Below are 142350 nucleotides of genomic sequence, written 5' to 3' on the forward strand. Positions count from 1 at the left end.
GGTTCGGATTGCATCAGTGACTCCTCGGTCGAAAGTTGTCTGCTAAGTATGATTAGATAGGGCTGTTCTAAAGTGTGAATCAGATGCTTGCCGGCTGAGTGAAGGTGTTGGACAATTTTGACGCATGCGCAGAAACTCTCGTTCTTTCCTTTTTCGAAGAAATAAAGCCAATTGGAGTTCAGCGCCCGTCCTGTCGTTGACTTGTGTGTGCTCGTCTTTTTCAGCGCTGTGGAACTTTTCCTTTATTCCGTATGCAGCAACTATCACAGCGATTTGTTTTACATGGCTAACGTAAGCTGCGTTCAGACCAATTCAGTGTAAGCAAGCGTTATCACGTCTGCAAAACCAACGCGGCACGAAAAAGCCGTAGTTAGGAACACGACTTATAAGAGACACATCTTGTCGCTGCAGTTTACGCTGCCAACGTAACGCAACAGCCACAAGTCCTTGCTCCATTGGAGCCCGTTATTGTTGTAGTAGTTGCTTCTGAAGCAATGGCACATATCCACCCCGCCGGCATCGAGAGGCGTGGATGATTTTCTTCCTCTTCGTGTGCGCGCCACGTCAGCAGCCGAAGTAGAAGAAGCTCCACGACCGGAGGCTGACGGATGCCATGGGCTGCGGTGAGGTTTCGCAGCTACGCAATATTTCAGGAATTTGCTGCCTCGGCTCTTACATCAGCTCCCGAATATCAGCATCTTCTGCATCCTTGGAGTAGCAAAGACTGGCTCTCACGCAGACTAGAGGTCTCTTTCACGCGCTTGCGTTGCCGGGTTCCCCTTCTAAATTTCTACCTTCACAGATCTGGCCTGGCAGCTTCCCCACTGTGCCCTTTTTGTGCCGAACCTGAGACAATAGATCACTTCCTGCTGTTCTGCCGCCGCTTTTCTCATTTGAGGAAGCGTCTTTTGCAAATTCCATTTCATCAACTGGGCTTCCCTGTGTCTTCCGCGGTTGTTCTTTCCATTGGCGCTTCTTTGCTTGGACGAAGCGACAGGAGTGTGCGCTCTGCTGTGCAAAATTTTCTTCAAGAAACGCAGCGACTCCCATTCTTTATAATTTCTTTTTCCCGATCTCAGTCAGTAAGACATTGCAACATTACAGGCATTGTGTACTATTATGCACATTAAGCAATTGTCCCGTCTTCGATCTCCAAGTTAACTGGACCCCTTTCCTTCCCTCTTCCAATCTATCAGACTACATACTATTTCCACTGCTTTTCCCGTCAAAAATTTCCTGCATCCAGTAATTAACCGCCTGTGTCTTGGCCACTCCCCCGTAGTGGGTATGTGCCAGCAACGTCTGAGGCCTTCCTTCCTTCCTTCCATGGGCTTCTCCAGAGAGACCGTTGACTGCATCCTCATTTTCTGCACGGTACGTGCTCTTGTGCAGCAAGCAAGGGCTTCTTTCGACAAGAAACCAGCCAGCGAGTGTATATTTGACAAAGCAACTGATGCAGCGCTTTGTCGACCTCGTCTAACATGGCTACCTGACTTAACTGCCACGACTATATATACTCGGAAGCTCCTGCGATGTTTAATAATAATAATTGGTTTTGGGGGAAATGAAATGGCGCAGTATCTGTCTCATATATCGTTGGACACCTGAACCGCGCCGTAAGGGAAGGGACAAGGGAGGGAGTGAAAGAAGGGAAGAAGGAGGTGCGTAGTGGAGGGTTCCGGAATAATTTCGAGCACCTGGGGATCTTTAACGTGCACTGACATCGCGCAGCACACGGGCGCCTTAGCGTTTTTCCTCCATAACGCGATGTTTATCGCAGAAAAAGAAACTGGAAGAGAGTATCTCCAAGAAAGAGACGCCTGAAAGGCACGTGTCGAGCGTATGCAGCTTGAGATTATACATGTCTCGGACATCCCGCACATGAGTAAGTCATCAAGATGTACAGAGGGCATCCACGGTAGAGCACACGTAATGAAACCCTTGATAAATATAGTACAGTATTTACGCCAAACGCTCGCAGACTGCTTGCTATGAAAGACAATGTGCGCAACATGTGATACCCTAATTCCGACTTTCGGCCGTGCTGCGACGTTAACTCCAACGACGTCGCGCGAGCGGCTTTCCATATCACATCAGTACTGAATGTTTAAGAATTGGCTTCATCAGTCACATAGCGCGTTCTAAAGTGCTAGTGAAAGTTATGAACAAATGTTCAGTCAGGCCGGAATGAAACGCGAACAGAGCCTGCGAACAAAATAAAGTATTTTATCTCTGTACTATCAGTTCCAATGTACAACTAGACATGGTTTACGCAAAAAGTGTACAGGCGCTAAAGGACGAAGACAAGCACACTCAAAACAGGACAGGCGCCAACTTCCAACTAAGTTTATTCATGGAAAAAACCGCTTAATAACCACACCAGCAGGCAAAGATAGAAGCAAAACAAAAAACACGCAGTGACAGAGCATAGGAACACGTGCCAAAAGGATCAAGCAATGATTAGAACTCTGATAATGACCCACTGAGAAACCTAATCTCTTCTTCTGAGAGCGAGACAGATGGCTTGCTTATGCAGATATGACCCCTCTGCTTGATGTAATAAGCTTCTATGATTTCACGCTCTAAAGTCTTTTAGCGCCTGTACACTTTTTGCGTAAACCATGTCAAGCTACAACCAACTAGCTCAAATGAAAGTCTTGCTACAGCTAGACCGACTTATATTAATGGGTAAATGGTCTACCAAAGTACATATATGCGTCAAACGGTTGTAAAGGAGTAGATCTCTGCAGAGTAGAAAAGTACAGTGTGTGAGGAGGAGGAGGAGGAGGAGGAGGAGGAGGAGGAGGAGGAGGAGGAGGAGGAGGAAAGGCAGGGGGGTTAACCGAAAGAATAAACCGATATTCGCGTTTCATTCCAGCCTGACAGTACATCCTTTGTGACAGTTAAAGAGCCCAGCAGGGTGGCTTCTAAGTCGTATAGCGTGGCTCTTGTAGCATCCGTATATAAGTCCTAAACTTCGGAGGGCTGAAGGCGTGTGTTTCTCTTTCCTTGAAGAGGTTTGGAACGATAGCGTTGCATGTCAAGCCACAGAGCATGGCCCATAAGGAGGACCATGTTGTAGGAGGCTCTAGACTTTTGACAAAGGCTGCTGTAATTCCTTCGCGCTAAACGCATTTATTTAACTTTTGCTTTCTTCAACGTCTTTGCAGGCCTCCAACTTCTTCTCCATCACCACGTACGTGATTGGCAACTACAGACAACTGGGAAGTGAGTTTTTCCTTGTGGCGCAGAAAACGACGTGCTTTCTTTTCCTCATAGTATTTTCCTATGTTTTACAGGCTTTGTTATCTTTTCTTAATGTCGCTGAACCCAAGTACAGAAGGCTAAATGAAGAGAAAGACGTGTACACATTTCTATCCCGAAATAGATAACTCCCTATGGTCTGCCCAAGCATATATTAGCTCCGGTCATTCTTGTTCGTGTCCCCTTTTTTTATCACGCATTTGTACGTGAGCTGACTCTCATTGACCACATTAGAAGCCTGACGGTGTGCAGTTCTTTGCGCAGCGTCAGTTTTGTGCGTTCCGAACATTACAATTTTTTAGTATTTCCGGTTTTACAGCTCACAGAATCGCATCTTGCGGTATCGTAATAAGTTACGCGAACGGAAAGAGAAGGTCGTGATCTCTTATGCACAGCTTATAAAATTGTTGAAGAACCGGGTCAGTTGGAGATACGTGTGAGAGGCCTTTGTCCTGCAGTGGACGTAATCAGGCTGTTGCTCGTGATGTTTGTCTTTCAATATAAATTTTAAAGGACGTTCAGCGGCGGTGTCCAAGAAGCACTGCTTAGATTCATGACGACACCTCCCCACATTCGCGCGTTGGTTGAAACTGCCGAATTTGTTAATTATCCCTCGCCCCGTTGTAGCCCTATACTGACTCGTCTTGCACTTCTTGCCACTCGCCAATCAACGCAGGCGATGGCCTCACCTATGACATACTGCTCGGCATGGAGACGGGCGTTAACGTGGTTTCCGACCTGGCGCTGCTCAATGTGCTCCATGTTTCGGTAGAGCATTCAACCTTTTCAACCCGAACATTAGACTTTAACCATCGCCTGTTAGGAGGAAGATATCTTGTGCACGTTGTGAAGTCTTACACTAACCTATAGCTGATGGAAAACCCTACTCACAGGTTAAGTAACAAAAAAACAACGCGTGTCGCTGATTGATGTCGGCGTGAGCTTCCATTAATCATTGCACCTTGATAACGCACGTGTCCCCTCGATAACAATAACGTGTCTATGACGATATCAATATATCAACGATAACTTAACTTCCGGATAATGCGCGCGAGTGCCTTGTTAACGACAGTCTCCCCATTCTCGCTGACGCAAGAAGTTTGGGCTGACCCATGTTTGCTCTGGAGGAGATGTTTTATTCTTTAAGAATTTAAAATTTTATTTCGCCTTTAAAATCCCTCTCTTCTTCCCAGCACACTTGTCTTAAAGGATGCTCAAGCACGTTCCTTTTAGCACAGGTGCATTTTCTATTTGATCATGAAACCGACAAGAAATCCTGTCAGACAAATTCGCGAATTGTCATCACCTATAAAAATAATAATTGGTTTTGGGGGATAGGAAATGGCGCAGTATCTGTCTCATATATCGCTGGACACCCGAACCGCGCCGTAAGGGAAGGAATAAAGGAGGGAGTGAAAGAAGAAAGGAAGAAAGAGGTGCCGTAGTGGAGGGCTCCGGAATAATTTCGACCACCTGGGGATCTTTAACGTGCACTGACATCGCACAGCACACGGGCGCCTTAGCGTTTTTCCTCCATAAAAACGCAGCCGCCGCGGTCGGGTTCGAACCCGGGAACTCCGGATCAGTAGTCACCAATAAAAAAAAATCACGTTTTTGATTCGTTGTGAAGCAACAAACCTGCGTTAGCACTATTGCTTGTGCGTTTCTCCTTTGGGTGAAAGGGTGTGTGGGTGGAAGCTCTGGGCGTTATTAGGCACCTTCAGCATACCATGTACCACGTTACCGTTACCACTACCGGAGTACCGGGAGCACGCCCACCGCCGCTAAGCACGCGCTGATTGGTCCCTATGCTGCAGGCGCATGCGCAGCAGCCCGATACCCGGCGCCATCTGGCGCCGTCAAGGTAATTTGCGCATGCGCATTGGCTGCGCGTGGGCTCCCGGTACTTCGGTAACGGTAACGATAGACACCTTTAGCATACCGTGTACCATGTTACCATTGCCGTGACCGGAGTACTGGAATCCCACCCACCGGCAGTAAGCATGCGCTGAATGGTCCCGATGCGGAAAGCTTGCGCGCGGCTGCCGGGTACCTGGCGCCATCTGGCGGCCTCTAGGCGATCTGCGCATGCTTAGTGACGGCGCGCGTGCTCCTAGTACTCCGGTCACGGTAACGATAACACGGTACACGGTATGCTAAAGGTGTCTAATAACAAGGTACACAGTATGCTAACGATGTCTATTGGCATTTTTACTGACAGAGGGTGCTTCCCCAGGAAGGTGCTTGAGAGAATGTAGGCTTCACACGTTCACACACATACGACGGATTTTAGAGAGAAAGGGGACTATACTGGTAACACAGTAAAAAAAAAAAGTCACTAAGGTGGTGCTCTGGACTGTCTGGCGTGACACAGCGAAGTGGTGCAATGCGGGAGAGTTGGGACGCAGGTCTCTCACTAAGTCCCGTTTATCCCGCACTGTAATCACTGCGCTAAAAGCAAGTCCTAACTCTAGAGCGACGAGCAAACGTGCTAGCTGCTTGCCACTAGATCAAGGGTCTTTGCAATAAATGGAAAAGTCGGGGTGTGACACAGATGGCGACAAGATAACCGATCGACCCTCCCCGTGGCTTTTGTGAAAATCTTTGCCACACCCACCAAACTTCTTTTCGGATGCGCATCTGCCACCTGTCCCAGGTCGGCAAATCTGCTAATGAATTACAACAATCCACTAATTATGTTTTCTCTTGCTTACTTAGCGCGAATGTTTGATGTCAGCCGTCATCTCGCTTCCATGAAGTGCTGGGAAAAGTATTTTTTGTATTTGATGAAAAACTACCGCTCGAGCTAGATACGCAATTTCAGTGGAGTTCGTAGTTTCGGCACGGCCAGATAGAAATGCCTTACGTGCGCTGAGTAATAATAATAATAATTGGTTTTTTGGGGAAAGGAAATGGCGCAGTATCTGTCTCATATATCGTTGGACACCTGAACCGCGCCGTAAAGGAAGGGATAAGAGAGGGAGTGAAAGAAGAAAGGAAGAATTAGGTACCGTAGTGGAGGGCTCCGGAATAATTTCGACCACCTGGGGATCTGTAACGTGCACTGACATCGCACAGCACACGGGCGCCTTAGCGTTTTTCCTCCATAAAAACGCAGCCGCCGCGGTCGGGCTCGAACCCGGGAACTCCGGATCAGTATTCGAGCGCCTTAACCACTGAGCCACCGCGGCGGGTCTACGATTAATAATAATTGGTTTTGGGGGGAAAGGAAATGGCGCAGTATCTGTCTCATATATCTTTGGACACCTGAACCGCGCCGTAAGGGAAGGGTAAAGGAGGGAGTGAAAGAAGAAAGGAAGAGAGAGGTGCCGTAGTGGAGGGCTCCGGAATAGTTTCGACCACCTGGGGATCTTTAACGTGCACTGACATCGCACAGCACACGGGCGCCTTAGCGTTTTTCCTCCATAAAAACGCAACCGCCGCGGTCGGGTTCGAACCCGGGAACTCCGGATCAGTAGTCGAGCGCCCTAACCACTGAGCCACCGCGGCGGGTGCGAATTATCTGCAAGTTCCGAAAATTGTGCGAGAACATTAGGCAGTACTGGAGCGTTTCGCGAGATTGAGGAGGATTCCTATTGAGTGTTCTCGCACAGCAGAACCGGCAACCAGCTGCTGCAGTAAACTTTTTATTGATTTTTGGGAAAGGAAATGGCGCAGTATCTGTCTCACGTGTCGGCGGACATCTGATCCGCGCCGTAACGGAAGAGAAAGGAGCGAGTGAGAGATAAAACAGAGGTGCCGTTGTGGAGGGCTCCGGAATAGCTTCGACCGCCTGTGCATCTTTAACGTTTTATGGAGGAAAAACGCTAAGGCGTTGGTGTGCTGTGCGTTGTCAGTGCACGTTAAAGATCCCCAGGTGGTCGAAATTATTCCGGAGCCCTCCACTACGGCACTTCTTTCTTCCTTTCTTCTTTCACTCCCTCCTTTATCCTTTCCCTTACGGCGCAGTTCAGGCATCCAACGACATATGAGACAGATACTGCGCCATTTCCTTTATTCAAAAACCAATTATTATTATTATTATTATTATTATTATTATTATTATTATTATTATTATTATTATTATTATTATTATTATTATTATTATTATCTTTCACGTGCACTCACATCGCACAGCACACGGGCGCCTTTGCGTTTCATCTCCATCAAACCCGGGTACTCGGATCAGTAGCCGAGAGCCCTAACCACTGAGCCACCGCGGCGGGTCCGCGTTAGTGATAATAATAATAATTGGTTTTTGGGAAAGGAAATGGCGCAGTATCTGTCTCGTATCGTTGGACACCGGAGCCGCGCCGTAAGGGAAGGGATAAAGGAGGGAATGAAAGAAGAAAGGAAGAAAGTGCCGCAGTGGAGGGCCCGGAATAATTACGACCACCTGGGGATCTTTAACGTGCACTGACATCGCACAGCACACGGGCGCCTTTGCGTCTTTCCTCCATTAAAACGCAGCCGCCGCGGTCGAGAGACCCCACAGCTGCACCGCGTTCTTCGTCGCCGCCTCGCCGCACGCCGCTCTATCAACCGCACCGCGCGTCGCATGCGCAGGATTGTGTATAAGAGGCGGAGATGTATATAGTGGGCGTCTGTGTCGCAACGTCTGACATGGATGCAGAGAAGGAGAGTGCAACCGCTGATAAACGGCGGTATAGACAAGAGAAGGTTAACTCTTCTGATCCTGAGGTTGTCGCCTGGCAGTTGGCTTGAACTAAATAAGAACGCTGGCGTCTGTGTGTACGTGAAACAAGGTATCACCGCTGTCAGATATCTCCCTCCGATTGCGGTGAATAATGGTGAAGGCTGCTGTGTTCGGCTTCTGAAAAGCGGCATTATCATCCAAGTAATCTACGTGGCACCGGGAACATCTGTCAAGCAGACGATTTATGTGGTTGCGATGTGTATACCAGCCCACGGCACGGTTTCACAGTTTTGTGTGACTTTGGGTGATTTCAACAGGAAACATGACTCTCCTTGTGTATGAAAGAAAAGTTTGACTATGGTCAAATTTAGCTTTGGACCCTCACGTCCAGACTACACAATGGGGAACTACAATAGAGCTTATAAACTAAAGAGGCTCTACCAAATCGATATACTGTATCGACAAAATTGAGATCGCTGCATGCTACTTCACAGATCATCGGGCAGTCTTCGTCTCTGTCGAGCAAAATGAATGAAATATGTGGGTACCCAACGTGTCTCATTTCTAAACATTCAGTGATCACAACAACCTCAGCCAGGGAAACGTACCTCTCGCTACGTATATCCTGGCATAGCCGAGCTAAGCCACTACCAATTTTTAAAGCCAAAGCTTTGCTGGGCACACGTTGACCAGTTCCGCGCGATTCCTGGAGAGCCGTGCTGCGCATGCGCGACGAGCAGTGACGACACACGGCGCATTTCTCTCTCTCGCTCCCTAGTCACAACTGCGCATGCGCCACTAGTAGCACCGAGCCACAGGTATTCCGCCGCGGCACAGTGCCGCGCCTTTCCTCAAAATGCAACTTTCAATTTTCAGTTTTCTCTTCTTTCCCTCCCTCCTTTATCCCGTCCTTCACGGTGCGGTTCGGGTGTCCACCGAGGTATGTGAGATGGTTACTGTGCTTTGCGCGCTCGCCGCGCCACATGGCATGTCGTCACACCACGCGGTTCGCCACCGCCACCGTTTGGTATGACGTCACACCGCGTTCCTCGTCGTTGCGCTCGCCTCCGCTCGCTTCGCCAGCTGCGTCGCATGCCTGATAACGTGTCGGAGGATTGAGAAGGAGGGCTCGCGTGCGCCGCAGCCACAGTTGTGTCGTCTTTAATGCGACAACATAGCTAGACAACCAGACTAACCTGGACTTGCAATCAAGATTAACCAAGGCTAAACATGCTATGCCGTACCTTTCGCTACGTATATTCTGGCATAGCCGAGTTATACCCCTGTCACACGGGCACTATCGATCCTCATTGAGTCAATGCTCATCGAACTCAGTGCAGATCGATGGTTGTCACACGGCCACTTTCAAGCACAATCGAGCTCGATCCTGCTTGACTCGATGCCGATTGCTCAAAAGCGCTTGAGGTTCCAAGCACAATCGAGAACGCTCTCGTTCTCATCAACCTATAAAAATAAACACAAGTTAACAAAACAAAACCATAATTGTTGTTGTTGTAATTGATTAAAATGTAAGAGAGAACATTTACAGGTAATATGCCTGCTTATATGCAAACATTTGAAAATGATATCTACACCACACTCCAAGCTCCGCCGTCAGTGTAAACAAAGGTGGCGTCATCCTGCTCGTCGGCGCAGAAACTGTGGAGTGAGCGCGAGACAGTCGCTCTCATCGACTGCTGGCAGGACCGCCTAAATGATTTTCGCCGCCAGAAGAGAAATGCCGCAGTCCATGCAGAAATCTCGGAGGCGTTGCCGACCCTCGGATTCCAACGCACAGCAGCAGAGGTGCGCCACAATTTTAGAAACCTGACGCAGATACGCAATGTACCGATTTGGCTGCCGCTGCCCCTGACTGCACAGTGTTTCGAGCGGGCTCGAAAATCTCGATGCAGATCGAGTTCAATCGCCGCGGTGGCTCAGTGGTTAGGGCGCTCGACTACTGATCCGGAGTTCCCGGGTTCGAACCCGACCGCGGCGGCTGCGTTTTTATGGAGGAAAAACGCTAAAGCGCCCGTGTGCTGTGCGATGCCAGTGCACGCTAAAGATCCCCAGGTGGTCAAAATTATTCCGGAGTCCTCCACTACGGCATCTCCTTCTTCCTTTCTTCTTTCACTCCCTCCTTTATCCCTTTCCTTACGGCGCGGTTCAGGTGTCCAACGATATATGAGACAGATACTGCGCCATTTCCTTTCCCTAAAAACCAATTATTATTATTAGATCGAGTTCAATGAGGATCGAAAGTGCCCGTGTGACAGGGGTAGTAGGCCACTAAGTCGCAGCGTTCATAGGGTGGCCAACCTATCGCGATGAACCATTAATATAACCGCCACCTGCCAGGGTAGTCGCGTTGCCTATCCAGTGTGCGGAACGCACTCAACGTTACACGCCAAGCCGCGTCTACTCACCCGATACACTGCAGCTTCCGCTCTCCAGATTCAGGCATCTCTAGGAAGGCATCGTCAGGCATGTAGAAAGAATTGTCGTTCGCGTGCGACCGCCGATGCCGTCGATAACATTCGCTAAGCACCGCGAACAACGGCGGGGCAACGGGAGGAACCGGCATGTTTCTTCTCGCGCCGAAGCGAACGCCACTTTCCGAGTTCCACACACAGCGACCGAACGCGTTCAATTTCACTGGACTGACATGTCTCGTGACGTAACAAAATCCGTGGTCCCGCCTCCATGAAGTGATGTCACCGCCAGCGGTGACGACACGCGGCCAATGGAGCGAGGTGGCGAGAGAGAAAGCGAACGCGTTAAAAAGGGAACTGTTTCGTGGATTCGTCCTCATTTCATTCCTCCTCCCCGTCGGTAGCACCCACTGTAAGCTGTTGCCCAGAGTGTGAAGAAAGTGATTTTCCTGTAGGGACACAGAACACGCGGCACGTACCTACAACGCGGGTTCGCAGTACGTGAAGCTTCTGCGAGGAACCGATGGAACGCCACAAGCCTCGTCCGAGATCCATGTCCCTGGACAGCGGATTAAAGCGCAAGCGTCCGCCACACGTCGACGGGTACGAGCAGTTTCAAGGCGACAGTATGGCCTCAACCTCGGATGAGTTTCAGCGCTACTACTACGGCTCCACCAGCGACGAAAGCGGCCGGAGCGACGACTGCGTCGACGGGAGTGACCTCTTCGAGGCAGACCATGGACATAGCGCCTATGAGAACTCCGGTCCGTCACCGACACCTGAGATGGATCGCGGGCGTCCATTCCAAGGTAACTGGCGTCCGTCCCTCGGTCCTGCCTGGTCGCCGAACCTAAAACCAATGCAACCATCGGAAACTGGCAGGGGTCCACAGTGGAGGTCTGCTTTCATGGGTGGTGGAACCTGCGTGGTGCAACCAGAGAACCGAATTATTCTCGAGCAGGGAGGTAACTACAGGACAAACTTCCCTGGTCAGTCGCCGTACAGTCAGACGGGACGGACGCCGCACTCTGGCGGTGCGCCGTACAACCGACGCGTGCCTCTGCAAGGCTCGAACGATTCCTCGACGAATTCGGAGTTTTGGCGTCCCTGTTGTTCGAACGGACGCGGCGAACGCTCCACCACTTGGCCGCACGTGAATGATTCTGAGCATGGTCCGTACGATGCCTCGGAGAGTTGTCAGGAGCGGTTGCACCGGCGACGCGAACGCTGCATCACTCCACGGCACGTCGAAAGGGCGGTATCATCGGAAAAGGAGAGAGACGACAGCGGGAGACGCAGAAAACACCGGACGCACAGCTCGTCGTGGCTCGATGCTGCTTACTATGAGCCTCGCCATTCGCAGCACCGGCCTCACCGAAGAGAAATGGAAGCCAGCCCCCAGCGGTGTTGCGAGTGCGGGACAATTCGACGCAGTCGATCTGGGACCAGGCGACGCGCTGAACCGTCTACCAGACAGCGCAGTGACTCCGGGTCTAGATGGCGCATTGAATCTAGTGCCAGACCGCACAATGAATCCGGATACAGGCTACACACATCTACGGATTTTGCAAAGCGGGACAGGCGAGTCGTGGATGCGTCAGCTCCTAGCGGCACCGGCAGGCAAGTCAGATCGACTGGAACTCAGGTTGATATTGGTTCCAGGAGCTGGGCGCACTGGCAGGAGCCTGAAAATTCAGAGACTACTGAACTTTGTGCATGCGCTCAGTTAAGAATGCGAGGCCAATGCCACCGTGCGCTTGCTCAGGTCAGGGCCGAGCGCTCAGCACGAGTGGTGAAGAGGGACTTATTCTGTGACCATAGTTCAAAACAAGCCTCACAGAGGGAACAAATCAAGCATGTCCGGTTCCAGGAGAAGAGGGAAGAACAAGTCGTCCTTTCCCATAAGCCTTCACGGCATTCAGCCTCGGTCGCCACCAGAGCAGGTCAACGCGTGATTTCAGATCGTGAGATAGCACAGGCGGAAGTTAACGGCGAACCTGGTTTGACCTGTGGCGGAGCGCAAATCTTGGAGGTCGCAAGCCTCTCCAGTGAGAATCGACTTCAAGTGCACTCACTAGGTTCCGGTGCTCTTGGTACACTGGTTGCTAGCTCTGATACCGACCGTTTGTTCCATGGGGGTACCACATCTCGTCTTTCTAAGGAAGAAAGCTCTCCTCCAATAAGGCAGCCAGATACAGCCGCCTTCGTGGAGGTTGTGAACGCTGGCAATAACCTTGCCCCGGAGGATTTCGAAGAATGCCGCGGTGGTGCTCTTGTCCAGCCCTCCTCCTGCGACCACGACGCTTGTGTAGAGATGCACCATGCTTCTGGAGACAGTCAACACAAAGAAATGGTCGCTAGCTTCTCTGTCGATGATCAGAGGCCAAACGGAACGGAAGACAAGGCCGTCGCTACCATTGCTGATACAGACGCTGAACGGAGCAGTAATTCGGGACGAGCGGCCCCTTTTCCAGACCCACTGGCCACAATCATTGGACCAGCAGAAGACGTTAACGCCATGGTTAGTAATTGGCTACAGACTTCATTCCCTGCTGAAGTCACTGTGAGTAGCATGCTGGCAGGTGACGAACGGCAAACCACACATGCATCCGACCGCTTCGCCGAGACAACTGAAGAGCCATGCATTTCTGCTGATGCTGCTCCCACTACGGAAGTAAGCTTCTGGGAACGCGAAACCGAGTCTATCGCGTCCACAGATGCTCCCGCCGTGGAACTGAATATCTCGCAGCCAGAGGCCAAGCCTGTGGCATCCACAGATGCTCCTGCCGCGGAATCAAATTTTTGGGAACGAGAGACCGAGTCTCTGCCTTCCACAGCTTCTGGAGACGATGATGACGTGGTCGTTGCGTCCGAGCACTTCCCTTCGCGACACACAATGCCTCAGCAATGCGACGCCGCTTGTGTGCCTGCTTTTACCGGAAGAAATCGGTGTGTAGTCATGGAGCAGTGACAGGGCGTGGGGCTATAGTGCCAATCACCGGACCGTCCGCACTCCCAAAGATAAGCTCACTGGATTCCCCACAGATGATTGCGTCCAAAGGCGGGTCCTTCATACCCGGTGGCCACTTGAAAGCGGCATGTAAATGGCAAGCGCTGACAAGCAGCCTGCACCGCTGTTGAACGAATTATTGTCGTGTTGAAAGCCATCACCCACATTCTTCAACCGGTGTGCTTTACAGTCTAGTGCTACTTTATTGTGTGCATTTTTGCTTATTCTTCTGTATTTCCCTTCTGTTTGTTAATGCTTGCATAATTGTACTGCAGCAATTTGCGTGAAATGTCCTGAGAGTGTTATTATGACGCAATAAATATTCTGCCGTGAATCTGCTGTCGTGTATGTCCTTTCAGTAGCTAAAGCCGGCTATGTTTTCTTGAAGGAGCAAGGACGCCAGACGCTTTGACGATACTGTCGCGCGTGTTATGCGACGGTTGATAGGCGCCTGGCTATAGCCTAAATGAAACGTTTCTCTTCGTCATCTATTCCACATTAGCGTCTGCAGACAGCTCTTACGCTGAGATCCGAGTATAACGGCCCTGGTTTAATTTTTTTTAGTACAGATAAACCGTCCACTTGACGTCCATGCGTAATAGCATCAACATTTGGTGTCGGCTCGCTCAGTTCAGTTAAAGTATTCAGTAATCGAGAGTATCTAACACAATGGCACCTCGAAAGCTCCACTGGGGCCTTTCTGGGGGCATCGTTCTGCATTTCAGCGAGCGCCTTGCGTCCGGTTAGTTCCGTGCACTACTACTGCAACTGTGGCCGCGGCTGCTGCATTGCCAGGGCGAAAAAAATTATTCGATCTAAGCTAACTGGCTTAGCACATTTGGGGAAAGGTAATGGCGCAGTATCTGTCTCGTATATCATTGGACACCTGAGTCGCGTCGTAAGGGAAGGAATAAAAGAGGGAGTGAAAGAAGAAAGCAAGAGAGAGGTGCCGTAGTGGAGGGCTCCGGAATAATTTCACAATACAAGCTAGAAATACAATCATCCACAATAAGAAATGTAATTAGTGAACGCGTTACAATCAGGCGAGAGTACACAGTATTAAAGAAATAATATTAATGAAAACAAGTAGACGTGATGAACAATTAATGAGAAAAAAAACAATACCGTGCAAATGCACAAGTGTAATAATAATAATAATAATAAATTGGTTTTTGGCGAAAGGAAATGGGGCAGTATCTGTTTCATAGGTGGTCGAAATTATTCCGGAGCCCTCCACTACGGCACCTCTCTCTTGCTTTCTTCTTTCACTCCCTCTTTTATTCCTTCCCTTACGACGCGACTCAGGTGTCCAATGATATATGAGACAGATACTGCGCCATTACCTTTCCCCAAAAACAAATTATTATTATCACTCACTGAATAAAAAAAAAACACGGGCTCAGGCTCGGAATCAAACCAGGGCCTTCGGCGTTTCACCCGCCGCGGTGTCTCAGTGGTTAGGGCGCTCGGCTACTGATCCGGAGTTCCCGGGTTCGAACCCGACCGCGGCGGCTGCGTTTTTATGGAGGCAGAACGCTAAGGCACCCGTGTGCTGTGCGATGTCAGTGCACGTTAAAGATCCCCAGGTGGTATAAATTATTCCGGAGCCCTACACTACGGCACCTCTTTCTCCCTTTCTTCTTTCACGCCTCCTTTATTCCTCCCCTTACGGCGCGGTTCAGGTGTCCAACGATATATGAGACAGATACTGCGCCATTTCCTTTCCCCAAAAGCCAATTATTATTATCACTCACTGAATAAAAAAAAACATGTGCCGAGGCTCGGAATCAAACCAGAGCGTTCGGCGTTTGAGGCAGAGACGCTACCACTCCGCCACGACGGCTCAAGCTTTAACCATGAATAAAGGCGCATCTAGTCGATGCACTCTTCCGATGCAAAAGTCTCCGCGCTTTCGCTACGTATATCCTGGCCTAAGAGAACTAGGCCTAATAGAACTAGGCCATCAGCAATTTTTTGTGAAAAGAGGAAGGAGCATTTAGGCCTTCAATGCCTTTGTACAACATCAGGCAACTGAACAGCGAGGTGTAACTACAAGAAACGTTTGTACTAGAACTCGCGTCCCGGCAACTTTTGTCCCCCGTAGTAGTTTTTCCTCAAGCACTATAGACAGGTTTGATTCCAAGCTCAATGCTAGCTAGGTGCTCAGAAGATCAATACCACTGAAGATTTTTCAGACTGCGAGACTGTTCACTTCGAGAGACGAAAAAGGCATGCTTAGCTTTGGATGACCGTGCTGTGCGATCATTTGTTTGGTGCTGCAGTGCCAATGTAATGGTCTGAGAGAACTTCGCCGAAAGTACAAATCAATTCATCCTCGCTTCATGCACGGCTGCAACAACCTAAACATGCATCTTTTCCTAACAAGACTTTTTCATCACACCAATACGTTGTCTTGCTCTGCACGTTCTGCCTATGTTAAAGGCTGTTTTCAGCTCTCAGTACACATTGTCACAATCCCAACGTTATCCGGCTGCTGCTGTTGGTAATGGTATTAACGATGCATATTTCCGAGAAACTACAATGCCTCTCTTGGCTGTTTGTTCACCTCGCAGGGGCTTATCCTGTACAACATCTACGGCTTCTACATGGAATTCAAGGACAACCCGCCCACCCAAGGCATCCTCCTTGTGCTAAACCCACTGGCTGCCCTGAAACAACCCATCGTTTTCGTCGGCTTGAGATCACCGACGACACAAACGCGCTAGCAACGCCTGGTTTTAATGAATTGTTTGAATATGTGTTAACGAGAGTAAAAATGGATATTGAATGCATTTATCGTCAAATGTTGTGTTGCGCATTACTTTAGAGTGATGATCATTGATAGTCTTGATGTTACAAGCTGTGGTGCCCACATGCAGTGTAATGAAATAGCGAACAGAACAAGGACCGCTAACGTAATATAACCCTACAGGGGGAACATGAGGGCACAATGGCTCTCATGTGCTTACATCGTGGTTCACCGTGCAGTAAGGTTGGTTTTTGGGGAAAGGAAATGGCGCAGTATCTGTCTCATATATCGTTGGACACCTGAACCGCGCCGTAAGGGAAGGGATATAAAGGAGGGAGTGAAAGAAAAAAGGAAGGGGTGCCGTAGTGGAGGGCTCCGGAATAATTTCGACCACTTGGGGATCTTTAACGTGCACTGACATCGCACAGCACACGGGCGCCTTAGCGTTTTGCCTCCGTAAAAACGCAGCCGCCACGGTAGGGTTCGAGCCCTGGAACTGCGGATCAGTAGCCGAGCGCCCTAACCACTGAGCCAGCGCGGCGGTGGTGCACCTGCCACTCGCGGGTACAGCATCTTCGAATCCTCATCATCATCAACATCATCATCAGCAGTAGCAGCAGCAACATGATTCTGCCGACTACAGCGAAAAGGCCTCTCCCTTATCTCTTCAATTAACCCTGCCCTTGTTCATGTAGGTGGTTGTCGCCAAGTTCTATATACCAGGATGGCCAAACACTCTCTTGGTTGATTCTGATGACCGAGATCAGGCCGCACCTCAGGCCTGAATATGCAATTCCATCGACACACGGAGTTTTTTCGTCAAATCCTGGTGGAGAATTGCGTGGCACCGGGATTCGAACCCCGGTCCTCCCGTATACCTGGTGGATGCTCCGCATCTACGCGATCGCAATCCCTCTACGCCATCGCTTCGCTGCCCCCGAATTCTGATCCTCGAACCCGACCGCGGCGGCTGCGTTTTTATGGAGGCTAAACGCTAAGGCACCCGTGTGCTGTGCGATGTCAGTGCACGTTAAAGATCCCCAGGTGGTCGAAATTATTACCGGAGCCCTCCACTACGGCACCTCTCTCTTCCTTTCTTCTTTCACTCCCTCCTTTATTCCTTCCCTTACGACGCGGTTCAGGTGTCCAACGATATATGAGACAGATACTGCGCCATTTCCTGTCCCCAAAAACCAATTTATTATTATTATTATTATTATTATTATTATTATTATTATTATTATTATTATTATTATTATTATTATTATTATTATTATTATTATTATTATTATTATTATTATTATTATTATTATTATTATTATTAGCTCTTAAACAGCGACCCCTATCTCCCGCTTCCTTTTGTATGAGAAGCTGTTTCGGAAGGACACGCAGTTTACAAAATGGCGCATATTTTTATTTTTTGATTTGCTACGGAGGCCGAGGCGTACACAGCGGCCAGTATTGAGCTACTAAAATTATATTCATGCAATAATTTTGAAGAGTCACACGGGCCCTAGTAACAGTTGCATAAATTCCACGCTCCATATCGCATGGACTTGTGATCACTTCATAATGCTGATGTACCTTATTGAATGACGTATGCACAGGAGTGACTCTACAACTTGATAAGTGCTGTACACTTCTAAACGCGATAAGATAAAAGCAGAAACTTCACCTGATCAGGCCCCAGGCGTTAGGACCCGCGTTATTTTTTTCATGTAGGTCTCGGTCCAGAAAACTTAAAACATTTTGATATTCTCCTTTTACCTGCCGTGGAGAAACTTACGACGACATCAGTGTTGCCGAAATTTCAGCACACCGCTGCCTTCGCACGCTTGCTAGCACAAAAAAAAAACCTTCGCATTTTTTAACTGCAAGTTTCACACACGCGACTCCTTTAAGGTCTTCGAGTTTTAAAGCCTCTTCAGTCGCACTTTAAGGGCATGACGCGAGGGCTTAAGTGGGTTAGTGCCAATATATGCAGAACCGTTCATTGTCTACGTCCCTAGATCCCTGGCAGTCCTAATACCACTCCTGGCGCAGTGGTGCAGCGGTTAAGCGGTGTGCGACTGCCCTGCGATGGCAGGTGCTGCCACCGGTGAGGCTTGTGCTAACCAGGTCGCTATTTCCGATCGACCAATCGTTAACTGCCACCTGCTGCTGTGGTCAGTTCGCTCACAACGCATTAGACGGGTTGTGATGACGTCACACGGTCACGTGACCTAGGTGGCCCAGCTAGGTTGTTTCTCCGGGGATTTTTCGCTCACGAATCCGACGACGACGTCAGATTTCCTGCAGGACGGAATCCTTAGCGTTGTCGCATTAAAGTGCCGAGAAACAATCGACAACAGAAGGAGCTACGTCCGGCAGCGCCAAAGGAGACAGCGGCGTTAGTGACAAGTCAATTCTCCCGGAGTTTGTTTCCTTATAGCGCCCACCTTTGCAGCGACTTCGGCGAAAACTTGTCAGTGCACCTCACATTACCCGAAAAAATGCATTCGCCCTCATTTCACTAAAGAATATAAGTACCGGAAATCGTCAGGTAATAACAACAACAATTACTCGCTGATAATCTAGCCATGTAGTGCCTAAAGCGCTCAAACATCATCATTGAAGGAAAGGGAAAGAATTCGAAACCGATACCCTCAAGGCTGGCGACCTCAGAATGCACGCGGCCTTTATTTGTGGTATTCCTAAAATTAACCGGGAGCAACATAGCCTGGACTGACGAGTCATGGCACAAGCGCGAACGGAGCAGACACGCAGAAGGCCGCTTAGTATAGAGTTAAAATTCATAAGTCGAAACGGTCTCGTTTTCAATGATGACTTCACTGCTTTCAATACCTGAACTTTTGCTGGCCAAAACCAGGACCGAAAATTTTGCTGTAAAAACTGGGCATAGTTTTACGAAAGAAGGCTATAACTTGTAAAAGAAGAAGTCACGAGGCAGCTGCCTTCGTGTCCTAGACGTGAGCGCAGAAGAAGAAGATTGAGCAATGAGACAGCTGCCAGACAGCGGTAGGTGGGGCATCTCTTACTTGTTCGCAACTGTTTATTCGCACTCTCTTCATTGCTTCCTAATCCTTTCAGTCCTTTCATCGCTCTGACCGCGGAAATACTAAACAAAAGACGTAGCAAGCTATCAAGCTAAATCTCCCTTACACCTAGTTCGCCACTCTTGAGCAATCGTGAAGCAAGTCTCTTTTGTTACGACAACAATCCTTTTTTCGAGGCAAAAGCGGAACACGCAAGCGCTCATTCAGAGCGCAGTACTTTTTAAACAAAATATACATGCTATTCACCAAGTAAATGCGCTTCCCTTAATATTGGTCGGAACGAGCCGTGCTCCATCAGGGCTAGTGAGCGAATAGCGAAGTAACTAGGTGACTTGTTCTCCGTCGTCTATAAAGGCTAGTTGTTGGAAATGCTGCACCGATGACAGCGTTAAGCTATAGATGCACACATGTTACAGTCGAGAAAGCAATGGTAATTCAAGCTATAACCATCGTTCTCACAAGTAGGTGCATCACTGGCGCTCTTAGTCTTTGGACTTTGTGTAATGCATTACGTCTTTTATAAAAATCTTAAGCTAGAAAATGTTTGCGTTAAATAATGATCATGAGGGGACTTTCACCTTTCACCATGTGACATTAAATAGCATCAAACTCGCCGCAGGTATGGGTTCGACTATAGTCTAAACCTGGACTTCTGGAGTTGTCAACACAGTTTCAGTAATGAAGTTCATTTTAGGTCCGAATTCGATGTCGCTTTTGTAGTCTTCCTACAGTATTGCTTTGTTCGGTCAGGAGTACCACTGAGACATTAAGCTAGGAATCACGTCACGTTTAGTTAACTTCTCACACTGTAGCGGTGAGGTCACTATACTCAGATCGACATACCCAGGATTTCACAGAAAAGGAAGACGAAGGCTTGCAGGAGATTATTGAAGCGAAAGCTTCGCTACGCTAGATAAAGCCGACTTCGCTGTGCGTTGCCGGTTGGCCTTCAAGTGAGCCAGTGGTCAAGTGTGGCTATAGGCCTTACCGTATGTGGTCCACCATGGGGTCGCACACTTGACCTTTGAACTTTTGATTCGCCGGTAGAGAACGGCAGAATAGGCCGCAGCGTTCATTGGGGCCATCAACCACTAGTTTAACTGCCACCTGGCAGGGTGGACGCGCTGCCTATCCAGAGTGCGGAACGCACGCAACGTTACAGACGCCAAGCCGCGTCTACTTTCCCGATACACCACAGCTTTCGCTCTCAAACCAGGTTCAGCAGTAGTTGAACCGCAGGAGATTTTTTTTCTGGGACTTTGCCGTATAAGTTTGAATCCCTCATGAAGAGGCCTGTCCAAGGCAATTTTCGACCAAGCGCACATTGATTCCATAACTACGCAGGGCACATTTGTTACGTCCTCCAGTCCGCCCTCTCTGTCAACATTATTATCGAGCAGAAGGTGAATGCGAAAGTTTTTAGTGAACATTTGACGACAGTGACATGATTTATACGCTGCGACTGACTCCTCGAACTGTCACTGGCAGTCAGTAAAACGCTGCTTAGGGGCCATGAATTAAGCGGAACCTAGTCCCAACCACAAACGATGGGCTCTTCGGTCGGACGCCTGCCTTAGAGCGTTTGACGGGAGATCGCTCTTGAGGCTAGCTCTTCTATCCATGGCATTCATGTGTCGGTGTAATAGTCGTCCAATGGTGCGTCAATCTAACTCAGGTTCAAGCAGTAGCCGGAGCAGCGGCGACGCATCCAAGGCGAGGAGGCCTCCCACGAGCCCGAAACGCTCCGGAGAGTTCCGGAACGCTGGATGCCTGCTGCCGCTCTACCTGTCTCCCATCTTGATCGAAGGCTCCAAGGTATAGGGTGCATGCGTGATCAGGTTGCCGGTAGCAACGCTATGGCTACTTCACGTGACGGGTGCTGGGTTCAGCCGCTCTCGAAACCAGAACCCGTTCTGAGCGCGGACCGAATGGCACGAACTGCAACAAGAACGTGACGGTCGCATTGCCATGACGTTTGTGCTGGAAGTTGCGACTAACCGTATAGTCCATTCAGCGTTACGTATAATTGACTAACTCTGGCTCAATAGCTTGGAGAATGAGCACAATAATAAAGGAGGCGCACAGAACGTGCTAGGTGATAAAGTGTATTTATTGAAATGTGAAATAAGGGCGCACACCCATGCATTGTATAATAACTCTTGAACGGTAATTAAGTAGGATATTACAGCCTGATTTTGTGTGTTTTAAATACGTCTAAAATTTCATCGTTGTCATCAGCCGTCTTATGCCTACCCAAGCCCAAGCTCTGCTCTCAGTGGCTTCCGACTGTCTCTGTTCTGTGGCATCCGCAGCCACTCGTATACCAATAGGTTCCCAAGGCTCGTTACCTAATCTTAAGTCTCTGTTAACCTAAATTACGTCACGCTTCCCAATTATTCGGTCAATAAAATCGCATTTAAAAAATTAGAGTAGCGTTGATGTTACTCTTAGATGCAGCAAACAGCTCAATACATTTTATTTATTCTAGAAACATGCGCTTTCAGGGGTTCCTGTTGTAGCTCACAAGCAATCTTGCCTGAGTGGAGGCTTCTGAAACGTTTCGCCCTCCGTGCTGGAACTTTTTTTGCATATAGAGAACGTTGCACCGTTTTATTGCTGTGAGCATCGGCCAGAGGTGCACAAGGAAGTAAAGGATAGTCTTCTCTTCAAGTTACTGTAGAAATATAATTCACTGCATTCCTAAACTGCTACCTCCCAAAGAATTTAGTAATTATTCAAACTGCTGCTCAGTTCAGAAACGAAATCATGCACCGTGACCGCATTTCCATAGTGAAGGAATGCAAAACCGCTCGCCTGCTGTGCGATGTCAGTGCGCATTAAGGAACTCCACATGGTGGAAATTAATCTGAAGCTTCCTATTACGTCGTTGCTCTTAGCCCCCGTCCTGCTTAGGGGCGTTAAGTCTCGTATGCACAAACATTCGCACACACATATATATCTTTGTTTCAGTACAGTCGCTTCTGCCATGTCTGGTGCACGGATGTAGACTTCATCCAGAGCGTCCACACGACGGACGGAATTCGTAAATGTCTTTCGTCGTGTGGTTTCGCTCTCAGTCGGAGGCGTTCGTAATTTCTTGTGCTCTTTTTCAACATGGCTGCCTACTACAATTAACCTTTCGTTTATAGTCTGGCTTCAAACGCAAGAAGGACAATGCTTTCCCTTTCCACAGACGAGCCGGTGTGTGTACTGCGTGCTTCTGCAGCTGCTCATGTGGGCGTGCAACGCGGCACCCAAGGCGGTCACCGGAATGCTACCCCTGGTGGACGGCCCTCTGCTGGGCGTCATGGCCGGCCGTAGCGTTGCACCCGAGTACCTGTCGGTCGGTACAACTCGGACACCGGAAGTGGCTTTCCGATTGTCCTTTTTGATGAACGGATAAAGTAGCTGCTGTCTTTAGGTTGGGATTGGAGTTTATTATTGTTAATATTGAGACGTACGTACATATACACGTTATATTCATGCGAGGGTTCCATATTCAACGACTGCTGTCGCCCCCTCGGATATTACGCACAAAGCATGAACACAAAAACAGGTCTTAATAAAAGGTAGTCGTAAGTAGACTGGATGCATATCATCGCTGCAGCTTTAATTGTTTACCATCTTAGCAAAAATCAAGCTTGTACCGCATGCCTATCACTCTACGGCATAAGCCTGCCACCTGATGAGATCCCTTCGCTTACTGCCTGGTAGGATCAAAGCGAACAAAAAGGAGAGTTGGCACTACCAGTTTGAGAATAAAGTGTCTTTTGATCCATCAACGAATACACTTAAAACAGTAAAGGAAATCGGAGATCAGGACCACGGACACCGTGGACACGGTCACTCGTGAGTCCACCTCTATAGTCCACCGTGTCCACGGGCTCTGCAAACGGTGACTCATGAATGCAACCTGAACAGCGCAGTTTTGCGCAAAGAAGCCCTCGTAACGCACCATTCGCAGCGTCCTGAACGCGGTCGCTCGTCGATGGAACCTGAACATAGCCTATGCGCTCAAAGATCTCACAGTGCTCTCTTGGTGGTGTCCTAGATGCTGTCCTCGGACGCTCCCTACGCAGGAGAGCGTGCTGAGCCTGGCGCTGACGCTGCTGCTGTTGTCCGCCGTGGAGCGAGACACCGACCTGGTGCCCCGACTAAGCCTGACCCTGTGCGCCCGATTCGGACTCCGGAGGCGCGCCCTGTTCGCCCTTGTCTGCTCGGCCGCCTTCCTGGGCGCCATGGTGGCGTCCAGCGTGGCCCTGGCTCTGCCGCTCATGTGGATCACCGACCGCGTCCTCGAATTCCTGCACGCCGAGCAGCTGGACCGCGTGCTCCGTGCTCGAGTGAGAGACCGGGTGCGTCTTGCTAGTTCTCGGTTTAGCTGTCGTTGTCCCTTGTTCCGAAAATGAGTAAACAACCTCAGTGTTCTCTCCCTCTCTTCGTCAAGGTCTTTGTGTTCTACACTCAAACGTGAGCTTCGTGTAACAAAGTATATAAGTGAAGTGGCTGTTCACTTGCTAAAAATAGGGTAAGTTGGACCCGCGGGCTCATGATTTTGATCCCCATTCTTGCAGACGCCGAGTTCCGACACGAGGCCTACTCGGAAGTCTGTGGATACTTTGACTGCGGTCAGCTTCCAGGACAGCGACAAACTATTCGAAAGACTCTCCAAGGTACTCTTGCCTGCTTCTGGCATTGGAGACATGGTGCAGGGAGCTTTTTAATCGCAGCAACTTTGAGGCGTCAAATACAGACCCGTGTTAGACTGTTGTCACACGTATTGATCCAGTCACACCGGACTGGGATAGCTCGGTCTGATGGGCGAACCTAGGAGAGAAGCTATAAATATGAGCTCAATATACAGCTTTAACATCAGTATGTCATTTTGATGTTAAACATTCAAGTATATGCGCTGACACTCGTGGCATTCTATCGAACAGTTATAGGTTAACTTACACCACATGTGGTTCTTCAATGAGCACCGAAACCTCAGTTGACGAGCGCTTTTGTATTGCTCATCTATATAAATCCCGCCGTCCAGGTGGGTTTCGAACGAATGACTTCATGCTTGTATGCGAGCGCATTGGGTACTGAACTAAATTACCGTGGCTGGCATTCGCAGATTCTCACTGCGGGGCTTGAACGCACGTTTTTTTCTCTGCGCATGCGCTGTCCAGGCGATGAAGCGGATTCCCCACCCCAGGCGGCGGGAGCAACGACGCAAGGCTAGCTCTCCGGTCTCCGCCGCCGCGAGCGCCGCCAGTGAGGGCAGCTCGCGCAGGGTTACCACCTGGTCGAGCGACAGCCGCCCGAGTACGCGGCCCTTGATGCTCAAGGGCGCCGATGGATATGTACGCTTTTCTTCAAGCACCTGCCAACCCACTCTGTACCCACGCTTCGCGCTCGCGAAAGTATTTTTCTGGGTTTCAACCCTGCTGAACTTAGTTTACAGAGCGGAAGTTCGATTAAGCATGGTCAGACACGGTTTTCTGTGGTTTAACGTTTCCTCCTTCTGTCCTTCGTCAACGCGCTGACTGCATCAGTCAGCCGTCGACGGTCACCAGCCGAAGCAATGGTTCCAGCGCTCGACTCCTTCGTGGCTATCTGCGAACTTAAGGCAACGCTTCGCGCTTTTTATTATCAGTTGAATGGCCAGTCACGTGGTGAAGCGCAACTGCAAGGCGAGCGTTGATTCACGTTGTTCAACGCAGTTGCGACGGCGAGCGGACGCCACCGCTCCGCGCGCCGGAGCTGCACCGAGGCGCGGCGAGTCACATGGTATGACGTCACAGCCGCACCCCCCGCTCTGCTGCTTGAAGACCATTCTACGGAGCGACATGGCGTTGAGGATTTGCATGGGGGGAGTACAGCTTCTGTCGCCCTCTACCGGGCCTGCGGAGAAATGGAATTTTGAGCTGCGGTAGAGGGTGATGTTAGGCTCTGAGCAGTAGGATGCATCCAGGCACCCTACTGTTACCCTGCTAATTACTAATACTAATTAGTGACCCGGGGTTTTCGAGACCCCCACGTGGGGTAGCAGAAAATAGAGCCTTATCCCACCCCCGACGAATCCACGACAGGGCGATGTCGTGTCGCCTGTATTAATTAGTCCCTTTAATAACCTGTATCAAAGTCCCTTGATTAGCCGGTATTTCCCTTTTCACAGAAGTGGCTGCACTGACGCGTTCTCTTCTTCGGGCGCGGCGCTCAGGTGGTGAGGCGAGTGAAGGTGCCCGGAGAGTCGTTTCCCCGTGGCCGCTCACATGATGGCATGGAAGACTTGGCTGCCATGCTGCTGGGATGTCGCGCGAGATGCCGTCCTGCACAGAGCGACGCGAACTGCACCACGCCTTCGTTCCACAGCGCCGCCACGCATTCGCTGCACAGCTTGGGCGACAAGACGAGCAGCAGGGCGGCGCAGTGAGTGCTATACCAGCGGCACCCCAGCCTAGGTTTCAACGCAGACGACGTGACAGTTAGTTATGGCATATTTAATGACGGGGGTGTGGGTTATAACGAGAGAATTTCGCCTCGCTCCCCTGCCCGCTTCATCGTCGTCTCTCGAAACAATAATTTGTGATAAGAAAATATCTATGCTGGATCCTTTTAACCAGGACTCTCCGTGCTCTCCTGCAGCCGCACCAGGCAAATAACACCACACCTCCCGGCATTCGCTGGCTACTTCACGCCAGCATATCGTCGTTAGACTTGCCCTACAATGGAAACTAACAAACATTCAACCTTGTACCAACTGCCGCCATTTTCATTTTCGTGCAGTGCCCTCTGTATTGGGGTACAAGAAATTTTTGTGCTACCCTAATTCATGGTTTCAGCAACAATTCCAGGATTCACGCGACCCACGACTACTTGTCATCAATGGTTAGCTGAATTGATGAATATTTATAGACACGAAATTTTGGTTGCGTGTTTTCTTCTTTGTAATGATTTGAATGACATCGGTATGCATACATTACAGAGTTAGACCACCACGTTAAAAGTCATGTTAGTCTTTCAAAAACAGCGGTATAAAAGCGGCTTCGTTGCTTTAATTTACTACAGCGCTTAAGCGTCCAATTTTGACTTTTCGCTAATGAGCGCACGAGCCTCTTTTCGCAACGTAAGAGGGCGAATCAGCATAACGCTTCGTTTTTCCTTTGTTGGAAAAGTGTGAAATTGGAGAGAGGCTTAGCTGGGAACCGCCTTTATTCAGCGACTGGTCCACATGCACCGAAGGGGTCAGCCGGACCGACCAGCCCGTCCAGGAGCAAGGCGACCTCTCTGCCGCCAGCACATCTCCGCGCCAGCCCGCAGCTCCGGCACCGAAGCAGACGCGAAGGCGTCCGTCACTGCCCTCGGTCGGCGGCAAGGGCACGCGGCAGCAGCCATCGCGCAGGAGGCATTCCATGGTCGACTTCGGCCAGACCAGCGTCCTCACCATTGGGGACGCCAAGTGAGCGAGCAGCCCGAACAGTTATTGCGATAATGCATTATAGTTCACGATCCTTCCGCCAGGTGTCAAAGATAGTACGACTTCCAGGGCACGAATCTCTCGCGAAATTTCTGATGTATACAGGCAGCTGAGCTCTTGGTACAGGCTTTGTCGAAAGTATAGAGGCCAAGAGCTCTGCTTCTAAGCCAAGTTGTGGGGTTCTTGTCGCACCCGTGGAAGCCCCAACTTTCGAATGGATGACGATGAGAATTGCTCTCATTTCCAAAAAATTTGGAACTGTGGCGATGCACAACGAGCCACAGAGGATGTCCCAGAAACAAATTCTTGGGCTGTAAAGCTATAAATAAAGGCTGCACAGATCTATTTGTACGGCATCGTTATAGAAATGTCTGTATCCGGTCTTGGCCGCCTTTGGCCAATGAACCTGCGCCGGTATAAAACAGCCAGTGTTACGATTCGATTCTATTCCATTCTTCTTTTCTTTCGCGCCGACTGGCCGATCCCATTGATAACACGGGCGTAGCGAGCGACGTATGACTAAATGACGAATATAAAACTGGAATAGAATCTTTATATTATTTCAGCCCTTGTAACATTTACACAAGAGCCTCAGGGCAGCACTGTGGAATCGAGCTGAACGAAAACGCGGCAGTGGACAACAGATTTAATGTCAAGTGGGGAGATCTGCTCGATAAATTTGTTGGGTAGGATATCACGTGTCATAGCACGGAAACCATGAGACGCATACAGAAAAGAGACCGCAGACGGATGATGTGACCCTCTGCTTTACCTCTAGGCTTTAATCGCTGGGTCGGGGTGGCAGTGGCTGGCACATGATAGGGCCCATTCGAGATCAGTGGAAGAGGTAGCATACTTCCTGCAGTGTAAGCAAGCTGTCTGATGACAGCATTGCTGACAATAGGCTGTTCTGATAAGCGAGAAAGGGGTACTTAAACTAAGATGAGTGATAGATTAAGCCTCATAAAAACACTTCTGCAACACCTAGATCGGAACACTTGATAGCTATTGCCCATAACAGCAGGAGGCGTCACTGTAGACATTAGGTGGTTAAACGCAGTCAGTTTTGCTTTGTCTCATCGAACCGTGGAATGTGTGAGTGTTTGCCTGTGTGAATGCGCGCACGAGCGTTCGTGTGTGTGTGTTCAAGGTTGCATTTTGTTGGAAAAGTCGGTCGCACATCCTGAATCAAGGGACTGCGCACACAACCATGGACGTGAAGGGCACAAGGGCAGGCGCCTGTCCTTGTGTTCTTCACGTCTATGTTTGTGTTCTGCAGTCCCTCGCTTAATGGTATGTGTGCCTGTGTTAAACTTTTCGCAGGTATTTCGCTCTCTTCATATGATGGCACTCCAGCGCCGACAATTAACGCACCGTTCTTTCAAAATCTATGCCTTTATCACCACACGCCAGCTATATCCTCCACATCGGCGCACGGTTTCTGCGATACACTGCACAGTAGATCTCATAAATTCGTACTTCTATATAGTCACCTCGAAAGCCCGAGTCCCTTTTGCAATTTCGCTTCTGGGTCCAGCGGATTCGTTCCTGAGTGCAGCGCGTGATTCCCGCAGCGGCGAAACGACGCTGATGGAGGCGGGAGGTAGCGCCACCCGAACGTACTCCAGGTTGGCCACGGGGAACGCATTCGGGCCGCCAAGGCGCAAGTCCCCCTGGGAGCAGGGCTTTCTGCGCGAGCGTGATGTCAAGGCGCGAAAGGAAAGCGTCGATTCGCTCTCTGCCATCTGTTCGACGCTGGCGCAGGCCTCTAGCATCGGCAAGTCACGTTTTATTTTTCTGTGCGCCTGCATTCAATGGCAACTGATCGTGCATGCGACCTCGTAAGCACGACTTGAGCTCGGGAAACAAGCTCAGAAACGAGGTAAAACAAAATAAAAGCATACATGTTCTCACACTGGGTGGACCTAACCTAACCTAATGTGCCTTCCTGGATGGTTCGCGGCTCAAGAAGGTGCACAGCTCAGGGCCTCCCATTTTTTGTCATGGCTCAGAACTACGGGTCGTGGCTCAAGATCATGGCACTGTGATGGCTGGCTCCATAGTCCAGGACACATGGCTATATACTCAGTTCCTGAGTCATGGCTCAGGCCCACGTTTCGTTGCTTCGGGGCATATGGCCGGGTCATGGCTCAAAATAGAAGGCCCAAGATCTCCAGTTCCTGAGCCAGGACTCAGAACCGCGGATCGATCGTGGCTTAGGGTCATGACACGGTCATGACTGGGTCTTATGGCTCAAGATAGACGACCCAGGAGCTCAAATTTCTGATCTATGGCTTGGGATCCTACAGGTGATCGCTCAACGTGAAGGCAGGGTTATGGCTTGGTCATGGAGCTACCACTAAGTTAAGGCAGGCATGGGGGCACGTTCTATTTCAGTTACTTGCCTTGTCTTTGCATACGTCTCCACATTCACGTTAATGATATAAAATCCTAAGGCAAATAGATGGTTATACAGTCCCTTGTGTAAACATTGCTTTGAGAAGAAAACGCACGCGAAACAGTTAGTGTTAGGATGCGGACTGTAAAACAGCTGTGTGGCGCCTAAGGGGACCTTTTTTTACGTCTTCCTTTCTCTATCTCGTCCGCGTCCCCCCTTTGTGATGGCTTTGACAAGTGAACGGCGGCCGGGACGAGCGCCTCTGTCCATATACGCGCAGTAGCACAGCTACAAGCGGTACTGAGCCTCTATGTCTCCTGCTAATGTGCCGTGCCGAGACGGGGTCGTCGGATTGCTGTCAGCGGTGTCCCGTGTAGCAGAAAGATGACGCCACCGTCGGCGTAGTTGGCCGTGAGCGAAAAATGCCAAAGTCACAACCTCGTGACATCATCACAACCTACCCACCGAATTTTGAGCAAACTGCCCACTTGTAGCAGGTGGCACTTAATGATCCGTTGCGAGAGGCTGCTCGGAGAGAGCAGCTGGGTCCCACCGGTTGCAGCACCTGCCATCGCAGGGCAGTGGAGCATCACTTAACCGCGACACCACTGCACCAAGTGTGGTATGAGGACTTACAGGGGCCTACATATGTAAATTAGAGGGCGACCAATTCCGCATACCATTACATTGCGCAATTTGCAATTCTATTAACATCTTCGTGCCATACCCTTACGGTGCAACTTAGGTGTCCCCTCCAGTTTTTGTGAGGCATTGGCATACTGCATATATCACCTACAAGACCGCCTACGTGACAGAGGCTACCGGCGATTCGATGCTACTGAGGAAGCGCTTTCATCATCCCCGTTAGGAGGAGGCGTTGAAATTGTACAGAAAACAACAGCGCCTTTGACCTGAGCTAACTCGAGCAGGGAACGTAAGGCTCGTGGTGCTTCGCTATGACTTGACTCACTCTTAGTTCTGTAACGCACGCTGCAGCGAGTTTAGACCAACATTTTTTTTACTGACTCGTCGGACGTAGCCATCCCAGCATATATCACATACAATAAACTCTTTCAATATTTCCACTTTCCTCAGGCCAGTATCAAGCTAAGCAAGACATCGCGCGACGAAAGAAAGCCGTAGACAGGTAAGAGCACAGATGGTCTACGCTCCAAGGTCACATGCATCTACGTGCATATGACGTCTTTACCTGACAGACACTTTCTGATCACACCACTGCTTTCTCATAAGGTTTTGCTGGCAAAATGGTGTTCCCTCCGACGGCGCTTCTTTCAAGGACCTGGCACCCATGCAAAATAATACGTACGGTTTAGAATTCTCAAGAAGAGAAATATTTAGCTGGTTTTTATGACCGTATCCGCTACTTCCCTCTTGTTGTCCCGCTCCCATTTTGCCCACATGTGTGGTTCGGTTTACGCGACTCTCTGAACATCATAGTTTCAGATTTCCTTTTTGGCTCACCTGATCGCAACTAAATTTAGACTACTAATAGCGAACCTACACCCGCACTGAAACACTCACGGCAGCTGATAAAGGCACTTTGAAAATGCAGCAAAGATCTCTTGTGAGTTACATTGGAGTATTATCAAATTTTAAAATAAACTTCATAAATTGTGTGATTTTCAAAGAACAATGATTACTTTCCGCGCATCAAGTCGCGTTAATGATGCATTGTTTGCCACAGATAGGATCAAAGATTAGTTTTTACCAACTTTTTTTTTTGAATTCCGTATCCGAAGTCTTTTGTCTCATCTCGTGGGCATGTACTGTGCATACAAGTTCATGTCTGAATAAAATGATTGATTGATTGATTGAAGTCTCAAAGTTCTATTCTGCAAGATAACGGCCGCGAAATGTTCTGCCAATTTCGCTCTTATGCCTGAAATTCTTTTCTGTTTCTTCGGGTTAAGTTTACGTGTACGACGGCATTGAAACGCAAGTTCGCACAGATTTTCGCACGTGATACTTGTTCGCGATTGTCCGCAACGCCCGCCAGTATAGATTTTCACTTTAAAAAGCCGCCGATACATTGGGACGAGGCGAGGCGCCCTAATAGTGTTTCTGTACCTTTTTTTTTTGCCCCAACAGAAATATTTGTTGCTTTCAGCGTGTCATAAGGCGATTTTGTAAGATTGTCTGCATCGCCAAGTTCCTTTCCTTGCATCTTCAGAAAAAGCGCATTTCCACTGAGGCCATTAATTTCTTCGAATACGCAGAAAACATGCGGCCATTCGAAGCGCATTTCTGCTGGCCGTCGCCATAGTGACAGCGCTGGGAAGCATAGCCAGTCTCGGCCGCCTCCCCACGAGGAAGCCCTTGGCCAAGGCGCTAGCCAGGTGAGGGCCAGGAGTTATCACGTTCTATAATCACTACACTGCTGCTGAGGAACTACACAGTAATTTGCAGGCCCAACGTTGGGCTGAACATACTTTAAGTCACATTGACGACAAATAAGTTGGCCTGTGTCGATATAGTGCCGCATTCTAACAACAAACACGCTACTTTCACTGAAAATTTACCTCTTTTTGTGATCTAGAAGAGACTAAAAAAATTTACTACATGTGTCGCCATCACCGGCCAACTTCGGAAGTAAATTTATGTGCGTCGACACAGTGTTTATGGGTGCGGATCTCAGAGGCTAGGTTACACCGCGATCCACTTTAAAAAGGTTCACTGAGTCCTTTTAAAGTGCATACGTCACGAGTTTTAAATCAAGTTGCGGGAAAGCAATATTAAATGCCATTTTCTCAGCTACGAATATGTCTTCTGCTGCCGGTCGAAGCGCCAACATAGCAAGAAAAAGATAAAAGCCGATTATTACTGAGAACATAAATCTGATTTACTCCTAAATTTTTTCAGCGTTCGTTTTCTAACATTAAATTATGCGATCCCGGGAGTGGGCTTTTTGCAGTAAGCTCTGCACAATGACAGGCTGCGTTGTTTTGTGCTGACTTACGCAGGAACGAAGTACCTTGGCCTAATTGGTTCACTACAGTGCTTCAGCAAGGTGTATGCTAACTGCAGCTCAAACTGAAATAAGTCTACATAAAAGGGGAAACTGCACATAAGTTTGCACAGGAGCTCGCGAAAGCGCACTTTCAGCTCAAAAAAAAAAAACATCGCACCGATATTATCTTCACTATGTTCTCGTACCTTGCGGCTAGTAAGGAAATGAACACTAGAAATAACAGCACAACTGACTTTTCTTTGTCAGTGTCTTCCTAGTACGTTCACTCAGTGCGCTATAACGCAACATTTCCAGGATCCACATCATCTTTTGTGTAACGCGTAGTGCGACATAAACAGAATATTTTTTTCTCTCCTCTCACATTCCACTGCTGCTTTATGACAGCTCCGGGCAGCCGTGTCTTTAGCGTGCCCTATTTTGTTTTCACACTGCAGCGCTGGCGAAAGAATGGGCCTGCTGCACTGGGGCCTTATCGCCACTCCTGGCTCTCTCGTGGCGTTCCTGCTGTGCTGCTTCTACTTCTACACCAACAATCTGTTGCCGTAGTGAGCACTCAGTGTTACTTCGAGTCCAAACACACACGGCGTAAGGGGAGTACGTAGTGCAAAGGAATCAGGGACGCATGGGATACGATCCGCATGAGGGAAAGGACACTGCCACAGGAAGCAGCGCGCGGGCAAGAATGGTGGGTGGCTGCCGTCAGAGACAGGGGTGCGTTTTGAGACGGAACAGTATAGGCGCTGCTACTGCTTTTCTTTCTTTTCCTAGACAGAATATAGTCGTATTTATCAGCGTTCGAAGTCTATAATAGGGTGCCTCGATGCCAGTGTCTCCACGGGTGGAGACAACTTAAGCGACGCCGCCATATTGAATCACAACTGGCCTCTGCCATGTACCGCGAAATGCTCGACTGGTAGCCCAGTGTAGCTCTCACTGCAAAAGGCCGTTCAAGTTAAAGCACTTTGAAGCACGCCGAGAGCATGAACGGCGCCGTTACAAACGCTAGCGCCGCTGATCCTGTGTGATTCAATATGGCGGCGCCGCTGAAGTTGTCTCCACCCCAGCGCTGGCATCGAGGTACCCTAGTGGTATAAGCGTTAGGCCGCGCGGAAAGGCAGCGCGGTTTCGTCCAGGCAGCGCATTATGCAAACTTGCACACTATAAGGCGGTAAAAAAAATGGCAGTCAATAATGCCCTTTAGTTGCTGTTTATTGTTTTAGGCTTTTATCTTCATGGGGATGAAGGTCTTGTGAAATACGCATGCAGTTCGGAGGTAATCATTCAAAAGCGGCTTTAGGTACTATAGCGTCCCGAGCTTAATAAAATATAACCAAATGCGCACAGTGCGTCTAAAACCCCACGTTTTAACTTAAGAAGCGACAGAAGAGGTCCAGGAAAAGAAAATGCGCACGCAATAAACGACGCCGAGGTACGCGCTCAGAGACTCTGTGCTTGCCTTTGCTGGAGCGACTTTTCGTGTGCGGTGTGTTTCAATGCTGCTAACACCTCAAAAACTAGCCCAACAAAGGGCTCTATATCTAAACAGATGTGGTGTATGAAAGCCGTAGCAATGCCAAGCCGTATTTCGTTAAGCTAAACAGCGCCCTCAGGCATGACTCACTGACAAGAATTTTCCGCTTGGACAGCGAGCCAAAGAACTCGGAGGAAAACAGCACGGTGCAGATGGCCGCCAGGGCGAGGCTAATTCTCCTAGAGACGTCCACGTAAGTTTTAGTTGTTTTTGCTCTTGTATATTTCTTAACCATAACGGAGTTTATGTAGCATCCAAATCTTAAAGAGAAACAATCAACAACGCTCCTCAGTCGCAATCGCTAACTAGAAATGCTGGGGGCGCTGCGGTCACAAATACGGCGGATTTTGACGAGTGGCGTGGTGCCGTGTGGGGCGTTTTGCAGCGCCTTTCTGCTGTAGACGTACCGTACATACCTCCCTTTCCCGAGATCTCGCAGTCGTTTCTCGCATGAAGTGACGTCACCATATGGCAAGTTCACGTTACTCACTGTCATCCGTCGCATGACCGGTGAGGTTCGGGTCACTCATTACGTGACCGCGACGTAGTTTGTTGTAACGCTTTTTCTTCCACAGCCCTGTTACGTATAAAGGTGGCACTGAAATCTGTCACGTTACGTGCACACTCCTTCAGCTCTGTTCCGCTTGGGAAAGGCAGACCATGGTGAAAGGATTCGCTGCATGGTTTACGCCGATTCGAGCTTCGCTCATGTGTGCTTATAGACGTCACTCATTGCACCTTCTTTGTCGGATATCTTACTCTCTGAACGAGCAGTCAATAAAGATGCCCATGTGTTATAATCACGGTGTTGGCGGCCGTTCCGTGAAATCAGATTCGCGAAAACTTCGCAAAGTAAGACTGCTGCTGCCTGCATGACAGGCCGGTGCGCCATTTATTGCAACACGGTTACACTTGCTCGAACGCGCGCTCCCACGCCAAATGCTTGCAGTATTATGGTATAGCTTTCCGCGGTCCTTTCTTCCTCGCATAGCGTAATTCGCAGAGATGCGGTCAGAAAACGACACAGCAGGTAACGCCTGCGCATTTTGTTACAGGTCAATGCAGCCCAGGCAGCAGCGATGGTGAGCGAGAATTCATTATCTGCCTACATCACTTCACTGAGTAGCTAACTGGAAACTCACTGTGTCGTCTATGAAAGTGGAGGATACACCTTCTTAAATTTTACGCATTTGTTCTAAGAGAGTGAAATTTTTCAGTAAAAAGCATGTGACGTCAGAGTTGAAGGTGGATCAGTTTCACGTGGCTAGGCGAACGTTTATTGCAGGAATATGCATCATGAAGACATCAGAGATCGGTGGTAAAGCATTTACAGTCTCCTGGCCGTCCTAGGCCCTATTTTAGCTTTTTGAAACTGAAGATATCTTTATGCAGATTTTGTTGTCTCCGCTTGTAAAACGAACGCGAATTTGATATTTGTCCAGAGTTTTCTCCGAGTCCAAAATCACCGGAACCCTATCGCCCGAGTTCTGCCTAAATTCCACCGCTCAAATTGTCTCTTAAACTGCATCACCCGCCACCTTGGTCACCTGGAACCTAGCGCCCATAGCGTCAAACTGGCACTACTGGCCGGCGTTATTTATACTGGACTAAATCGAATCTCTTTTTGACCCCTTCTTTTTGCGTGCTGGTGTTCAAGCAATGTGCTCGTAGTATATGGAACCTTGCTTAGTGAACAATACAGTCTAGCTTCCGTCTTCACCATCATGCATTTCATGTTCCCATTAAAGATTCTGGATCGCACTCGACCTCATCAGCGCGTCATCTTGTTAACATTTTTTTCTCCTGCAGGAGCCAAACCAATTTTCTGAAAATCAGCGCATCCGCATACCTTGCATTCTTTCTCCTGGCTATCGTCTTCGACTTCCTTGCTCTGTGAGTGACCCACATGTCTGCAGACCTGCAGGTCTAGACTCTCCCGCCCTCCATAGGAAAGAGTCAAGGGAAAGTCTTGTATCTGATGTGCTGTTTACTTTATCTGTTCATGACACCTAGTTGAATAAGTGAGTTCTACTGAGGACAGTAAATTGTGTGCATTGCAACTCCTTCAATCATGTGTGAAAAAGATAATTGCTCATTAAGTGGCAATCTGCTCCACTCTTTTAAATAATATCTACTTTGAGTGGTTACCTTGTGTTAATGGCCATATCAAGTCCGCTATACGGTTGAGATGGACCCATTGTTATCTTTATTCATGAAGCAATGCTGAGAACTCTGGGCCCCGAGGGAAACCCTTTGACGCGAGAGCATTAAGGGTCCGGTCCAGCGGAGAACCCGGCGCACCCATCGTCGTCGGAGTGTGCGGAAAAGCGTGATTGGTCGAGAGGGTTGTGACGTCACACATGAGACTGTAGTATTAAAACTTATTAAACACTACAAAACTTGTCATTAGAACGTCGCAACATAACTCAAACGTCAAACGTCATTAGGACATGATAGTATAAAAAGTAAATGCATTACACTGAAAACGAAATTGGAGTAATTAGTCGGACCCGACCGCGGCGGCTGCGTTTTTATGGAGGAAAAACGCTAAGGCGCCCGTGTGCTGTGCGATGTCAGTGCACGTTAAAGATCCCCAGGTGGTCGAAATTATTCCGGAGCCCTCCACTACGGCACCTCATTCTTCCTTTCTTCTTTCACTCCCTCCTTTATCATTTCCCTTACGGCGCGGTTCAGGTGTCCAACGATATATGAGACAGGTACTGCGCCATTTCTTTTCCCCAAAAACCAATTATTATTATTATTATTATTATTATTATTATTAATCGGGAATCGACCCCCCCCCCCCCCCCCCCCCACGCTTGGCTTGCAGATCAGACTGGCCACACCTAGGCCACGAAGGCACGTTTGTGCGGTTTGGTTAAAGCGGGGCTTTATATGTATGCCGTGTGGTCTTCCACATAATATGGAAACAGTGTCCGTGTTTGCTTGCTCGAGAGGCACCCCTAACGGGAGCCACTAATGCCATCGCGTCCTACCCTTAGAGGCGGATCTTGATTGTCCCCTAAATTTTGTCTTTGCCTGTATAAGCTGTGTAAGCATCATCACATTCGAAATCAACAATTATTTTCCTTTCCTCTTCTCCGAGAACCATGTCGCAGGCATCACAATTTCAGGTCGAACATCTCCGACTTCCGTTTCAAAGGCCCTTCTATCTCGCAGAGAGCTCAGCTTCCTTGCTGTGCTCAACGTGGTGGCGACGTCGCTGCCTCATCTTAATCTGCGCCCGCCGGAGAAGCCGCTGTCCGAGGGAAGGTCGGCCAGTGTGCCCTGGGACATAGTGTTCATCGCTGGCGGAGCGCAGGCCATCTCCCGATTCACATCGGTACGCTCGGCGCTGGCTAGACCTTTCGAAATCATTCGTGGATGTTGTATGGACTTGCCATAAACCCTCAACGAAAAAATTTTGTGCCCTGCAAAAATATACGGCACCAATACGGAGGACGGCCTTTTGACCTAACAGTCATCTTACAACACCCGATGAAAATCACAGGTCATTGAGGTCTTGCTGCTTGTAGCTCTGGCGAACGTATATGTTGATGGCTGACAAGGTTTGGCATAAATAAAAATGGCCTCGGAAAAAAATTAAATGCAAAAGGCTCATGCGAAGCTAAGATCACAATGGGAGTCTAGAGCGACACAACACAGCATCAGAACCGCATTTACTCGAAGACCACATGATTCGCAGGAAAACTTGGCAGCGGATTAAGGCAGCCAAGCTTTCCACCTCCAGTCATAATGACTGAACTGAATATTTTTGCAACCATGCTGATATCTGAAACTGCATGATACCACAACCAAACTGCTGATATCGATAACTAGCGAACAAGCAGCGTTGACGCCATTTCATATCGATGCTGCTACAAAGAACTTGTCCGCACACCTCGGCTGAAAAGTTATGCCTTCATCTAACGCGTTTTTTCGCGTGAATTCTTCATTGCCCCGCCCTATAGGCCGCCTTACCACCACCTACACGGTGACACCTACTGCGGCATAGATCTGCTCAGTGCGCCTTTTTACGTCTTAGATAAATCAGCGGGCAAGAAGATTCGAGTCAGCAGCCCGCGGACGTACTACAGTCCTCTTTTCGTCTGTCTAGGTGAATGGTCATTGTACTGTGCAAACCACATGCGGAAGCCTCAGTCCTCAACTCTCTTTCTCGACTTCTAGAGGCCCGATGCACAGAACTTTCGCAAAATCCGCTTCTCAACATGACCGCTATAGCGGTTCTCGATATTTTCGTGGCATTTTGTACAAAACATACAGGAGCGCTTCAACACTGTTCAACGCATCACGTGTTACTCGTAACCGCGTGGTTTGTGGGCGCGTGCAGGAGTACGACCTCGTGGGCGGCGTGGTGCGGGCGCTCAGCCCGCACTTATGGCAGCAGCGCTCTGCGGTTCTGAACCAGGCGCTTCTGTCCGCAGCTGCCTGCCTGCTGGCAGAGGTCGGCACGGTGGACATGCTTGCGGAGGACCTGCTGCCTCTGGCCAACATCGTGGTGAGGACACCTCCTCTCGTGCTACTCACACACATCTTTCTGTTGCCTCGCCGTGGACACATCCCCTACAGCTTTTGACATCTGCAAACACTTGTTTTGTGCGCCTGCTGTGCTAGCCGAGGCTCGCGTTTCCACTTGGCGATGGAAACAGGTGGGCGTAACAGCTATTGGTTTTTAGCTGTCGCCAGGCGAAGGCCTCTTCTTGCGTGAGTCGTTCGTGGAGTGATGGACAGCTGCGCCTGCCAAGGCGTTGATGCTGGAGCACACTGGCATAGTATTAACCCGATATCATTAAAGGCTGCGTTCACCAGAAAATCATGTGTCCGCGTTGTTGCGAGCGGAAAATCACGGGTGTGGCTCTGGCAGGTGGTCCCTAGAAAGCAACCTAGGAGGCAGGTGGCCCACCTAGTCCACGTGGCCTTGCACCGTCATCACAAGCTGCTCACCAGATAGTGAAAAAAACTGCCCACAGTGATAAGTGGCAGTTAAAATAATTTTTGGTCGCTCGGGAAGAGTAACCTAGGCCGCACAAGCCCCACCGTTGGCAGCACCTGCCATCGCAGGGCAGTGGCGCATCGCTTAACCGCTGCACCTCTTCGCCAGGAAAGGGTATGAGGACTGCCAGGGATCTAATAAAGTAAAGCAGAGAATGTCATTCTGCATATATGGGAATTAACACGTCACGCTATACAGTCATACCCTTAAGGTGGAGCTTAAGTGCCCCCGTCCCTTTTTTTTTGAGGGGGGGGGAGAATTGGGTCCGATGTGGGACTGCGGTCACGGCACATACGTAACCCCACAGCACACAAGCTAATTTAGCGCATTCAAGATTAAAGTCCGACCCAACATTTGCTTTTAATATGCGAAGGAACAAAACTCACACTTTATCGACGCTGCTCAGATCATGTGGAGCATGCCGATTTGAAACCCGCGCTTCCAGGCGCAACGTTGACCAAAGGCCCCCGTTTCGGTAGCACCATCTGCCGAGAGTGACGCGAAACGAACATGTCCTCTAGACGACCTTCGTCCAGCCCGTGCTAGCGCCTGAACCGGCCGCTTGGTGTCGGCCTCCTTGAGTCCCTGACGTATGTTAGCCATTCTTGTAATCAGCCGGAGGATCTGTTCTGTGGTCTGATTGTCAAGGTGTAAGATGTGGGTAGCGCTGCCATCTTGCTGTACATCGAGGCCGAGGATGCGTAGGCATGGTACCGTAGGGATGGGAGTGTTATCCCGGTTCTTTGAGCATCCGGTACCAGGAAAGAGTGGCCTCGATCCTCTTTTGCAGTGCAATAGTAGGAGCTCTGACTTGGCTGGGGACTAGCTGAGTCCCCTTCTGCGTGCGTAATAGATGTCCGCGGCTTGTTTCGAATTGCACAACATCGGTCGCCGTGGTTGTCCTGGCTTAATAATAATAATACACTCGACCTCGTTATAACGAAACGGTTTACAACGAAATGTTGGATATAAATAAGGAATGACGATTTCTCTTGGAAGCTCAGTCAACGCGCGCAATAACGAACTTACGGCAATAACGAAGTAATTGCCGGGCCCCTTCAACTTCGTCATAGCGAGGTTCAACTTAATTCTCACGACGTCGCTGCTGATCGATGCCAACACAAGGGCGAGCCTAACTCCTCTGTTTACACCTCACGAGCAGTCGTGGACATATACCAACGTTTAGTGTCATCTAGTAAAACATGGCGTAGCTTATTGGTTCGATGAGGAGCTACTCGAATTCTGCAGGAACTTGGATGGTTTAGATCATCATCATCCTAACTATGGTCGCTACAACGAAGAGCCGTCTCCCATAGACCTCCAGTTAACCCTGTTTTGCGCCAGCTGTGGCTTACGTAATCCCTGCAAACTTCATAATCTACTCCACACACCCGACCCCAAGGTTTACTTTTGGCTTCTTTTGGAACCCGTTGTTACCCTGTAATGGACCATCGGTTACTTTCCCCGAATATGTTATTATGCAGCTTCAGTGAGGCTGGTCATGATGGTGCTTTGTTATTTTTTCATTGCTCACGTGCATGAGATGCGTGAAAAGCACGAAACAATAAAAGCGAAACTGTTTCTTTGGGCCATGCTCCTGTGCGAGATAGAATTCCTTTGCAAACCATTGTATTCCATCTGGCTGACTGATCCATCTTGGCGCGCTGTATGTATGGAGTCGATCTTGGCGGCCTTTAATATGAAGAGTCCATCTGGGCGCGCTATCTATGGGGTCCATCCCGGAGCCCTATGTATGGAGACACACCCCTCTGGACTCGCAGGCGATGCACACGGACCAGCAGGCCCACTTCTACGCTGTGCCTCTCGCTCTGTGCGCCTCCACCAACCTGATGCTTCCCATGTCGCTGCCTGTCATCTTCGTGCACGGCTTGCGGGAGCTGGACCTCACACAGCTGGTGAGGCCGCAGGCTGCCGCTCTGTCGAGACATGCGACTCTAAAACATTTGTGATAAGTGGCCCCAGTCTCATCACAAATGGAAAGCATTTTGAACACTAAGGTGCATAGTTTTGTAGAGGTAAATACTTGCACGAGAACCGGAAAGGAAGCCTCTGTTCACTGGCTGACCGACGTCTTCACAAGAAAGCCAGTCCTTTTGTCGAATCGTTTGTTAGCGGACTGAAGCATCTACTCCTGTCCAGGACTTTCCTTCGAAATGCCACCCTTGTTCCGCTATTCATCTCATGTACAGAGTCGATCACACTTGTCTAGAGCGCTCGAACGGTGCAGTCCGGTGGAAATAAAGCGAAATTATAAAGTAGGTATTGACATTCATTGGTAATACTTGCGATGAAGAGCAGCCTAATATTCATGTGCAACGCACACGCATCAGCGACTTACCCTCAGCAAAGCAGCTGCGATAAGATTTAACTTCATTTGCTCCGCAGCACACCGCTCGAGCGCTCTAGACAAGTGTGATCGACTCTGTACGTTGAGAGTATACAGCACAAGTCTTGAGAGTACATGATTGTGCCTATAACGGTACCGTCCTTTCAAAAGCGCCCAGGACTATCGACTTGCTTCTGGAACCAGGAACCCGTTGTGCGGCTTCTACACATACCCGCCGCGGTGGCTCAGTGGTTAGGGCGCTCGACTACTGATCCGGAGTTCCCGGGTTCGAACCCGACCGCGGCGGCTGCGTCTTTATGGAGGAAAAACGCTAAGGCGCCCGTGTGCTGTGCGATGTCAGTGCACGTTAAAGATACCCGGGTGGTCGAAATTATTCTGGAGCCCTCCACTACGGCACCTCCTTCTTCCTTTCCTCTTTCACTCCCTCCCTTATCCCTTCCCTTACGGCGCGGTTCAGGTGTCCAACGATATATGAGACAGATACTGCGCCATTTCCTTTCCCCAAAAAAACCAATTATTATTATTCTACACATAGCCCTAAATCTCTAGAAGCTAAGGACATCTTTGTTCGTCAGCTGTTCAGAGCTTTGTGAAGCCAAGGGCACTACTCTATAGCGCCACTATACACGAGCCGGCAATAAATTTGGTGAATCAGGAACTATCGAAAAAATATTATACACATGTCCGCGCTCTCTCCAGCTTGTCGTGGGCATCGTGGTCAAGACGGTGCTGGTGGCCTGCATCCTCCTCTCTTTGAACACTACGGGCCACTTGCTGTCCCACCTGGCCGAGGCCTCCAGCGATGGGCGCGTCGTCCAGACAGCGCCCTCCGTAGGGCCTGCAGCCAACCGTTCCAGCCTTTTCAACTAATCACAGCGACCGGTGCTCACGCGCATACGCCTCCGTCCGCAGCATCGGCGCACAACGCGTGTTGCGCATACTCATCCCGCTGGTCATCAGTGGCTCCCTTGTTCACGGTGCAGGGCAGACATCACGCTGTATGGCTCTGGCTGGATGCGCAGGATGGCGCCACTATAGTCCTCACAATCGTCCACGTTGCTGTACTACCCCGTGGACAGTACATACGCATTGCGGACGTTCGAGTGTTCTTTACTTCGCAGTAAACTCATTTCTCTGTTTGCACAAGCGTAGAATGTGTGGCTGCTTGCGTCTGCCTCTGGCCGCCTTCAACCGCCTCTGGCACCAAGTATTGATGTCATAGATAGCATAAGAGGGTTCGCGCACAGCCGCAGCCCCCACCGTTCGATTCCGTTCGACTTGACACTCGCTGTAATGCAGAACGTTGTGTCCGCCGCCATGGACGATGCTGGCACTGGATAACAGACTCAAGGTTAGGCTTCACCTAGCATAAATACCCCCCAAAAGTAGAAGGCCGGACAGCCGCCGCCATAGCCCACATGGGAGAGCACCGTAAGCGAAGGTCGTGGGTTCCGAGCCTATATACTCTCGGCATGTGGCTGTTTTAGTGCTCTAGCAATTATAGTGCTAGGCTATAACCGTGCTATGCGGCAGCTCATTTAATCGTAAAATGAAGGTTGAGAAGAGCAACCTGGGTCGCACCCTAACCCAAGCAACCCAAGACCCACTGATGGCAGCACCTGCCATAGAACACAGAATTTACTGCCAAAAGTTACAGAAGTGGCTGAAGTTAATTCTGTGTAACTGCCATAGAGCAATAACACACAAGACAGGGCAGACGCTAACAACCAAAGTCAAGTCAGTCAAGTCAGTTTTATTTACATCATTATGATGTGGGCAGGCTCAGGCAAAAAGCGAACGATTTTCGCTTGAGGGAGCCCGAGCCCCCCTACATGGCGTACAGCAAGGGCAAAAAATTTTTTTTTTTTTAAAGTACAAAATCCACACACGCTACCTAACAGAATATAATACAGGAATTTCAGAACAATCGATATAAACTCTTGGTACATGTTCATTAATACGGAATACATTGGTGTTAACATAGATGCAAAAGTCATTCGTGTCACACTTTTCACACAAAGGGAATACAGTGGCTTACAAAAAATGATTTCTTAGAGTTTGTGTACTAGATGTTTCAAGAGAAAAACGTTCAAAGATGAATTTGTTTAGTAACCTTGGAACTGCATGACGCATCATCTGTCGACCATGTTCTGTACGGCAAAAGGGAATGGTCCAACGTTCGTGTTTTCGAAACGAGTATGGCGTTGAGTTTGTTTCGAGGGATGACAATGCTGTCAAGAAATTGTCACCGTGAGAAATGGATTTTTTATATCTTATGGCTAAGAAAAATTCGTATAGCTTATGAGCGGGTATGATTTTGAATCTCTTAAACAGTTCTTCGGTATGTGCGAGGTAGTCAACAAGTTATCGTAGACTTGCGCTTGGGTGGTCCACTTAGAAGAGTAACCAATGTAGTAGAAATGTTTTCGGTTAAAATTTATTTTTGGGCTCGCTGGTTCATACTTGAATCATAAGAGGACAGCGCAAAAAACTACACGGAACACAGCAGTATACACGGCTGCGCCGCCAGCTGGCAAAATAATATCCTATGCGGACCTATCCCAGCTACGCTACCTCGACGGCATCCTCCTCCTCACCCTCAAGTTGAAACACGTGACGGGGGTGTTTCCACAAGTGGGGGGAAAAGTGTGTGCGCGCAAGAGTGTACGTGACAGGCCCCTCCTCCTTCGGCGAGGCCGTTTTCTAACTAGGGATTTTAGGGAACGAGAGCCCTACAAAACTCGGGAACGAGTGCTGTACAAAACTCGGGAACGAGTGCGACCAAGACTCCTCTTTGTTCTTGTACAATATGTAAATAAATCCACTCGTAATCCAGCGCCCGTCATCAAACTTCCCACGACGGCATTCCTGTCCTGCATGGTATAGGAATGGGCGTCGGCCGAGGTACCGTCAAGTAGTGGCTCTCGAACCAGCACCCAACACTATACACCCAGAGTCACTGTTAGAAGTGTCATCAACCAGCAAATCTTTTCCGCCTTTTATGGGCGTGTCCCAAGTAACCGCAAGAGTGCAGCACAAACATTACACAAGGGCAGTGGGAGGCCATGCCATCCAGCTCCGACGACCAGACCACTCAAGCTAAGGTTGCCAAGGCAGCCCGTGCGGAGACAGCCGCCGCGGCCAAAGGGTTACCGGTTGGTTTCGTCCCCCGCAGCAACCCCCTCTTTTCCATCCCCAGCCGATGTTTTATGTAGTACCAGTAAAAGTGTTTACGCACGCACGCAAGGCGCGAAGTGATTTCTACGGATCGATGGCGGCTTAATAGGGCGGCAAGGGAACGTCAAGGGAATGCGAAGCCGAAGCCCCGTTCGGGTCACGGTTCCAGGCAATCCGAACGAAACTGCTTAGGATTAAAAAGTAATCATAAAAATGCGAGAAAATGTGTGGCCGCAGAGCGATTCGCGTGCAAAGTAATATCCCAGGAGTTTCGCTCTGCCACACGGTCGCGCTTCATTCTTGGGGGGATGGGGGGATGGGAGGGGGGGATAGCAGGTCCACGTTACAGCCCCCTTGCCAGATCTCACGTGACTGCGAGGGCAGGCACGGGAGCAGTAGCAGAAAGGTGTGGGTGCAGACTAGTTGGTAATCCATAGTAAGTCCTTTATGCGGGGGAAGCACAGGGACTTAAGAAAAACTATGGACAAGCGCTACTTCCAACTAAATTTTTTTTTACATATTTGATCGGAATATAGAAGCCCATGAAAGGGGGGAAGAAGATAAAACCAACACAAAGAGCATACAATACAAAATCAATGTTCCGCGGTTCTTGCAGAGATACATGACCTTTCCCGAAAGAGCGACTGACGGCGCTGGAGCCAGTCCCTGATGCAGCCAGTCCCTGTCGTTTCTATCCCCACAGCTCCTAATATATGTCTTGTAATTAATCTCCGTTGAATGGCTGTCAACAATTACAGAATGCGGAACATCAGGAGCACTGTGGTCACCATCCTCTAAATCACAGTCTCGGCAATTAATTGCAAGTGTTTCATGCATTTGACACACATTGTTGTCATGCCCTTGCTGTCGTTCATTCACACATTGTCCGCTCTGCACCACGTAGAAACGGCCGCTTGACAACGGTATTTTATAAACGATGCCCTCAGCACAGTGAACATACCAGTTGGTATGTCGTGTCTGACAGTCTATTTTTAATTCCCGACGGCCTCGTCAATCTACACGGCCTGCTTAGTTTATGGGGTGCTGAAAGAACGACTCTATGATCACTCTCCCAGCAATCTTCGTGAGATTGTGGGACAAAGCAGGGATATACGGCAAGGCTACAACCCTTTTCTTTTCTGGTTTTTCTTTATCACTGTTTATCCTTCTGCTTTTTGAGGATTCCCTCAGCTACAGCACAAAGCAAATGTACGGGATATCCGCTTGACTTTACCCATTCATCTGTCTCAAGAAACTGTTGGTAATCAAGGAAGGGGGGGGGGGGGGGGGGGGGGGGGGCAAGGCTTTCCCAAGGCATTCGAAAGGCAGGTTTGCACAATGCCCCTTTTTACTCATCCTTTGTTTTTATTTTATTTTGGCTGCATCGTGCCAAAATGCATGCGTTTTCGAAGAGAATGCAGGCAAAGCAATCCCTCCACTGAAAGTAACTCAACCGAAATAGCCAAATTTTGTCGAGCCACAGCGCCAAGAAAAATCGCGTGTTCTAAAAACTAAAAATGGATGCGGCTGTAACGATGGGCTGCAGATGTCTAATTGCAACCAGGCGCCTGTGATAGTTAAAAATTAATTATCAGAAATTAGTTAAGCAGCTAACTAGCTAACATTATTCACCCGTTTTCTGATCTCCACCAACGCAGGTACAATTATTCCGCAGAAGCCGCCTTCATCCCTAAAAAAGTCTATATTTAAAACTTAGTGGTGGCCTTCCCTGAAAAATCTTGTGTTTCATAGCTTTTAAAACTATACGAATAGATTGCAGTATTCAAGTACAGGCTTAAATCCTCTCTACATTCCACCATTTTAGTCATAGCCGCTGAGAGACACAATAATTTGCTACATTGTTTCCAAAACATGTCCCACAAACAAAGCTTTTCTTCTCACAGTGATGTAAATCAAAAGATGAGAAGCAATTCCTACCAAAATAAGTTTAGCTGTAACAGCAGTGTTTGATGCAGCCTATACATTCGATAAGCTGTCAAACTCCCCCGCTTCTCTATTGCTGCCCACTAAACATTCTTCGGCTCAACACGCTCAAGAAGTTATTACAAATATTCTTCTCTCTAACTTAACAATGCTGAAGTTCGGCGTACAAAACCTGCGCGCACTTCGCTCAGCAGGAGAGTAAATCTCTTCCGTCAGCGCGGTTGTGAAATCCAGAAATTTCATTCAAGCATAGAAATAAGGATACGTGGAGACCGACTGATTTTTGTTTGTTAGTTTTTTAGTGGTTTTTTTTACGGCACTTTGACAACTGCGCACGAACCATGCCCTATCGCAAATTTCGCAGTTGGCGCCATAGCCTCCAAGATTCGTCAAAAGTCAACAGACAATCTTTGAGGTCGGGATGCGGTGATGCGACTGCCGCGCCACCATTTGAAATGAAGACCCCTTGTTCCTGCATTCATTAGCACAGTATACGCACCTTGTAAGAAAAATATTTGCCTGCTGAAGCACAAAGCAGGAATATGAGAAAAATAAATGGGTGTTCTCGATGAGAGCGGTGCAAGGTAACATGCATGCAAGATTTGCTAGATCCGCCGTCAGCGCCACCATCGCAGACTTTTCAAAATGGCTCCTCCGGCGAGAGGCGAGCTCTCCGACGCTGAGAAAGAACTTTATAAAGCAATTCAGGCCGGCGATGTGTCCGAAGCCCGGACGCTGCTCAACCGTGCGCGCATCGAATGCCTGGACGAGCACGGGATGACGCCGCTCCAGCACGCCGCTTACCGCGGCAACTACGACCTGTGCAAGCTGTTCCTCGAGTGCGGCGCCGACGTCAACTCGCACTACCACGACTCCGGCTACACGGCGCTCATGTTCGCCGGCCTGGCCGGCCGCGCAGACGTCGTGAGCCTGCTGCTCGAGCACGGCGCCTCGACCACCGCCGTCAACTCGGTGGGTCGCACAGCGGCGCAGATGGCCGCGTTCGTGAGCAACCACGACGTGGTGGCCATTATCAACAACTTCCTGCCGCGCGAGGAGCTGGAATACTACGCCCGGCCGCAGGGGCTCGACAAGGAGCCGAAGCTGCCGGCATCTCTGGTGTCCCCGCTGTACCAGCTCATCGTGCGCACCAACATCCACCCGGTGCGCGTCGCCCTGTACCTGCAGGAGAAGCGCGAGCTGCTCGACCAGTCGACCAAGGTGGAGCGCGTGCTGAACCTGCTCTGCGAGAAGCAGATGAAGGCCTCGGAGCCCAACGAGATGCTGGCGCTCAAGTTCCACCACCTGGCCTTCCTCCTGAGGACCTGCTGCAAGTTCCTGCGCGACCGCGCGGCCCCCGCGACCGGCGGAAGCGACTCCGCAGAGGGCAAGGCTGCCAAGAAGACCTCGGGCCTTCTGGAGCCTCTCGTCAAGACGTGGCTGCGCGGCCGCGACGAGGACGACTTTCCCGTGCTCCTGGAGAAACTGCTGCGGCAGTCCGTGCGCGAGTTCCCCTACCACGAGTGCACCATCCTCCAGCAGCTGGTGCACACGCTGTCCGGCGTAGAGGTGAGAAGGCGGTTGCAATATTCGTCGCATAAGCTTTAGCCTACGATTAGCGCGCGGTTTCGCTGAATGGTCGCCTTGATGTATCATAAGTCGTGCTAAGAATTAGGTGCTTGCGATTTTGCTACCTCACAAATTGCAGTGGATTGCTTTCACACTGCACGATGGGCAGCTGTCATATCTTCCATTCCTAAGTATACGAGCTGGTACTTATCGCTGTTTTTCCACTTCCCAGCGATTCCTCGAAAGCATCTAATTTAAACCAGCAGCAACCTGTATCAAGTATTTCAACAATATGATTGCAGCACTGAAAACAGGCAGCTACTTAGCCATGGTGCAGAAGGCGTATCAATAGCTTCATGTGAATAGGCGACGCTAGTGCACCGCACCTCTAAACGCAGATGTGTTTTGCTCTCTGACATAATATGTGCAATTTTCCGCAGGTTGGCAATGAGCCCAGTGCCATCTCCATCCTGGCTGAGGCCGTTCGTGGCCAGAAGGGTTATGACCAGGGGGCCTCGTGTACCACCTGCGGCGAGCCCCAGGCTGACAAGCGCTGCTCAGCCTGCAAGTCTGTGCAGTACTGTGGAGCCATCTGCCAGAAGCTGCACTGGTTCACGCATAAGCGCCACTGTGCTCGGCTGGCCGCTGAACACCAGAAAGCTGTCGAGGAGAAAGCTATCCAGGAGGAGTGTGAACGCCGCACTAAGGAAGAACAAATATCAACCACAGCAGAAGAGAAGTCGTCGAAAGAGTCGGCGGATGACAGTTCTGCAGAAGCCCCACCACCCGGCAAGTGGGCCAGTACTGCACCGATAGAGACTGCTTGAGTGTCCACCGACGAAACAGGGAAGATCTTAGTTATAGTGGCGGGATTGTCTCCGCGTCTTTCATAAAAGTGAAAAGCCCAGCATTGCTGTGCAGTGCAGGGAAGGTGAAGGCAGCTCCCTTGAAATGTGCTTGCTTGTACTGTAGTAGACTTGTGAACACACCGTGTCCAGCCTGCACATTTTGTGCTACACTTGTGTATTGTGCCTCCTGTGCTTCCATTGTTCAGAGTGCTTTATAGCAAACAAATGTGATTAAGCAAATATGTGGGCAGTGTGCTTTATCTGCCGATCCTCCATATGAATTCTCGCAGCTTCTGAAGTAATGGCACGAAAAAAAGCAGATGCAAGTTCCAGCAAGTTCCACCTTCATGGAATGTATAGAGAATTCCAGACGGCTTAAATTTCACCTCAGATGTGCAGGAGATGCAAAGATCAATAGTGTGCGGCTTCTTGAATCTTGCATGCCAGTACTGCTTGTCTAAGATCCCTATATGGTTCAAAGTTGAAAGCAACATTATAAATGCAATGTTGCACAACATACAAGTAAGGACACTCTGCAGCTTTCCCACAAACATCTATGCCTGACAGTCATGATGATGATCACTACCATTAAGACCAGCAGTTCTAGTCGGGTGCTACCAACTCTGTTCACATACTCTGTGTGCCACTATGGCTGTCAAGGTCCACATTTTTAAAACTCTGAGAAGCATCGGCTGTTTATGAACTGCCATGGCAGATCAGGAGTTTTGTATGTGCACACTCGCAACCGCATCTAGGCGTATGGGTCCACGCAGTGCTGACTCACTGTACTGTGCACCATAGCATCACCATATTCCTAGCCTACTAGAGTTGTGCAATTTTTTCTCTGCTTTAATTGTGTGAAGTCCTTTCTTAAATGCACGCTGCACTCATGTTGGAGGAAGCCATTTTTTGGCACTTTAGTTGACATTATTTATGAAGATTTACCAGAGTAAGTTATTTCTAAAATAAAAATGTTTCAGTTGTTGCTCTAGTAACTTCCTTGATATTCCTTTCCTATATATATATATTTTCTTCATTCATAGCTGAGTTAAAGCTTGATGCTTGAGTTAGAAACATTGCATTGTTCTTTTGACAGCAATGGAATGGGAGGGGAATGGAAGCAACGTGGCACAGGGGAACAGCGCGAAACTGAATCAAAAGGACTGTTCTAGAACTGCAATACGCCAATCCCACTTTGACCTAAAATTGAGTGTCTCCATTCTGGTGCTCAGTATGTCTGGCAGTTTATACACACCCAGCTGGGATTCTCTCCGAGATGTAAGTATACAGGCAATAACATGCTACCCTCTGCACTCTGGTAGGGAAATCTTGAAACACAATAATTCACGTAAAAAAGATGCATGCAAGTTTCTGATTGGCTGCTGCTATTTGGCAATTAAGCACTGAAGAAAAAAAAGCTTGACAAGGAATGTGTGCTGCGTTGGTGCTCCTTTGCTTGCAGTCTGCGTCTACCATTATGCCGCACCTTTGTATGGGTATCTAAGTTGGAATGAGCAAGAGCAAATGCTGTTGTTGCTTCTACACCAACATTAGAATGTCTCATTAGCAATATCTATCCACCAGCCGCGGTGGCTCAGTGGTTAGGGCGCTCGGCTACTGATCCTGAGTTCCCGGGTTCAAACCCAACCACAGCAGCAGCATTTCGATGGAGGCGAAACACATAGGTGCCCATGTACTGTGCAATGTCAGTGCACGTTAAAGATCCCCAGGTGGTCGAAATTATTCCGGAGCCCGGAGCCCTCCATTATGTCACCTCTTTCTTCCTCTTATTTCACTCCCTCCTTTATTCCTTCCCTTATGGCGATTGTTTTTCATTGTCTATCCTGAGGGAAGCTATTTAGACAAAGGATAAAGTGTGCTTTTCATTTGTACTCGTGGAGTATACACTTCTTAAATGTGCATGATGTGCTCCCTTACATATTGGAGCTACCTGCACAGTCCCAGTAATGGACCCAGCAGCACCCTTGTATACTTCTTATAACAGGTCCGCCACATCGGCCAAGTTAATATGACACTCGGCTGCTGCGCACAGGTTTGCAGATTCAATCCTTGATGTAGCAGCCATGTTTAAAAAGAGGCAAAATGCAGAACAGCCATGTGCCAACAATTTCATGCGTGTTAAAGTTGCCCAGTTGGTTGAAATTATTTTCATCCCCTACACTACACCGTGCAGCACGACATACAGTTCTGGTTCTGCGCATAAAACTTTGTTAGTCAGTCGAAATTAGCTTGAATGACACTGTAAAATGGATCAGCACATATCGCACCTTCCCGCTCTTTCTTTGCGTTGCTGTATTCATGGTGGCCCGAATCTCCACATCAAGGTTGGGCATCTTAATCTTGCTGCAGTGGATAACACATCATCATTGATGGCTACATTGGAATGGCAGGAATGCCCAAGGCATTATAGACGCATGCGCCCAAAAGCAGCCACTTGTGCAGATTCAAAGGAGTTGATGACAAGAAAAATCATAATGTTCAGCTAACAAGATTCAGGGAGTGCTCAGTATCTTTCACATTCGAAGCAGAGTGCATAATATACGAGCAACAAAAAGCTGTGTTGTGCACTGTTTACTGCAGTTGATAAACAAAACGCATGGAGGTACACATAATGCATGAAAAGAGGGAGAAGGGATGCTATGCGGTAAATAAAGAAAGGAGCAATGCATATTTCACATCCTTGGCTAAAAGCTGCTCATGCAGCTTGACTAAGGCCAAGAAAACCATTACATAGCAGTATCAGTAAAAACACATTATAATTAAAACAGACATTTACCTCTAATTTGCAACAGTAATTACAAGTTTTGTGCAAAATTCGGAGCACTGAAATTGTACCAGGTAAATAACACAAGTCAGACATCAAACAAAGTGCACAAAAAACACATTTCAAGAAACGTGGCAAAAAAAAAAAAAAACATTGTACAATTGATTTTCATGAAAAAAAAAAGCACAAGAACAGAACAAAAAAAACATAAGGTGTAACAAAACACAGTATTACCAGGGGAGAGCAATTACAAAAAACAAGACCTCAAACCTCTTCTATTCAAACCTAAAGTGTGAGTATTTTTGTTTAGTATAAGTGGGAGGTTATGTGATAACGCTTGATACTTTAAACAGTTTGGAACCGTGGGATTTCCCACAAATCTTTATTTCTTTTGGGTACGTTAGCGTCGCGGCGCTGCAGTGATGCTAATGACATTAGTTGGTTTATTGTAGTAAGGGAGGAAAAGTAAAATGTTTTCAATAGTCGGAATTCATAAGTATCAGGTTCCTCCAAACTGCCAAAGAGGAAATTGCCATACTGCAACGATCACTACATTATTAGACCAGCATGTATTGTATGTTGTGTTACAGAAACAAAATAAGGTTCACCTCGCAATGATATTGCCTTGCCTCAGAAATGTTGGTGGCCAAGATTCTTTTTCTAATTTCCGGAGGCGACCTATTGAACTCTTCTGCTTGGCTGACAGTTGACATCATGGAATGCAGGGATATGATCAATGACGAGCCTGACAAAAGAGAAATGCATTGCGTCACCTACGAAAAATGCATGGTAAAATACCTTGCCACTCAGACTTGACTCTGGTAAAAATTTACTTTGGTTTGCTTATTTGCTCCCATCCCAGGAGAAAAATAATACTGCTTTTTTCTAGAATGAAGCGAAGAAAGTAATTCAGGTATCGTTTGGAGGCTGGAAATTTGTCAACTGGGTACTAGTATAATTAGAGCTATGAGCCAACATAACTTGTAAACATATCAAGCTGATCTATATGGTGCAGTAGTGCACCATAGGAAAAATATGAGGCACAAATGGAACAATAAAATGGGAAAAATATATATATGAGCGTTATTGGAGTCGAAGACAGTTTCCACTTGCGAAGATCTGTGTGCCCTTGCATTAGATGAAATGGAACCATTGTATTATGTAACCTGCACCAATTCAAATTTTCTTTTTCTTTCATATTTCTTACATTTCATTAGCTTTTTTTTTTGTGTTTGACTAGCACATAATAAAATATTGAAGAGAAAGGGTGCCCGTATAAATGCTTCAGTCACTAAAACACTGCCCTTAAGAAAAGCACAAAGGAACTAAATGAGCTGCTTTGATCAACCAATAAAAATAAAGCTAAATATATGAAATATATAAGTATAATTTGCAAGAGGACTGCGCATACTACAATGCACAACATTCCCATAATGTAGGAAAAGTTTACTGGAAATACAGTGTAGAATCTGTTAAGGTGGCAAAATCGTTCAAAATCCTGTTGTCCAGAGCCGAGTCTGAACATCCGCCAGACGCCCGGAGAACGTCTGTCATTGGATGGTTTTTGAAACTGACATGAGGTTCCACATACTCGTCGTGCTTGCCTGAAAGACGTTGCTGCCGTATGAGATATTCGCGGGTGTTTTAATGTCACGATATCTGCTGCGTGTCTGCTTTTGTGTTTCACTCTTTCGGCAAAGCACGCGTGTTCCGGCATGTTTTGATTGTAAAACATTTTATTCGCCGTAAAGAGCTTGGTAAGAGGTCGCGTTAAATGGTCGAGAGTACATAGCCCTCAACGACTTTGTCAGCCCACTCCACCGCCAGAACTTGCTTTCGGGGGTCAGATCGCTACAGCACGGCCTCCCATCGCTCGAGAGAAGGAGCGGTAACTAGATCACACGGAGGTGGCTCTATTTTACAATCCCACAGGATGTGATCGTAGTTGGCTCGTTGGCCACTACATGTGTTTACAGTTCGGGTTGTATAGATCCGGACAAATGTGCGCGAGGAGTGATGGGGTGCGTATCGATCTCGTCTGTAGACGAAGCCACGTAACCTCTAGTTCTTTAGTCAGGCTCTTGTTCGGAGGGGGGAAAGTTCTCCTCTCTAGTTTAAAATGATTGGTGGGATCATGTTATGTGATCATAGAGTCCTTCGTGAAATTCAGGGAGCCAGACTCATCCACTGCCCCGTCGACGAAACCTCGGGCTTTATTGTGGGCTGCCTCGTACCCCGGATTCCCCGAATGGGCTGGAACCCATATCAGTTCGGAATAATTTGGTGAGAGTTTGGTGGCGTTACGGATTGTAAGGGGGGTGTAAATTCGTCCTTTTGCGAAATTACTGATAGCCATTTTGGAGTCGCTCATGAGAATGATGCTCTCTTGGGTATGCGTTAGGGCGAGGGCTATAGCCGCCTCTTCTGTCGTTTCAGAGGATCTCGTTTTGATTGTTGCCGAGACGATGTGGTAAACATTCTCGTTCACAGCCACAATTGCAAAGGCATTCGTATGTTTGTATTCTGCCGCATTTACATAAATTGTTCCAGCGCACTGTCCGTATTTGTTATCTAAGGCTTTGGCTCGTGCTTGTCTTCTACCCTCATGATGTATGGGGAGCATGTTTTCGGGAAGTGGTTTGATTAGTAGGGCCGTCCTATAGTCGCGGGGCAAGTCTACTTGAGCAGCTCTTCGCATCTGTTTTAAAACGCGCGGCAGTGGTTGAAGGCATCACCAGCGCCAATTGCGCTCACTTTATGCACTTTTTCAACTGAAATTTATATTTGTTAAAATTATTATGCCATAAAATACCTATTTTATATTGCATTGAAAAGATAAAACGCATGATAAAAAAAATTTTTTGGTGCAGTAGTAAGAAGTTGTGTCCAGCAGCAAAGGCAGTCTTCCAGTGTCGTCTGGTTTGAGCCTGCGTTTTGACTGCTGACGGCAATAACTTTTCAGCGCAACAACTATCAAAAGGAGCCCTAAGAGGTATGTAAATTTGTTTCTCATGCGGGTCGTACTCAGCAGAACGGCAGCAGCGGCAATACAAAGACATATCTCTACAGGCACTTGGGACTTCTCACCGAAATACTAAGCTAATGTCATGGCCAGAAGTCTGAAAGCTTTTGACAAGTAACAAAGAAGCTAATAGCTGTCAGGAGCAAGCGTCCCAAGAACAACCCCCCCCTCAACCTCAAACCATCCCAGCCAACGTCTCCCAGGCTGGTGCCAGCTGCATCTCTCAGCTTAAAAGCCAGAAGTTTAGGCAGTGCACGTCAAATGCCAGCGCCGTAGTCCTACAAAGTAAAGAGTGGAACCGAGCAATGGTGGCGGACATGCGCTGTGCCGCTTTATTAGCCTCCGGCACCCTTTCCTCAAGTCTTCACAGGCCAAATTTCAAAAAATCAAAATTTCGTCACACAATATTTTGAGAAAAGCAGAGACAAATACATAAGACCATTTGGTGCTTACTGCCCAAAATGGAACATTTTTTTACTGAAACAGCATTTTGAGATATGCGAGCTCCATTTAACTAAAATCTACTACAAGTCATGTTTGCAACATCTAGAAATGGAGTGGTTCAACCCACTGTTTCTACACCTTAACGACAAAATGTAGTGCTAGACAAATAAATTTACACAGCTCTTCATTGTCGTCACAGACGGTGGCTTTGCCCCCGATGTCAAGCAGAATATCTATCTCCATGATTGATGTGCTTGTTTACTCAAATTCCTTTTATATGACGTCACCCATCATACAGCATCGCAAGTTGTCCCAGCTCTTCAACCTTTGACCTTGACCTTTGAGAGATATGGGGGTTGGCCCACCATCTTGGTTTGGCATATATGTGTCACCATGGCCTACGTGACTTTGCACCACGGTTTGACCTCTAAAGCTTTTCACGGTGATAAACGGAATTAAACTACCCTCTTGAGAACCTGGCGTAGTGAAGCTTTCGCTTCAAAAGACTTCAGGGGCCCTTCGTCAGATCAGGCTCAATGATTTAGGCTCAGAAGGTATCACTCAGACAACATTTTCTACCATGAATTTCTTGTGTTGCCCGCTATTAAAGCAGCTACAGGTGGTTAAAAATTTACTTGCTCCCATGGTGTAATCTTTCCAATCAGCACCGTGGTGGCTAAGCGTCTGCACTGCCTGCCAATCAGCGATCGAAGTGCGTCTCGTTATTTACCAGATTGTTTTCAATGTTAAGCGCTCCTTCTATGAAGAAGGCCTACCATAAATGATATTGGATAGTCCGAAGTTCTGGAAGGTGATAAATTCAAAGGAAAAGCGCGCTGTCACCCTCACTACACGGTTCCGATGAAATCATGACCGATGCTAACTGTGCGAACGCATTTAACACTCATCTGTTTTTACTGACTAATCCGAAGCACCCTGCTTTACATTACCACTTATTATTACTACAGCCATGGAAGCCATAAGCTTTAGCAGTAGTGCATTTCCAGGGTAGTTGTGAGTTTAGCATACCAAAGTGGCAGGGCAGGTGGAGTTCACTACATAATTTATATATATTTTGGGGTAGTTTCTTCACTGCAATACATTAATGTGGTTAGGAGATTGGGTACGTTAGACTCGCTACTACCAAATTTCGTGCATACTCAGTAAATAAACGAAAAATCATCAATCACCGGCATAGATGATATCAACTAAGAAACTTTGAAATAAACTAAACTACAGCGTATTGCAATATTTTTTTACGGTTATTGCAATCATCCTTTGAAGGAACCATATACCAGACGATTGGAAGGTGGGGAAGGTCGTTCCCGTCTACAAAACAGGTACTACAGGTTTACCTCTTAATTATCGTCCCATTCCTGAAAACTCATGGAACATTTTATTCACTCCAAAGTCATGCCATGTCTCTCCAATTAACCCTGTCCTTCCCTGTCCCTGTCCTGAATTTCTGCTTGCCGTCGCATTGCCAGTCATGTCTTGTTTCACAAGTGCTTTTATTCGCCGCTAAGGCAAGAACCATACATCTGCGCACCCTCAACACGCAGACCCATTCGCAACGGTCACCCGCTTCAAGTTCTGCGTCCACGTGCCCGTACCAACTTCCCCCCCCCCCTTTTTTTTTGGAGAAGCAACTCTGTGGAACGGCCTTCCCCATCATATCCCTTCCTTATCATATCCCTTCCCATCCACGTTTATGACCGATGGGACGTGATGGTTTGTGATATATGGGGTTTGACCTCCGAAAGCGACTTCGGCTATAAGGGACGCCGCAGTGAAGGGCTCCGGAAATTTCGACCACCTGAAGTTCTTTGACGTGCACTGACATCGCACAGTACACGGGTCTCTAGAATTTCGCCTCTATCGAAATGCGACCGCCGCGGCCGGGATCGAACCCGCGCCCTTTGGGTCAGCAGCCGAGCACCATATAACCACTGAGCCACCGCGGAGGTTCATGGGACTTGTGTGCGGATGTAATGTAATGCGCACTACATTTCGAGCAGCTGCCGGCGGTTTTGAAGGTTCCTCTGATATGTGTGCATTACATAAAGTAGCAGTTATTGAACGTTCATGCGGTGTACAATCCCTCGAAACAGAGCCAAAAATTTAGGAATATGTATTCCTTAATTCTCATTTCCGCGGCTTGGGGCGACGTCTAGCGCCGGTCTCTCGTGTCACTTCTCCCTTTCATCATCGTGAGGCACACGTGACGTCAGTAGTGTGGGGCTCTCGTATTGGCTAGCCGAAAACCACAACGACGTTCGTAGACGAAGTACGTGAAGGGGGCTAGTCACGTGGTTAGTCACGTGGCCACAGCTGCCAAGGCGGCGGCCGGCGCGCGGTTGCAGCTGTGGCGAGTGACGTGGTATGTCACGTGGCTGCCACACCTCCACCGCTCTCCCACTTCAAGGTCAAGTTGCGGCGCCGATGACCTTGGCTTCACTAGGCCAGTAAATTAGCTCTCGCTTTAAAATCCTCAAGGGACAAGACACAAAAGAGGACCAGACAGGACAAACGTAGGATGGTAGATGATTCAACAATGTGTCAGTCTTTCGCTTTTAATAATTCGGCATATTTATTCAGCTCGACTGCAGGCTTGTGCAGCGCAAATCAACAAGGCGAAGCAGTGTCCACCATTTATCTTTTATTTCCGCCCTGGTTCACTTGCACACCTGTCAGTCCTGAGTTGTAATATTCAGCGGATGCTTGCCGAGAGTACAATAGCCGGATTTGCACACGCCGACTACGTACGTTTTGTGTTGTTTTCTTGATTGCCCTTTCGTCATCCGAACATTGTATTCCAGCTGCAGGGAAAACGGAGCACCATATATCATCAACCGTGAAATTTAAAACGAGTTTCCACTAACGCAAGAGTTTTTTCAGCACGTGTTTACCAGCGTTCCCAAGTGTCATGGACAAACGCTGGCAGTGGCAAAGGGTTTGGCAAAGTGGTATAAAAAACTGACCACCGTACTCCCATGCGTACCCTTTCCGCAGTCTTGCTTACCGCGGTGGCATCCATTATGGTAACGCCTCTTGACAGCCTACCGCTCTCGTGCGGGCCTACCACCAACTTCATCTTTTCAGATTACTTGATTATAAATTCGCACAATCGTCACCGCTGTTAGAATAAAAGTGACACCTACAGACAGCATTGCTGCGACATTTTCAAGTTCAGGGCTTCAAAAGTACAGAAGAATGTTCTCAAACAGATTTAAATGCTTGAAGCAGCGATCATTATTTTTGTTACTTTTTGTGTAAGTATTCTAGTCTGGACCATAATGGCACCGAAGAGGGTTGGCACAACCGCAATTTATCCCCTCTACAAAGAGAGTTGAAGGATACCTCCTGGCTCCACAGATGAGAACGTTTTATAACATTATCATAATTTTTGCGCTCTGCATGAATATTCCAATAACACTCTATAAGAAGAGCTACAAAATATCCTGTTTCATTCCGCACTGAGTGCTGTTTTTCGTTCAGAAAAAAAATGATAAAAATCTTCGTTACTCGTAGTGCGGAATACATGAATAATGAGTCGTCCGCGAGTGTTGTTTATTACACAATCGATATCCTTAACAGGTGTTCTATTGATATCGCCTGTAACGACTATACTGCCAGAGGTTCAACACAAGACACGCACAAGGACGCAGCGCTGCTGCTAACGAATGTGTGGTTAAAAAATTGGTCACGTGGCTCGCAGCGGGCCACGTGTAGCGAGGAGGGTGGGCAACGGGGTTACTCCAGTGACCTTTACCACTCTCGAGGAGCACACTATAAAAACGAATACACCTGTGTGGGAGTAAAAAGGGAGTAAGCTGTCCTCCTGCGCATTTCCTTTTATAAAAGGGCTGACTCTCTTATTACTCCTTTGCGCTTAGAGCGATATAGTGCTGCGGGCCACGCGTACCACTGTTAGCGACGGGATAGTCATTTGTTATTAATATCAATTATTTCGTTACGAAAGAGTTTTGTTATAGCAAGGCTCAGTGACAGGAGAAAAATTACAGAACAGCGATGTATACGGTATTTCTAGAGGATTTCATTTATAAGCAATACCTCTAATATTGCATTTTGTAGACATACGGAGATGGCCGAAAGTTCCCAGGCCACAGGGTCTGCTTTTCTGCGGCATATCCTGCCACCTATGATATCAACAAAGGTATCAAGTTTCTCAGGGGTGAGAACGATACTTCTCCTATGCTGTATAGTGATTTTGGGCTTCGGGGGTATCGTAACTGCATGCCCTACTGTAGCACTTGACAGTAGACCCTGTGGCCCGGGAACTTTTGATGGACCCTGTGCTATCGGGGACAGAAGTGCCCGGGACGCGACGCCACTGGCTCAAATGCATCGCTGCGTCACCAGAGTCACCTAGTGATCCCAGAATTAATGGCGCGTCATTTCGCGCGCCAGAGGTGCTCGTCTGGAAGCGTCTGCTCTTGAGTTTGGTACGAGAAGCAGCCCACATGATGAGTCGACAAGATGGCCACTTATCAGTGCAGGCAAGCTGTATTTCTTTTTCGGTTCGACCAGCAGCTCGCTGCTGCGGGCTACCGGAGCGTTGCTACGCGTATCAAGCTCAAAGATTGGAGCACCGTTCCGGGGACGCATTCAGACGACCACCCCTTCAAGCAGGAATGGACGGGGCGATAAAACAGACACCGCTGCAAGCTATACTTTTTTTTTTTGCGAACGCTCACGCATCCTGTGCACTTCTGTCCCCGATAGTACAATAGCGTCAATGCAGTCGCTTCGAAGCCTTCTGAAGTTTGTTTATTTAATAATGATCACTTGTGAGGACTGACCTTCATGATTCTGAATGCTGCCTTTACGGAGGACATTTTGCGAAGGACACAAGCAATGGTGAGTATAATGAGTCAGTAGCAGTGAAGTTCGACAGTCCTCACATTCAACTGCTTTACGCTATGTATAATGTAACAGGTTTGAAAGCAAGTACTTACCAAGCACCTAACACCATCTGTGCGCTTCTCAAAGTTGCTGTAGGCGCATTCAACTTGGCAGGAGGTCGCCACGATGAGCTGTAACATTGTTTTCTTGCACTGTACATGCATCAACAAAATGCGAAGACGCCGTTTCGCTCTTGCACTAGCTGCAAACATGTCAATGCCTTCCGAACCTGACTGTGTCGTCCAGCTTCCCCGCGAAGAATTTTACAAGCGAATTCATCATCCCTTAGTCCAGTGCATGTTCTTCGTAATCGGTTTCACGACAGCAGAAGAAACAAACGCTGCGAACAAAAACGTGTCGTTGCCAGTATACCTCTGTAAAATTGTGTCTCCGCCCACAAATCAAGTGAAGAGCAACCGTAATTAAGCAACACTTTTTAGGCAGCATAAGGCTTCAAAGCTGTCCGGTGGACTAAATAGGACGAGGCTGACTTCACAAAGTCCTGCATCATGGCGAGGACAGCAACACGGTTTTAAAAAGATCGGCTACAATCAATGTTTTCTCTTATGTATACACAAGCGACCTTTCAAACTTTGATTGATTGATCGATTGATTGATTGATTGATTGATTGATTGATTGATTGATTGATTGATTGGTTGATTGATTGATTGATTGATTGATTGATTGATTGATTGATTGATTGATTGATTGATTGATTGATTGATTTAACTACAAGCTAGGGTCGCTCGTTTCCAACCAGACCGGCGACCGCAAGAAAAAATATCTGCTCGAGTGATGGCAGAAGTTCATGCCGTCTAGTCGCCGCTAAAATTTTCTGCGACAGCCTTCGACAGCATTGCCCTGTGTCGTACTTACCTTAGCAGGTATGACCGTCACGTAATTCACTGTTTTGCAGTTGAAAGACTGAGGGTTGACCAGTTCATGCGGTGGTGGACTATCGGGAACTAGAGGAATAAATAAATGACAGCACGAAATGCATATTAGATTTATTCTAAATAATCGTATCTGTCAAAAAGGCATCTGCTCTCTCAAGCGCAGAAAAACATGGCAAGGAGAGGACAAATTAAGGTGAGCAGTTAGTAAGGCGATGAAGCTCTTTTCATTAAACTATATCCAGGCCTCATATGGCCGCACCATGCTGCGATCGAGCGATCAATTTACCTTGTGATCAAGCGATGCCGTCGCGAACAGTGGACGGGCCTTTGTGCTAATGTGTTGGGTTCATTTCCTTGCGCCGCTGTTTTTTAATGGAAAACGTTTGAAGCCTAGGATGTGAAACTATGGTAGGCTAAACTGTTGGCTATCGCTTAAAATATTAATACTGCTTTTTTTATTGTAACCGAAGTTGCTACGAAGACTTTTGTTGTGCATCGTGGCTACCTGTGGTTTTCGGGCCCGTATTTCCAGACACATTACAGGAGTTGCCCCGACACCGTCCCTCATAAAACAGCTACTGAGAGCAGCGCGAATGGAGGCGGTTTATGTGACCGCACGCTCATTTTCATCAAGAAAAAAAAAGAAAACTTCTTGGCCACATCCGGACAAGCCAGCTCGAAAGTGGAAGTCATATCTTACTTCACAAACTCGCGGAAATCGTTATCTCGTCCTCACTGTTCAATCCAGGGATGGCAAAATCTAGAGGCGCAGATATCGGGCACATATCGGCCGTACTGAATGGCAAACTTGCACCGCCATACGGCAGCTGAATGGAACCGGTTAAGGGCAGCATTGGCGATGGTTTCTGCGACTGCGAATAAACGTCATTCTCATAATAGGTGGTTTTGAGCTATAGCTGATAGCTTTTCCGCAACCTTCATTGGTTGAACGCCGGAAATTAGCCCATCGTTTGTTTTGACGATTCGCAGTACCTTTTCAAGGGGTTGGCTCCGTCCCGGAATTTGTATGATACGTCCATATATATCCCTCCCTACTGAAAAATGTATATAGGTTTGAACGGGTCAGTAAGTAGGATTATGGAACATTTGGTTTGGCTTTATAGGATGGACGTCCCAAAGCGGCTCAGTCTATGAAGGACGCCGTAGTGAAGGGCTCCGGATAATTTCGACCACCAGGGGTTCTTAACGGGCACTAACAATGCACAGTACACGGGATTTTCACATTTTTCCTCCATCGAAGTGCTACCGTAGTGGGCGGGTTCGAACCCACGACTTGCATGCACTGTGTGATGTAAGTGCACTGTAATTAACCACGGGTAATGGTAGTTATACGGAGCCCTCCGCTAAGGAGTCACTCAAAGGCTGAATCACTTTGAAAGCTTCATCCTATAATGTTAAACGAAATGTGCCATAATCCTATATGTCTCCTATTCAAACCTGTGCACATTTTTCAATAGGGAAGCTTCCATTAGTGGCTGCACTGTACGGTGTCGCAAAGAACCCTCCGCAAACGGCAACCAGTGCGGCAGCAGCCTGGGGAGGGCTGCCAGCATGGTACACCTCGGCAAGAGAAGTATTTATTCGTCGTAGTAAGGCTCCTCTTCTTTGCCGCTGTCAAAGCACTGCACGAGCGGGAGCCGTTTCCTCAGAGATGAATTTGAAGTACAAAAGCTAGCAGCCATCACAACTGCTATAATTTGAAGCGACTTTCTTTGTGGCGTTGATTTGGTTTTTATGGAGCAGGAGCAGCTTGGTCAAGGCGCGCCATGGATAACTTGTCAATGGTCTACGCGAGTTGGGGCCAAGGCTCATTTTTCTTGCATTTCATTCAAGAGAAGCCGAGCAGCAGTTGGAAAGCAACTCACTGAAAAACCCGCGGGTACACGGCGGCGCCGGGATTTGAACCCCGTACCTCCCGCATAATAATAATAATCCCGCATAAGAGGTGGATACTCGAATCGATTATGATTATTTTTTTCTATTGCGCAAAGGCATCGGTAGTCACAGAGCTTCATGGCACAAAATTTTTTCGTCTACTCAAGGTGGGGTCAAAAACCCATTTCCCAAGCATTTCACCCCGAAGAATCCGAGCACCAAGACAGGGGAAAGCTTGTACCCGTTGTATCACCGGTGGGTACCCGACGGGATCGAGCCCAGAACCTCCTTCATGCGTGGTGGAGGCTCAAACGACTAGGCTATTGCTTTGGTGCGTGTTCGAAGCAAACTGGTTCAAGCCTGGAGGCAGAACACAAGAACCCCTCGTTCGCTGCCAGCCGGTTATTTTGACCATCGCGACAATGTGATCTATGCAGCGTGTTCATTTAGTGTACAGGCTGTGTCAGCGAAGGTGAATCATTACATAAAAAGGGGTCACAGACCATCAGTGCGATTCATGCGGCAGAGTATGGGTCAGCATAGTTTTCTCCTTGACGGTGGCGGGGGGGGGGGGGGGGGGGGGGGCGTAATCTAGTCCGTCAATCAATCACCTTCCATATTAACAGCACAACGACGACAGGAAAGAAAGGGAGGTTCTCCCTTTCTTTTGTGTCGTCGTTGCGCTGTTAATATCGAAATACGTAACCAATTCGCCCAAAATATTGTATTGGGGTACCATATCAATCACTATGTGACATGCCGTGTCCCTTTCTCCGCACGGCCGAACCAATCATAGTGTGCCGCACAGTACACCCTCTCACCCCTCGGCTCTGCTTGGCGACCACGGTTTCCCTCTCGCCATCCTTCGCCTCCCAACGACTCGCCCTTTCTCTCTCTCTCCCCTTGCCCTGCGCTCTTTCAGCCTCCTCTCTCTTCCTCTAGCCCCTTCCTTCTCTTCACTTTGCCTCCTCTACCCCGAGCCTTCACACTGTTGGGATGCAGGGTAGCAAGCATGGTCGGGCCGGAGAAGGGACGAGGAAGATCGGAGGTTACGAGAAAGAGACCGACAACTTTATACAACTATTTGCATTATGTACACGTAAGGAGCGACTAAAAGTGTCTCTCAGTAAAAGGGAGCTTCTTGGCAGAATGGTCTCGGGAGTCTCGTTGAGAGGGACCTTCTCGGCCGCACTCGATGCCAAGTTTTATATGGCTTTCCTTCCTTGAATTCCCTAGATGGTGGCACGACCTGCCGAGGAAGGCGTGTCCTGAAAAGTTCACTTTGGCACTCATCACGCACTCTTTCATTAGGGAACACGCCCACGTCACGTGTTGAGCTTGAGGGTGAGGAGGATGCCGTCTATGTCGCGCAGACACCGGAAGGTTCGCGAGTGGCGTTCCTACGGTCTGCAGGTGGTGGCACGCGTGGCACTTACGCTTCACTGTAAGGCCATACGTTCAAGGCTAATGCCTCGTGGGAAGCGTGCGTGGCGGCAATAATTTGTGGACCACAGCGCTGAGGGTAATCGCGTTTTTGACATTCTAAGAAATGATATGGGTGATATTGCCGTTAGTGGCAACCGGTTGCAGATCCCTAATTGCGACCAGACTCCTGAGTGTAATAGCTAGAAGTTAACTATTAGAATCGATTAATCATCTTACTCGTTAACTTGATTCACCTATTTTCTAATGTCCGTCAAAACTGGTATCTCGAGGGCGCAAAAGCCACCTCTTTAGCTCAAAAAGCCTATTTCATAAACATATGGTTCTCCCTCCCTGAAACTCTCCGTATATGGCCGCGTAACCGAGAAACTGCCCCAAGTGCATCAAACTTTTTTCGTGCTTTCAACTTGGGAAAGAAATCGATATCGGTTCCGTGCTCGGCGCATCGCGTGGTTACTGTGACGCCTACCTTTATCCACGCACTCTTGCTCGACGCATTGGCCGACTTCGGTCACCCTCGCCCATCTTCCGGCCGTCTTCAGCTGAAAGAGGGAAGAATTAGGCGCAGCTTACGGATGCATTAACACCTATAGATGGTATAGTATAGATAGAGAATGCAAAAGCACAAGATCCTCCCTGCCTGCCCGAAACTTTCACAGCTCGCTTAGATGCTTGAGAAGTTCTGTAGAGTATATTTTTTCGGAATCATGACACCCGCTTTCGGGGAACCGAACAGACCAATTTCTATTTTTTTCTTCTGAAGTGATAACAGCTATATTAGGCCAATTCTTCCTTCAGTTTTGATCTTGTACTTTCCTTCTCTTCTTTTCTGGCGGAGTGAGTGAGAGAGGTTGTACGTGCGTGCGTGTGTGTTTCGAAATTTGAGGGAAGGGGAGGGGGGGGGGGGTGCTCTCGCTCCCACATATTCGCCCCAGAAGAGGGAAACGAGGCAGCGAGTTCCACACGCCTCAAGTGCTTTCGCTGGTCCTACTCGGTTTAATTGTGTTACAACCCTACCCCCCCCCCCCCCTCCTCCCCACTTCGAGTGCATTTCCTCCGTGTGGCGCACTGCTAGCGAAGCAATTGGTAAGGGCTCTTCTAATTTCTTTTCTCAAGGCACTCGGCTGTTCGTGCAGATATCGCATACCGTGTCCGCACTCCTGGAAGCTATCTACCTGCGTGAAACATACCACGTCACTGAATGGTCCTGACAAAACGCGGAGGCGAACACACGAGAGAACTAAGGCAAGAAGAGTCTGGTTGCGCCTGGTCTCCGTGCCTTTGTTCCCTTTGTGTTCGACTTCACTTTTTGTTCGCGCTTTAGAAATGGGAGAGATGTACAAACTGGTCCAAGCAGAAGCTATTCTAAGCACAACGCGACACTTACTCGAGCACACTTGCGTCAGTCTTATCCGCGCTTCTGCATATAGTCAGTCGCTGAAGCAGAAACCGCGGGCACTTTTCATCGGCAGGTGCAGTGCAGTGCTTGTTGGGCTAGTTAATAGAAGTAGGCGCAATAAAAAAAGGAACACCGATTTTGCGCACAAGGACGAATTCTGTTGTTTCTGCAATGCAACTAAAAATGTCTTGTTTGTATTATCCATCCACAGAAAAATTCACAGTGACACTTAAGCTTAAGGGTAACGGAGTGGATTCCAAGGCAAGCGTAGCAGGGGGCGGCAGAAGGTTAGGCGGGCGGATGAGATTAGGAAGTTTGCAGGCATAGGGTCGCTGCAGTTGGCAACGGACAGGGTTAATCGGAGAGACATGGGAGAGGCCTTTGCCCTGCAGAGGGTGTAGTCAGGATGATGAGATGATGATGCTTTTACCCGAAGTTACGTCACTTCACTCCAACCAATGGTAATGCTTTCGTCTGGTGACATCAGTATTCTCAAGCTAATGGGCGAATTTTATGACCAACGACACATTTGGCCCCATTTTCTTCTAATTCAACACCATTAAAACCATTTCGAACAAAGTAAAAAATTAATGATGACTGCCCCCGTAGTAGTGCGGATGGCGAGCGCTAGCTGGTCCACGTTGTGCTTTTCGAATTGTTGCGTTTGCTTCGAATGCTGCCACACATGAGTGTGGGTGAATAATAATAATAATAATAATAATAATAATAATAATAATAATAATAATAATAATAATGATGATGATGATGATGATGATAATAATAATTCGTTTTGGGGAAAGGAAATGGCGCAGTATCTGTCTCATATATCTTTGGACACCTGAACCGCGCCGTAAGGGAATGGATAAAGGAGGGAGTGAAAGAAGAAAGGAAGAAAGAGGTGCCCGTAGTGGAGGGCTCCGGAATAATTTCGACCACCTGGGGATCTTTAACATGCACTGACATCGCACAGCACACGGGTGCCTTAGCGTTTTGTCTCCATAAAAACGCAGTTGGTTTTTAAGCACAGTAACTACTCAGGCCCCTCAGCGAGTCCCATCCGTATACCTGCAGCGTGCAGCTAGTGCACGACGTTCCTTTGAAAGGTGTCATTTCAGGATGTACTCTGATGTTATCTTGAGCATCATTACAAGGAGTTGGACGGCACCTGTTGCTACCGCCGTCCCACCCCCCTCTCTCCCTTGAAGAAAAAAAAAACGAGTTTTTTTTTTCCTCCGTGATATGGTGCCCTCAGGCCAATCTGCGCATGCGCAGTGGCGACGCGTGGCAGCAGTCCGTGTTATTTAGCGCGACCTACGAGGCACAGGCCACGTGCGCGGAATGGTCACATGGTCGCAGACGCTCGTTGTTGACAGCCTCAGCTACGCGCAGGCCGGAGACCTTCGCCCTAAGAGACAACGCTGTAAAAGAAGGCTGTTTCTCAATTCATACTCGCGGAGTCGTTGAATTATTTGAATGCTCATGATGTGTTGTTCTCTTTCATATTGGCGCTACCTGTACGCATGGTAGACGGGCTATTTGGTATATGCTGGTACCCGGGAGCCTCTTACACAGGCCAGTGCCGCATCTAAGGATAGGCATATACTGTGTACGCAACCCCATGATGCACTCTTTCAACCACTTACAGCGCAATACGTGCCTCGCTTGACGCTTTTGAATGTATTTCCACAGAGTCGGCTGCATGTTGTCTCGACTTTCTCCTGGAAAAGAAAAGACGTTGAAAGCAGTCATGACGTTGAACAATCCTGGAAGTCGATTGCACCGGGTGGCCTTGAGACTGCTCGGACAGTAGCGAGCTTCTTCGTAATAAGGATCGCTATATGCACAAACTCTCAGCTTGTATGCAAATGATGCGTTCATTACTCGCGCATATCTGCAACAAAATGAAGTAATGCTTGCTGCTCAATCGAGAGGCAAATAAACCGAGGCGTTTTCAAGCGCTAAAAACCCAATTCTGATCTGTGAACCCGCATATGACACTTTATTCTGCTATTAACAAATGATCTCTCGTTAATTCGATCGCACTTAATTCGAATTTCCAGCCTGTTCGAACTGCTACGTTGGTACTGTGAACGTAGTGTATTATTACAAAGTCTTCCCTTCATTCAAGCTCCACATAAATCAAGGAAATTCTTTCCCCTTAGAGTTCGGATTATCGCGAGTTGCCTCTTCATGCAACTATACATTAACGAAGTCGGCAGTCACTGAGACCAACGAAAGCACGAGAAAATTGTGTCATTTCTTATTTCAAAGAGGTGGAATATTTTCTGATCATTTTAGAGCAATTTAAGAGTCGCAAAAAAAAAACAGGAGGGAGATAAAACTTAAGCGGCTACAGGTCTGCTTTGGCGTGTTAGTTGTTTTTTTTCTGCCACCGTTTACGAGCACAATCAACTCATTAGGTAGCTCGTTGCATACTTACTTCATTCTTGATCATTTCGTACTGAAGAACTAAAGATGCCTGCTGGCGTATTTAACAAACTTCCTCATCACTTTTCTTCTGCATCCATTTTCAGCTCAACTTTGCAGGAAGAATTTCATATATTCGCTGCACCCATACAAATCCGTGGTCGAGATATTTTCGCTCGTTTTTACCTCAGCATCTTCATAAGTTCCACGCTTATTAACGTATTAATTGCTGCACATAATTATGTGACTTCTAGTGTGGAAGACAGTGGACTGGTGTACCTTCTGGAAACGAGTGAAAGAAATAGCACAGGTACAAGAACCACCATAGGTGAAACCGTCCTGAGATAAAATGCGTGTAGCATGCATATACACTGTACGCTTGACGCATGTCCGCAGGAGCGGTCTATATAGGAAGCTGGAATGAAAAGGCCTAGTGTATTTAGGGGAATCCCCGAAGGGGGAGTACGTTTCAGTAAAGGAGTAATTACTCATCATCATCCACATTAGCTCGCTTCCATGGTTGCGCTCGGGTGGCTGCTAATGAGCATGTACTCACCGTGTAACTGACAGGCGAAACGAAATGTGAGCACATCTCCTCAGGAACGCTGAATGTCATTACGGGAACAGTGGGAGCTGAAAACAGACAGGAGGACAGCGATAGGACATTTTACTTCAGCACGAAGGTTTTACTAAAAGACCGCGAACATCACTGGCTTAACTGCCTACGCGTAACTCGCGATAAGGAACCTTGGAGCTTCTTATTCTCTGCATTAATGCAGAAAAAGAAAAGAAAACGCCATGCCACTTATCACTTGACGCAGCTATGGGATCTCCAGACGCTAGACATGCACTTGGGCCTTGAAAGACGCCACAGTCGGGGGCTTCAGATTAAAGTAACACTGAGGACAAAATGAAGTTGATCAATATCGATTGATTGATGACCACGTCATAATGAAAAAGATGATACTTGTCCCCCCAAACAGAGCTTTTATAACTTAGAAAAAGTAAAAATAAACTTAAAGTGTAAGTGTCGCCACCACCGGTCATTTTCGCAAGCAAACTGCAGCGACGCCGAAGAGGCCAACCGTGGATCCCTGAGGCCAGGCTGCACCGCCCAGACGGCTCAGACGGTGATCGCGGAGTCTTTTTCGGTCCTGACGTCACGAGAGTGAATTGAGTGGTGAGGAAACTTTTAAATTCACTTTTCTAAGCAATAAATGCGTGCTTTGGTGCCGAACATCAACACAATCGGAGGGAGCCGTAGAACCGATTTTTACTATGGACGATAATTATATGAGGTATCTTCAGTATATCTTTATTTGCGCCTGCTTTGATATGTTCGGAATTTTATGCGGTATTTCCGGACGTAACTACTTCACAACAAAGGTGCTGCACTTACGAGTTATGATGCACACTCCGTTCTTGCAAATGCCGTCGACAATAACCTTGGGCACGTGGGGAGGAACCGCTACACTGCGTTCATGATGAAGCTGCGAAAAACGAAAAATGAGGCAGGGATTATCATTGCGCGCTTGAACTTTCTTCGATGAAGTGCATGATAATGTGAGGCGACGGTGATAATTTTGAAACAAAGCTGATTCTTAATCCGGAAACCTGCGGTCACACCATAGATTTACGTTTTTGAAGCTTTATTGCTTTGTCAGTCCAATAAACAATGCAAATGATAATTGTGGACAAAGAATGCTTGTCTAGATACCATTGGGCTTCGTGTTTTAACCAAGGCTTTCCAACTTAATTCCCCAAATCTGAACACCTACGCCGCTGCCCCTTACACTATCCCCTGTAGTTTTCCAGTTTCCTTATCTTTTGGTTGTTCTTTTTTGTTCCCAAATTTACTCGCAATATACAACAAAAGAAGAACTTTATTACCAAACAAGGTGTTCCGTTGGGTAGTCTTTCTGTCCTGTTGTTTTTGCAAAAATCCGTGCACCTAACCGCCAGTACCTGTACAACAAAGGGATATGGAAAGAGATGAAGATTGGCCTGAAAAAGGGGCGAAGAATAAGAGTGTAGACCCCACAATGTCAAACACACGCACGCAACCGCGCGCACACACAAACTAACAGTTAACAAGGCGGCATTTATTGTTGCTAACAGTTCCAGCAATCGCGAAATAGTCGTTTGCTGGTTTTCAGAACCTGGCTGAAAGCACATTTTTTCGGGGAAGAGAATCGTAATCATCATCAACAACAAAGGTACAGTCGTTAACCGACCTGTCTAGAGTGCTTGAACTCCGAGCCGTCTGCTCTCCGCGGCGCGCAGAGTGACGTCTAGTGGCAGCGCCTGGTTCGAGGTTGCGCATCTTTGAGTGCCGTCTGAGCATCAGACATGTGCTATCTCGAAACCAGGCGCTGTCGCTAGACGTCGCTCTGCGCGCAGCGGAGAGCGACGGAGTTCGAGGTCACAGTCACAAAAAGGTTCGGGAGCACGTCTTATCTGAAAGCTCTAAATAAACTGTGACTAATAGTTGTAAAACGTCTAAAATCGGAAATATCTGCGCATCTTATATATATTTTGCACGCAACTGTGGTACAGAGAAGCCGTTAATTCCGTAAGTGAATAAATAATTAGTAAATGAGCTCAAAATTTCCTTCGAAACATGCACAAGTCGGAGATCCGTGACTCCTCTGTGGACAAGTAAACTTCCTGACATCGCAAAGGGTCAAAGGAGTGTCGCAGAAAGCCGGATGAAATAATATAATTGAAATTAATAAAAGAATTAGCTATTATTATCGCATCCCTTTAGAAGAGGACAGAAATTTCAGGATTTTCTTTTCTGCCCTTTATATCTTCCTCCCTCTTTCGTTTATTTCTCTTTGTTCTTTTTTTGCTGCACGGTTTCAGCAACTCAGCATTTAATTGTGCATTCGTCGTCCGCAGCAGCAGCAGCCTGACTACGCCCACTGCAGTATACAAACGGCCTGCGACTGGGCTGGCTAATGAATGTACGAGCGTTTCATAAACATTTTACTCAGTGTCCTGCTACTAATGTGTCTGTAAGTCTCAGCTAACATGCTTATTGAGAAGTGACGAGTCCCTACCGCCTCTTGTAAACTAGCGCAACGGCTCGAAGCCATACAGGGAAGGGACAAAACACACAAAACACAGTGCCGGCGGCGAAAGAGCACAATAGTTTTATGCTAAATGCACTGTATTTTTTTTAACTACCAACGATAAAGAGAAGGGTAACAGTGGTGAACTGTGTAACTGTGATCAAATCAATCCTTTTCGTGATGTCACAGCAATGTTTCGTTTAATCATAGGGGGTCGCATTAATCGCCACATAGCAGCAGCCTGCTCCGGCAGCCTCAGTTCTACTCACTCGGCCGTTTCTCCTCACAGTTGCGTCAATGCACCCGTTCGGATGAGTCCATGGAGTGAAATCTGAAACCGCACATTCTCTCCATTATTCGCTTATTGCGCAGACTCAAATATATAAGATGCACATAATCTGAGCAGTAATCAAGACCCTGCTGTTTCTCCGAAACCTTAACCAGCAAACTCGACAAAAAAAAAAACAAGAGTTTTCCTTCAAGGTGAAAAACGTAGCGCAAAGAAACGAGGACACAGAAAGACGGACAACACACGGCGCTTACTTCCAACAATGGTTTATTTCAGAAAGAAAAAGTGGTTTTATAACGAAATCACGATACCCCCTCTGTATCATTGATGGCGAAAGAGCTCGCATATCTGGCTGATAAGCTTTGCTAGCACATGGTTTGACGGCGTGTTGGTCGTGATTTCGTTATAAAACCACTTTTTCTTTCTGAAATAAACCATTGTTGGAAGTAAGCGCCGTGTGTTGTCCGTCTTTCTGTGTCCTCGTTTCTTTGCGCTACGTTTTTCACCTTGAAGTTATGAACCAACAAGCCCAAGCATATACCCTTCTGAAGAGTTTTCCCTCGCTTAAAGCTGGGTGCGCGAGCCTCGTGCTAAGTAAGAGAAGCGTTAAGTTGAAAGCTTGAACGCTTATATAATTATAAAAACTATAACCAATTGGTATTCTGCTCCGATCCTGTTGTATTCTTTTCTACCCCATAGCAAAAATTTGTCTAGTACGTATTGACCGAATGCATTCCTGTGTTTGCTTAACAGGACCCTATAAATATGATATGGGTTTGAATCACTTTGAAAGAGAGAGCGGCATGTGCAATTTGAAACAATGGCTGCGCTAATTTCTTTGACCCTAGCTATTATGTCAACCTTCAGTTAATGGAACGTCCCAGACAAACCTCCTCACTCCTAAAAGGCATGGCATTGCTTTGTCATCCCGCTTCATCTCTCTCTCTCTCTCTCTCTCTCTCTCTCTCTCTCTCTCTCTCTCTCTCTCTCTCTCTCTCTCTCTCTCTCTCTCTCTCTCTCTCTCTCTCTCTCTCTATTGTTGTGCCTTTTGATAGCAATTAATAGTCAGAACACCATAAGTTATATGAAATTTTGTTGTTCTTCGAAGCGGAATGCGGCTCTAGCAAAAGTGAAAAAAAAAATACCACTTGACGAGGTTTGAGCCTCCTTACACAAAGCACACAGCAGTTACACATTTGCATAGATATCAGCATAAGTAGGTTAACATACAGACATTTTAAATAAATGCAGATTCTCGTGGCATAGCGAAGCGCAGCCGCTACGTGCCGCTCCGCTGTTTCACACAACGATTCGTTGTGTACAATTAATTGCACAAGTGGCGAATATTAGTAAAAATATTCGCTTCGTATTCTATTCGGTTCCATCACTAATCGTATTTTATTGGATTTTTTTTCGGACACTCCTACAGTTCTACCAGCAACGAGCGGTGATTTCGTGTACACACCTGCAGTGATGCAAGATCCATTGCGACATACTCCGGTCCTGTTGATGTAGTCGCCATTTCCGCTTCCCGTGTCGAGCTGCAGGCGCCAAAGCGTGAAAAAAAAAGGATCGACAGCATAGTCTCATGTAACGCTACGAAACTGTTTCAGTTAACGACACTCACTGCGCACAGCCTTCCGTCATTCAGCCTCGTCTCGTTCCAGGTCCCATTGTTCCCCTCGATGCAGCGAGCCGTGCACCCCAGCGCCACTTCAAGCTGCACGGCAGGAGGAGGAGGAGGAGGAGGAGGAGGAGGAGGAGGAGGAGGAGGAGGAGGAAAAGCAGGGAGGTTAACCAGACGAATAGCCGGTTTCTACGACAGAGTCATCACACAGCCTATGTCCAACATTCTCGGAGAAAAATTTCGAATACTGAAAAACAGTAAATTGCTGGTACGTATAAAATATTGACAGTAATGGTCCATTCTTCCGATACATTGCAAAAGTTTTCTTTTAAAGATTTTGCATTGGTGGCATAGAGCACTTAAGACTGCCATATAAAACAAAAGAGGAAAGCTTTTGACTATAGCAAGAAACGTTAATAGGAGAAAAAAAAAATTCAACCCTGCCGACGGGAGAACTGCGGATATACTGATCGGTATAGTGAAATCTTACAATACATGGAGAAATTGCGCTCATAAACTCTTTCTCGTTCAGAAATCCTTTTGCGCAGAATTGTTGGGTATCACAACGACTGAAAGGCTCCGCTGCACGCATCTCGGACTTTCGTAGCAAAAATGCCTTCGTGTGATGATTATGGACTGGAGGGTGAATTCACATTTGAACAGAAAGCATCTGCAGCGTCAGATCCTCCGTCAGATGCATGAGCATGCAGCATCAGATTCGAATAAATTATTAGAGACGTAACTAGTGTGACTTAGCCCACTATCCCTTTCCGTCAACGACACCTTTTCGTTGGGTGCCTATTTAACTTCGCGGGCCGATCGGCCAATGGCAGAACAGCAAATTGGAGGAAGGTTTATATGCGCGTCAGATTCTATTAATCAGACCTGATCAGTTAAAAATGCGAACCATTTTGGAGTATCCTTATAAGCGCAGTAACGCATCTAAAAGCGAACTTCCGTCACTTTTGTTCTGCATCGAATTATTTGTATTAATATTATTGGTTACGCGTATAATCTGTTACATCACGCGCATTCTGTTCTCGGACATTAATTTCTTTTTCCTTGTTATCGCCTCACTTTAAGAAAACAACATAGACGGGAATGAACGCAAATGCATCTTGTTCGTTAATCCGTGAACTGTGTGGACAACATTACCATCCCTCCTCCCTAGACCGAAAATAGTAAACAGGAAAATCGATGAAAATAGGAACCATCAAAGTGTGGCAGTGAAGTGGTCTTCCTTTGCGGTTTTCGCTAGCATATAATACACATCGGGATAGTATATAATACACATCGGCCACATAAGCCCAGCTTTATTCAGCCAAGCCAAGCTAAGCATGCAGTGGACATCGGCCCTGCGGAATATACTGGTCTGCTTCTAAGACATCCTTTGACAAGCTTAATTTTTTAGCCGTGAAATAATTTACATCATCTAAGCAAAATTGGTGAAAAAATCATATCTGTTACCTTGCTGTTTATCAACGTCGTATTCACTTTGCAATGATATGCAAAGGGATCGTACGCTGGAAAGATAATGTCAGATACTGTAATCAGTATGCACTTCGCGGCTTCCCATGCATATCACCAACTACTCTGCCACAAATTGGCAGTTCCGAGAATTTTTTCTAATTTTTTCTTCTTAGCTTACTCCTTTTTGCACCAAACAGCACAACCTCTTTTTTTTTTTCATTTTGTCTCAGAACCAGCAGGGATTTTCATCAACGCCACTGCACTTCGCAGGCTAGTAGGAGCTGTCAAACGGAGTAAGCGCCTGAAGTGTTTGAGTTTACTTTATTTGTACCAGGCATGCACAGTCACATAATTATATCAAGTGCGAGAAACATATGCAAGAAAACACTGAGCACAAAACTGCGGTAAGGAAGGCGAGAAGAAAGCAACGATTTTGTGGCTTGACAAGCCCAAGCTCCCATCAAACATAAACAGCGGCAGCAGGGAAACAGAAATGTCACCAACAGAATGTCATGTAGTGGCAGAAAAAGAAAAGAAAACAAAAAGCAAACAATACACCGCTTGCCATATGGATCGAAAAATGATAAACTGAGAAACATCAAACATTGTTGCATGAAGCGATCATACTGACCAACTGTTCTTTTTTTTTGAATACACGCAAACCTGCAATGATCCGCAATTTATTTAGTTTTTGTGGGAGACTGAAACGAATAATCTGCATGCCATAATCTACCCGCCGCGGTGGCTCAGTGGTTAGGGCGCTCGACTACTGATGCGGAGTTCCCAGGTTCGAACCCGACCGCGGCGGCTGCGTTTTTATGGAGGAAGAACGCTAAGGCGCCCGTGTGCTGCGCGATGTCAGTGCACGTTAAAGATCCCCAGGTGGTCGAAATTATTCCGGAGCCCTCCACTACGGTACCTAATTCTTCCTTTCTCCTTTCACTCCCTCTCTTATCCCTTCCCTTACGGCGCGGTTCAGGTGTCCAACGATATATGAGGCAGATACTGCGCCATTTCCTTTCCCCAAAAAACCAATTATTATGCCATAATCTGTGTGAGGTCTCGGTACGAACCGAATTTCTGGATACAGAGCGGAACAAGACGGACTGTTTTCTTTTATTTCTGTATATAATTATAATTGGTTTTGGGGGAAAGGAAATGGCGCAGTATATATCTGTCTCATATATCATTGGACACCTGAACCGCGCCATAAGGGAAAAGATAAAGGAGGGAGTGAAAGAAGAAAGGAAGAAATTCTGATGTTTTTGTTTTGCAGTGTTTTGCGTTTTTATGTATTTCTGATTTGCGAGTTGAGAGGAGCTCGTACGCATAGAGCATATTATTAACTTGAATCACTTGATACATTGCGAAAGGGGATAAGCGGGGGGCGTAATTAGGCTGATTAGTAATTGCACGTAGGACATTTTCTTGCATAACGAGTAGTTTTGGAGGGCTCTATTTGTGTTTTTTTTCACACTTAATAGCAATAACGCAAATGCAAATCGGAAAGTGCGTTTTAACTGTAAAGTAAGCGCATTAGATGTCATGGTTTCAAATGCTGACATCTCAGCATACCTAAAACACGAGAAAGCTTAGTGGGCAGGTAATCAGCAGGGTCGTCCGATAGCACAAACCCTTGGAAGAAAATCCCAGGTGATTTAACAGCAAACGAAATTCCATTACGGAGTCATTTATACGCAGGAGAGTAAAGATAGTACATGAGGTTGATTTCGGACGTAAAATGACAGCTTTAGCTTTAGTATAATTTATTAATAATGCAGGTTCGAGTGAATATGAATACAATTTACTTAATGTTTTGTTTGCTACATTCACGATGTCCTCTGCATCAGTTCCAGTGTTCCAGGCATGTGTCATTGGCTTAAATTACGTATAGTTGGTTGAATGATATATGTTTATATGCCATTAATGCAGACGTTACTTTTCTAAAGTATAATGTTCATTTAATCTTTTGGCAAGGACGTGCAGGCCAAGTATAAGGGACTGCGGTGGATTTCTCCTTAAGAACCACGAAGGTAGTTGTTAAGAGAATAATGAGCCAAAAATAATGCATGTAAGGTCCCGCAAGAGGTCGAGCGCGAATAGTGGATTATTTTTTATTAAAAAAAAAGACCACCGAGGAAACTCGAATTATGGACCTTTCTTTCTTTTGAATGACCCTTTTTCTGTCCGAATAAGAAGTGAAAAAATTTAACCCTATATTTACCCCCGAATTTTGGAGAAAAAAAAAAACGAGGATCCTTGTGGCACCGACGAAACTCCGCACCGTTCACCCAGATTGTCGTGACGAGAACGGAACCATACACTCTAAACGCAAATACACCCATATGGGAGTAAAAAGGGGAGTAAACTGTCCTCTAACGCACTCCCTTTTTGTAAAAGGGAGTGTGCTGGAGAACAGTTTTACTGCATTTTTACTCCTTTTGTTTAGTGTGTAGAATTTCTGCGCACTCGAGGCGCGCGATTTTCAATGCCTATAGAAGGCAGTTCAAGCGGTTCATTTGTTCTGTCCTTCTCACGAAACCATTCATTTCTTTCTTTTTGTTCTCTCCGCGTCTTTTCTCCTCGGAATGCTTTGCGCATGCATTAATAATACAAATTTCGACTAAGACTCGTCTGGCGAGAAAAAATATGGCTGTAAAAAGTAACACTCGCAAAAAGGGAAAAAAAAATTGGCTAAAATAAATGATGTTTCGGGGACCCGTGCATTTTCCTTTCTTTTGACGAGTGTTAGTTTTTATATTCACACGATGCCTCAGGGCGTGCTCATACTCTTCCACTGTGGACGTGCCTTTTGACAAAGGATTTTATCCCTGTGCCCATAAAGTGCGCGTGTTAAATTCATGTAAAAAAATGTAAGAACATCCTAAAACCGCCGGCGTCCAAACAAAGTTAAGCATTCACTCACGAGGTCGTTTTGTAGTAGGTATGGTGTAGGTAATTGTTTTAGTTCTGTCGCATTTTCCTTTTTTGCAGACCCCAGCGACTATTTTTTGTTCGAAATCCTTCTTCCAAGCCTGTTAGAACAGATGCAAAAGTTATTAGTTTCACACTAGTTCATTTCCCTAGATTTTTAATCTTTTGAGTCATGGATGTACACCAAATAGATGGACAGAATAACTGCTAATTAGTTTACTTTGGTATCAATGGGACTTTGCTGCTATTATGGGAGATCCTTATTTCATACGCTGATAAGGACACGCGTGTACGTATTGTAGTTTACATTACTGATCAAATTATCATAAAACCGTTACTATACAACTGCATTTCAGAATAAGAATGAATTTTGGCTGTATTATGTAAAACCTAGGAGCTTCTAATATGAATGTCCGCATATTGCATATTGCAAGTATTGCACATGAATGCGGAAATGTTTTAGTCAGACTGCGCTTTAAAAAGATGAAAAAGCAAAGAAAGTTCAATTTTTGTCATCGATTACTTTAACAATGGTGCATATTTATTTGAATCTATGCACTTCTGAACGCAAAGTACAAATGACAAAATAAGACGTAAAAAGCAGTAATGAAGATAAACTGAAAGGACACAATCGTAAACTCGAAATTTCAAGTTATGAATAAACGCTAATCTAATAGTAACTTATGACAATTTACCTAGGTCATGTATTCCAGTCGCCGATGATTCCAGAATAAAAGTCTAAAATGTGTCGTAAGCGACCGACATTAATGGGTCACTTTTTTGTTATAAAAACGTGAGCTTGCACTAGAATTGCGGAGGGTAGCAATTTCAGTTACATTTCTGTCGCAATAAAAAAATGTAATTGAAATTGCCAACTCGCATTGCGTTAGCGCGTATTAAATACAGGTATTTCAATCTGATTTCGGCAGTATACCAACGTGAAACGTTTCAAGGTCATAATGTGTAATAATTTCAGTGAAGCTTTTGGTTTTTATTGTATCGTTGTAACCGTCTAACCGTGGTAGATTTGCTCTTTCAGGAACATGAAGCTTCCAAGCACAAGACGACTCATAATTGGATCGTTGTGTCGAGCTTCACGTTAATGAAGTGGGTATAATGACACAAAACTATAGCAACCGACACGTTCCATGACCTGAGGAATGTTGCTGGCTAGCCTGACGCAATGAATAATAGCTGCTAGAATTTCGCACTTTCTTCTGTGTTCTGAATGCTACACGTATCCTTTTTTTTTTTGTACCCTGAAACCGATCTCAGTAAATGTCAGCAAAAAAAAAAAGGACTAGTGATGTAGCACACCCACGCATCCAAAAATAAATGAAGCAAGCACCCAAAAAACCGCATGCATAAAAAATGAAGTAAATAAACCCCAACCAAATTTGCACAGATCCCAAATGCGTTCTCGGTCACGGGTTCCCGCTATGGACAGAACTCTCCAGCTCTACCCGCAATCTCTGCACAAGCAGTGTAAAATTAATATATGCTGCCAATATTTGGCCTAGTGATTTTATTGTCTTTATTTTACGCTTATTTCATTTCTCTGCGCCCATTTCTAAATTTAAATGTAGGGATCCCGAAGGGTCGATGATCAGTTGCAAATATTATTTTGGCCGCCGCGGTGGCTGAGTGGTTATGGCGTTCGGCTGCTGGCCCGAAAGACGCGGGTTCGATCCCGGCCGCGGCGGTCGAATTTCGATGGAGGCGAAATTCTAGAGGCCCGTGTGCTGTGCGATGTCTGTGCACGTTAAAGAACCCCAGGTGGTCGAAATTTCCGGAGCCCTTCACTGCGGCGTCCCTCATAGCCTGAGTCGCTTTGGGACGTTAAACCCCCATAAAGCAAAAGCAAAGCAAATATTCTTTTTGTATGTTTGTTCTGTTCGTTTCTTACCAGGCAAGGTGTCCCGTCGCTCATCATGCCATTTCTCTCAGAAGTTCCGCTTGGTTGCGTTGTTGGCGCGGTCGCATTTATGGGAGAGCCTGCAGTGACATTCACAAGTTCGCTCTCTGTATCCACGACATCTGATGCATTTGCCTCGTTGTTGCTTCGCTGCACAACGACAGTCATGTCGTCGTCGTCCTCGTATTCTTCATAGTCTTCTGGATACAACGGGGCTTCTGCTTGGCACGTACATCTCTCCGCCACCGTCACCTTCGTAGCAAAAAAAAAGTGCACAAGAAAGGGACTGGATGACATGCGTGCTCTTATCCTGAGCACGACGGGGCCTGTCTCTTTCGCTGTGACAAGTATTTGAGCAAAATGAACATAGAAAAAAAAACTTGAAACGGAGAACGAATGGTCCACGCACAGTTTTGTGACGCAATCCTGAGAGTACATAGCGGTTCCTGACTGTTCCTATACGTATACATGCGCCTATTATGCGAGTATATCTGTAAATACATGGCTGAGCGCTAATGAGCTGTTTGCGCAAAGTTCTGCAGATTTTGGCCAGTTTATCCACGCGAAAACAATGATCGCTGGTTTGCTTTGTGTCAGGATTTACGTTCTGTTTATCTCTGACTTGGACGTCGACGGTACATTATGCGGCAGTCGATCCCCTGCGTTTAGAAAAGCCTCCCCAGTGTCGTGATGCATTTTTATGATCATGAAACTGTACCACTGTTTGAAATGACAGCATTAAAAATCGCAAATAAAAGTTCTTTTTCTCAGGAACAAACTGCCAGCCGCGGCAGCCGTCAGTAAATTAAAAAAAGTTGTAATTACCTAACTGAAAACTAAAAAGCTACCAGTCATTTCTTTTTCAGCACTGTCTAGTGGTTACGGCCAATGGCAAGTTCTTAGCCGCGGACAAGGCGACGCCGTATCAACTAACGAAGAAAAAGTTGTTCGCTAAAGCCTCGCAGGGCGAGGAAATGTGGCGCTTTCTGTCGTTCAATATACGCTCATAAACAGGGGGGTGTGCAGCAAGTTTATTACAATCTCAACGTCCTGTGGTGACTGCGGAGCCCATTTCAAACTATCTGCGCTGTTGCACCGTGGCGTGCACTTTGTTTTACATACATACATACATACATACATACATACATACATACATACATACATACATACATACATACATACATACATACATACATACATACATACATACATACATACATACATACATACATACATACATACATACATACATACATACATACATACATACATACATACATACATACATACATACATACATACATACATACATACATACATACATACATACATACATACATACATACATACATGCATGCATGCATACATACATACATACATACATACATACATACATACATACATACATACATACATACATACATACATACATACATACATACATACATACATACATACATACATACATACATACATACATACATACGTACGTAGAAAAAGGACAGTCATCTCCAGCTACGTGGCCGTCGTTTTTTGGCAGCAAAGAAATTAAAGTGCGTGCCGTGGTGCAGTAGGGCAGATTATTCGAAATGCGCGCCATAGCGTCACCAGAGGATGATGCATTTGCAATAAACTGCCTGCGCACGTCATGAGCTCTGTTTCTGTTTTGCGCACGGAAAAAGTACCACATTACTTTGCGCTGCAGGGCTTTAGAGACTTACTTTTTCTTAGTTTCAAAAACTGAGACGTCATTGTCGAGTCCGTGGCTAAGAACTTGCCATTTGCATTAACCTTAAGACATTGGCAAGTAAAACCGAATCTGTAGCTTTTAGTTCCTTGCTTAGATAATTAGCGCGCTTTAAAATTTACTGATGTTCACGGTGGTTGGTAGTTTGTTCCTGCAAGCATTTTGCTCTAAAGAGCAGCTTTCGAAGTGAGCACCCGATATGTGCAACGCAAGTAAGGCTTTCATGCAGTGGCACTTCGTGAACGGCCATATATCTTAGTCACTCTGGATGAACATACTAGCTACGCGATGAAGCGTTTACTGCAGGATCGCAATATGGCGAATAGTTAGGTAAACCGTCACACGTTCATAATTGTCTGCCTAGTCGGCCTGTTTCTATGTGATAAAAATGTGTGCTAAGGCATGTGGACAGCATCCGGCCACTGGCTCAACAGTCCTCAGTTCGAGTCTATAGTATGTGGCTCGGCTGTCTTTACCTCTAGCCATATGTCGTATGTCATGCTTATTTGCTCACTTTGCAACTGCATCAAATCCTTGAGATCAGATCCTGCAGTTCATTGACACCTTTTTCACTTAAAACCGGCGAGATGCTTGGGCAGTCGCTACATCACGCACACATTGTAGCTGAGTTTCCCTAACTGTGAAAACAAAGCTAAAAAAACGTTGACATTACAGTGTACAGTGACCCTTCGCCACCCAATTATACGAAATGTTAATGGCCTTTTAAGAGCAGGCACATAAACATCCTCGGCCTTGCACTAGCTCAGAACTACCTCTTTATACTTTTATACTTCAACTACAATAGAGACCTGCCCAAGCTGTTAGTAGTAGCGGGTGATACCAAGAAGTACGGAATAAAACTGGCTGCCTCCTTACGTCTCGTCCAACATCGATGCGCGGAATATTGCACGGCTCTGGAGTGGCCGCCGATGTTATCTCACTCTCAGTGCTGTTCCAGTTCTCGTCTTGGTATTCTCCAGTTCCTTTTCCTTCTCCATCTGTACTGGCAGATGCTACCGGCGAGCTCAGAAAAAGTGCTGCAAATTATGATGCGAAAGAGAGATTCACGTTGAGAACGTCCTGCTGTCGCTCATTCGGTCCGGAAAGAAGATAAGCCCTACTTAATAATGAATCTTTAGTGAAGCATTCCTTACATTTGCCACAGACGCGACAGCAACGGAGGCAGTCGAGGCTGGTGATGGCGGAAGCCGGGCGGATTTGTTTTGAGGTTCTCTTTATGAGGGCAAAATAGGTGGAGGGTGTTTTTTTCATGGTGAATACACGTTTCAGTATTTTCGCTTAGCTATCATTTGTCTCGCGTATACGACGGACGCATGTTATGTCCGTACAGAATTCAAAAGTAATTCTCCCGCTGGACAACACGCCAAGTCTCTTACCTCAGCTTTAATTACACATCTCGCAAACGTCCGCCGAACTGTCACCAACCTGATCCGCGCCAACCTAGTGTTTTTATATTTCTAGAGACACTCAAAAAGACTGCTTCTTTCTTCTGTTTTGCTGCTGTTGCTAGCTCTGGCAAGAAATGTTAGCTCATAACTAACCTGATAGATTTCAAGCGTGTCAATGGACCACTGTCAAGAAAAAAAACACGAACAATGTAAATTGGCGGCCAGTGAGGCTCTTGCTTCTTGCATCCCTTCTAGTGTTTCTAAGTGCTACTGTTTCTTTCCTCCCACTTCGTGACGCCGTTGGTCGCTATTGAGCAATGTCCCCTTGAGGCATTTCTTGTTCTGGTTACTTCGCTCTCGTCACGTCTCGTCCCGAGCTCTCGTCACGGCAGTGTTGTCTGTAGAAATTTCACGTTGTCTTTGCAGCGGTATCAATGTTCACATATTTTGAACTCTGTCATTTCCTTTTTTTTTCTTTTTTTTTCAGCGTATACTTCGTGTTGTCCCGCCAACCAGATCCCGTCCTGGTCAACCTTTTCGTTCTTTCATCCTCTCTTTCTCTCCCTTTACTGCAGCTGTGTTTCCTTAGCTTTCGAGAAATGCAACAAAATCAGCTTCAGTGTAAATCAATAGAAATGACAAGAGCAGTAAAGCGCAGCAGAACCTGTGTACTTGTTAAGAGCCGTATTCACACTGCGTTAGCCGTTGTGTCTTTTTGCGCTGCGAACTCTGGTTGTTTTTTGATAACTGGAACATTGGCGGACCGCGGCGCGGCATGAGCCTGTCACGAAGCACCGCCTCGAGTCGAGATAACTGTGCTGCCTGCAGCCCCCTACTTCTTACAGATGTTTTCGCGGCGTCTACCTCACGCCATCAACAAAGATATTCGGAATATGAACTTTTTTCGCATCCGACAAGTGGACTGTTAAGCTCATCACGCTTAACGACCTCCAAGCAGTTCGTCTGCTTTTCCATAGATTATCTCTCTCACGGCCAACCCACATGTGGTTGTTGATAGGCGCGTCTTGGAAAGTTTCCACTTGCGGTAATTGTTTCAGGTCCTGGTGTGAATAAAGGGGCCGTATATTATACTGAGCTCAGCAGCAATTTCGCAGAGGTAGAGCATTCACTTCCCGTGCAAGGGGACCGCGGTTCCAATCCTGGTGCCGCGCGATTCTCCATCAGATAAAAAAAAAATGCGCGTGTGAGTGCAATTGTATAGCCGGGCCTGGGCTGCGACCTGATTATGGTGAATAGAACCTTATGCTAGAACCTTATCCAGTGATGCTAGTCCAGCAGGGCTGGTCGAGGAGCTTACAAGTATTAAATGAGATTTTATCGGGCTTAGTGAAGTTAGTAGGACAGATGAGGCGCATACAGTGTTGTAGGGCGGGCACATACAGTGCTATCGTGGATTAGCGGACAGACGACAACTAGGTGTGGGATTCTTCATCAATAAGGATATAGCTGGCAACATAGAGGAAATCTGTATAGAGTGTTAATGAGGCGGTGGCAGTTGTCGCAATTAAGCGTAATAAGAGGTACAAGCTGAAGGTGGTACAGGCCAACGCTCCTACGTCCAGCGTTTATGACCGGATCGCTGAAAGCTTCTATGAAGACGTGGAACCGGAAATGAGCAAATGAAAATCATAGTGCACTGCACTGAAAGTCGCCTTCTTTGCCAAGGTAGGCAAGAAGCAGACTGGAGACGAGGCAGTTGGCGACTGTGGCGTAGGTTCTAGGAATAGCAGGGGGGAGTTGTTAGTAGAGTTCGCAGAGATGAATAATTTTCGGATCAACCACCTTCCGCAATCGGGAGAACAGGAAGTGGACGTGGAAGAGCCCGAATGATGAGTCTAAAAATGACATAGACTTCATACTATGTGCTCACCCTGGCATCGTGCAGGATGTGGAGGTCCTCAGAAAAGTACGATGTAACAATCATAAGATTTTAAGGTCTCGCATTAGCCTTGACTTGAAGATGGAAAGGAAGAAACAATTGAGGGCACGAGCCCATTAATCGAGTTAGCGGTAAAATGGAAAGTAGAAAAAAATCAGTATCTCGCTGCAGAACAGATAATCGAGTTTACCCGAGGACGACGACCTTAGTGTTTAAGCAATGAACGATAGTCTCTCACAACTATCATTAAGGAGTGCGCAGTAGATGTAGGCTGTAGGATCATTAGACAGGATACCGGCAAGCTCTTCCAAAAGACGAAATATGTGATTAAGAAACGCCGAAGCATGGAAGCCTCTAACCCCACAGGCAGAGCTATCAAAGCTAATCAATAAGAGCAAGGTAACCGACTTAAGAATGAACAAAATGGAGTGAACCGAGCATGCTCTAATGAACGGAGGTAGCCTAAAAGCGGTGAAGAGGATATTAGGCATAGGTAAAAGCCAGGTAAAAGAAGGGCAACGGAGTGGGTTCCAAGAGATAGTAAGCGTAGCAGGGGGCGGCAGAAGGTTAGATGGGCGGATGAGATTAAGAAGTTTGCAGGCAAAGGGTGGATGCAGCTGGCAGAGGACAGGGTTAATTGCAGAGACATGGGAGAGGCCTTTGCCCTGCAGTGGGTGTAGTAAGGCTGATGATGATGATGATGATGATGATGACGAAAAGCCAGATGCACGCGTTAAGAGACAACTAGGGCAATTTCATTAGCAATATGGATAAGATAGTTAAAGTAGCCGAAGAGTTCTACACAAATCTAGACAGTAGCCGATTCAGTCAGGAAGTTAATGAGAGAGGCAGTAGCGCGCAGCAGTGAGACACCCCGCCTGTAACGAAAGAGGAAGCAAAGAAATCCTTAGAAGCAATGCGAATGGGGAAAGCAGCTGATGATGATCAGGTAACCGCAGATCTGTTCAAGGACGACGGGGAATTTGCGCCAGACAAACTATCCACTCCGTATACGCAATGCCTTATGACCTCTAGCGTACCGGAAGCTTGGAAGAACGCTAACATTATCCTAATTCATAAGAAAGGGGACGTCAAGGACTTCAAAAATTACAGACTGATCAGCCTACTGTCCGTTATTCCCCAGTAGCACAAAGTGAGCGAAGAAATTGGGGCCCTTGTGGGTCCGATGTGGTCAATGCATACGAGCCCCTGTGGGCTCGATGTGGGTTCTGCAACGGGGCCCACATGGGCCTCAAGTGGGCTGCCCGCAAACATACCGAACTGTCTCATTTGGGACCGATTATAATAACAGCTATAATTACTTAGCAAGGCATGCCCCAGGGGCGTCTGGAATGTGCAGGCAGTTTAGGCGTACAGTGTGTTGCGACATCACGGGCTCTAAAACAAATAGGGATGTGAGCAAACCTACGCTTGAGTACTGTCTACTTCCACTACTTTCTCTATCCCATCATTCACCCACTTCAGCAGTTCCCTCACAGGGCGGTTGCGGTGTTATATACCATGTGTTTCAAATTGCTCAATACAATTTTTTTCTTTAAAAAGGCGTGAGAGCCGCCGCTGTGGCTCAGTGGTTATAGCGCTTGGCTGCTTACCCGAAAGGCGCTGGTTCGATCCCGGCAGTGGCGGTCGAAGTTTCGATCCGCAGCCATTCACTACGGCGTCTCTCATAGCCTGAGTCGCTTTGGGACGTTAAGCCCCCATAAGCCATAAACCATTTAAAAAGGCGTGAAAGATACGACAATGCGGTTTGTGCAGGTGGATTCTACAGCATGGCGGACATTACGTACCTGATACAGCTCTATAATTAAACGACGAATTAACTAGGTTTAACTTATCAACATTTCTATATTTTTTTTTATTTTAGGGGCCAAGATTATATTGTGAAATTGAAGGCCGACAAGACTGAAGCAAACATTAGCTTTCCATTCTGAGCAGTTTGACACCTTTGAACGCCTTTTTCATATTTTTCTCAATTGTTTCAAATGATTAATTAATTAATTACACACTATAAATTTTCTCATTTAGCACCATCAAGCATTGGCTTTTCATTCTGAGAATTTTGACACTTTTGAACCCCTTTTTGCAAAATTTTCATTTTTTTTCATTTTGTTATTATTCAATAAATTGCAATGATTTCATTAAGTCGTCATCGCTTATTACAACACACCAATCAGTCATCAATCTCTAGAACCACAAATTACCACGATGCGATTTTTTTTTTTTACGCAGCCCCAGATTATATCCGTTACGCGGTGCCGACTATTACCAGTATACCAGTATTGCGCAGACGGTTTTTCGACCTAACGAGCTGTATACGCTAACGCGTAAAATGGTCTTATTCGACTCGTTGCAATCTCTTTCGCGTTATCATCCTCGTGATATTCTTTCCAGCCTCTATAGAAGTTAGCAACAGCCCGCCCAGGCAGACAACTCACCGCACAACGAAGTTATCCACGAGGCTCTTGCCAGGCTGCTTCCGACAGTCGCTCGCATTGCGCATCTGTGCTTTGGCTCCCGCTTCTCGAGCACTTAAAGAGTCTCCGAGTGGACGCGGTGACAAGCCTGCTCAAATGCCGCCAGTCAACGAACGCTCCACTCCGTCAAACTGACGCCCGAGGAACACATGTGACGCCGCCAAGTTTTCGTTTTGTTTTTCCCTCACACCTCAGAGACTACTGCAAGTGGTGGCGTATGTGCTGTGAACCGCAGTTAGGGCATCAAATAATAATAATGCCAGAACGGCAATGAAACGTTGTTTCCAGTACGGCGAAGGGTTTAGAGGGTTGATACATTGCTTTCTGTAACGCGCAAAAAACAACAATACGCGAGCTATAGGTTTAGCAACTCGTCCAAGTGTTTCACCAACACCACTTTAATCATCGTCACCACCACACCACCATTGTTATCAACATCACCATCAACATGCTTACGGCTACTCCAAAGCAATGGTCCCTCCCAGTGATCTCCAACTGGCACTGCTCCGCCTCCTTGGACTACATCGCAATTACTGTCTACTACCGGACATCGCGATATACATCCCCACCTTCTCACCCTCCTTCGATGGAGACAGCTGCAGACACAATCATTTCCTTCTCAATGCGTCCATCTGTCCCACATACTGCTTGCCCATCTTACTGCACTGGAAGAGGCGGTCAGGGTTGTCCATGCACTGAGGACTCCTCCCGAGAGGAAAAAATAAGAAAAAAACTATAATTTCAATAATGTGCAGACTCCCTCTCTTCATGAGTGAGCTGCAGTCTTTCTCAGCTATGCTAACCGACCGTCGGCTATCTGCCCTCCGTACTGTCCTGGCCTCGTCCATTTCCTCATTTGCATGCTCTTACGGCACATCGAGTGGCTGTCGTATACTGCCCTAGCCATACGGTCCAAACGGGGAAATGGACATAGGAAGGATCTCCCCCCCCCCCCCCCCCCATCAAAACCATAAAAACCGCACTGCAGAAGAAGTCTTCCTCCGCGGCGTGTCTATCCGTCGGCCGGGGCCCCGAAGGTCACGGCAGCAGACAGAGCTTGATCGATGATTTAGCGTTGCACTTTACTGTCGCGGCTGCGTAGGGATGAGGAGGAGGAGGAGGACTTTAGTGAAACAGAGGAGAGGTCTGCCTGGTTGTCGGCCTGACATGCTACTCCAGGCTGCGCATAATGAAGCCTCCCAGGTTTCTATCGTGTGTCTCCATTGAGCTACTCGTTCTTCGCCGCATTCACCCATTCCCAGGGATCTGTGAATCTTTAGTAGGGAATGGCCAGTTCTACATATAGATATGAACATTAAACCGTTGGGAAATCCCGTCATACCCCTAAGGCGGAGCTTAAGTGTCCACCTTAAGCCCGCCTTGAGTCGAACAGTCGTCTCGCGTGCCGGAGGCCCTGGTTCGATTCCCACCTGCATTGTAATTTTCTTGTTTTTTATTAATTGAGGCCGCTTCAGGGTCATATCTGCGCCGTAACATGACCTTCAAGGTTTGTACGCTAGAAGTGGAACTTTCGCTGCAAAAGCGAGCTGAAGTTTTAATAACTGCGGCCATATATGCACGGGAAAAAAACAGTACCTCCTTCATTCCTTCTTAGCCGCGTTTGCCACTAAAACCAACTAACTTTACTCTTTCTATTTCCATCTTTCCAAAATTTGCGGTATAGCTGCTGGCAGCCACGGAGGAGCTGTCCATTTCTTTTGGCTTCATACATTAAGACGGTCGCTCTGTTTATTTTGCCTTGTACTACCTACTCGCCCTATCACAGGACTTCTGGCATCTCTCTTTCATTTACTTACTAAATGATTATCTCTTACGAGAAGAAATTCCTCTATAGTAATCTGACGTAATATAACTGTTACCTGGTCAAACGATGATGAAGAAGAAAGCTTGTTCTGATCCCGGTGCGGCCATGGATCCAACAGGTCCGGAAACCTCGCACGAAACTGCCCGGACAGCGAAGAGCGACGCCGACTCGGTCAGCGCTGCAACGGCGGGCACCAGCAGCCATGCAAACAACGACGTGTTCCAGTCCGCCAAGGCTCCAAGCACCCGGAGTTCGCTAGTTGCGCCGAGCATAGGCCTAGATGCACGCGCTGCCTCTGACGCCGACGTCGTCAAATTAGGCAGCGATGTGGTCACTGTCTCGCAACCAGGACCGGCGTCCGGTCTGGCTGCCAGCTGTCCTGTCTCCCTTGGACATCAGGTAGAGGAATGCTTCCCCAAGAAGGAATCTGCAGAACCAGCGCCGAGCAGGGTTCCCTCCACTACACTGTTGAGCCTCAAGTACAAGATATGTCACTCTCCCGTCAAAACTATCGCCTTCGTAGCAGCAGCAGTGACCGCAGCCTTGGCCATTGTTTTCGCTTTAAGCGTGCGATTCAGACGCGAAGAAGGCCGGCGCACAAATGACGAGCCGTTCTGCTGTCCCGAGAGGGCCAGGCACTTGGCGAGGTACGTGGACAGAAGCTTGGAGCCCTGCGCCGATTTTGCGAGATACGTGTGCTCCGGCGGCTTCCGGCGCGACGCTGACCAGCGGCCGTTCAACGAGTACGTCGCCGTCGAAAGAGATGTCATTCTAGGGACGACTCTGCACAGCGACGAATACGCACGGTTCCTGGGGGACCTGTTCCGCTCTTGCCTCCGGACGCTGGAACACCCGAGGCTCCTGGCTGACGAGCTTGCCTTGGGCCTCATAGGAACCACCGGTCTCAAGCAGGCCATGACGGCCGGTGAGGTGCTGAACTTTTTTCTCGTCGTAAGCCTAAAGTTCTCCATCAATACACTGCTTACTGTTCGCAAGATTGACGGTGAGCACGGAAAGCTGCCGTCGATCCAGTTTATGCCGTACGACATCCGGCTCAACGACAGCCAGCTGGAGTTCTTCGACTTCGGCCTGGACACCATTGTCGATCGATTCAACGGGAAGTTGAACACAACCGCTTCACCAGCGCAAGTTGTCACCATAGACACTCAACTGCGCGGTCAATATCCATCGGAATTGCACCCCAGTAAACTTCCAATCGACGAAATCGGCCGGTTGCTTCCATCGTACTCGAGAGACCGTTGGGTTAAAGACATGACACATTTTGGCTGGCCCGAAGTCGCCAGCGTCACCGAGCTGCTCGTTTACGGCCCTGTTTACGTTTCTACTATCTTTAAGACCCTTCTCAACACGAAGAACTGGCCTGCAGCGTTTGCGTACCTGCTGGCCTACACAGCCGCGGGGGCGTACTCAGACTTCGACATCTCGCCTCAAAAAGCACCGCCGTCTTCCGCGTCCAATGCATGTCTGCGCGCTACTGTTGACAATATGCCCAATGCTTGGCACTTCACGTACGCCAGAATATTCTCCAGTCACGAGAAAAATGCCCGGGTGAACGCAACGTTCCATGCCGTTCTCAGTGCAGTCATCGCTGATGTCGAAAACAGCACGTTGAGCCCTGATAAAATATCCGTGGCTCGCAACGTCCTTCTCGGAGCGGTGCTAATCCCGCCACCGACGCATCTAGTTCTCCCCGACACCACCGGAGTATTCGCTAATGCGGATCGCTTCGGACTCGCCTACTACTCCGCTCTGGACCACGAGTTCCAGCTGTCTCGGGCACTGACTCTACTCGGGCTGCCTCGCGGAATCGACGCGCAGCGCCCGGCGTCGATGTTTGGACACCGCGTCATTCCGTCCGCCGCCTTCTACCCATTCCTTGACTTCGACGGTCCAGCCGCTACAGCAAGGATAGACAACATGGCCGTCATGGGCACGTCGTTCGCGCAACTGCTTTGGACGGCTGTCAAGAAGTCGTTCCTCAACCACAGCTGGGGCGCGGAAGCCTTCAGCAAGCTAAGCACGTGCATGTCGTTCCCAGCTGACGGCATCAAAGACGATGTCACTGTCGCCAACAAATCGACTAGCATCGTCAGTCGCCCGTTCGACGTTGTCCGTCTGCTTTCCATTAATTCCGTGCTGCGAGCCATGCAAGGCCTGCCGCAGGCTGCAGACTGGCACCGTCCCCGACCCTCGTGGAGCGACTGGAACCTGTCCCACGCGCAGTTCTTCTACGTCCGCCACGTCTTCTTCGCGTGTTTCTTCTCCGGCGAGTTCCTGACAGCGCGACTGCTCATGGAGGACGCCAACGCCGCCCTGGCGTACGTCGGGGACTTCGCCGAAGCCTTCTCATGCACTCCCGATTCGCCCACGATGAACAAGCGCGCCTGCTTGGTTTAAACTCTATGCGACCTCCCGTTCACTTCATGGCTGTCAACTGTATGTACATTCAAATGCGCCACTAGATGTTTGCCTCCTGCAAATTCAATACATTTGTGATGTGCTAGCTTCATTCCTTATTTTTTAACAGCATGCATCAAATGGAATGCATCCTCAGTGTCTCCAATTGTGTTCGAATGAATGTATGATCGGCTGGCGCAAGTGCGAAAGGAATTCTAGTACTTAAACGTGCATTATTCGGCTATTCTAACTTTTACGCTTATGCAACGCTTAATTTCTTTTCGAGGAAAGTTTATGCGCCACGTCGGTGCCACTCGACCCGCCGGGAAAGCAAACTACCACAGTGACAAATGCGTGGGAAAAGAAACGCCATGACCCCCTTGTTTTTTCTGAAGGCACCCCCTTTATTCATAGCGATTTTTTTTACACTGATTTCTACAAAAATGACTACAGCTTCTCTTCTACTCTCATCCCCCCCCCCCCCCCCTCATTTCAATTCCTGCCTCCCGCCAATGGAAATTATCTGGTCTGGTGATGTCGCTTCCTTCAAGCCATTGGAAATTATATGTTCTGGGGATGACACTTCCCCCCAGCCAATGTGAATTATTCGGGTTGGGACGTCTCCTCTCTCCAGCCAATCGGCGAACGTTATGACGACAGCATTTTCCCCCGATAAGGCTTTTAATGATATCGCATTAAAAAAAAAACTAAGTTTTCTGCACATACACAGTGACATCACTTTGGGGGTGCGGACCGCGAAGGGGACAAACTTGAGGGGGTATTTTTGCAGGGCGTGAGGGTGAAAGGGATTGAACAGGGTACCGGAGGCTCGAGCCTTCGTGTTTCACGTGTTCCAGGTAGAGACAAAAATGCGCTTGCGTTTCATTTTCGCGCGCTTTCCGAGGAAAATACTGCTAAGCGTATCTGTATAGACGCGCGTCCTAGCGCGCTCAGATACTGTCTCTATGTCTTGCCAATTTTGTCGCCCTGTTAACTTTCACATTTTCCGCGTAGACATTCATTCATGTCACAAAACGTACGCACGTCTACTTCGACGTGCTCCTTTTGGGAAGAATGTCAAGTGCTCAATTTTCTGCTTCTTGCAGTAATAAACGTCTAAATATTGTCACGACGGCCAGTGCGATTTCATGTGCCTATCTCTACTCCTGCACTTAATGCCAGGGCGCTCCTGACATGATGCCGTTCGGTCCATGTATTGCCCTACTTCCTGTAGCTGACGATGGGCTCTCTGCGTCGGTCCTTCATATATCCACCACTTACCTGATACCTCGACGACGATGTGGTCTTGTCGCCTGCGTTTTCTGCACAACACGAATCTCTAATATTCTAGCCGCTCAATTCCGGAAAGTATCAGTTAATTCGGCCGCCGCCTTGTCGATCATGCTTGTCTATCTGGAAAACGCCTCTGGACATCTGGAGTGCAATCGCACGCCGATAATATCCACGCCCTCAAGGACTTCCATATTCCCGAGCCAACGAAGGATATCTGGATCTTTGTTGAGATTTACTCGCAGTGAGACCTTATTGAAGGGATAGATTCTGTAAACTGGTATGCTTCCGTACAACCGCAATGTCCACTTATGCGGCCTTCGAGTTGCTGCCTGTGGAGCCTCAGCGGCTCCGTCCTGCAAGAAGTACTTACATACCTGCTCATGCACCGCTGGTCATCTTAGCGTGTTGCGTAAGTATGATTAGATGCGGCAATGTTTTTTTTAATCGCTTTTTCTTGACCTCTTGGGTCCTTTCCCAACGTCTCGCTCAGTGAGGAAGCAAATTAAGTGCAGTTGAAACTGAATATATGTGACCAGGGGAGCTATAACACGTAAGATATTGCTTTTTTTTCCCCTGCAAGGTCCATCATTCACTATAGTGCTCCATGACGATTCATCACCGACCGAGGCCCCTACTTTGTCACAAGTCGCTGGTGATATCCTCCCATGATGTTCCACACAGCGTAAACTGACCACGACTTATCACCCCCAGACCAAATGGCCTTACCAAGCGCCACAGCCGAGCATTGACCTATATTCTGAAAAATACAAGCCTACGAGGACACACCCATGTTTACTGGCGTGTGTAACAGTACTGCTCTAGAGCTGCTTTCTAATCTAAAGAACAAATCTGCTGAAGGTCATGACGGTATCCCGACCCAAATACTACAAGCCCGGTGTCAAGAAGATGCGTATTGCTTAATTACTTTGTTTCACAAATCAATATGCAGCAGTTCATTACCTGCAGCCAGCGCAGTTCCCATCCATAAAAACGGCCCCAAAAACGCAGTACAGGCCTATCTCTCAAGTATGTATATTGCAAGGCAGTGCAACCCACTATTTACAGACGAGCTGTGAGAAAACGTATTCAAAGCAATAATTGTGTTCAGGCTTGAATGGTCCCAACCTGGCATTTCTATATTTTAGGGATTCCGGAAAGCTTTCGCTACCGTTCCCCATGCATTATTGTACAAATTATTGTACCTCTGCGTACAACCTGCTGTCGTTGATTGAATTAAAAATTACTTGTATGGGCGAACACAGCACGTTTTGGTTTAGTGCATTCATTAGCTCATGTCACATAACTTCTGGCGTGCTCCAAGAATCTGTTTTGTAATAATAATACTAATAATAACAATAATTTGTTTTTGGGGGAAATGAAATGGTGCAGTATCTGTCTCAAATATCGGCGGACACCTGAGCCGCGCCATAAGGGAAGGTATAAAGGAGGGAGTGAAAGAAGAAAGGAATAAAGATGTGCCGTAGTGGAGTGCTCCGGAATAATTTCGACCACCTGGGGATCTTTAACGTGCATTGACATCGCACAGCACACGGGCGCCTTAGCGTTTTGACTCCATAAAAACGCAGCCGCCGCGGTCGGGTTCGTGCCCGGCAACTCGGGATCAGTAGCCGAGAGCCCTAACCACTGAGCCACCGCGGCGGGTTCTGTTTTGTAGCCTTTGTTATATTTAGTCTATGTAAACTATATTATAGAAGGCTTGGAATGTAAAGCAAAGATTTTACGTTGACGACTGTGTCATTTACAGGAATGTGCAAAATGCAGTCGAACCTACTTATAACGAAAAGTTTTATAACGAAATAATGGCTATAACGAAGGAAGAGCTATTTTCCTTGGAACCTCTCATTTAAAAGCCCATATATCTGATATCCCGTTTTTACGAAACAAAATTTGCCTACAGCGGGATATAGCGAACCTCCAATGAACCCCACTTCATTTCGCGCTGACATGCCCTGCAATTCTGGACAAAAGCAGTTTTGAGCGGTAAACCTTTTATGAGCGCAATTTTTGCACATGATAGAATATTTCACAACAATCAATATATCCACAGAGCACCCGATGGCAGCCTTGAATTTTTTTTTTCTAATCACGTTTTTGCTATGGTAAAAAGCGTTCCCTATTGATTTTCAATGGGAGTCTTAACTGTTCGATACTACCGATGGAAACACTTTGAAAGAAATAATTTGCTACATATTAGAAGAAACACACAAGAGATACACCAACTGTTTATTTCGGACAAGGAACAAAGGACCACGTACGATGCTCGCAACTCCGCGCTAAAACTCAGGTAATATCGCGGTGGTTTCATTAAATTAACAACGTTTCGCTAAACGTCGCTCAGTGATATCAAGTAGCAGGGCCGTTGGAAACGCAGCCACTCACGCCTGGTCCAGTAAGTGTTGATGTCGATTCATAGACATCATTCGCAAGCAGCGCGTCGCTTTATACCGGCCACAACATCGCTGTGAAACATATTGACTAGCGTATACACAGGCAGGGACCAAAATAAGAGTAAGAGACAGGACACACGCTAGTGTCAGTCTGTTTCACAGCTACAACCAACTAGCCCAAATGAAAGCCTTAGCACAAAATCGCGTTGCCGGAGCAACGGAGTCCTCTTGGATATGCCTTATGCGCATGTGGTTCTGTGCGAAGGTTTGTTTGAAACACAAGTTTGAGTGCCTCTAGGCTCTCGGGATTCATGCTCAAGACATTGAGCAAGGATCTGCACACAGCCGTCGCACGCGCCAGCAGTAAACCAAAACTGGAACGATGGACCTTGCCGAAACCCGGATCAACGTTACTAGAACCTACCTAGAACTGCCTAAACTTATCAACGTGTTAAACGGTTAAACGTTACTATAAATCTAGAAAACAATTCGTAATTTATTCATTTTAATTGATTTGCAATTGATATATAATTAAGGTTTAAAGGCAGTTTTTGCTATATATGCATACAAAAGTTATAACGTTTTTCAGCATGCTCATCATCATCAAGCATACAAGTACTAATATATTTAACTAAATTCACATTTAAGTTCTTGGGTTTTTAAACACAAAAAAGTTTTGATTTTAACAACTTTATTATAATCTTTATGTCAGCAGTGAAATGTAGCGATTTAGTGCTCACGACAATGGCAACAATGGGCAAGCGTCCTGTTTAAAAGATCTTCATAGCAAATTTCACCGCTCTCGACCTCATGCAGTGTTGCTGTAACTTGTTTGTACTGAGAATTTGTCTTCGCTAGTGTCTTTTCGCGTTTGCTCGCGCACGGGAAATCGTGCCACTGTTTTATTACGAACTGTAGACAGCGCACCTGCACTTTGGGCCATGACGCCGTCAGCAAAGGCGCACGCCTCGGTGAGTTCCGCAGCCGTTAATGAAATCATTCTCAACTTCGCTGCTAAAAGGTTGCCTTCTTAAAAGCGGTATGGTTTTGTTTTATTGCTACTGCTCGTGATTGAAGCAAAATAAGTGTCAAGCTGTATTGGTGCGTTGACATCTTGAAATTCAGCTCGACACACCCGTCTAGACGGCGGATGTTCTGTGTTCCTCCTTTGACCTCGTCTCGTGTGTCGCGACGGACTTCAGGTGCCGCTGGCAGTCTTCCCCTTCGAGTCGAGACGGAGCGGCCAAAGTTGCAGGCAGCGGCAGAGACGAACGGTTGTCAGCCCCACGTCCCGTGTGTCTCCTCTGTGTGCAGAGTCTGTGTTCGCCGAACAGTATTTACACAATTTACAGGGTGTGTCGAGGTCCTTAGGTCAGCCTCTGATACCAGTTTCACTCCTAACGCAAAAAAAGTTACCAGTGCCATTATAAGCAGTGTAAGCACATATTGTCATTACTTTAACTGTTCTCGCGTAGCAACGAAACATTGATTCTGTAATGCGATCAGTGCAGGGCATTGCCAGGTGGCTACTCGGGGACAGCTTATATCTTTGCCAGGTTTTTTGCATTTCTGTGACCCCAATTTCGTGCCTTAAGACTGCGTGCACTCGCTATTACTTTCTTTAGGTGAAGTACAACGTCCGGCGTGGTTGTTCAAACAGAAACAACACATCTTTCACATTGAATACGTCGGATGTATGTGGTGAGTTCATCTTCTTTTACATTTTCTGGTAAGACTGTAGTACTCGCTGAAGGCAGGCAGTGCGTCCAGCCTTTTACAGCGAAAAGTTCTTTTAGGGAGCTCACCCACTTCTGATGTTGTGTCCCGTCACAGGCACAGCTGGCCTTGCCGCTTCACGCGCACTGTGCACTGAACAGCGAAGTGTGAATGGCTGGGGTGCGTCGGCAAAGAGGGTGGCAGTGTGTCTTTGTGTCTAAGTTTTTCCATCGTACCCCTCGCCCCACCTCCCCCACCTCACGCGGGGCACTTCGCTTTCCTACCCTGTCAGGCACCCCAAAAAGGCAAATTTGGAAGGAAAAGGCAACCTCGGAAGGCAGGAGAAAACGCTGAACGTAAAAGTGCAAAAAACAAGGACACAGGATAAGGCAGACAACATAAGCGCTCGTGTTGTCTGTCTTATTCTGTGTCCTTGTTTTCTGCGCTTTTACGTTCAGCATGGAAAACCAACTCGCCCAAATGCGGCTATTACAGGAGAAAACACTCTGCATTGCTTTGCGGCCACTGCTGGCTGATTTGCAGTCGACTTAACAGCGCGGTTCCTGGCTGGCTTCAAGGAAGACATTCCTAGAACCTGCAACCCAGGTGGATGTCAAGTGGGACACAAGGGTGGCTTACTAAACTGCCCCCTCAGCCCTGGCCAGACCGTTGATGGAGCGGCCACTAGCTAAACGTGTTCTGACGGACAAACACCATGCTTACAGAGTCAAATAGGAGCAGAAAATCCTCTGCAGCTGCAGCTTTTCACTGAATTGTTCATTTTAAGCAATAACTTACCCGATGTAATTTTCTTTAATCTCTCATCGCGTCTGTAAGCTAACGTGCTGTACTTCGGCGAAGTGCTTGAAGTTGACGGCGGTGAACAGTTAGTCTGTGTACCACATCAAGTCCATTTGAACGAAAGCACCGGCTCACTTTTTGAGCGCTGATGTTGCCAGTGCAGATCGACATGCAGGCTCCTGTGATCTGTGTGTTGCTAATTCTACTACGACACTATGCAAGCCCAGTGCACTGTGGTATCCGTGCTTTCAGATGTGACTGGCTGCTCACTTTCAGGCGGTCTGTGGGGAAATGGTGACCTGTCGGTTCCTTGTGCACTTCAGAAGATTGAACATAAACGCTGCTGTCACAGCTGTTTCTAGGAAAGTTGCGAGTAAAGCTGCTTAAAGAAATATCATTTTAAATGTGGCTTAATTATGCAGTGTTCTTTCGTGGTTGGTCTGAACACAGCTTGAGAGATTTGGCATGGTTGTACTGGAAGAAGAGGCTTTGGGAAGATATAAAGCACACCGTTCACTTAACTGCAAAGGTCTGCCAAACTTTGCATATAGATTTCACTGCTCCAAAATTGAGTGTTTTTACTATGCATGCTTCCAATTTGCAGCTTAGACTGTGCCATGGTAGGTGCACTTTCATATCCAGCAGCTGAAAGCCATGAACTTTGAGACCCATTAAGCTAGAGTTTGTTTCGACTGCTTGACGTTCTGTTTCTTCGCAAACAGCCAGATACAGAAAGAAGCTGCGGGCTGTCCTTCGCAAGAACAAGTTCCTGGCACAAGCACTCGAGGCAGCCAAGGCCAAGATCAACGAACTGGAGAGTGCCAGTACCCGGCAGCGTAAGATTGATAGCCTTGCCTTGCCACAGGTGAGAAGCAGTACTGTTTGGTGTTGCTGTCTGAATGGCTTGTCAGTCAGCCTGAAGAAGAAATCTCCTTAAGCCCCGCATGACCTTTTAGGCTTCTTGAGCACCCTCTCGATACAAAATTAAGTATGGCAGTGATATTATTTGGCATAAATATGCCAGTGAGAAAGCAATATATTTGTTCTTCTCTAAGCCCTTTAACTGCAAGGATAAGTTAAACATTTTTAGTTAATAATCGTATTGCATTGCTCGGAGTCCCCTATCTGTAGGACAAAAGAAAATTTCTTGAAATACTGTGTAAAAGTATTCTAAAGCAGCAAAAACCAGGAAGCCTTAACAGAATGTTTCAGAAAACAGGTTCTGTCGTAAAACCTATCATGTGCTCATTGATTGGCTAAATTGGCGGCTGTAAGGGATGGCTTGGATCATTATTAGTCTGCAGTGACCAAAAACAAGCTCGAAATTTTGTCCATCAGTAAATGCAAAATGAAAATTGACGAGCGTTCAAACTGACATTACACATGCAAGGTTACCGCTAGGGATCACCCTGATTGAGGCACAAAATGGGACATTTTAAATTCATTTGGGCTGCAACAAAACGCTGGCCAGTTGATAAATTTGACATACAGGATCAGAATATTGCAGAGAACGTATCATGAAAGTTTCTAGAAAATCAACGGAGGCAGAAGAAAACTGGAGGGGGTGCTTAATTAAGCTCCTCCATGATAATAAGATGCTACATCGCTAATGGGTAATTGCCGGTATATGCAGAATTGGTCATTCCGTACTTTACATTCATACATACCTAGGAGTTCTCTTATCTCTCCTGGCTAAGGGGCGCAGCGGTTAAATGGTGCGCCACTGCCACAGCAGGTGGCTGTGAACCCGGGTCTCACAAGCCCCACTGGTGGCTGTTTCAAACACAGCCAGCTAGTGGGGCTTGTGAGACCTGGGTTGCTCTTCTCGAGCAACCTTTTGCAACCAATCATTAATTTAACTGCCATCTGCCACGGTGAGCAGTTTGCTTAGAAACCAGTGGGCAGGTTGTGACGATGACACAAGGTCGGGTGACCTAGCAGGCCCTCCTAGGTTGCTTCTCCGGGGATTTTTCACTCGCAAAGGCTACGATGTCTGATTTTCTGCAGAACAGTAGTCTTAACGCTGTTGCGGTAAAACGGGCCCAAATAAGAAGCTAGTCTGTGCAGCCGATGTTCTGGGCTGGTTCCTCATGTCTTCTTCGCCCTCTAAACTAAAGTCATATTATGAGGCAGCATCCTCAATGCCACTGCTTCCTAGATCATCGAAAAGCTTAACCGTGGACTCAGCTGAATCACGTTTGTTTCGTTTCAGGGCATGTGCCATGCTGGTACAGGCGACCATTCTCAACTTTTAAGCTACGCTGTTTTCATATGTGGTTAAAAAATCGCCACTACTCGGAGAAAAGACGCTTAAACTAGTTTTTAAGTTTCAAGGCAATTGGCTCAGCATGTTCGTGAACAACGCGGAAGCATTTGAAATTGGCGTTCGCATCCACCGTTAGTGGGCTAACAACGGTCGGTGGGTGCTGTACGGAAGGAGTTAAGCAGTCAGGTTAAATACACAACTCGTCTTTGCATGTTTCTAGGAGACATTTCTGTTTGAAAATTGCAGCTGTTTATGTTAAGCTTTAAGAGATGACTGCTTTGTGGCAGAAAAGCAGCAAAGCAACAGAAGCAAACTCTGCATGTATGCTATGCAGGATTAAAGGTTGGCTGTATTGGTGAAATAAGAGGTTATAAATGGGGTTCATGGGACAATATCACCTGTTGCCACAAAAGTCCAGAATGAAGCAACAGCAGGCGAGAGCTTCTGTTGCAATGAATTGGCAACAGAATCACCTTCGCAAGCAGCGGATGAGAGCTGAGAAATAATGAACATCTTGTACAGCGGCACCTCTATCATTTAGTCCAGCCAAGCCTTCATGTGGCCCTTGGGCACCCGGCCTCAGAGGAAAGTTGTGTGGTCAAGGTTTTGCTTTAAGTTGACATTGATCACTGAGTCGCCACACTCGGCAACAACGCAAGACAAGCACAATGAAATGAGTGCTTAAAGTTGCTACTGACAACGGTTGGTGTGTGTGCTTGCCAACAAAATACGGCCAGGACCCATGCATTCCTGTATAGAGGTAGTCAACGTGTAGCTAGGATTAGACCACGAATTATTTGTTGCTTTTTAAGGTGGGAATGTCTCGAAAGGTAGCAGTCATTTTATTCTATTTTTGGTTTAAAATCAGTTAGGTCTTGGCCTACTGAATACTGTTTGATGCTTTGGTACCACTTGGTTATTTGCTTGCTACATTATGTGTCTTGGTCTGCAAGAAGTGACTCACTCCTGACTTTCTTTTTTTTTTTTACCTTTCTGACGCCTGCAGGTCAAGAGCTGGCTGGAAATGGGCGCACAACAGATGCATACTGCAGTCAACAACCATGCACGAGCCCTCAGACTGCTAGAAGACATAATGACTCCTGGTCTTGACATCACTCTGGTTGGTCTCACTGATCCAGATGATTCGGGCACTCAAAATCGGTGAGTCTTTTTTCCCCTTGCACTGTCGTGGAATGCTTTCTTCATGCTCGAAAGTTGGAAAGTCTATTTAAGCCCCTAGTTTCCCGCGACTCTACGATTCTGCAAAAAGTTGTAGATTTAGGCTCTTTTTTTTTTTTTTTTTACAGAATTTAGTGTTCGCAGTTACTCTTGTTTGATGCTATCATTGCTACATTGTTGTTACATACATCAGTACAAACATAATTATTATGAAAAAATGAATTTTTATGTTTTCTACGTGAATGTAATGCAAACTCGAGAGAAAATGTTTTTTAATTTCACGGTTTTAATGCTATCTCAAAATGTTTAGGCCAACCATAACTGAGGCCTCTCCCACCCCCAGAAAAACGCAGACTGCTTGCTAAGATATGGAAGCAACAGATAGGTCAAAGTTATTTAAGAAGCGATGCTTCAGATGTATGTGCCTCAGTCATGCAAAGCCCAGCCTCTGCTTCTTTTTCACTCAGCCTTGCTAGCCGCAGCGGCCGCCGTCACCACCATGGCACCACTGCTCAGTGTTTCGCACTGCCCAGTCTTAGGCCAGTTAACCCTTCCTCTCTTTCCCTACTCCACCTCACTCTTGCAGGGCCCTCTCTTTCTCAACAGCCAGCACTGCCTTCTTTGCATATCCATGGCCAGCTTCTGCTTTGCACTTTCACACTGCGCGCTTTGTTCCAAGTTTATCAAAATGCTGGCTTCTCCTGGTGGCAACTAAGCCCGGTGGCAAAGCTCGTTTTTAACGAGCTTGAAAAGTTCTTGAAAAAAAATTAACTCTACATCTTGATTCTGAATCGAGGAATTTTCCAGATTGGTCTCAATTTTCAGCATTTAAAATTTTTCACCGCACTAAATTAATGTCCTTGCTTCTAGCTTACAGGGTTTTGGTAGTGAAGGAAAGTGGTTCGTTCTATAACTAGCTCCGTAAGTATCTTCACTCTCAGTAACAGGGCAGTCACCTCTGCCCCACTGAAGTCATGTTTCCTGTTTGTCTGGCCTTGTTATTTAATCTGTTCTTGAGCTTTTATTTTCTACTTGACACAGTAGTCTGTGTCCAGCCATGCTGTGCTCAATAACAGGTATGCCATGTAGCCTTCATGATTTTTTTTTTTCTGCTGTAAAGAGGCAGTATTGTAATCCAAATACATGCATTGCTATGCATGTGTACTATTCACATGAAAGTTACCGTGGCATTGACCTTGTGTGATACCTTGATTTCAAATTTAGCCACTTCTCAGTTGATATCTACAATGTATTTCAAGGTCTAATCCCGTGTCTGTCTGCAAAAGAACTCCTTAGTCTCTGCACCGACACGGGAGAATAGCTTCCTTTTAAAACAGAAATATAGAAATGAACTCTGACAATTTTATGTGATTGTCAAGACTGTCGTAAGATTAGGCCTTGGCCAGGTGAAGTAAAACTCTGTATTTCATGGCAGATTGGGATGATAGTCTAACCATGGGCAGAAATGAGGGTATTTAAAGCATAGCACTCTTCAAACATCGGCTGCTTTAATGCAAAGGTGTATACTTTGAAAACATGCATTGCATGCAGGAGGCGCTCTCTGCATCCTCCAGGAAGCCAGTGCTATGATGAATTTGGCAACATCTCTGTGATTCCTGAAGAAGATGAGATCATGGACGAGTCACAACAGGGACTCCTTGACACGACCCTGGTGAACCTGGACGATGACCCTGGCTCCAAAGGTAACGCACCCTCCATGTGCTCTTTACTGCACACTGCTCTGAAGTGGTCTCCCGGATGTTTTATGCTAATGCTTCCTTCCTGCTTGCTTCCAGCAGTAACTTAGTTTGCATATTGGTTGATTAACAAGTGATGATGGGCTTATGCCTCTTAGGCTTAAGGGTAAACGTTTTGCTGACCTGCAATTGTCAAACGCATCCACAGAGATAATGGGATTGAACTCTGACCATGGTAGATGCATTTCAGTGCAGGTGACACGCAAAAGACACCCGTATGCCTCGTGAAGTTGGTGCAGGTTACAGAACTTCAGGTGGTGGATATTAATCTGGATTCCTCCACTGTGCCGACTTTTCCTCTATCCCTCAGTCTCTTCTCCCACAGCACTGTTCAGGAGTCCATCTAAAGTGAGACAGTTCCTGTGCCTTTCCTAATAATCAGTCATTACTAATTAGGCCTACAAATGGGGGAGCTGCAGCTCTGAAGGCTTCGTTTGTTTTGTGCAGCAGTTCATATCCTATGCCAAAACTTGGCTTTTATTTTGTGCTGCTATCAACCACGTTAGCTGCACATCTTGGAGCTTTTACTCCCTTTTGTGCTCACTGTATTGTTCAGTTTCGCTCCCTTCGTACCCGTCCTGATGGCATCAAAAAGCAGAGGTCCCTGTTCTTCAGTGCGGCAGTTTGTTTCATTTGCTAGCTGTAATGGGATGGTTCCCAAACCCTGTTTAGATCTGCCCACCGTGTGCTGCTTTACTTGCAAATTTAAATGCTGCCATTCGTTAATGTCATAACCGCCGCAATGGCTCAGTGATTATGATGTTTGGCTGCTGACGCGAAAGGCGCGGGTTCGATCCCAGCCGCGACAGTTTCATTTCGGTAGAGGAGAAATGCTAGAGGCCCATGTACTGTGCGATTTCAGTGCACATTAAAGGACCCCAGGTGGTCAAAGTTACCCTAGCCCTCCACTACAGTGTTCCTCATAACCTGAGCCACTTTGGGACATCAAACCGCATAAAACCAAACCAAAACAAAATCTGTTAATGTCCCAGAGAGTAACTAATCTTGTTTGCCTTGCAGTGCAGTGTATTGCTGCATGCATATATGATGCAACTTTTGTACTAGCATTGAGTGGGGCTCATTTCAAATGTAAAAATGCCATGGCAAGTTATCATGGCTTTTGATGTGTTGTTATACCACTTGAACTAGCAACCGAAAATTGTTGCCTCGCACAGCTTCTGATAGATAGCACTGTTTGTGCCATCAATTCGCAGCAGTAATGCTTGATCTTGTAGTCTGCGGTATTGTCCGTGTCCAGCCCAGATGTATGTAACATGTTCATGCACTCTTTCGGCTTTGTGTAGTCACTGTGCGGAGAAAAACCCGCAGCACAAGGTCCGGTCATGATGCAAGCTTCCTGGAAGAACCTCCCAGCATCTTTGAGGACCCAGAGGTGCCAACGTTTAAGGGTGGGTTGCTCTGCATTTCACTTCTGTGGGGTGTACAATTGGTATGACCACTCTGCTTTCAGGATATGAGCTGCACCGTACTCTCTTCCCATTTCACAAAGAGTGGTGCTATGCCTTTGCTCTAAAATGGGGCTGCCTGCATGATGTTAAACTCTAAATAAAGTCATTATCATCAGCCCATTGACATCCACTGCAGGACAAAGGCCCCACCCTTTGTTTTCTGATAGCACCTTAAAGGAAATACTAGGGTACTTTTAAGTGTCAGTGCCACACCTCTGCTATAAACTATGCTGCATTGAAGGGCTCCTGATTACTTCAGTCACCCATGGTTCCTTGGCATGTATAGAGGTTTTTGTATTTGGCAATCTTGCTTTTGTTGAAATATGACTGCCACAGTGAGGAATCCAACCCACTACCTTGATCTTGGTAGCTAGGTAGCACAGCTAATTGACAAGCATGCTCATGTCTCTGGCACACCTCTTTACATACACATCAGAACACCTATGAACCTATGTGAACTGCAGGAATTGTCTGAAAAGGCCTTCTTATTTTTAAATGAAAGGGAATTTGTTTTTAAATGGAAGCAAACCCTGACTGATGATATCGAACTTATGGTGGACATGCCATGTTGCGTTTAGCCATCTAATAACGACATCTGCAGGTTTTTTGCAGCAAGCACACACAATGTGACTCAGTGTCGCAGATTTGATATGAAGCACGGTATATGAACTGGAGTATTTGTTCATTCCATTGTGTAAATTTGTGTGATTTACACAGCTGAATACAACTGCTAAGCTGTGAATTACTAGTATGTATGCCTCTTGTCTTGTCTTGCCCATTGGAACGCTCAACTTCTTTTGTCTGTTGCTGTTTTGTTTTTGCCTGTGGGACCCAGTGGTTGATGAGCAAGCGTCACTTCTGCTGGCTGAGGTCACAGGGCAGGAAAAGAAAGTGGTCTGTGCCACGTCCGTAGTTCTTCCACCTGCTGACAAGGTCAAGGGGCCCAGGTATGGCAGTGTTTTGTTTTGTGCAGTGTTAAAGGTTTTAGCAGAGATGATCGTCTCAATTTAATCTTGCGTTTCACAGCAGTTTACAGGACCTTGACGAGTCATACAAGAGTGACAGCAGCAGCGTTTCAGAGAGGGCGAAATGAAACTTATGGATTTATACATTTCAACCACCAAAGTCTCGGATCATGCTACTAATGCTTGCCTCATAGCCCACAGCATTACTGGGGCTCGTAAAAGTTATTCAAGTGTATTCTGGCCTTCTTGGACGGACCTATTTTTTGTTTTGTTTTTTTTCCCCCAGATTAGGCAGGTCATTTTCTTCCGTAAAAATTTCTAAGTTTTACGCTGTGCTATGTGACATGCTATACTCTGCAGAAGCTTTCACTGTGCTACTGCCCATCTTTTGCTAAAGTCTAGAGCCTACACACTTTGCATTAACCTGGGTCTCAACAACCATCTCAACAGGCTCGCGGTCACATGCCTTGTGCTGGTCACAGAATGCCACACTACTGCTGCATGACTGGCCATTGATAATCTACGCCATGGTGTCCTTCATATAACAGCTTTTGCTATAAAAAATGTAGTTTAAGGACTATATCTTTTGAGGACTTGCCTGTAAAGCATTAGCAGTCGCTGTGATTTAGTGGCATTGCTGTCAATCTTGTACAGGATTGTAAAACACCCCGCCTTCTTCCAAGAGCTTCCCAAAATAATTTGTAGATTGCTTTCTACGCAGAATGACCTATGTTCTACAGCATCAGTTTTGTTTTTCCTTTATTTTTTAAGCCAACACAAGGCCACTGGTGATTACATGTTTGATGGTACAGTTGACCCTCGTTATAGTGAAGTGGAAGGGGGCTTGGCGATTAGTTTTTGATAGCCGTAGCTTTGTTATAGCTAGTGTTGACAGAGCTTCCAACGGGAATCGTCATTCCTTCATTATATCCAATATTGCTTTATAAATCGTTTCGTTATAACGAGGTTTGACTGTATTTGACAGCACTCATGTGTTGCTTTAGAGCAGATGGTAGTTTCATTCAACAAAGTTTAAAAGGAAGCACAAGTTTCTTTAATATATCCAGGATCAACTGTAGTATGCAACATGCAGGGTGTATTATGTGTCAGACTCCAAACATTATCGCAGAATGATTCAATATATATAAATAATTTGTTATATAAAACACAGCAATAAGTAAGATTATCTGCAGTCCAGAAGTGAGTGTACAGTGTAGGGAAGCACTAACTGCAGCGACGTGCCACCCACTGGAGTAATGGCAGCGCACCACTAGCCTGGTGTCGCTAGGCCTAGCATGTTTTACATCGAAGCTGCCACTGACAGTGTTTTGGAACAAGAGATCACCACACGGTAGGTGACAGTAGTTTTGCCCACCACCAGTCCGCGTGGCCTCCCATGTCAACTGTCACCACCCACCATTATATGGCTGGAAAAGAGGACGCATAACTGTACAATGTACAACACGCTGGATAGTCCAGCTTAGCAGACTCTCCCCCTTGCTTGTGGTTAGAAATTGCTATGACATCTTTGCCTGCTGCAGGGTCATTCATCATCATCAGCAGCCTGACTACACCCACTGCAGGGCAAAGGCCCCTCCCATGTCTCTCCAATTAACCCTGTCCTTTGCCAGCTGTGCCCAACCATAGGGTCATTAGGAAAGCATTTAAGTGTGGCCACATTATAGCCCACGCCAATGCTATGTGCGCCCCTGACTGCAGTGTGGGCAAGAGCAGGCTTTTTTTTTCTTCGTTCTTGTTTGTAGCTTGTCATTCAGGCACGATCGCCCTTGTGAGAATGGGGATAGCAAAAACAGCAGTCAAGCTGCTCGAGTTTCCTGCGCGATCTTCGCAAAATCCAAACTATACGAGAGGCAAGGCGTATGAGATGCTGTGGGTAGGGCTATTGTTTCTTTCATACTTTTTTCTTGTCCCTGTGGCTTAGGTGATTTTCCTCGTTTTTGACAGGTGAGAACTGTGTTGTATTAAAGCAGTCACAGCGACAACAGCACAGAGGCGCACAAGTGTTGCAGCTTTGCTTCCTTCTTGACGCTGCCTTTCTTTGGACAGCTTCTCTGGCAGACACGGAGAGCTGTGTTGCAGATGCACAACATTTTGTACACACAGAACTACTGCAACAAACTATCGCAGGGCAGAAAATCTAGGAAATTTTAGAGAAGTGTGTTGCCGCCTACAACAAATAGTAAAAAATGTGGGAGACGCCAATGCAGGATTTTTTAATGCAATTAATTGTAAATTAACTTGATTCAATCCACTGCTATGGCTTCGGCTTTGAATGTGTTCAGATACTGTGTTTCCCAGCTCGTACGTATCTTTTTTTTCTGCTGGATCCCGTGAAAAACACAATAGTGGGGTTCTACACTGTTATCATTATTGTTTTGAATAAGAGATTGCGTTCTCACAAAATTTCACTTCAGTGAGGAGCTATGTGTCCAGACTGACGACCAAACTTTATAAAAGGCAGTCCTGCCCCTCTTCCCCCCCCCCATCTCCGGTCAACAAATGTCAACCCCTATGAATTTCCAGAGAGAATTCTTTGGAACTATAGTGAGATTCAACATAAGTTTGCAGAGTTCCTCCATCACGAAAAGTAGGCTGCTGTTAAACCTTCTGTTGTTACTTAAACTAAAAGCTAACCACCAGACGAAATAATTAGCTCAAGCATTTTGACGCCTCTGGTTTGTCTAGTATAGTCGAACATCAAAAAGTTGATTTTGTTTATGGTTGTGATTAGAAAGCGGAGTAATACACGATGCCACAGACCATGGTCCATTGTTACCAACTGCTGTTTATTTTTTTAAGTTATATCCTACTGTTACCACCGCTTGTCATAAGAGGCCTAATCGTGTTACCAGTGCAAAATATAAACACTCTTTCATTACGATTGTTGTGCAATTGGTGTCCGCAGCACCTTCAGCACCAACGAAGCAAGTGTGATGAAGCAAATGAACAAAACTGCACAAAGAGATTGGGACGAAAGGCACACATAAGCTCAGACGAGGCACATGCTCTGGACTGGAATGTTGACAGGGCAATGATAGGGTGATGAAAACTGCCAGTAGCCTTCAGTCAGCTGGGTTAGCTTCACCACATCGCAACCGGTGTTCCACACGCTGGCTTCCCCGCATGGCAGCAGTGTCGCATGGAAAATGGGGCCGTGAGACCAAAGGCTGCCGCCAGTCATTCACCGCATTGATCACATTGTGCAGTTTTACGCCGCCTTCACATGGTTAACATTGCCAGCTGGTGTCCAAGGCTGCGCAGGCAAATATGGCTCTACATGCGAAAAAAGTGATTGTGGGGAGGGTGGTTAGTTAAAGCGCCACTTGCAGGGGTGCGGTATGCCTTTTGATATGTCAAATTTTTCATTGACGGGAATATTCGATAAACGCATTCTGTAATGCTATGCCTGCATGAGTTTTTCTAGGGGATGTCTTGACTGTTTGATATAAGCAATTATTCGGTATATCCGTGATCGACTGTACCATTTTTCTGGTAATGTTTCACTGCACAATTGGTAGTTGCTGTTTGCCTTGGTTGCGCACAACAGTTTGTCCCTTTTGTTCCCTGTTTAGTGTGCACGAGTACAGTGCAGCATTTAGCTACAGGCCCAAGATCCCACGAACACCAAGCAACATGGACAAGGAAAGCACTGGTTTCTTCAACGTAGAAGATGTGTCTGGCAGCCCATCACTGACGCGCACAAGGCAGAGAGTGTCCGATATTCCTTTGCAGCCTTGGCCAAGGAAGTCTGGTTTGTGTTGCATGCCTTCTCCCTCGATTCTTTGTTTTTTGTTTTCCCACAGCGAGTTTTTTTAGAGATTTTCATTCAGTTTACATTAAAGGATCCCTCTAACCCTTGTAGCCTTTTAATAAGGAAGTAATTTTTTTTAGCTGCCGCTGAAGGCTTTTATTGCTCTAAGGAGATACTGCACAACTTTGCAGACAACTGCACATACTGCACTGAAATTTTTTCTGTCTTTAATAGACTAATTGTATTTTGGAATTCTGAATGTCTTAAACTTTGAAAGTGTACCAGCAGAGAAACTCAGGGACTTTTGTTGCTTGCAAAAACCTGCACCCTTGCAACTGCACCCAGTTGGATTTCGATTACATAGTTGCGCTGTCAATTAACAGGCTCTGAAATACCCATTAAGCAGTTATTCAATACCTCCCTTGAATAAATGTCTACAGCAGCATCCTCCCAGTGCAACTGTAGTGCAGGCTTCATGAAATTTTCTTTCTCGTAATTTCCACAAGTCTGGTGCCATGGGGGGAATACCTGTGCCACCTCTTGTTTTAGGCACATCCCCCCTCCTTCGAGATCCAAATCTGCCCCCCTCCCCTCCAGCTCTATGCACAGTTGCTTTGAGCCCCTCCCGAAAAAAAAATTTGTGGCTATGTACCTGTTTAATTCATTCAGTGGCAGCTGAAGTTTCGACATTATGTGCCCTTTACTAGAGTTCAGTGATGATCTTGCACAATGCTATATCCTCAATTCTAACTTCCAGTTTATTCATATAGGCTTTAGTGTCTTTGAAATCTAGTGTATTAAAAAAAAACGTTATTTCAACTTTTAAAGATTTTTGAATTGTCGTGAGTCGGCTGTACCAGTTTTGGCCCTGTGGGAACTGCAAAATGTTAACTGCGGACAGGGCTCATGCAGCCCTTGTTTACTGCATGCATTCATTTGAAGGTTAGCCAGCAAAAAGTAGAAAAAGTTGAAGCGCTCAGCTGAGCACTTCAACTATGTTCACCTATCTGCATTTTGAGATCTATGCAGAGCATGTCGTCTTTGTATAAGGGGCCTGCTGCACGTGCAGGCTGTAGGCAGTGGCCACATTGCAGCAGTCAGCGTTTCAGAACACTTTAACAAGAGGGTCAGTTCCACAATATGCTGCATTGCTTTGGAGTCTTGGACGTGCCACATGATGTGAACACAACTTGGTGTCAGCTAGGCCATGCTGCTTTCTATGCTTGCATTCCATAATTAGCAATGCTGATTCGTGCTGTTATAAGCTAACAAAACAGAAGGGAAATTTTTTGCATCTCAATTCAAATGCGATCTCATGTTCGCGCACTTGGCATGCTACAGTGTTGTTAAGTGCACAACTGTTTATTTGCAGTGGGCAATGCGAGAAGCACCAGGAGATCATCGCTGCCGGTAACTGCTGGTCCCAGCTCGGATGAGACGCCACCTCAGGGTAATTTTTCTTGCAGAAATATGCTTTGCTACAAATGACACGCTCTCACCTTTTAGCAACCATACTTGCACATAGGACTACTGCCTGCTGGCTGCATGGAACTTCTTTCTGCCATGTGTAGAAGTACAAGGCTGATAGGTTATCTCAGAATTGTTATGCTATTATATTGGCCCTTCTGATAGTGTTCTTTTTTTTTAACATTCACAGATCTTTATTCTAAAACGTGAGAAATACATCTGAGCACTTCGTGCTCGTGGATTGCATAGCAAAGTGGACATTATGTACCTGATGTAGCTCAATTATTAGACAAATAGTTAACAAAATTAACTAAGAAGTTTTTTTCTTTAATTTTAGGGGGCAGGGTTACAATGCGAAATTGAACTCCAGCTCCTGTTTTTAAATTTCCTTAATCGGCAATGTGTTTAAAAATATTGAACGTCAAAGATACATATTTGAAGGCTGGTTGAATTGGCTTTTTTGCATTGTATATTTATAAAATGACGTTGCTCGCCTTTTTTTGTGCATCAAATATGAATGCCATTTGTGTATTTGATGATGTTGAAAAGGTTGACTTGATTTTGATGGCAATATCATGCACAGCAATGCCATTTCATAAATATGCAATGTGGAAAAGCCAACTCAACTAGTCTTCAAATGCATATTTTTGACGACCAATGTTTTCGACCACATTGCCGATTAACTCTTTCGTTACCACGCCACTATGCATCTATCGCTGGTGATAGATATATTCGAAACGGGATTTCAATGTCACCAGGGCTGCCGGGGAGTTGTTGCATGATCTAGTGGGTTGTTTAGACATTCTACTTTAGTTTCTTGCGTAGTTTGTATTTTTCCCGTGAGGCGACAATCTTTTTTAATGCCTCTGAGTTAAGGCTCTGATGTAGTGCTATTGCGGGATGGCGTCAGCCGCCGGGAGAGTGCGCTCTAGGAAGAATCCAGCTTCGCATGATTCTGCTGCGTTGGAAGAAGTTTTTTTTTATCCTCCAAGCAGCAGTGGCTCTGACGATAACTTTGCTTAGTCTGGTTTTGATTGTGACGAAGAAGCTGCTCAACCTCAGCACGAAATGTGAGCACCTATCTGCCCTTAGGTTTTATTTTTCACTTCTTATCTGTTTGCTTGTCGCACTGATGTAAATATTTCTGGTTTCTGCAGTGTCTCGACATCGTATAGGCAAGATTTACTTCCATGTGCCCAAAAAATAATTTATTGTGAGGCCCAGTAAAAATCAGGGCACCGGCCTCAGATTGACACTTCGTAATAGCCCAAAAGTGTTCGTGAAAGCTGTGGATGTCTTCTAACTGTTCCTAAATTTCCCAAAACTTCTTCCAAAATAGTTTCTTCTAAAAGCAAAGCATTGTAGAGCACATTAAAGCAATTTACTGCCAAGCCTCGTTATAATGAACATGAATATAGCGAATTATTGGCTGTATTGAACTGTTTCTAAATGTTTTCAACACGCGCACTTCTTGCTTTATATATCAAATGGGGTTTTCCATAAAACGGATATATCGAACGGCCTAGTGCCAAGCTGTGCCCGCTCGGATGGCAGGCGCCAGGCTTTGCCTCGCGACATGGGTGTCTAGTGGTGGTGCAGCAAGTGTTAGCGCCGCGGCTCACGCTTTGTCTCACATTTGCAAACAGCACCACAGGAAATGCAGCGGCAGGAACAGCTGGTAGCCATACGGTCAGCATGCATTTGGGGTTCTCGCATCCTTAGATAGTGCCCTGGAACCAGCGACACAGTCTGTTGTTGCAGCTTTCCAGCAGCCATGGTCTGCGGCTGTCGCAGAGTGAAGGTGGGGAGAACTGCGATAGCTTTAGTCCTGATGACCAATTTTTTACGCGGTAACGCTGTAATGCAAAAAAGCCTAGACTGTGTTTGACCTGCCACTGCCACTTGCTGCGGTGAAGCCGACCTAACTGGCATTTGCCGTTTGGTTTTTACGGCCTCCACAATCGCCGCGAGCGGCTTTGAAACAATACTAAAGCTACGGAAAAAGTCTTTCGAAGTTTCTGTTCTTTAACCACTTGAATTTGTTTCTCCAGCATGAGGTTCTGGCAAAATTTCGTATTGCAAATTTCGGCTATATAGAGAGCTATTTTGAGATTTTTACCTATTTGCTTTAACGAGGTTTGACTGTATTGCCTTTATTTTCATGTGAGTGCATCATCACAAATGGTGTGATGAATATACTTTTTGCATTTCTGCAATTTTTTTCAGCTCCTTCAAAAACGTTCTTAGTTCAAACTGATAATGCCGAAAAGCACATTTATCAAGCTATATTTTCAGACATTACATTTGACTTTGAAAAGCTTTTGCTCAGGGGGAAAATCTTATAAGACACTCTGAAAACGACCTTTTTCATGTGTCAAAAAAAAAAAATTTCTAGCTCAAAAAGTTGAGCTTCTATTTCACACTTCTAGTGCCTAGTTTATGAACAAATTTGGAATATCTTGTACTTTCTAGAATATTTATAATATTTTTTCTCCAAGACATATCTTGCCAGTGCAATTTTTTTTTCTTAATTTCCAACTTTTTTGTGTGCTGATTTTTTGTGCATTAATCACACCAAATATTTGTGTTGAAATAAATGTCTTCAGAAAGCACATTCCAGTGCATTACACCTCATTTATATTTTCCAAGAAAAAATAGTCTGAGAGCTGTCACAAATGGTCGTTTTTCTTGTGGTAACGAAAGAGTTAAGGAAATTTAAAAATAGGATTCGCCTTCTGTGGCGATGGCCTTCAGTTTTGCTATAAAACCCTGCCCCCTAAAATTAAAAATGTTTATTTGTTAAGTCCACTTGATTAATAGTCTAATTATTGATTCATATTAGGTACGTAATGTCGATTTTTTTGTACAATTCACTTGAACAAACCACTCTGATGTAGTATCTGTGTTATTAAAATAAAGACCTGTAAAGGTTAAAAAAATCGTCCTGTAGAGTTAACTCGCATTCTGGGCTTTGTACTCCGCTTGAATTCAAGACCTTCCTCTTAACCTTCGCAGTATTCGTGGTCTGCCTCTGGCAATTCTGCATTTCACCAATGCTGTACTCTTAGTCACAGCTAACTCAGCTTCTTTTAACAGCAGTGGCTCTCCTCTTGCTTTTCATGGCTGCCAGCAACATGACTTTGGCACTTGGCTGCTGAGCCCAAAGTCTGGTTCAGTCCAGGCAGCAATAGCTGCATTTCATTGGAGGTGAAATGCAAAAGAAGCTTGCGAGCTGAGGTATTGGTGCATATCAAAGATCCCCAAGTGACCAAAATTGATCCAGAGCTATCCGCTGTAGCATGCCTCATAGCTGACAGTGATGTATTGGCATGTAGAAATCAATCACTTGTGTGAATGCGTTGTATTTCTAGATGCAAAAGCCTATGTGGCCCGGCATTGCTGTAAAGTTATGTAATAGCTGCTTTGATTCATGTTTTGACAACCTTCCACGTGCTTGAATTGTAAATCTCGCCATATTCTAATTATACTACACACTATGAGCATCTGTTTAGCCGTTTTCAGCCTTTGAAGATCCGGTTCCCGCTGCCAATGGCACAAGAAAAGTTCATATTAAAAGTGCTGTTATGATCGAGTGGTTCTGAGGTGCATCGAAGACTAAACAGTCTAACCAAGATTTCAAAATTTCTTGACATAACCAGGTGTGTGAATCATCAGTGTTGTAACCATCATGAACCCCTAAGTGCCAGTGGCGAGAACAGAACAGTACTATACATTTCAGCTGGGTATATCTCACGACGGACGGGTACAGAATATTTGTGATGAACAAATGGTTGAGAGTTCGCAAAGTATAGCTGTTGATTTTGTCTGACTGCAAAGTTCTATTGTAACCGACCGTTCATTGGAGGTAAAAACTGTTACACAACCTGTCCTCTTTTTACCAGTCTCCTTCTGGTTTTCCTAATGGCCAATGGACATTGGTGGCAGAATTTTCTGTTTATGCCTATTTATAGGCGAGAAACCAAATTACACTCTTGGGCAACTTTGTTCAATTTCTCTAATGCGCCTCTGCAGTGGTTATAGCGCTTCACTGCTTACCCGAAATATGCGGGTTCGATCCTGGCCACAGTGGTCGCAGTTCGATGGAGGCGAAATGCTAGAGACCCGTGCAGTGTGCGATGTCATTGCATGATCAAAAACCCCAGGTGGTCAGAATTTTCGGAGCCCTTCAATACGCCGTCCCTCATAGCCTGAGTCGCTTTGGGACATGAAACACATATAAACCAAACCAAATCAATTTCTGTGATGCACGAGTGCAGACAATTGCATTAACCCTGTGATGGCTGAGCATTGAAAACATCTAATAAAAGTTGTGAACTTCCGGGATTTAATCAATAATATCCCCCTTGATTGCAGAAGTGCAAAACCCTGGGAGATTTATTAAGAATAAGATGATTGCAGATTAAACATAATTTTGATGATTTATGAATCTCTAAGAGCAATAAAACTGGGCACAGATATGCAGGTGCATACAGTAAATCAGGGCCAAAAATTCAAGTTGTCAATCATCTGCCAATGCAGCATTATCACCACAGAAATTTTAGACAGTTTTGCTGATTGGGTTACCTTTTGCACAAATTTCTTTCAGAGGTCCTCCCTCCTGCATCTCCAGCAGCTGACTCTTTGACCTTGCTTTGATAAACTGTTGGAAACGACGAAAATGGTTCAAATTTTTTACACTCAGTATTGGAGGTAATATGCCAATCATTACAAGATAAAAACTACCTAGGCGTGCTATATATTCCTTGGGGTCTGGGAGCAAACCTTAAATTTTTAGCCCTGCACAAGATTAGGGCGTTTAAGCAAAACTAGCAATGAGCTAAGCACCAATTAAACATATGTGCCTTTAACACTTTCGATTGATTTGACATCTTAATGTAAGTGTGTGACTGAGAAGTTAAATCAAACTACAGTGAAATACTGCTGATCTCTTCTTTTTGATTTCTCTCTCTCTCTTATCTTACTATCAGAAGCCCAGCAGTCGGATTCACACGTTGCCAGACGGAGCAGCAGGTTGTCAGAGCTGAGGCTTTCAGACTTTGACTTGGGGTTCATGGAGTCGCCCGCCATCACAGCACCACCTCAGAGCAGTGACACGTCTCCCAAGAAGAAGCCCGCTTTTGCTGCCCCAAAAGACAGCCCGAACAAGGCCAAGGCAGCACGCCAGAAGTCCTACAAGAAGCTGCAAGTGTCAGGGGGCAGTGGTGTGAGTTGCCGTAGACCTGTACATGTTCTTTTTTTTTTTTTGCAAATTTGGCATGGGCATAATCCTGGTTCCTAGATGCTTTGTCTGACGGAGCAAATTTTCACGTGTTGGTGTTAACTGCTCAAGTAGCGACCCATTTCTCATGCGTCAAAGGAATCTTTGCGTTTGCAGCTACATGATTGTTTTTTTTTGGAACCTTTGTTTCTTTTGGCAGCCTATTTGTTCGGAAATAGGTTGCCTTTATTTTAATTAGCACCAGTGGTAACATAATGTGCAAACTTCATTTATTCATCTTTTTCTGTTCTTCTGTTCTTTCCTCCTTGCGTGGTCCCAAGAAGGTGTCCCGCTTGACCTTTGTCGTGAGCAAACCAGCAGAGGAAACTGAAGAGGGAGTCACGGGTGATGTGCTGTCTTCCACTTCAAGTACCAGTGCGCCATCCAGTGCCAACAGTGGTAACCGGCGATCATCCAAACAACTGGCGGCCAAGAAATCTGGTGGCAATGCTAGGTCTTCGGAATTGGAGCCTCCTCGGCTGAGTGGCACCTTGTCCAAATCCGAGCCAATGGATGTCTCTGGCAGCTCGTGTGAGTGTGCTCTTTCCACTTCCTCTTCATGGTGTTGTTGTTGTACCTTTGCCACGTATGGCACACACGCAATAGTACTCAGATGTTGAGGATTGCTCAGTGGTCTACGGAATTTCATACATTGTAAGGTACATCCTTCCTACTGAAAGCTGATGAACAGTTCGGGTTTCCAGTGGTGCTGTCATACAGTCCACTCATCATAGACTTTTAACACACAGTGGCTGAGTAGTTAGTGTTCTACTGTAACAAAGCACAAGTTTGGGCTAGTTGGCAAGTATTCATGGTGAATAAAAGAGCCCACTGTGCAAGAAATGTGGTGTGGTGTCTTCACTGCCTTGTGTATTCCGTCTAGTTTGCATTGTTTTCCACCATGTATGTTCAGCTGTAAAGCCTGAGGAAGCAGATTCAATCCTGGCCACGTCAGCTGCATTTTGATGGAGGTGCATCGGTAATATCCATATGCTTTTCAATGTTAGTGCACATTAAAGAACCCTAGGGGGTCGAAATTAATCCGGAGCTCTGTACTGCAGCTGCTCCTTCTCTCTCTCTCCCTTGATCCCTTCCCCAATGGCTCTATTCAGGTGGCCACAGTGCGTGGGACAGATAGTACATACTGCAACTTTCATTTTCCGATAACCTTTATATATCTTGTGTGCATGCATGTGTGTGTAGGGTTGTCGCCCCCGTGGTGATTCAGCGTACCTATCACTGTTACTTCTTCTCAGTGCTTTAGTGCCTCATGATCTTTTTTTGCCTTTTTTTTTCTTGCTTAATGTCAAGGTTACCAATATAAGGTGTGTTTTGTCTGTCTTGAAGTATGAACATGCAGCGACTTGTGCAGGCATCCTTCATTGTGCTGTACTACAGACAGAACTGCTGAACAGACATCCCACCTAAATAAGACCTCCTTCCAATTAACAGTGTGGCACTGTGAGGGTTTTGCTGTTCAGGTTGACTACTTGAGTTCAAAAAAGATTGCTAAAGATGCCTGCTTCAGACAGGGAAGCTTCTGTCCCCCTTCATTTCTCATTTTGGTCCATGCATCTGGAGTCCAGAGTGCTTGGGGCTATAGATTTTTGCAGTCACAGCTGTCCTGTGCCAATACAAAGAACCAGAGTACCACTGACATTTCAGCCATCTACGCAAGCGCGTCCAAGCTAACAACATGCTTGTTCTTCTGACACTGTGTGACTCGTCTATCTCAGTCAACCTAGATGAACACTGGCATTTTCAATTTCCCATTTTAGCACCAGATGAAGATGGCGCCCCACGAACTTCAAGTGGTCGAGCTTCACGGAGGGCAGCTAAGGCCAAAAGTTACAAGGAGCCCAGCCTGCATGTGTAAGTCTGTTCCACCATGTAAGCCCACCACTGGCACGGCCCATAGTCTCTGCCTTGTGGGAGACAGTATGGTCGACAAGCTATCTAGGGAAACAACATCCGCCGCAATGACTCGGATTTTGGCATTAGCATGTGATGCCAGGGTCGTAGGTTCGATCCCTGCCGCTGTGCTGGCTGTATTTCAGTGGAGGCCAAATGCAAAAACTCCCGTGCGCTGTGTGATGTTGGCACACATTAAAGGATCCCAGGTGATCTAAATTAATCAGGAGCCCTCCACCATGATGTCCCTCATAGCCTATAGTACTGCTTTTGGGCTTTGAACCCCACAATTTACAATTTACTAGCCAGGGTAACTCTGGTAACATGGGGGGGGTCCACTTGGTTGAGAAAGGAAAGTTTTGAGTTTCCTTGCTTAGTCAGCAGGACAAAAAATGGAAGCGAGCCAGTAAGCCAAGGTGTGTGGCTGCATACTCCTATGCACTCAACACAAAAACGTGCCAATGAGAACCAGTTTGAAATATCATCATTAGCTGCAACGTCTGATAGTAACTCGGTAGCAAAGAATGGTACTTGGCCCTATGCACAGACTATATGTTAGGTCCACTCCTGCCTGATCCTGCCTACAAATTGCGGCTACCAAGTGAAAGGCCTCCATGTGCCATGTGAAATAAGCACTGGGCCAACCAACAACCATAAGGTACTGTGTGTATTACACTACACAAGCAGGTTGGGGACAGGTCGCAAAATGCAGCAGCAGTATTGTAAAAAGTACATGTCATCGCCTCTTCATATGTAGTGGAAGAAAGCACCATTTTTTAGCACATTCCTGGAATTTGCGCGCAGCTTCCACCGCCACAGATATTTTGTCTCGTTCTTTGGGTCTTATTACTTCGCGGCAGTAACTTCTTTTTTTCTTCTTCTTCTTTCAGGAAACTCCGGCGGCCATGAAGTATGCGAAGGTCATTTGCGTTGTAAATAGCTTTTAATTTATAGGACAGCTTTTTTAATTTCATTTTAAGCAGTTTTTTACGCATACTCGTTATGCCAGTCACAATTTATTTTCTTCAACCACCCTGACTGCAGTCGTTAGCTGCTGCTCCATCTTGCATGACAGGAATGCAGAGGCCTGTACGCCATCTCTCAAGTTGTTCGCAGTAGAGTGGAAGCTACAAGAGTGAGGTGATGGCTTCATAGGGGCTGTTCTGACATGCTTGTGAGTGAACTTGACAAGTTTGGGAGCTTTTGTCTCTTATACGTAGCTTCCATTCCAATGCATACAACTTGCAAGATGGAGTGTAGCTCCTGATGCATTCAGACTTCAACTCACTTGCTGCCTTTTACTGCAACAGTAATGATAATTTTCTTGGTTCTGTGGCATAAGTGGCATTGTGGTAACATGGAGAACTGAAGAGCAGAAAGTAGTAGTGCCGTTCACCTCGGCATGGATTTGTGGTGCCCTCTGTGTGCTCTCGTGTGAACTAGTGCTTGTACCATTCGAGCTTCTGTGCAGAGAGGGCACCACTGTGTAGAACAGGCGAACGGCACATTCAACAGTCTGAACAGCTGTCGCAGAATGTCTTGTTACATAAGCGTGGTAACCATTGGAGAATTTTTAACGATTTTATCAACTGCTATGCTATCTTTTATCGTGTTACTGTTTTACCATGTTTTACTTAGTGCAAAATGATTCACCCGGCCAACCTGGTGTATTGACCAAATTTATTACACATTGGTTACTTTATCAATCTTAGACATGGCTTATCGGCTTGTTGGTTTATCAGACACTTATTGTTAGCAGACTTCAAAGCATCTGCTTTAAAGCCATCAGCACAGTTAAAGGGAAGCTGAAACGGTTTTCAAATTGCATGAAACGCTGTGGTTGGTAAGAAGGGACTTTGAAAATCATGTGTGTAAATTTTTTCTCGATTCTGTTCGCAAAATGAGTCGCAATCGCTTGCTAAAAACCCGCCGCCAACACGCCCTCTTCGTTTCCGGAAGCGCTGAATGGAGGGACGGAACTGGCGGAAGTGATGCCATTCACGGGTAGTATGCCGGCCATCCTGCTTTGCTTGCTGCTTTTCGGCCCGCGCTTTGGTGAACGATGGATCCATAATTTGCAAAACGCAGTTCTCAAGCCAGCTGAAGCAACGCGCTACGCAGCAACACAGTCGGTGTTGGCCGGAGATTCCGTAGATGACGTCACGACGATCCCGGCTATTCACGGCGTTCTCTCGGCGCCCTGAGACGCTGGTGCCCGTTTTATTCCAAAAAACAGCTTTTTGCATTTATTTCCGCCCTTTTTGAATGCGATATTCTTTTTCAGCGGACTAAAAACTATAAAATGCCGCATGGAACTCAATTTTTTCGAAAAGTGCTTCAGCTTCCCTTTAAGCTCCTGTAGTCTTGGGCAACGTGGGAGTTGTAGATGGCAAGTATCTGCAGCTTCGGGGAGATAAGCAAGGCTAACGTGCACATGCACAGTAGTCGGCAACTGCAAGTTCTATCTGCAGGAGGAGCAAGAAGGCATGCAAGGTGTGCTCAGATTGAGTAGGTTATTGTACTACCACTACTGCAGAACCGAAATCCTCCTCAAGGTGTCTTTTCATCGCCACTTCTCACAGAACTTCACTTTCTTTAGTGCAAGTGCCTTGCACGTACCTGCTTGACTAGTCTTTTGAGAATTGTCATGTTTGGTTAGCATTCATTGACTGCAAGAAGCAGACATCTAGAATTGTGTCGGCAGAGCTTGGATTTGGTGACAATGGCTGTATTTCTCGTGGTTCACAACACTCCATGGCATTCAACAGGGCATGTCAAATACATTCAGTGTGCATCTGTCTTGCTTACTCTGCTCAGGCTTTGGAGCACGAATTCTCACTTGTTCAAGCACACATGTGTGCAATGTGTTTACCTTGGAGGAAATGTAGAATCAATACATTTGCTCTGTACACTTCACTTGTTCTGTTTACATGGACATGCAGAATGTGGTATGATTGCATTTTGAGTTCTTTGTGTGTACTATACCGAACACAGCTTCATATTAAAGATATGTTTTGCAATTATTGCATCATAAATCATTTTGTTTGCAGTAGTCGGGTCGTGCGTTCACAAAGTTCACAAATGCTTGGCTGCTGCAATACGAAGTCTCCAGCAAAAAACTTACTTGACAGAACACTTAAGCTCCGCCTTAAAGGTACGACTCAGCCGCCGCAGTGGCTGAGTGGTTATGGCGCTCGGCTGCCGGCCCGAAAGACGTGGGTTCGATCCCGGCCGCGGCGGTCGAATTCGATGGAGGCGAATTTCTAGAGCCCCGTGTGCTGTGCGATGTCAGTGAACGTTAAAAAACCCCAGGTGGTCTAAATTTCCGGAGCTCTTCACTATGGCGTCCCTCATAGCCTGAGTCGATTTGGGACTTTAAACCCCCGTAAACCAAACCAAACCAAAGGTATGACTCAATGGCATTAGTAGGTCCCTCCAGCAGCCTGGAGGTCCTCTTTATGTATCACTTTACAGATACTGTTCTTTCTTTCACAATCTCGTTACACTTAACCTACCCTTAAGGGTGCAATGCAATAGCATTAGAGGTTCCTTCTGCGCAAGTACTCATTTTGTCGCCTAGGTTCTGCCTACGTGCCCATTATGTGGAATTGGCCATTCCCTACTTTACATTTATAGATTGCGGGGAGTCCTCGTACCACTCCTGGCGCAGTGGCCCAGCGGTTAAGTGATGCATCACTGCCCAGGCAGGTGGCTGTTTCAAACACAGCCACTGGTAGGTCTTGTGAGGTCTAGTAATTGAACTGCCGCCTGATACAGTGGGCAAGTTGTGGTGACATCACAAGGTCGTGTGATTTAAGTGGCAGGTGGGCCACCTGCTTTTCTCAGTACGCTGACACCAGGGTCGCCGCTGAATGAAACCTTAATGCTATCGCATTATAAAGGGAGACGGCAAAACAAGCCTCAACACAAAGGGCAATCTTCGATGACCTTGTCTCAAAACTATCCACTTCTTGTGGACTGGCACTGAAAGCACACCAGAGCGACATTGATGAATTGACGCGCTATCTCTACAGATGCAAGGCAGAGCCAATCACTGTGCCCATAGCTGCCCATAGGGTGGAGTCTTGGTGTAGCCACAAGGCTGTGGCAAAGCAGGTGCCTTCGCCTAAGCATCACTACAAACTTCCAGACTGTGGCGGATTTCAAGCAATTTTCGGTCAGTGAGGCATATTCCACTGCAACAGAGGGGGGAAATGCAAAACTCCAAGCGGCTACACTGTAGTCAGATGCAACTCAAGAATGAGGCAGCCTTTGCCTGTGAAGGGACCCCCTTGCAGCGAATGGCGTTGACTGGTTCTCATGAGCCTGCTAGTGTGACAACGCCGGGAGTTGGCAGATGAAAGGGGATAGTTCCCTCCATGCATTGTCACGCTAGCAGGCTGACGAGAATCAGCCGACGCCGTTGGGTGGACTGGGGCCCCTTGACGAAGAAATGCAGCTTCGTTCTTGAGTTGTATCCTACTACAGGTGATTTGGTCACTCGTACCGAATGGCAGACATGCCCCTCTGTACACTGCTGTGGGTGCAGTTGCAGGAGTTGTAAGGTTCAATTCCAGGAAAGAGCGTGCCAGTGAAGCCATCCTCGAGGAGCTACATGTGAACACGGACAGCCTGACGGTTCAAATATACACTGAGAAAGACTAGTGCCGGCTGGTTACATCTGACAGTAATCATGCTGAGGCCAAGAACTGACAGGCAATGAAAAGAAAACGAGGGAAAGAGAACGTTTGTGATTATGCGCTTGAAGGCTCCTTTAATGCCTTTGCATTTTGAAGCTTGCAGATTGCTCTGTGCTTTAAGATCAAAAGTACATAACATTTCTCATCACAAATTTAAAATTCAAGCCTTAATTGGAGTCTAAGCCTTAATTTGCTGCAAATAAACTCTTTGCTTGTTTTGAAAATCTTTCCTTGTTTCCTGAGAACTTTTTTTATTTAAACACTGCACATACTGTTGCCCACGATATATCCATATGTGGATGATTATTTCTGCATTTTTGAAGCTTGCCGATTGCTCTGTGCATTACTATCAAAAGTACACAACATTTCTCATACAAATTTTATTAAAATAGGTTATTCGTTAAAAATAGTGCAATTCTTGGTGGATGTGTTTATTAGGTCTAAATTCTATGCTATTGGAGCAAAAATTTAAATGTTATGGTTGCATTCTGGCTCTTGTAGAATGTATAGACATCAAATTTTAATTTTTGATACAGAAGCTATTGAAAACTTGGGCACAATGATTAGTCATGAATTAACATATTTCAAGACGTCAGAAAAGGGATAAAAATTTGTTGCATATTGGTGTTCAGTGCACATAAATATGTGCCGTTTTCATCCTTGCCAAAATAACAATTGCCAACATTAGATTGAACTCCATAATAGCGCTGTAATAATGAATGTAGATTGAACTCTCCCTGGGCCATCTGGGCATCACCTAAAGTCCAGAAAGCATGTCATCGACTAATTAGAATACAGTTTTAAAAGATCTGACAATATTGAAGCTGGTAAAAATGTTGCCAGCAATACAAGAATGGTGGGTGCCAATGTCTCATCAGCAAAGGTGGAACAAGCAACTGTGCTTCTGCAGTTCATTGCAATGCTCGTTTAATTTTCATCTATAGGTGAGATTTTGTTTGCATGGTTTTTGTATATGTAATTGTCATCTTCTGTGTGTTGCTAAAATAAATACAGCTATGGCCTATGCCATATCCAGAACTGAGCATAGATGCGTGAAGATTAGGCCAGGCATAGGCATCTATGGTTCTCTTCCATTTGTGGGCCCGTCATAGACCTCTCTTCACCTACGCCCACTGATTAGTCTGAGCATTTTCTCGCCCATAAACACTTCCCATACACACTGCCTGCTGTGAATGGTGCTGGTGGGTTTGTCTTGATAGACCAAATGCCCATTTTGGGAATGAGATTCCAGAGGTTTAGTCCCTGGCTCAATGATCGCGGGTTCTTTTGTTGCTAACCCAGGATGGCCCGCCTTCAGCTACGAACATTTTTATACTGAGTGATGGAATTACGAAGGCAAGCCAAGGGCAGAAGGACCTTTTTTGCTTGTCAGGCCAGGGATTGTGCATGAAATTTGGCTGGTGGATGGTGGTGTAGTTTGGGGATAATAAGGTGGCTGCACAGTGAGCAAGATCTGATGAAGCCACAACTGGTGGAAGCAAGATCATTGCATAGGACATGGATGAGGTAGGCTGCTTTAAGCAGCCATAGCACGTGGCCTAGGTATCCCAGAGATGCATATGGAGGAGAGTGCAGACGAAATCGGAAGGGGGACAGCGTGGTGACGAAGTGAATTATGGACAGTTCAGGTGAGTTCACTGTCAGGGTAGGCAGGACACACCTACCAGCAAGTGTGTCCTGGTGGGTTGATTTTGTGGTGAGGAAGTTCTCTGGCCAGGGGATCGATCAGTGCTTGATGGATACAAGTAGACTTGCGTCATTCAAGCAACGGCAAGAATTTGGCTAAAGTTTGTTCCTTAGCATGCAGTACGATGGGCGGCGTCAAATTAACTGCACTGCATAAACACAAGTTATAGGCATTTTCTCTGAGACTGAGATGAGTATGTATTTTTAAATATACAAGAGCACTGCAGCAAAAGCCTCTAGCTTGTAGGGTTTATTGCAAGTTGCTTTTGGTATCATGCATCAACGTTGGTGGCATTTCAGTGTCAAAAACAACGTACATGCCTAATGTATGGCAGAGGTTGCAATCAGCATACCTGCTATCATGATGTCATACTATTTGACAGATGTCGCAGCTCCTGAAGTTTTAGATGCAAAGCATTTATAGGAACCACATTTGAGATTTTAGGATGCCTGTTGCAGCCTCAATATAAGATGTTAGCCAGACTTGCCTGAAAGAAATAGAATTTATTGGGGAAATCTCTTGGTGTTCGGAGTAGCATTGAGAAACGACCATGTGGGCATTGGCGCAGGACGAAATGCTTGCACTAGACATTTATGCCATTAAAATCTTGCCACTCTTATCGCTCCTGCATCAAGACATGCAGTACAAAAAAACCTTTGCTTGAATGTGCACTGCTAGTACCATGTCACCAAGAAAGAGGACTCTTGCTCAGGAAATAAAGTCTGCACAAAAGAAGTCCCTGAAGCAGGAGACTCAGTCTATGTATCTCCAATTTTTCACTTCAAAACAAAAGCTAATTGTTTGAATTATCTACAAATTAAAACATAGTTTATGGTAGCAGATATGGGACCAGAAAGGACTTGAAGATTAAAACTTTAGAAGATCTAGAGAAAAAGTGCTTAGCTAGCAATATGATGAAAGTAGAGCTCAAAGAAGCGCAAGCATTGTAATTTAATCTGAAAGTGCAACAATATGGAAATTACGTTTCTGTTCCTTAAGAGGTTAACTGTGGCAGAAATGTTTGGAGCCCTATTCCTTGTGCCCACCAGTGGGCCACCCTTTAATTTTCTTGTATGCAGCATTGCCGACCAGTGAGCCACTGGAAAAGCCAGGTTCTTTTGGCTGCCAATTGATGGCAGTAGCAACATTGCACGAGTGCTTTTTGCGGGCTATTTGAACTTACTGAGCTATCCCATGACTTCATCGTGTGACATTCTCCTTGGCCACATAGATTGCATATGAGACACGGCCCACCAGTGACCCACAGCACAATGCATTTGTTAACTGCATGGTGTGCATGCACAATGCAGTAGTAGGCACAATCGGAAATAATAAGTGCAGTAGGTTCACATCTTATTCAACATACCAGCAAAATAGTGCTCAGGGCTACAATGTTATTGTTCACATACTTTCTTGCTTCGATTGGTACCCAAGGATGGGAACTGCAAAACGTGCCGGATTAATGTAGTGTACGAGGATGGATGTATCCACTAAAGAACAACATAAGGGAAGGAGAATTAATTCCCACACTTCTTAAGGCGTTCCTCAGCACAATTGTCCCATCCTTTATTACAAAGTTGCGCCAACCGTACCAAGTGGCACCACTGAACATAACAGGGTAAACAGACTATTGCAACCTGCAGAGGCTGTCCATCTCCATCAGGTGTTGTAGTGGTATTGACAGTACATTAACAACAGCCCTCCAAGTGGTATCAGCAGCACATTCCTGCAGCTTACTAAACTTGTAGCATTAATACAAAACATGCTTTCACACTTGCTACGCCTAGGAGGAAAGTTTTGCTTTATTTCAGCACCGCATTGCCACAAATTTTCATTCACTCTGCGTCGTGCCCTTGCCGACGCAAGGTCCAAACTTCAGTACTAACTGCTGCAGAGGTTTCTTTCTGGTGTCTGCAAAACCACATGTGCCGTAAGTGTAGCAATAAGTATTGTATCATAGGCACAATTCCTGCAAATGGGTTTTATGTAGAGTGGCAGCAGCAGCCAAAAGGCTTGGAAGCTCCGATCACTTGAGAACCAAAATTGGAAACACTACCCTACACTTGCTCTTGAATGATCTACATACACATCCCAACCCCCAAATTCAATTCTACAACCTTGAACACTACAAAGCAACACTTTATTTAATCCTCATGGAACACACACAGTCTCATCTGCTAAATAAAACTGCCAGTTGATTACATTTATAACATAAGTGTGCCTGCACTTGTAACGTTCCTGCACACACGAAACAAGGTTGTGATCCCTTTATCACAGTCTCTTCAAATGCTATCACTTTCCTAACTTCGAAGCAGTGGCAGAAGCTACATAATCGTGCTAAGCCGGCACTTTTGCAGTCTTGAGCAGCCGTCATCAGACTTCTCCACCTTGTAGAAGTACTCAGCAAGTCCATTGCGCTCACTAAGGAGCCGAAGGAATTCTTCGTCGTGGGTAATAACAATCATCTGGAAGTTTCGCTGCTGCATACGTGCCTGCACAATCCTTCCAAGCGACAGCGCAAGGCCGTGTATGTTGCTCCGATCCAGGTTTGTAGTTGGCTCATCCAAAGCCAGTATGCCACAGTTCTGGCAGAAGGTTTCAGCAAGTGCAAGCCGAATGATGAGCGATGCAAGCACTTTCTGTCCCGCACTGCAGCGGCCACGCATGTCCTGTTCGACCTTCCCTTTTGTCATGACGACCCGGTAGTTATAGGAACGCCTAGATGACTCAAGGCCCTTGTCATCTGTGTCTGTCTTAATCTGGATGTAGTCAATGTCGTCACCGCAGTAAGTGTCTCGCCAGAGTTCCTTGATGACCCTGTTGATGTCCTTCATCTTCTGCTCATGGTACTTCAGCACTGCATAGTTGACTGCCCTGTAGTACATGTCAAGGTCCTTGCCGATGAACTCCTTCACATGCATTTCCTTCAATGCTGTCATGTACTTCTTCCCAGCGTCTTTAAAGTGGCCGCTAAGCTCTTTCTTGGCAGCATCAATCTTCACCCTGAGCTCGCCTTCCTTGCTCTCGATCAATCGCTGTTCTCTCTTAAGCCTCTCGATTCTTTCACCAACCTTCCTTTTTTCAACTTCTAGATCAACTAGCCCAGCTCGCTTCATTTCTTCCCTGATCTCTGCAATTTTGTCCGTATGCTGTACTTTCTTCTTTTGAAGGTCTTTCAAGTGCAGGTTGTCCTTGAGCTCGCGCTCCCTCAGTTCCTGACGTGACAAGCCCTGCTCAAGGCGCCTTACAAGGGCGGTTTTCTCTTCTTTCTCAGTTTCAAGTTTCTGACTCAGCACCTTTAGTGCATCCAATTTCTTCTTTACATCCTGCAACATCTGGGGATTGCCACTGTTATGGTACTCTTGGATCTTGTCAAAGTGCTTTCGAAGGTCCTCCATTTCCAAGCCACGCTGACTGACCTCTGATCGCAGCCTGTCGAGCACACTTTCTGAATCGCTCATAGCTTTGCTTTTTGCTTTTATTGCTTTATCAAGTTGACGCTGGTGCTCCTGTAGCTCCCTTTTGAGTGCTTCCAAGGAGCTCTTCAAGGTCTGGCTTTCAGATTCCAGTTTGGTCTTCTGCTCGTACAGAATTGACTCTTCTTTCATCTTTGATTCAAGTCTCAACTTGGCGCTCTGTGCATCCTTAAGCGACATGTCCAAGCTGTGAAACTGCTCCTGCTGGGAACGAAAGCTACTCAGGCTTTTATCACATGCTTTGGCCTGGCTTGTCAGGTCTTGTATTTCTGACAGAATGCTATCCACAGACTTCATAGAACCGAGCTGCTGGACCCTAGGTGACTTAGATGCTAAGTTGCGCCGTAGTGCACTAATATCGAGCTCCAGGCGGTCAATGTGCTCAGCTTCACCCGTCATGGAGTTAGCCATGGCCAAGTCAAAAAGACGGCTGTCTAGAATCTCTTCCTCCTTGCTCCGTTGTGTCTCCAAGGAAGCCTGCTCGGCTTTCAGTTCCTCAATCTTCTTTTTCAGCTTTGGAACATCGCGGGTCTTCAGCTGATTCATCTTTGTTTCGTCACCTTTAAGTCTCTGCATAGCATTGAACAGGTTTTCCTTTTCTGAGATCACATCAGACATGGTTTTTGCTTGCGTGGGGATCTCACAGATTCTTCTCTCCAAGTCAGAAGCGAGGCTCGCCGCCAACCGTCTTTCAGCGAAGTCTCGTTTGCAAAGAGGGCAACAGGGCTTTGCTTTGAGGGATGCAATGTATCTTTGGTACATTGCCAGGCTCCCAGTCAGTTCTCCGGTCTCTTTACGAGCCTTTTCAATGTCCTCGTTCAGCTGACTAATACTTCCATCCAAATTTTCGGACCCACAGACACCAAGGATCTTTTTCCTGCTCTTCTCCAGCTCACTCTCTTTGTTTCTTAGATCTTCAGCCAACATTTTCAGCTGAGCTTCTAAAGAACTCTGCTTTGCCTGAAACTTGTTCACCGTGGTTCGCAGACAGTTAACATCAGCTTCAATCTGCGCTGCTTTTTCTTTCAGGTGCTTGCTGTAGTCTGAAGTGGGGACACTGCCAAGAAGCTCAACAAATTTTTCCTTGTTCTCTGCTATGATTGCTGCAAGAGCAGTAGCCTTCTCTTCAACATCCTGTTTAATCCGCTCAAGCTCTGCCTGTTCTTTGCTAAACCTCTGGGCATTGACAAGCTCTGCATTGAGCTTATCCAGCTTGCCGGTGATTTCATCTTTCAACTGCTGGTCAGTATCAATCTTCTCTTTAAGACTCTCACGCGTGTCCTTGCCTTCCAAAACACTTATCTGCTCTTTGAACCTCTCTATCTCGCTGTTTAATTCCCGCACCTGTGAGCTGTATGTCTTGGCATCAAGCAGTTCTTTACGAATCCTCATAATTTCCTTTCCATTTTCATCTATGCTCTTCCGCACAGAGTCAATCTTTTGCTCGCACTTTGACTTCTGCTCTCGCACAGAATCTACATCGCCCTGCAAGGCCTTTTCCCTTTCTTCGTTTTCCTGCTTTGCATCGTCAAAGAACCTTTGGGCTTCTTTCTTTTTCTTTTCAAGTCCTGCGAGGACAGATGTAACTTTGTCTTTAAGAGAGTTACTTGAACTGATGTCTGCATTGAGCGACAAGCGATCATTCAGCCGCTCCAATTTGGCCTCAATCTTCTGAGACGTCTCTTGGACGGCTAGTTGCTCACTCTGGAGCTGCCCCAACATAGGAAGGAGTTTTTTGTGTTCATCACTGTTCTTGTTCATCAGCGAGCATGTTTCTTGCAAGGTTCTCTTTTCCACCTCAAGAGACGCCTTGTCCTCCAGCATCTGTTCCTCGAAGTTCTGTATCTGCTGCTTCAACTGCTCAACTGAGCCAGTGAACACCTCCTTCAGGTTTGAGGTGATGCGCTTCACTTCATTCTCAGTGTACTGCAGTTGTTCTTTCTCGGCATTAAGTTTCTGCTGGAGGCTTCGCTCCTCGTCTTGCTTTTCTTCAAGAGTCTTCCAAGCAGCGCGCAGTGGTTCCAGATCCTCTTCGATACCACGTGTTGTGATGGCATAGTCTTCGAGCCGTTGCTCCGCCTTGGCCGCCTCTTCTTCGTATTCGTCAGCTTTCTCCTTGTTCTGTCGGAGATACTTCAGTGCTTCCTTCAGCATTTTTACGCCATTCATATACTCTATTTTCTGCTTCCGAATTTGCTCCAGAGCCTTTATGTACTGAGTGGCTGCAAATATGTTGTCAAACTTTGTCTTGAGCGTTTGGCCCTCGGACAGCGGCCAGTTGGAATCGGTCTGGTGGCAAAAGATGACGTTCTCAAGAATGGCACGCGGCACACCTAGGAGTTCAATGACAGTGGCGCCGACATCGAAGCATCTAGGTGTGGCAGTGGTTTTCGTACCGTCTTTGTTGTACTGCACTAGAGCGGTGTCCACAGTCTTGAACGTAGTCGTAGCCTTATTTTGACGCAAAAGAAAACTTCGCGTCAACACGTTGGCGCAGCCTGTGACGTCAATGAACTTCAGTTTAATCTGGGCGTTCACCTCGACTTCACGATTGAGCTTAGGGTCGTGGATGAACACCTTGCCTTGGCCCGGTGGCAAGTCGCCCGTGGTCGCATTGCGCAGGCACTCGATGATAGTCGTCTTGCCCGTGCCGTTACAGCCCAAGATAAGCGTCAGTGGCGAGAAAAATGTCATCATCTGCTTGTCGGAGTCTTTGGGGCCGAAGCTCCTGATGCCTTGTATCTGCAATTTCTCGAGCATGGACATTTCGAGGCGATTTGTTGAAATTCTCTGGTAAACAAAGCAGCCCGCCGCTTAGCAGGCGAGACTGTACGCACATTCCCGCGCGCGCAATGACAAAACAGCGGCTTGTTTCGACAAGCGTTTGGCCAGTTAGGCTCGAAAAGCGCGTAGTCAAGCCAAGCCAAGTCATAGCTTTTTGTTATGGACAAGTCGAATGAGCCGTTTCGAGCCGTTTCGAGCCAACTGACGTCTGACCGTCTGAAAGATCCGAAAGATCAGTGGTCTCTGCAGCCGAGGCCTCCGAGGCGTAGGGCCTATGGGGTCGCTACCCGTCTCATAGCAATGCACGGCTGTTGCAGGCAGCAAACGGCTGCGTTTAAAATTATGGTGTGGTCATCGTCACCGGAGTCGTGATTAAATGGTGACCAAAGTCATTGTAAGGTTCCTGAAAAAGAGGATTGTGCTTGCTGTCATCTTCTGCGTATCGCTGCTGTATTGCTTATCGTCGCTCCTAAGAGAGGTGGGTCACGCATGGTCTGCTGCCCGTTCGTGCGATCGGGCACGGGTGCAAGCGCCGTGCCTCGCAGAAACCTGAACACCCCGCGGGAATCACCTGTTGTGCTTAGATTTCTTACACGGTGATCGGATGGAACAGTTGTGAGGCCTACACCGCAAGCGATGCTCATTTCCTCGTGTGATCTTGGTTTCAGGACTCCCTAGGCGTCGAAACGAACGAAACTCTAGAAAAGATATCTCTGCCACCGAGCTCCTTCAAATGGCATGTGGACAAAGAGAAAGGCAACTCAAGTGCCGCTGTTAGTTGCAGAAATTCGGTACAAGGAAAAGTACTCGTTGCGGATGACCGAGGTAAGTGGAGCTTGTCGGTCACGATCTCATTTCTGAATGGTACCGTGCTTTAGAGGTCGAAAGTTTTAAAAACTCAATTTTACCTCGTGGTGCCTCGAAAGCAGCGTCTCGGAATGGTGGTAGTGGCAACTTGTCGGCGCCGCTATTGTAGAATGTAAACACCTTGAACTCATTTTTTTTTTAATTTCATGGACATGCTGTGTTTCATGTTGATGTGTGCCAAGTTAATGTATTGACTGTCATTCGTTGTCGGAGGTTTGCAACTAGCATCATGCTCGACCGTTAAACGTGATGTTGAAACTTAAGTTATTTAAAGAGGCACATGTTTTTGTTTGCTTTTGTTTTGTTTATTTTTATGTTTATTCGTTCTTCCCATAATTTGCACCCTTTACTTCATACAAGGCAATGTGGGCACAGAGCAGGTGGCATACTATGTAAGACTAGCAGTATGAAAGCATAACTGCTGCAACAAATGCTTGACATGCTGTTCTGTAATCGCTGATTTTGTTAATTGCTTGCCAGTGAAGTTTATGTGCAGTGTGAGTTTAAATAATGTACTTGTCATGTGAAGAATTGTGAAAATGTCGGAATGGAACGTCAAAACACGAAATCAGTACTCTGTTTTGCAGCAGTGTTTAGTGCCCCGATCTGCAAGCATATTCACTGCAGTATTGCACTTATGTGTAGGGAGTTAAAATTTTCTGTGACAGGCGCCATTTTGATGTACAGAGTGCAGCTTTAGCAGCACAGTCCGAAACAGGCGTCAGTAAGCCGATTAGACATGTCATGCTGCCTTTCACCGTTCTCCGTGTACATCAGTATGGCGGCCATCGATGCTCGTATGGGTACCCCCTGTAGAAATAACTCCTCTCAGCCATGACTTTTTTGTTCTGTTAATAACTGGAAATGCAGGCAGTATCTGGAGGTGTGCAGTGAAAATTGATGGCCTTGTTTGTGTGAACATGTGCATTACAACCATTTCAACGTGGTCACACATGCTCTCACATAATTAGTATCATCTATTTAGGTAACCATTTCCAAAAAGCATGAAATATTTCAAACCTCAAAATAAATGAGCAAACCATCTTTATCAGCCCTGAAGGCATTGTTTCAGAAATAAATTGGGGAAGGTATATTTTAAGTGTTCTGCTAAAGAAGTACTGGTTTCGACCTTCTAGGTTATGTCTGCCAGAGATCAGAGGTTGCATCAAATGGCTGTTGCATCGCTGAAGCGGCCAGTACACGGCGCTACTGCTGCGACACGTGCCAGCCAAATGGGTGCTGCAGCATCTACGAGTACTGCATCTCCTGCTGCATGCATCCGCAAAAGGTGTGCAACTGTGGACGTCTTCCATTAGCGCAAAATGCACCGCCATATATTGTTTTCTTTAAATACCCCACTAGGAGGCAGCCGTCATTCTCACGTGTGAGCCTTATTCATGGTTCAAATAGTACTAAAGACAATGAATGAGAGGAGGTGTCTTTGCCTCTTGCACTATTTTAGCCCTGAATTATTCAAAGCAACTCGCCCAAGTTCCCTTCATTCTGTGAGCACTGCATAGTAATGTGTTTTCAGTGTCAAGGAAGTAATTTTAAATGAGCACCACAGTTTATAAAATTACGACACAGGCCAACTCGCTCGCAGTCGACACACTTTGGAGATCATCACTCCTTTGAGGCACAGAAAGGTTCTTTGTTGTGAATGTATTCCTTCAGGCGCGTTCCGATTGGTCTCTTCCTTCTAGTCTGTAGTGATTTTGTGGGAGCAGAGGATGCTGCACAACACAAACTCTGTTCTGCAGAAGTTACACCGAAGCTAAGTTTCATTTGGAATGAACGATCATTGATAAAAGAGACCTGTCCAGAAAGGAAACAACCCATAATATGGTGTGCTGTGTCCTGACTTTATACCTTATTTTTTTAACCAGCAATCTTAGGTTAGTGCCTCCATTATTCTAGTGCATTTATTGCAAAAAAAATGTCAAGCTGAAAAGTGACTGAGCCGGGCCTTAGAAAAGTGTGGAATACTAGTCAAATGTCTAATACCTGTTGGGTAACATGAAAACTTTCTAATATGACTTATGTTTGTTTTGTCTCCACCCTTTATTTGTAATTTTGTTTTTTGGTCACAAATTGTTTATTAATATTCTTTTTCGTTAGCCTTTGGCCCTTGACATACTGTGATCTATTAACACATCCTTTGGCATTCTCATGCAGATTACACTACTGCAGAAGATCCTAGGAAAAGCGTCCGACACCTTCAAAATGTTGGTGGCATCGATCACCGACCATTTTGAGCTGTGCCTCACGAAGTGCAGGACATCATCTAATGTATGTGTTACTCCTTCTGTCAGCATGGGCTGAACTGCGTCGACCATTTCACTACCTTAGGGGATGAGAAAAATGTCACCAAATTTATTGGCCATTTTCTTGCACTGCTGTCATGCTGCATCTGTATGTTGATTAGCAGCTGTACCATATAGCTTCACATCATTCTGTTGTTCATTGCTCTACATTAGTTGCCAGGGCATCGTCAAGCAATACCTAAAAGCTGTGTTTTCTATTTCAGAAGTATAAAATTTAAACTGAACCACATTGTGGCCTACAAAAAGAGACAGGGTATCGACGAACAATGTGTGGCTGAACTGTTTACCTGCTGATGAATCTGCATGGCCAGCTGATTTCTCTGAGATGTATTTAAAGCCATGAAGAGTAGGATTTGTTCAGTGCAAAGAAAAGCATTGCTTGCCCTTGTCTTATTGAAGAGTAACCGCCTCTAAAAGGGGGCTATAGTGTGCTGTTTGGTCTGCTCTCTAACCTGAGATACAAATGCGTCAAAACGTTCTCGACAACATGCAGCAAATTGCATTTGAAAAGTGCAAGTAATTAAAAGAAAGAAGTGGACCGTGGATGCAAAGATGGTTGATTTCTTGTCGCATGCACATGTCTCTCTCTTCTTTCTTTACAGAGTGTTCATCATGAAAACTCCTATCGTGATCCTAAGGCCAAGCATTGCTATGCTGATGAGCCCCCTGGCCAACGACTGGCCACCCGAAGCCAGTTGATGAAGGAGTGACTGGTCAGCAAGGCATCAGTTCTGTGGCGGCTTGCGTTCTGCTGTGTTTCTCAATTCCTAATGTGTGGCCTGCAACCAGCCTGTTTAGCTTGAAAGCTGAGGTTGTTCAATTGGTTCTCTGCTTTGTTTACAAGAAGCATGACTGATTGCCTTGGTGTGTAGATTTGGTAGCATCTTAGCATACTAAAATGGTACACCAGGTAATGGTGTGCAAGCGGCTAAATTTAGCGTGTAAGTCATTTTGTTGTCTGTGAAGAGTTGTTCACCACTTATTTTCCCACTGTGTTGGTCTTGCTGGTGGGTATTATGACCCGGTGAATCACTGAAGAGGCACGTGGGACCTGAACTGTCGTATCCAGTGAAATGTTCGCTTGTTCTTGTAGGATTCGTTCTGCATTAACAGATTTCATGCAACCAAACCTGCACCTTGTACATACTGCCTATGCAGTTTGTAGAGTCTCTGCGTAGCAAAGTGCAACTGCGCAGTCAAGTACAGGAAGTCTATTTTGATGCCCAACACAGAATCCTTCTATGTCGTTGCTATGCTGCTTTGATAATGCTATGCATTGTAGGTCATGTTCATCATTTGCAGGTATCAGGTAAAGCGAATTCTGTAAGTTGATCCCACTGCTCGCATCCTGGTGCTCCTGTAGCCTTCACCGGAGCCATCACATGATCCTTCTAGGATGGATGCGCACATGATTCATGAGGGACAGCTTTTAAAGGGACACTGAGAACATCATTTCTGTTCTTGGTAAAAGCAGATTCAATGGCTCTTTCTGGGTATGTTGATGTTTGTCTGGCAGCAAAAGATGCATTTATTGGGGAGAAAATTGCATTTAAAACTTTTCTCGCCCTTCAGTTCAAACTCTACATCTGTAATAAGGGAGACTCATTGGTATCCACCCAAGCGCACCCATATGGCTACAAAGGAAAGCTATACAGGTTTCTCAAACATTCGTCTTGGTCCGGGGTTTTGAAACCTTGACCACCGCTTCATCAGAGCAGTCGCTCTACCAACTGAGCTAACCGGGACGGCAAGCAAGGGTGGATGCCAATGAGTAATTACTCCCTTATTACAAATCTACTCCAAATTGGGGGATTCCCCTAAACATTTGACCAAACTCGACATCTATTCTGAAAAGAATTCCGTGATCACTTTTAAAGTGAATGGTGATGTAGCCTAGTCTTTGGTACCCATGCCCAAAAAACTTGCGTCGATGCAGCACAGTTTACTTGCGAAATCAGCCGTTGGTGGCGACATCTGTGTTTCGTTTTTGTTGTCTTTTCTAGCTTATAAATGCTCCCTTTTCTGCGAAAGTAGTGTTTTTGTCGTTCTATCACTCTATCAGTACCAGACAACTTGAATATGTTCTCAGTGTCTCTTTAATGTCACTAGCTACTTCCAGTACAACACTTGTCAACAATGACGGCAAAATTGATTTATTGAGGATTGTGAAATGGTTCACATTTAGCATTCAGTATTTTCTCTTTCTGGTTGAACAAATATGATGGCATTGACACTTCTGTGTATGAGGATAATTGCTTCTGCTTTCTCGGTGGAAATCAGTTGCTGCCATAGCAATTGCATTGCATTGCATTGGCTTAATATCTGTGCCTTGCATTGCTTCTTTTGCCTTGTTCTTTTGCTTGTGATAGTGGGTGAAAGAAAGGGAAAATGAATGGTGTTGCATAGTAAGTTTTGTGTTTAATATTTGTAGCTTAGACACGGTCTTGCTTGAAAAAATAGGCTCATTTTTTTTTGTAGAAATAAGCTGCAGTTTTTATAGATTTTCTCTGTTGTGTACCTTGCTATCGTTTGTGAATGTCCAACACCGTCAGTTTTATTTTTGTACATAATAGTGTTGTCCTCTCCTCTCATGTACAGATGTCCTGAATGGTCTTTTTTTTTACACATTTTGCTGACTTTGTATTTATGTTCTCTGCTCTGAGAGCATAGCCTTCTTGTCAAGTCGCACATTTGAAGCTGTTTATCTTATTTTGCTTTGGCTCATGTGAATGACACTTGTTTAGTCTGTGCATAGTTCAGCCACGTAGTTGCAAAATTGCAAAGTTGCAAAGTAAAAGGATGATTTCATTCCCCGCAATTCAAGAAACAAACAAATTCAGGAATGTTAAGATCTGTATATGTAAGTGAAGAGAATAAATGCTGTATATGATACTCCATAACATGTGTAACAATAGGGTTAAGTTCAGTGCCTCCAGTTCAATTTAATTTGTACATTTGTTGTAATTTGTGTTCGGATTTCTGTGCACTCTATTGCTTTTATGCCTGTATATATGCAGCCTGTCCACGTCGCTTCTGGAGGGATAAGGTCTCAGCTTCAGTCCAAAATAAAATTGCTTACAACAGAGCTCCGATGTGTCCTTTGCCTCCTTGACAGTACTGATGAGGCTTGAAGAAATCGTTCGAATAGATTTAATTAGCGGGAATCGTGAGAGCATGCGAATTATTTGCTGTTAACCACCATGTCATCGCCACCTCGAAAATTGGAGAGGTGCGGCGATCAAGGAAACTACAGATGGAGTTATAACTATAGTGTACTAGATTATAGTTATAAACTCTTGTTCTAGTCCGGTTCTGTTTGCCGATTCCTTTGCCGCGAAGTCGCCACTGTAACGAAACCAGACAATCATCTGCTCTATGAACCGAAACCGAAACTCGGAAGTCGAAGGTTGAGTTGTGTAAACGTATTGTCTCGTACATTGTAATTAAGTACAGAGACATTTCAAGAAAGGCGCCTTTTTGTGTCATTATTCACTTCACTATTACATCCTGGCTTGCTGGAAAACAAACCTGCCGCTCACAAGCGCGGGCTCCTCTAACCGGCATTGACATCAGTTACAAGCGCGACGTCGCGTGCATGCTTATCACCTGTGGCGGTGTTGCGCCGCTTAATCTTTACGATACTCGAAGATTGATTCCTTTGAACCTTAGTGCGCGGCAATGTCTGAAAGTATAGCACTGCACACGGTGATCTATGTGCTTTGTGCGGTACTTCAGTTTGACTTGGTGAGCGGAAAAGGCAAGTGCGCGTTCCCTTTAAGTGTGCTGCTTTGTGTACGTACTGCGAAGCGCTCGCTCAATTGAAGAGAGACAAACCATAATATGTCTACATAGCACTATCAACTTTCTTCATCCAGAGAAGCCAGTTACATTGTTGTTTCGCATGCCGTAATGCTTTGGAGAGTCTTTTGTATAACGTTGCATTTAGTTTTCTCTCCTTTGGATGCCTGCGCGGATACAGTTGATCAAACTTCATTTAGGAATAGTTCGTTTGCTCTGACCTTTCGTTTTTGTTTATAATTTTTGTGTTATGGTTCTGATGGTTATGTATTATTGCTATATTCTCGTTTGCTAAGGCCTAATCGTGAAACTCGCTGGCTCTGGTTAGCATCGCGCGAACTCCTCATGAGCTGCCTCTTCCCATCGCTCCCCGAATTCTGCTGAGATTTCAGAGAGCACTAATTGCATAAAACTGCCATGGCCTCAGTGACAACACTTTTTCTACTACACAGACATGCAAAATTAAATAGTAATCCGAAGGAGCTGCAGTCAATTTCTCTTCTACTCCACTCATTACTCTCGTTACTTTAGGCACGTTAACAACTGCGTGGCATGATATTAGTGGGACCATTCTCTGCAGAGTAGAAAGCAGCGTGCAGCTCTGTGTGTATGTGGGTTAAGTGGAGCGATATGTTGTGATGAAGGAAGAGGGTGCTAAATTATTCACTTGATTGGTTACAGCACCACTGTAAAAAGCGGATTACGGCTAAACTGAATGCATCAGCGTAACGCTAATCACTTTGAGTCGGTTACTCGTGTGTTTCAGCTCGGAGACTGCAGGAATGCTGAAAAGGCTTTGCGAAGATAACTTACTGGGCAGGAAAGATAGGGTATCACATTTGTGGAGTGTTAAGTCAGGCACCCACTTTATGTTGCTTTTAAAAACGGATACAAAGGCAGGCTTAGCTCATTTGGATCCAATTAATCAGCCTCTTGCAAGTCTTGCACACTCTGAAGTTGGATGTAATTGAACGGACCCCTGAAAAAAAAATGGGACCCAAATCTTTGATGTAGACAGGCAGGACTGTGGAAGTGTGCATAAGATGTCTGTTCACATTTCGCACGATGCTCTTTGCAGAACCTGTTGGCAAGAGGTCATCCAGTGAATGGTATCCCAGCACCTACACCACAACACTATGTGGGGGTGTACTAGCAGTTCTCTTCTTTGTTGTTGCTCGGGAAAAGCTCAACCTGTCCAAAATAAAGGTGACTGCAGCATATTGTTTTATATCTGCCAGTTCTTCATTTTTGATCATATGTTACGACTACTAAATTTCAAACCATCTTCTTCATATTACAGACACATGACCCCTTCAAACAAAGGCAAAGAAAACAAAATGGGAGGTCAGTGAAGGTTCTCTATGGGACACAGACAGGAAATGCAAAGGTTTGTCACCTTATGAGCAAACATTTATTATAGTGCTCATACCTAATTTGACTCATTGCTTTATTTGGAGTTCCTTAATCTGGCCGAAGTGCCTCTCTATGCAAGCAAGGTACAGTGGCATTAGGCTTCAGTCGGTTTTAAAACAGAACCAGCAAAACCTATCGAAAACACAAATCTTCATTGTTTGCTTTGCCTTAATTTACACTTGGAGATTCAAAGCACAAGTTTCTTTTTTTCCCATGAAAAAGTGTGCAGACTCTTGAATACAGACTAAAGGGAACAGTGCTTAACTGATATCAAATTAGGTGAAGTCAGCTTCTTAAGTGTTGAATAGCTCTGCACAGTTGGAAGGGAAGTCTAATCACACATTAAGTACCATAATGTCTGCATCAAGGCTGTATGAGCAAGAGCAAGGCAGTTGCATGTCGTAAGCCTGCTCTTTTTTATGCTCTGTTTATACTCTATAGAACTAGCTTCATGTATTTTGCACGGGATCTGTGAGGAAGCCATTGTGTCTAGTGGACGTTGTGTATTGTTGCATAATCGAAAGTGTGTTGCAGTGTCTTCAACACTGAAAGCACTATTGTAATGGCTTAGTGGTGGGTGGTAGTGGACGAACCCTTGCTTTCAGGGGCAACCTCAGCAGTGGTGGCTTCATTGTGATACCGGCAAAATGGAAGAACGCCTGGGTGTCGAGATTTCAGTTCTCGTTAAGGAACGACAGGGTGTCGCAGTTAATCCAGAGCCCTTCACTGTGATGCGCAGAGTAGCCCACGGTGTTTCTTTGGAACATGAAGATCCATCAATTATCAATCACTCTCAAAAGGTCACAACATGTAAATAGCTTTTCATTCAGGGGATCTTTTCATTCAGTGGCACTTTTTTTCGTTTCTTTCAGATTTTGTCTGAGAAACTTGCAGCTGAGCTGGACGCACTGGACTACAATGTCGAAATTGTCAACTTGAAACATGTGGAGCCAGAGGAATGCTTGCTTGGCCAGGTGAGCTGTTCAGTATGTCATGGCAGTAGCTTGAGGAAGTAAAAACTCTGACAGACCAGTGATCGGTTACTAGCAGGAGCTCTCAGCTTGAAGTCCTCCCGCTCTCATTGGACTGTTTTTATTTCTTTCCATACTGATTTTCTCTTATACTGTAATGGCCATTTCGGGAAGCATCCTTGCTTCAAAGCATAATTCTTTTTGTGTTATGAATTCAGCATGTAATTAGTAGAGACCATAAGCTTGCAAAGCAATAATGGCAGCTGATATGGGTGAATCTTCTATAAATAAAATAAGCCTCTCAGTTTTAGCTGTTACAGCGTATTAATTTGATCACTGTATTACCTGTAAGCATGACTGCGGTAACTATACTTTTTCGTTAGGGTTATTTAGAGTGCTGATATTTTGTGCTCAAACATGCAGGTGAAAGCAAAGGGGCTTTGCGTCTTCATTGTGTCAACATATGTAGATGGATCACCCCCTGACGAAGCAACGTGGTTCTATGACTGGCTCAAGGACACATATGCGGATTTCCGAGTGCAAAAGTACTACCTGCAGGGCCTCTGTTATGCCATCTATGGGCTTGGGGATTCAGCCTATGGCGACAGTTACAACAAGGTATTCTTACTGGCTTCAGTTTGGCTTAATTTTATTATTATTATTATTATTATTATTATTATTATTATTATTATTATTATTATTATTATTATTATTATTATTATTATTATTATTATTATTATTATTATTATTATTATTATCTATCAGCTGTACCTAGGCACGCTACATGACACTTTTCTGTTAGTTTGCCGCGTTCAGTTTTACAGGGCTTTCTTTTTTTTTCTCACTGACTTTTTTGTAACATTATGTGCTTGTTTCTTATGTGTCAGTGTGTATGGAGACGCTAGTGCAATGTATAATTCTTAATTGGGTCCTTTGTAACCCTCTAATTATTCATAGAGAAACCACGTGATGCTTCGCATTTCGTCTTGTGATGTTTAACAGAGTCGTCATCATTTCGATGGAGGCAAAATGCAAGACTCCCGTGTGCTATTTGATGTCCGTGCACAGTAATGAACTCCAGGTGGTCAAAATTAATCCGCAGCCCTCTAACATAGCACCTTTTTCTCTCTCCTGTTTCTTTCATTCCCTGCTTCATTTCTTGCCTTGCAACATGGTTGAGGCATTCGCTGTGATTGAAATAGTTGCTAACCTTTCCTTGCCTCATAAACAGTTTATTATTGGCTGTTATGGTTTACATTGTCTGTTTCATTGGAATGAAAGATTAAAGGACATAAAGGCATCCTTTCATTGTTTACTTTGTGTCTAAAATGGAATAACAGTGCAAACTTTTCTTTTTCTCGTTGTGTTTTCCAAATGATTTTGTCTGCCCCAGGTTGCGAAAGATTTGGACTTCTGGTTGTCCAGGCTGCATGCAACACGTGTGGTGCCTCTTTGCCTTAATGACGAAAGCCATGATGAAGGCAAATATGGTGAGACAGCCTGAAGCCTTTTTGCTGTAAAGGGGAAGCCAAATTTAATATATGTATGTGTGCAACTTTTGCCTCGCATTTGATTTGAAACCATGATGTCATAGCAATATGTTTATGTTGATTGGTATACTGGCATCATTTGTCTGCATTTGGCACTCACAACAACAGTTTTAGTGAAGAGGTATTTTTTTTTTTTTAATGAAAGATGAAGATTGCGTTGAAAAACACTGAGAAAGCACTAGCTTCCGTAACTTTCACTAACTGCTACGGGGTTTCTTATGTTCAGTTTCATAAACACCTTGTGCGATTTTCTGTTTTGACTCCTCTAATTCTTTATTATTATTTTTTTTTATTTAGGAACTGGCAAGTTTTCAGCTTGGAAAGAAGACGTTGTGGCCTACCTGACGGGACGCCCATCTGTGGCGATTCTGCATGCTAAACCTTCTGCTCCTGTGAGCAACCTTTATTGCTTTTCTAAAAGCTTTGCATGCACTTCGGACTTAAAACTTAAAGAATCAACACAACTACAGGGCCGTTGTAGCCAGATGTCATAGGTGAAAATATGGTGAAATGGCTGTGTTAGGCTACAACAGTATTTAGCTTTAGGATATTTTGTTGTGATGTGCAGCTTTTATTTGACGCTTCCGTTTTGTGGCTTGTGTTTTGATATTAAAAGTTGGTGAATTTGCGGGGTTGTTGCAGGAGGAGCCCATGGCCTATGAAAGCTCAAGTGATGAAGGCGAACCAGAAGTGGTTGACCTTGAAGACCTTGGCAATGTTAGCAATGCTGCTAAATTAAAGGTTGGTGCTGTTGATTATCTGGTGGAAAATAGCTGATTGTTCGCTGTTTTGTGGATTGTGAAGTGCATTCATACCTTAAACAAACTAATTGTATGAACGATACAGAAAGTATACTGTTCCCGTTAGAACTATTTGCAAATGACTGCGTGCCCTGGCCCGTACCACATGGTATAACGGGCTTAAACCAACTAAAACAAATGATGAGGGATTCCTCTGAACGGAAATTTGTCTAAAAAAAAAAAAAACAGCGCTGAGCACCACCGTGGGAACGGTTGGCCACTCAGTGGATTATTAGCTATTGAAGTCGTTGTTTAGTATGGGAAAATAAGTTCACTGTTTGATGTAGCAGTCCTTCAAAGCGACCTTTCTTAAGTAGCAAACTGGCGTCAACGCAGGAATATGTGCCTATATTAATTGTAATCATGCCTACTTTTCAAACAAGGTGCGCGGGCTTGAGACGATACGCAGTCCTAAGCACAATAATTGCAGGTATGCTCGAATGCAACTACATTGCAATTTATTTCAAAGAAATGCTTGAATGGAACATGCACTTACAGCACGCAGCATCCAGGCGAATAAAATGTATTCTATTTGTAGAAACTTCAATAGATGCATCAAAAGATGTCAGATCCTTTAAATTATCTTTTTTAGAGAGGTTGAAGAAGATTGCTTGTTCATTCCCATATGTGTTACGTCATGTGCTTGTCATCTATATACTTCTTGCATTGCACGAGCACTGACATTGTCTGTTGTATTCACCAGAAGATGTGCTCGCAGTATCAGTTTAACTTAAGCATCTTGCATCCTATGTTCGTTAGTTTTACAGGAGTACCTAATAAACTTAGTAAAACACCTCCCTGGCATCACTGTGCAAGTGAAGCTGTCATCCTCGTTGATACGTTTATTTCTTAATTGCGAAA

The 142350-nt window shown here is 46.2% G+C and overlaps 7 protein-coding genes across 9 annotated transcripts in view; 5 read left to right on the plus strand and 2 right to left on the minus strand.

Moving 5' to 3' along the window:
• The first annotated feature begins 10906 nt into the window (after positions 1-10906).
• LOC144119613 (uncharacterized) lies at positions 10907-41974 on the plus strand. The gene is made up of 21 exons (XM_077652187.1): positions 10907-11162; positions 11292-11407; positions 15937-16000; positions 20844-20983; positions 22362-22511; positions 23248-23523; positions 23743-23841; positions 24346-24519; positions 25380-25588; positions 26379-26618; positions 28211-28413; positions 30130-30181; positions 31272-31391; positions 32458-32568; positions 33670-33747; positions 34610-34636; positions 35364-35447; positions 36735-36897; positions 37906-38073; positions 40350-40484; positions 41636-41974. The coding sequence occupies exons 1-21, from the start codon at positions 10907-10909 to the stop codon at positions 41804-41806; spliced, it is 3036 nt and encodes a 1011-aa protein (XP_077508313.1). The 3' UTR covers positions 41807-41974.
• A 4721-nt stretch (positions 41975-46695) lies between these two features.
• Positions 46696-49469, plus strand: LOC144120967 (ankyrin repeat and MYND domain-containing protein 2-like). The gene is made up of 2 exons (XM_077653804.1): positions 46696-47626; positions 48067-49469. Exons 1-2 carry the CDS (start codon positions 46703-46705, stop codon positions 48451-48453), a joined length of 1311 nt encoding a protein of 436 aa, XP_077509930.1. The 5' UTR covers positions 46696-46702; the 3' UTR covers positions 48454-49469.
• A 7837-nt stretch (positions 49470-57306) lies between these two features.
• LOC144119614 (uncharacterized) lies at positions 57307-79037 on the minus strand. The gene is made up of 14 exons (XM_077652188.1): positions 79014-79037; positions 77100-77208; positions 74171-74226; positions 72704-72796; positions 72542-72617; positions 71057-71118; positions 69604-69678; positions 69113-69203; positions 68270-68346; positions 66930-67004; positions 64357-64429; positions 60529-60617; positions 59705-59782; positions 57307-57544 (listed from the first exon to the last, which is right to left on the minus strand). Exons 1-14 carry the CDS (start codon positions 79035-79037, stop codon positions 57416-57418), a joined length of 1107 nt encoding a protein of 368 aa, XP_077508314.1. The 3' UTR covers positions 57307-57415.
• A 16222-nt stretch (positions 79038-95259) lies between these two features.
• On the plus strand, positions 95260-118836 carry LOC144120969 (uncharacterized). Of its 3 annotated transcripts, none has more exons than XM_077653805.1 (13): positions 95260-95488; positions 96143-96218; positions 97757-97899; positions 100307-100461; positions 102031-102182; positions 103541-103645; positions 104541-104652; positions 108264-108442; positions 109815-109892; positions 114898-115133; positions 115469-115718; positions 116966-117059; positions 117989-118836. In XM_077653805.1, exons 1-13 carry the CDS (start codon positions 95459-95461, stop codon positions 118005-118007), a joined length of 1629 nt encoding a protein of 542 aa, XP_077509931.1. In that variant the 5' UTR covers positions 95260-95458; the 3' UTR covers positions 118008-118836. The 3 variants fall into 3 exon arrangements, with proteins under 3 accessions (XP_077509931.1, XP_077509933.1, XP_077509932.1); XM_077653807.1 differs by having other exon boundaries at positions 114901-115133; XM_077653806.1 differs by having other exon boundaries at positions 95261-95488; positions 115472-115718.
• A 6779-nt stretch (positions 118837-125615) lies between these two features.
• Positions 125616-129868, minus strand: rad50 (DNA repair protein rad50). Its single transcript, XM_077653808.1, has one exon. It carries the CDS (start codon positions 129746-129748, stop codon positions 125831-125833), a length of 3918 nt encoding a protein of 1305 aa, XP_077509934.1. The 5' UTR covers positions 129749-129868; the 3' UTR covers positions 125616-125830.
• A 102-nt stretch (positions 129869-129970) lies between these two features.
• On the plus strand, positions 129971-136043 carry LOC144120973 (SREBP regulating gene protein). Its single transcript, XM_077653813.1, has 5 exons — positions 129971-130244; positions 130435-130591; positions 131770-131921; positions 132809-132922; positions 133560-136043. The coding sequence occupies exons 1-5, from the start codon at positions 130143-130145 to the stop codon at positions 133665-133667; spliced, it is 633 nt and encodes a 210-aa protein (XP_077509939.1). The 5' UTR covers positions 129971-130142; the 3' UTR covers positions 133668-136043.
• Positions 136044-136523: 480 nt separating this feature from the next.
• Positions 136524-142350, plus strand: part of LOC144120971 (S-adenosyl-L-methionine-dependent tRNA 4-demethylwyosine synthase TYW1-like) — an 18258-nt gene continuing 12431 nt past the window's right edge. Inside the window, exons 1-8 of the mRNA XM_077653809.1 lie at positions 136524-136714; positions 137834-137961; positions 138056-138142; positions 139041-139142; positions 139563-139757; positions 140533-140629; positions 140987-141081; positions 141332-141430. Coding sequence (XP_077509935.1) covers positions 136636-136714; positions 137834-137961; positions 138056-138142; positions 139041-139142; positions 139563-139757; positions 140533-140629; positions 140987-141081; positions 141332-141430 — 882 coding nt within the window. The 5' untranslated portion in view covers positions 136524-136635. The remainder of the gene's footprint in view (positions 136715-137833; positions 137962-138055; positions 138143-139040; positions 139143-139562; positions 139758-140532; positions 140630-140986; positions 141082-141331; positions 141431-142350) is intronic.

Source organism: Amblyomma americanum, chromosome 2, assembly GCF_052857255.1.
Source record: "Amblyomma americanum isolate KBUSLIRL-KWMA chromosome 2, ASM5285725v1, whole genome shotgun sequence".
Taxonomy (NCBI): Eukaryota; Metazoa; Arthropoda; class Arachnida; order Ixodida; family Ixodidae; genus Amblyomma; species Amblyomma americanum.

Coding starts and splice junctions, on each gene's coding strand:
- rad50 (XM_077653808.1), bottom strand. CDS start 129,748: ATGTCCATGCTCGAGAAATTGCAGATACAAGGCATCAGGAGCTTCGGC.
- LOC144119614 (XM_077652188.1), bottom strand. CDS start 79,037: ATGAGCGACGGGACACCTTGCCTG. Junction 72,797..74,170: donor CGACGTTGATAAACAGCAAG/GTAACAGATATG, acceptor CCTGCCGTGCAG/CTTGAAGTGGCGCTGGGGTG. Junction 72,618..72,703: donor ATGACGGAAGGCTGTGCGCA/GTGAGTGTCGTT, acceptor TGGCGCCTGCAG/CTCGACACGGGAAGCGGAAA.
- LOC144120969 (XM_077653805.1), top strand. CDS start 95,459: ATGACGCCGTCAGCAAAGGCGCACGCCTCG. Junction 108,443..109,814: donor GCCTTGGCCAAGGAAGTCTG/GTTTGTGTTGCA, acceptor GTTTATTTGCAG/TGGGCAATGCGAGAAGCACC. Junction 115,719..116,965: donor GGATGTCTCTGGCAGCTCGT/GTGAGTGTGCTC, acceptor TTCCCATTTTAG/CACCAGATGAAGATGGCGCC.
- LOC144120967 (XM_077653804.1), top strand. CDS start 46,703: ATGGCTCCTCCGGCGAGAGGCGAGCTCTCCGACGCTGAGAAAGAACTT. Junction 47,627..48,066: donor ACACGCTGTCCGGCGTAGAG/GTGAGAAGGCGG, acceptor AATTTTCCGCAG/GTTGGCAATGAGCCCAGTGC.
- LOC144119613 (XM_077652187.1), top strand. CDS start 10,907: ATGTCCCTGGACAGCGGATTAAAGCGCAAGCGTCCGCCACACGTCGAC. Junction 30,182..31,271: donor CGAAAGAAAGCCGTAGACAG/GTAAGAGCACAG, acceptor TCGAATACGCAG/AAAACATGCGGCCATTCGAA. Junction 35,448..36,734: donor GTCTTCGACTTCCTTGCTCT/GTGAGTGACCCA, acceptor TCTATCTCGCAG/AGAGCTCAGCTTCCTTGCTG.
- LOC144120973 (XM_077653813.1), top strand. CDS start 130,143: ATGGTGACCAAAGTCATTGTAAGGTTCCTGAAAAAGAGGATTGTGCTT. Junction 130,592..131,769: donor ACTCGTTGCGGATGACCGAG/GTAAGTGGAGCT, acceptor TCGACCTTCTAG/GTTATGTCTGCCAGAGATCA. Junction 131,922..132,808: donor GCTGCATGCATCCGCAAAAG/GTGTGCAACTGT, acceptor ATTCTCATGCAG/ATTACACTACTGCAGAAGAT.